The sequence below is a fragment of the Sorex araneus genome, chromosome X (assembly GCF_027595985.1).
Source record: "Sorex araneus isolate mSorAra2 chromosome X, mSorAra2.pri, whole genome shotgun sequence".
In the NCBI taxonomy this organism is placed as follows: domain Eukaryota; kingdom Metazoa; phylum Chordata; class Mammalia; order Eulipotyphla; family Soricidae; genus Sorex; species Sorex araneus.
The window spans coordinates 150,865,871-151,010,049 of record NC_073313.1 but is presented as its reverse complement, the minus strand read 5'-3'; the positions used below and the strand labels follow the sequence as shown (position 1 = coordinate 151,010,049).

General features: G+C 42.2%; 1 protein-coding gene, 1 long non-coding RNA gene and 1 pseudogene across 3 annotated transcripts in view; all 3 read right to left on the bottom strand.

The window, feature by feature from the left end:
* LOC129400156 (uncharacterized) overlaps nt 1–3,410 on the bottom strand; it is an 18,234-nt gene extending 14,824 nt beyond the window's left edge. For both annotated transcript variants that reach the window (XR_008627479.1, XR_008627480.1), the window contains exons 1-2: nt 3,248–3,410; nt 1–31 (exon numbers count right to left, since the gene is read on the bottom strand). The exon at nt 1–31 is cut by the window's left edge and continues 18 nt beyond it. This is a non-coding gene — a long non-coding RNA (uncharacterized LOC129400156). The remainder of the gene's footprint in view (nt 32–3,247) is intronic.
* A 28,866-nt stretch (nt 3,411–32,276) lies between these two features.
* LOC101546253 (trifunctional enzyme subunit beta, mitochondrial-like) lies at nt 32,277–34,203 on the bottom strand (annotated as a pseudogene).
* A 30,656-nt stretch (nt 34,204–64,859) lies between these two features.
* On the bottom strand, nt 64,860–139,510 carry VAMP7 (vesicle associated membrane protein 7). Its single transcript, XM_055123048.1, is given in 9 exon segments — nt 64,860–66,790; nt 66,793–66,858; nt 76,945–77,037; nt 111,927–112,017; nt 119,330–119,467; nt 122,313–122,370; nt 132,651–132,805; nt 137,641–137,716; nt 139,206–139,510. Coding segments are annotated over 9 exon segments (1,107 nt in total). The 5' UTR covers nt 139,451–139,510; the 3' UTR covers nt 64,860–66,605.
* Nucleotides 139,511–144,179: the final 4,669 nt, after the last annotated feature.

Sequence of the window (144,179 nt, the reverse complement as noted above, 5' to 3'; positions counted from 1 at the left end):
TCCCAAATGAAAACAGCCTGGCGTGGAGTCCCTGTCACAGATTAAAAAAAAACAAAAAAGGTTAGTTTCCCACTAAGATATAAAAGCCTATTATTCAGAAACAACCTTTATAGGGTTTATAAAATGATTCCTTACCAGATTTAAAAGACTACAGGACAAATGACATGAATGACAGTTATATTAGAATAGTGTTGGGGACACATGTAATCCGAAAGTATTCAGAATTAGGCTTGGCATGCATTTGGAAGTAGCAAATGTTACTCTTTTTTTTTTTTAAATTTTATCACCATGTGGAAAGTTACAAAGTTCTCAGGTTTATGTCTCAGTTATACCGTATTCAAACACCATCCCTTCACCAGTGCCCATATTCCACCACCAAAATCCCCGGTATACCCCCCGCCCCCCACCCCAACTGTATAACTGATGAATTTCACTTCATTTTCTCTTCACCTTGATTACGCTCCATATTTCAACACAAAACTCACTATTGTGGGAGTTATACCCCCAAACAAGATAACCCTACTAAGGAAGCATTTGATAATTAGTTTTCCATTAAAAGATTGTATGTTTTCAGGTTTTAGAAAAGGTCTAACACGGCCGCTCGGCTTGGATGTGTCCCAGTCCCGAATCCCGGAGCCGTGTTAGTTGCTGCTCAGTGTCACCAGGGCTCCATCTGGAGAAGGTGTCCTGGCTGCACCTCCTCTGTCCGGCTTCCTGGTGTTGTTGGCCCCAATTCGGGTCCGGGGCAGCAAATGTTACTCTTTGAATAGTTCTTTTTATTTAAAATAGCTTGCACATTGAGCAACAATTGCATGGAAAAACTACCAAAGTAAGGTAATCATGCCTTTCTTCAGGGGCACTTCCCTCTTCTATTACACACACAAATCTGCTCTTTTAGATAAGACATTGTCACTGTCACTGTCATCCCGTTGCTCATCGACTTGCTCGAGCGGGCACCAGTAACGTCTCCATTGTGAGACTTGTTACTGTTTTTGGCATATCAAATATGCCACAGGTAGCTTGCCAGGCTCTGCCATGCGGGCGAGATACTCTCGGTAGCTTTCCAGGCTATCTGAGAGAGGCGGAGGAATCGAACCCAGGTCAGCCGTGTGCAAGGCAAATGCCCTACCACTGTGCTATTGCTCCAGCCCAAGACATGACATCTATAAATTCAAGAACTGGTTTGCCTTGCACGCGGCCGACCTGTGTTCGATTCCTCCGCCCCTCTTGGAAAGCCTGGCAAGCTACCGAGAGTATCTTGCCTGCACGGCAGAGCCTGGCAAGCTACCCATGGCATACTTGATATGCCAAAAACAGTAACAAGTCTCACAATGAAACATTACTGGTACCCACTCAAGCAAATCAATGAGCAACGGGATGACTGTGACTGACTGTGTGTCCCCCAAACACCAATTTATTTATTTTCATTTTGTGGCAATCCCCAGCTGTGCTTCAGGCTCACTCCTGCTTCTGTTAAACCCAGGACTGTGTTTTCCCAAGCGGCAGGTCAGACAGAAACACTAACTCGATCACACAAAAGCAATAGGAGTTTTATTCCAGTATACTGGGGTCAACTATCTCACCCACAGAGTGGTCTCTCGATAGCGACCCTGACTTCAGGCAGCAAGCAGTTTATAAAGGTTTGATTACATAAGAGTACATGCCTTGGGGCTGGAGGAATAGCACAGCGGGTAGGGCATTTGCCTTCCACGCAGCCGACCCAGGTTCGAATCCCAGCATCCCATATGGTCCCCTGAGCACCGCCAGGGGTAATTCCTGAGTGCAGAGCCAGGAGTAACCCCTGTGCATCGCCGGGTGTGACCCAAAAAGCAAAAAAAAAAAAAAAAAAAAGAGTACATGCCTTATTGTTTCAGAAACAAACTTTACCTAGATCCCAAACAAAGGTGTTCTGGCAAGTGTAAATCTGGGCGGGGCTCAGGCCACCTTATGGGGTGCCAAACCCTGTTGGTTGCAGCACAGCAAAGGCCACCCCCTGTTCTGTCTCTCCAGCCCCCAGAAACCAAGTGATTGCACTGTGAAACAGAGACAAGAGGCAAAGTGTGCTGTTGGCTTCCTGGACCCAGTTAGACAAGGGGCATTCGGGACATCGGCAGGGTGTCAAAACAAAATCTATTTTCACGGAATTCCTGCAACTCTATTACGAATAATTTGTAAATCAGTACCTTAATTTTTAAAACAAACATAGTTTTCTTGTAAAATACGGTATCATAATGCTATCGCCACTTCTAAACACCCCATTTACCTCTAGACTGAGCACAACACGACAAAGCTGTGAAAACGATCATACTCTCCCAATATTTCCCCAGAGGAAACCCGCAAATTCACTGTTTTCCCCTGCCACGCAAATTCACTTCTTAAGTGCAAAACAAAGAGGAAGGTTTAATCTCCAATTGAACCTTTTTTTTTTTTGTTGTTGTTGTTGTTGTTTTGCACCTGGCGTGCTTGGGGACCCTGTGGGACGCTGGGAATCAAAGGCCAGGTCCGCAGTGTGCAAGGCACACACCCTGTCGTCCGCTGTGCTATTGTATCGTTCCAGGCCCAAACCGGTTTTTTTTTTTGTTTTTGTTTTTTAATAAATAAAAGGTTAAGAAGACTGTGCCGCTTAGCTACCCGCTTGCACCTGCAACTCACCCCTTTAGCTGCAGGGTGCTGAAAAGCATCAATCTGGCCAAACCCTTTTCCTCCCCGGGTGCGTCCACAGCTCGGCTGCGGCCACTGACCCACTCAGTGGAAAAGAGTCAGTGACCTCACGCGGAATGTGGGCCTGGGCGCCGGGGTAGGAGAGCCCCGGGCGAAATTAGAGCGAAAGTAACCGCCGCCCCGCAACCCCGAGGGGGGCCCTACGCAAGGGGCACCGACTCGCACCAAGAACTGGGGGCCTCCACCGCCACGGCGCGGGCCAGGAACTTGGGACTCAGGCCCCTTGCGACCCCCGCACCGCGGCAGCCTGGAAGGTGCAATGGGGCGACCCCCGGGACTGGACGCGGGGCAAGGCTAACGGGAACCCGGCCCCGGAGGGCACGGTGCACCCCCAGCCCACCCCACCCCTCACCGCACCCCCACACCCCGCACCGCGCACTCAGTCCTCACCTCTCATCCCTCACCAAACTCCCCGCACCGCGCACCCCCAACCCGCACCGTGCACCCCCACCTCGCACTCCGCACCCCCATCCCGCATCGCGCACCCCCACCCCGCACCGCGCACCCTCAGCCGCCTCACACTCACGCTGGCTCCGCGGCAGCAGTTCCTCAGCCTGGAGTCTGCGGGACTGGGAGAGACAGAGTCGCAGGGGCGGGAAGGGACGCGGCGGCGATCTGGACGCGGCGCTCCGGCCTGGCGGCGACAAGGCAAGCCCAGGTGAGGCGCTTTTCAAGCTGGAGAACCAGCGGCCGCGCGTGGGGAGGGGGCGGGGCCGGGCGCAGCTGCAGCTCTCCGGGATGCTGCCCGTCTCCTAGGCAACCGACGCAGGTGCGGGGGAAGGAACCGGCGCTCCGGGCTTCCCGCAGTAAGATACATGGTTCTATCTCCATCAACTTCTTGAAAAATCAAAGTTGTATGAACAGAACATGAGATTTCTAAGGGTTGGTAGAGAAGGAAATGGTGACTAAGATGTGGTCACAAGATCAAACTTTCAAAGTGATATAACTATTTTATATGGAGCTGGATAAGTGAATATGTAATGCTATGTATTTGTCAAAACTTATAGTACATTAAAATAATAAGCTTACTGCCTAAAACTTAAAATAAAGCAGAATGCTGGTAATTTCAAGCTGGAATTGGACTCTAACAAACAAATCTGACTGTACTGCAAATGTATCATTAGTGTTGTTGAAAGAGTGTAAAAAAGAAACACTTTTTACTGGCTAATGCTAAACATAAAAAATATATATTCAGTCATGATATGTTTTGTCAAAAGACATATTTGGCTTGTCAAAACTGTATTTGAAAATTTGAAAATAACACACTGCCTTTCCAAGAAATAACAAAAAGTCTGAAAATCAATGAAATGTTTTGTGTCATAGACGATTATATTTTGCATAAAGAATACATGTTTTTTAGGCATTCAATAAATTCTTCAAATGGTTAAAAAAAAAGAACACTGAGGGATCCGTTTCCTCCTGTGCGGCAAGACCAGGGGTGATTAGGAGATCTCAGTGCTCTGTCCTCCGATGAATGTGCCCTGAGCAGGCTTAGACTCACTCTCTGGCTGCCAGAATCACCACTAAATTTCATGACTTCCTTCAAAACAGTTTCTTGGGGCTGGAGTGATAGCACAATGGGTAGGGCGTTTGCTTTGCACACGCCTATCTGGGTTCGATTCCCAGCATCCCATATGGTCCGCTGAGCACCGCCAGGGCTAAGTCCTGAGCGCAGAGCCAAGAGTAACCCCTGTGCATCGCCGGGTGTGACCCAAAAAGCAAAAAAAAAGAATCTTATCAGTTAGACACAGGATACAGGACATTGACTCCCGACTTTCCAGCTCCGAGTCTGTGTAAACACCAGGTAGTTCTTTTTTTTTTGGATTTTATTTTATTTATTTATTTTTTTGCAGTTACAGATTTATACATTTTTTTATTAGTTTATTTTTTTTTTTTTTTTTTTTTTTGCTTTTTGGGTCACACCCAGCGATGCACAGGGGTTACTCCCGGCTCTGCACTCAGGAATCACCCCTGGCGTGACTCAGGGGACCATATGGGATGCTGGGATCTGAACCCGGGTAGGCCGCATGCAAGACAAACGCCCTCCCCGCTGTGCTATCACTCCAGCCCCTATTAGTTTATTTTTAATTAGAGAGTCATCGTTAGGGTAGTTACAGATCCATACATCATTGTGCTCATGTTTCCCCCATACAAAGTTCGATAACCCATCCCTTCACCAGTGCCCATTCTCCACCACCAGTAAACCCAACATCCCTCCCCCCCTCCCCAGTCCCGTCTCCCCCCACCCCACCCTGCCACTATGGCAGGGAATTCCCTTTTGTTCTCTCTCTCTGATTAGGTGTTGTGGTTTGCAATAAAGGTGTTGAGTGGCCATTGTGTTCAGTCTCTAGTCTGAGATTTATACATTTTTGTGCTCATGTTTCTCCCTTACAAAGTTTGATAACCCATCCCTTCACCAGTGCCCATTCTCCACCACCAGTAAACCCAACATCCCTCCCCCCTCCCCAGTCCCGTCTCCCCCCACCCCACACTGCCACTATGGCAGGGTATTCCTTTTTGTTCTCTCTCTCTGATTAGGTGTTGTGGTTTGCAATAAAGGTGTTGAGTGGCCATTGTGTTCAGTCTCTAGTCTATATTCGGCCCGCATCATCTTTCCCCCACATGACCTCCAACCAACACCAGGTAGTTCTTTCAGTCCGTTAACTCAGTCATATATCCTTCATGGCTGCTTGTTCATGTCTTGCATGTTCATGTCTTGAACATGTCTTGCATGTTCAAAGACCCAGTTTTTTTTATTCATTTTTTTATTCTTTTGGGTCAAACTCAGCAATGCACAGGGGTTACTCCTGGCTCTACACTCAGGAATTACCCCTGGCAGTGCTCAGGGGACCATATGGGATGCTGGGAATCGAACCCAGGTCGCCTGCATGCAAGGCAAATGCCCTACCTGCTGTGCTATCGCTCCAGCCCCCAAAGACCCTGTTTTGATCCATGGCACCACAGGTTCCCCACACACAGTTATGGCCTTGGCGTCCCTCAGCACCTCAAGGCCCGAGCAACCAACTCCCACTAGGAGGGGCCCCCAAACCTCTGAGCACTGCTTAGTAAGTTGATCCCCTACCAAGACAAACGGCGCTTGTGGGAGGCACCCAGAGCCTGGGATCCACTGACCCCAAGTGAAACTGGCCTCATGATCCAGGGAGAAGCCAGGAAGCTGGTAGGGCTCCTTCCGGCAAGGGAAGAAGGGCAGTCACGGCGTTGGGACGCAGGCATTCTGGGAGGAGAGAGGCTGACTCGAGGGAGAGAGCGGGGGACCCACAGGCATGGTGGGATTTTGGGGGCCGTGTGAGCTGGAAGGACCCACGGGCCTCCCGGGGACAAGGTGCAGCCTGACTGAGGCCCTGAGCAGTGACTGTGGTCAGTGACGGGGAGAACAGGGACAAGTGTGCCAGGGCAGGAACAGACTCTGCAGAAGCTGAGTTGAGAGAGGCTCAGCTGGATTTTTAAAAATTTGTGTGTGTGTGTGTGTGTGTGTGTGTGTGTGTGTGTGTGTGTGTGTGTGTGTAAGCAAGATGTTTTTCTCTTTGCCTTTTTGGGCTACTCCCAGCGTTGCCCAAGGCTGACTTCTCTCTCTGCATTCTGGAATTACTCCTGGTTGTGCTCAGGGGAACGCTACGGGATGCTGGGAGTCGAACCCGGGTGGGCCATGTGCAAGGCCAGCGCCCTCCCCAATGTACCAGTGCCCAGGCGGGGGAGCACGGAAACGGCCCACAGCGCCATCTAGTGGCTAATCGGCGGAACTGCCGCGGCCCGACTTCCCCAAGGTCAAGATCTCCAGCCTCTTTGCCTCAGTGTTAGGTCTGGGGTCATGAAGGGTCAAGCACGCGGCCTAGGGCGTGGATAGAACACTGGGCAGGGAGGCGCTTGCCTTTGTCTTTATTTTTGGGACAGGGACATTGGACGTGGGGGCTTCGGCCAAACTGTGAGTTCAGAGTCCTCCAGGCACATATGTCCACACACAGCTTTGGGTCACTCGCTGGACAATGAGTGTCCCCTTCTGTCCCTAGTGTCACGGGTTGTAGATTCCAGCGGAGGGTGGGGGAGTGTTTAGTGGTTTGTTTTTTTTTTTTCTTTTTGGGTCACACCCGGCGATGCTCAGGGGTTACTCCTGGCTTTGCACTCAGGAATTACTCCTGGCGGTGCTTGGGGGACCATATGGGATGCTGGGAATCGAACCCGGGTCGGCCGCATGCAAGGCAAACGCCCTACCCGCTGTGCTATCACTCCAGCCCCAAGAGTGTTTAGTGTTTTGCGCCGCACCCAACATTGCTCTTTTGTGTCCCATTGAGTCTGTGCTCAGGTGTTATTTTCTGCAGTGCTTGCTGGACTGGTGGTGCTGAGATTGGCCATGGGGTGAGTGTGTTGTACAAGGTCGGCACCTCCAGAAACGTCCTAATACAATGTCCTCACATTTCAGCAGAGCTGGCTGCCTTAGCCTGATTTCTGGAGCCCGTCAGCCAGGAGTGCTTGTGGAGCTGGTTCCACCTGAGAGAAGACGCCCTGAGCTCCTCTAGGGCCCTGGAAGGTCCTGTCCTTTTGGCCCCGAAAACAATTTGGGGTCAGGCTGTGACTCCTGCCCCCTGTGTGTTTCTACTCAGGACACAGTGATCTTCCCCGACCTGGCCGTCAACTTCATCCCAGAGGAGTGGACATGCCTACAAGCCTCTCAGAGAAATCTCTACAGGGACATGATGCTGGAGACCTACCAGCACCTGCGGGCCATCAGTGAGAGCCATATGGTATGGGGAACACCCTGCCGGCACAGACCTACATGAACTCCTGGGGTGCTCTCAGCGCGTGTGTTCAACAGGGGCCGTCATCTGAATAGTTCGTTTCATTTCTAAATCAATGTACTTCTTGTGCTATACACTTCACTGTATTTTTTTGGGATTTGCTTTTGCTTTTGTTTTGGGGTCCAGCCCACATTCCAGCTCGCTTGTGCTAATCGATTGCTCCTCGGACTGCTCAGGGACTTTGGGGCTACTGACTATTGAACCTGGTTGCCAGCTTCAGCGGTTGGTGCCTTACCCCCAGGCCGATTGCATTGTGCCATCAAGTTCAAGAATTTTCTTTTCTTTTCTTTTGATTTGGTTTTGGGATCACACACTGCAATGCTCAGGTTTTATTTCTGCCTATGTATTAGGAATTACTCCTGGCTGTGCTCTGGGACTGTCTGAGCTGCCTGGGATCAAAATTGTATGTGTGGGCTGCACATTTGCTTCCCCGCTGCAATATCTCTCCCACCACAGTTCATTTATTTCTTTGGGCTTGCCCCTTCAGACACTGCTCTATTTCAGTGCTCAGGGTCACTTGAATGATGCTTGGGAGAATTCATCGGGACTCAGAGTTTGCTCCTAGGTTCTGTACTCAGGGATTATTCCTGACTGGCTTGAGGGATCCTAGGATATGTTGAGAATCAAACCTGGATTAGCTGTGAGCAAGGCAAATGCTGCATTTCTGTGCTGTCTGTCTGGATACTTTTTTTTTTTTTTTATGTTTTTTTCCATTTTATTGAGATCTAAATGACATGTCGTGGTGTACAATGACTATGTTGCAATTCTTGCCATAATACAACCACCATCCCACATTACACATAATTACCATTTTGTTGTGGTGATGGTTATGGTGAAACCAGAAAGATGTGTACTGATAGGTACTTTTAATTATATAACAAATATATTATCTATTTGTTCTGCTTTAGACCCCCACTCCCAGAAGTCATTCATCTTATAACTAAAAGTTTGTGTATTTTGACCAGTATTTTTTTTATCCACCTTCCCTTAACCCCTTCCTGGTAAACATAAATCTGTCATTTTTGTGAGTTTGAGTGATTTTATTCCACCTGTGACATCATATAGTACGTTGCCTTCCACTGACATTTCACTTAGCATAATGCCCACAAGAACCATTCATATCAGTTCAGATGGCAGGCTCTTTGATCCATCACTTATTTTATAAACATAGGTGCCTATAGATATATAGGTATGTACTACGTTTATCCATTCGTCCATCTATGGAGACCCTTAAGTTGTTTCCATATATGTTCTTATAGTGGGGCTTGTACCACACCCAGTGGTGTTATGGACTATTCCTGGCTCTGTGGTTGGGAGTGACTCCTGGCAGTGCTCAGTGAAAATACAGTCAGCTGCATGCAAGGTAAGAGCTTGAACCCCTTGTTTCTAAGCCTTGGCTATTGAAACATGCTGCAGTAAATGATGTGAGTATGTCTTTGAGATACCGATTTAATTTTCTTTGGAAAGATGATGCTATTCTTTTGTTTTTCCATCCCAGGGTTCTTTTTTCTCCTCCTCCTAGCCAGCATTCCTTATCTTTCATATTTTTGTAATAGTCATTTTAGCAGGTGTAGGTGATTATCTTACTTGATTTGCATTTCCCAGGTGATTAGCAATGGCGAACATCTTTTCATTTGCTTCCTGCATTCTCTGTAGAAACATGCAGGCTCTTCACTGACAGTTTACTTGGATTATTTGGCTGGTGGCTGTGGAGTTTTATGAGTCCCCTATTTACTTGGGGACCATAACATCTTGTCAGATCGGTGTTTTACAACTATATTTTTCCAGTTCCGCTGACTGAATTTCCAATCCACTTGTTTCTTTTTCTGTTCTCAAGTGTTAAATAGAGTGTAATCACATTGGTTGATTTTTGCTTCAGTTTTTGTGCTTTTGTGCTTTTTAGTGTCTCCAAAATAAATCACTGGAGTTTTTCTCCCGATGTTTTCTTCTAGGAATTTTTGGCTTCAGGTCCTATGTTTAAGCCCTTCATCAATTTTGAACTAATTTTTGGAGTAGTATAAAAAAAGTAGGTATTGACTTTCTTCGAATTGCATGTGATTATCCAATTTTCCAAACTACATATTGAAGAGACATCTCTATTCTTATTGAATTTTTGTTTCCCTTTTCACTATATGTTTATATATATATATACATATATATACATAGTTTATGTTTCGCTGGCCTGTGTACATATCAGTGCCATACTGTTTCATTAGTTTAGCTTTGTAACAGTTTGAAATTAGTGTGATGCCTCCAACTTTGTTCTTTTCTCAGGACTGAGTTATTAACAAAAGATAGCATTTTATCATGTTAAATATACCAACAATTGTGATTGTTAATTATGCTTATGGTTAAATATATTTGTCAAATGCTTTTTCTTATCTATTCAAGTGATCCTGTGATTCTGTTACTTTTTTTTTAATTGGGATATCTTGCCATTTTGGGCCATTGTTGGATTTATTAAGCTCTTGTGTTTACAGCCCTTAGTGATAAGTTTGAGAGGGGCTCAAGAAAGTCCCTGTGGTGCTGGGCCTAAAGTGATAGTAGAGTGGGAAAGGTGATTGTCTTGTACGCAGTGGACATGGGCTCAATTCCAGGCATCCCATGGGGACCCTGTGGGTTTTTGGGTGGGGGTCCCCAGTGGAGGAACATAGAGACAAGGGACCACAGATTGATGATCAAAATGGCCCATTTTATGCAGAGCTGAAAGTATACTTACAGAACATCTGAGGAGAGTTGAGATACAGGACTGCATTTAGGTGTGAGGATCATTTACAGACATAAAGTGTTGCAATGGAGGCTATTCTCTTGGGGGGATTAACTCAAGAAGACATTCTGTCTGACATCCCTATGGCTTTTCTGTTTTTCTTTAGTTTTACATATTCAACAGTTAAGTTTACTTATTATTAATATTTGCAGTTATTTGGACTAAATATAAGTTGGGCCCTCAGGGCAAACAAGATTTTTACTGTAAATCCCAGACTAAGACTTCAGGCTGGTTCAGCTTTTCCTTCCCCTTGGGGGTCCTGTTCCTTAAGTCATAAGGCTTTCATCAAGACTGTGCTTTTATGCTTTCTAGACTGTCACTTGTTGATGCTGAGTAGCATTGCTGCTCTCCCCAGGTCCATCCAAGACCCACCTCGAACCCCCCTTTGTTGGGTGTTAGGAACTATGGCAACAGAAGCTTTGTCACTAATCTGTGATTCTATCTCTGTGGGGACAGGGCATTCCAGGGTGAAGCTTTCAGTGATCTCCTGGCTGGGAGGAGGAGCTCGGAGGCGTGTGTGCAGGTGAGTGTCTGAGGACACTCCCTGGCTTGGGCCCTGGGCGGTGTGGGGGTTCCCTGAGCGCATGTGAAATGTGCTGCTGACCCCAGGGGCCTCAGGCTCCTGGATCCAGGCCTTGTGCTGCTCTCACACTTCATTTTTTCTTTTTGGGTCACACCCAGTGATGCTCAGGGGTCACTCCTGGCTCTGCACTCAGGAATTACCCCTGGCTGTGTTCAGGGGACCCTATATGGGATGCTAGGAATCGAACTCAGGTCAGCTGCGTGCAAGGCAAACGCCCTACCCGCTGTGCTATCACTCCAGCCCCATTTTTTTCTCACACTTCTATTGCCTTATCTGGACTCTCCCTCAAGAGTGACCCTGCACTTTACTTACATTGTCTGTTTTCATCCTGATGTGTCAGTCCATAATATTCACAGCCCTTTGTCCCCCCATGTGCCTCACCAGCCTGGCTGTACTGCCTACAGTGTTGGGGTACCTGCAAAATATCTTCTGCCTTTTGCTGTAAATAGTGAATTGTGCATATTCAAAAAATAATATGTGAAAGGGGGGCCTTGGCGGCCGCTCTCCCTCTCACAGCCTGTGTTCAGTGGTCTCGTGCTGCTTCCCGCACCCTGAGGCCACAGATGGCGATAGTCAGGCAAAAGAGGGAACGAGGGCCAGCAGGGTGGTTGGTATCGATTGCAGTTTATTCCAATGTCATATTCATTCCCCTCTGATTCTCCTGCTTCTCTCTCTCTGCATCCCCCCTCCCACTTTTACACAGCCTACTTTATATAGAAATCATGTAGGGTGGGAAGATCAAGGTGGGGTTGAACATTAACCAATCAACAAAGAGATGTCAGGCCACTCCTCCAGGATATTAATTCAAGGACAAAATCTCATCTAAGGATATTACTCCAGATTACTAAGAGAGCCACTCAAGGGCGGGATTCCATCCAGGATGTGTTGGTTTTTCCTTTCCTCAGCTAGTAATCCACTTAAATAGTTGTAGTAAATTTACTTCTAATATTTCTAGCAATGATATTGTGTATGAGCAAGTAAGAGATATATTAAGTTTGGTTCTTCCTGAGGACATCTCACTATATATTCCAGACCACTGTCCTCAGGCCAGGTTAGTCTTCCTAACCCCAGCAGGTCCTTAATTCAGTTACCTCTTTTGGGTCATGGCAGAATTTGTCAATGACCATGCACTTAACTTATAGTTAAGTATTGTGGCACTTTGGCCTGCCCCATTATGATGCCAGGGTAGCTCATAGCTTGCCCTGGGTCCAGGCAGTCCCTCATCGGGACCCTGCTTTTGGGGTGCTAGGAACTAAGGGCAACTGAGCCTTAAGTCAATAAAGCAGATGTTCAGGAGTGAATATTATTGGGAGTTAATTGACTCTCAAATTACAAAAGCACCCTCAAGAGTGTCTTATTGTGTCTATACAAAAAGGACATTGCTTTAAAGTAAACTATGCAAAAACAATAAGAGAAGGATAAAAGCAATATTTAACTTACAATTTCAGTGTCCTTAGAAGTGTCTGGCCCTGGGGCTGGAGCGATAGCACAGCGGGTAGGGCGTTTGCCCTGCACGCGGCCGACCAGGGTTCGATTCCCAGCATCCCATATGGTCCCCTGAGCACCGCCAGGGATAATTCCTGAGTGCAGAGCCAGGAGTAACCCCTGTGCAGAGCCAGTTGTGACCCAAAAAAGCAAAAAAAAAAAAAGAAGTGTCTGGCCTTACAAGTTAACAGAATCCGATTAGGGGGAAAAGGTAGTTAACTGGTTGAGGAAGAGAGCGCAGAGAAGAGGTTACACATAATCAAGGGAAGGGGTGTGACTCCGGAGCACTGTGATGGGTGTAACCCAGTAAACCTAAGCTCTCTGTAGCAAGGGAGAAAGGACAAAGCAATGTCATCCCACAGTGAATGAGTGAACCACCATAACGAAGCTAGTTTGGGCCTGAGTATGGTACAGTGGGGACTGTGCTTACCGTGCACTCTGCTGACCCAGTTCAATAACCTGCATTCCATATGTGTCCCAAACATCACTGGGTCTGGTCAGAAAGCAAAGCCTATACATTTTGTGTGAACTGCCGTGCCGCTCACAGTGATCCTCTCATCAGATCTTCTATTTGCTGTGGGCCTGTTTGGATTGTGAGAACCATCGAGACGTTCTCCACCCACACTACCCCATTCAACTACATTTCTTTCGACAAATTCTTACATTGTGTATTGAACTTGATTTCAGAACTCAAACCGCAGATTCAGGATTCGCCACTGCAGCAATTTGATTTGGGAATGGGGTCACTGAGTATGAGTGAGCTGGTAAAATGTGCACATTTGGAACATATATTATGCTGGCAGCATACTCAGTGGACCAAGAATGTGATTTTTCAGGTGGAGGACTGGGCACTGCAGAGAGGAAACCTAGAGCCTCATGCTTGGGTTCTAGGCCCTTAGCTTCACTGGGTGCTGAAATCACTGCTCAAAACCTAAAGAAATTTCTATTCTTTTTCTGCATCAAAAACTTGATATTTCATTTGATTGCATCTGGTAATTGTTTCAAAATAACTAATTTGGGGTTGGAGCGATAGTACAGTGGGTACTGACTTTGCTTTGTATGAGGTCGACCCGAGTTCGATTCCCAGTGTCCCATATGGTCCGCTCAGCACCACCAGGTGTACTTTATGAGTGCAGAACCAGGAGTAACCCCTGTGCTCCACTGGGTGTGACCCAAAAAGCAAAATAACCCAAAAACCTAGTTTGAGGGCACTAGTGATACTGTAGTGAGAAGGACATTCATTGCTTTGCATGAGGATGGAGAGTCTGTCCCCAGTGCTCTATTTGGTCCCCGGGGACCCTCCAGGACTGATCCCTGAGCACTGCTTGTTCTGGCACTAAAAAATACGGACTACAAAAAAAAGAACCAAAAAGTGTATTGAGGGGTGGAGTGATAGCACAGCGGATAAGGCATTTTTGTCTTGCACGCGATCAACCCGGGTTCGATTCCCAGCATCCCATATGGTCCCCTGAGCACCACCAGGAATAATTCCTGAGTGCATGAGCCAGAAGTGACCCCTGAGCTTCTCTGGGTGTGACCCCCCCCCAAAAAAAAGCAAATATATTCCTGCCCAACAGGAGGGAGTGCTGGATGAGGCTCATGCAGATGTGCTGACTCAGGGTTGTTGTGATTCAGCACCCAGACCAATCTGGGTCCGGCGGGATGGAGCTGGCGGTTGTGTTTTTTGCTCAGCTGGGCCCAGGAGTGACCTTGATCCTCAGGAGAGAGTGCCCATGTCCCTGTCCACCCTGTGGGAGAGAGAATAAAGTTTTGTCCATGCTGAGTGCCTGTGGCTGCCCCGATGACAGTCACTTTCAGGGCTGTGGTCACCTTGAGGCCGGCAGGGGGTGCTGATACCCTGAGCAGCTGGGCTTAGAGTCAGCTACTGGCTGAGCCTGTGGGGACGTTCCTGTGGGGCAAAGCGAGGAGTCCCAGGGCTGAGGCATAGACTGAGCCCAGGGCTCCTGTCTTCACAGGCAGCCCGGATCTGAACTTGCTTTTGCAGAAGTAGGAGAGGAAGGAGTATCTGGCAGTGTCTTCCCCAGATGGGTAGAGCTGTGAGCTGGTTCCTGAGGGCACGGCTGGTCAGCATGTAACCAGCTCCAGTGCAGGGACTTCTGGTCAGGACCCTGGGGTTTGTGCTCCTCTCTGGTGCTCACAGCTCTGATTCTCTCCCAGGTCTTTGCAGTGAGCCCCCTGCTGATCCTCAGGAATAACAGATGCTGGAGATGATGGTGACACGCCGTCTAACACACTATCTGCAGGTGAGGGAGAATGACACAGTGACATGATACAGTGACAGCAGCACACAGGCTTCAGGGACAACTGAGTCTTTTTCAGGAGGGAGAATAGGCTACTGGCACATTCTCAAACTCTGTCCTATTTGAGGGCACGTTTGTGTCTGTTTTGTTGTATTTGTCTTTGGGGCCACACCCAGAGGTGCTCAATGTGTACCCCCAGCTCAGTGCTCAAGGATCACTCCTACCAGGTCTAGGGGATCTTATGAAGTGTCAGGGGTCCAAGACTGACGTTTTGGATCTGTTTTGTTTTGTTTTAGAAGGTGATGAGGGGCCACACCCAGCAATTCTCAGGATTCCTCCTGGCTCAGCACTTGGCATTGTACCTGGCAGTCTTGGGGGACCATATGGGACGGTGGGGATCACCTGCCCTACCCACTGTCTCCAGACCCTCTGTCCTGTTACTCCAGCCCGTTGCTTTGTTTTCTTTGTATTTATAATTGTGCCACAATGTAGGTGCTCAGGGCTTCCTCTTGGCTCTGTGATCCTGATTCACATCCCAGGACATATGTTTCCCCTATTTTGTCCTTCCTGCTCTGGAGAGCCTCACCTGCTCAGTCACACAGTCTCACACTGCCATGGCCACAGTTCTGGACATATGCCAGTTCCTGGGAGACGCAGCAAAGGATCTCTGGGGCTGACCCAGGTGTTTGAGGTCAAGACACTTTTACCTCTTGGACAGGTTTTGGGGTTCTGTGTTGAGTTCAGAGTCCTTCAGTGCACACACAGCTTTGAGTCCCTCTCTGGACATTGAGTGTCCCCTTATCATCCCTAAAACAGGGGATGTGGGGATGTAGCATGGGGGAGGGGGTGTAGAGGGGGTGTTTAGTATTTTGATCTGGCTCAGCTTTACTTTTCTTGAGTTCTTATGGGTCTATACTCTCTGCAGTGTTCACTGGACGAGTGTTCATGGGGTTTGTCTTTGAGGTGACTGCATACAAGACTGGCACCTCCAGGAAACTTCTATAGTGTCCTCGTTTCATTGTAGTAGATCTAGCTTCCTTAAAGTCATCACTGAGGCCTTCAGTCCAGAGTGTGGGGGTGTGGGTGGAGGCTGGTTCCTCCCGACGGGAGTGGGGAGGGGGGTCCATGAGATCCTCTAGGGCACTGGGGTGTCTCATCTTATGGTCCATGAATCGAGGTGGGATGCCTTCCTGCCCCCCTGTGTGTCCTGCCTCAGGATGTGGTGACCTCTCTCTACGCAGCCGTGAACTTCACCCCAGAGGAGAGGACGTGCCTGGACCCCTCTTAGAGGAAGCTCTACAGGGACATGATGCTGGAGACCTACTGGCACCTGTGAGAGCCGCCGGGGCTACTGCCAGTGCCCAGATGGACCTACATGGGCTTCCAGAGGTTGGGCCAGGCTTGTGTTTGACAGGGGCCATGACTCTGGTGGGTCAGGCAGTTTGACAGCCATGAGGATAGCCTTTTCTCTAGTTCCCTCTTTTTTTGGAACTAGCCTCCACTCACACTTTGCATGAGGGGCCTCAGTAATCACTTGCAGGAAACCAGATCTGCTACAATGAAATGAGGACTCTATGCTAGAAGGTCCCTGGAGGTGCCGGCATTGCATATGGTCACCTCAGGGACAAGCACTATTGATGCTCAGGGGTTACTCCTGACTCAGGAATCACTTTTGGTGGGCATGGGTCAGCCACATGCATGACAACTACCCTATGTGCTGTACTACCACTCAGGTTCCTCTAAGTAGTTCCTTCATTGACTAAATAAATGTATTTGCTTTGGGCCAGTGTAATAGTGCAGGTCGTATGCCATTGGCTTTGTGACAGCTGGCCCAGGTTCCATCCCCGGCACCCACCATGTCCCTGACCTCCAGCATGAGTATTTCCTCAGCCCAGACCCAGGAATAACCCCTTCTCATTGCTGGTCGTGACCCCCAAACAGAATTAATTTGCTTCTGTTACTACACTATTACTTCTATTGTTCAGTGTTTCAGTTTTGCTTTCGGTTTTGTTTGGGGTCATACTAAGTATTCTCTCTGGGTGAGTGTCGAAGGATCCCTGCTGCCAGTGCTCAGGGGACAATGGGGTGCTGGACATTGCACCCGGCCAGCAGCTTGTAAAGCACATGCCTTTGCCACTGTACTATCGCACCAGGCCTCAATGTCATGTATTTGTTGTTTGGTTTTTGATGCTGTGGTTCTGAAGTCACACTATGTGATGCTCAGGACTTACGCCCAGTTCTGCATTCAGGAATCCTCCTAGCAGTGCTTTGGAGACCATATGGGATGTGGGGGATCAAACCTGGATTGGCCATGTGCAAGGCAGCACTGTATCCACAAAGAGTCTCTGGCCCCTTTTTTATTTTTTCAAAAGTCATTTTATTTATTTGAGGGTGTTGATTGGGCCATACCTGACTGTGCTACAGGGTTTCTCCTAGCTCTACACTCAGGAATTAGTCCTGGTGCTTCTAAGGGGACCATATGGGACGCTGGTGATTGAACCCAGGTAGGTTAATAGAAGGCAAGCACCCACCCTGCTGTAATGTGTACCCACTCTGGCTTTGAAGCTTTGTTTTATAGCAAGGATGATAGGGTTAAATTGCCCTGACCCACAGTGCACATTTCTTTATTTCTGTTCAGGATAATGACATGATATACCACCTCTAGTTATCCAGGAGACCCGGTTTCACAGCCCCAAGTATAAGAGAAGTAACCCCCCTGGGCTTACTCCTGACTCTACTCAGGAATCACCCCTGGTGGCCTTGAGGGAGGGACCCTATGGGACACAGGGGATCAAACCAGGATCAGCTCCGTGCAAGGCAAGTGCCCTCCTGTGTGTTCTCTTGCTCTCTCCCAGGACCTAATATTCATTTGTTGTACTAGATTTCTGTTTAATATTATAACATTTTCGATTGGAGTGGACACTTGTCTTGCCTGAGAGCAATGGCTGCACAGATCCTAACCTGCTTCTGCATACATGGAGAGGAAGGAGCGTCTGGCAGTGTGTCTGCCTGTACCCGAGGGTGCAGCTGGTCAGGGCATTTCTTGCTCCAAAGCAGGGACTTGCAGTCAGGGCCCTGTGGGTGTGCTCCCATCTGTTGATCATGACTCTGACTTCTCAAGGTCTTTGCATGGAACTTCTTGTTGACCTTTGGGAATTACAGAGTCTGGAGATGTTGGTGATGCTCCGTCTGACACACTGTCCCCAGGTATAGGAGAGTGACATGATGATACCGTACAGGACTGGGCCATCTCTCTTTGGGAGTTTTAGGAAGGAGATGCTGGTCGGTGATAAGTTTGGGGGTATAGGACTGCATGTAGGTATTGATCATATACAGAGGTAGTGTTTTGTTTAGACGCAATTCTCTTGGGGGGATTAACTCAAGGAGATGCTCTCTCTCCCAGGTACATCTATAATGCTTTTCTCTTTCCCTTCTGTACATTGTGTAAAACACAAAAATAAAAAGAAAGGGGCGCCATACCAGGGAGGTTGAATGGCGATGACGAGGCAGGTGAAGGAAGGAACGGAGCCCAGATGGTTGGTCTCACTCGCAGTTTATTCTGATCTTCCCTCTATACTCTCCACCCCACCTCCTTCTCTCGGAACCCCTTTTATTGATCATGGCACTTCCAAAGGGCGCAATACATTGACTTCATCAAAGGCACCAAAAGATGTTACAGGAAGAACATTGAGGCAACATTATTCTCTTGTATCTGCAGGCCAGTAATCTAGGCCTCCGGAAAGAAGATACAAAACCAAAACTGAAGCCTTCCTTGGGCTGAAAGCACTCGGATTTACATCCCAAAGACTGGGCTGGGCTGCCACATGAAATCTACATGTCAATTACAAACTAGGCAGCACCTGAAATCTACATCCCAAAGACTAGGCTGGGCCAGAGCCTGGAATCTACAATGTCAAGTCAGGCCTGGCTAGCACCTAAGATCTGCATGTCAAAGACCAGCCAGGCTTCTGTGAGAAAAGGAAAACTGCCTCTGAAATTATTTCCAGAAGGCAGCTGAAAAAGGGAAAATATTCCTGTCTGCAGTACAGTGTCTCCAACATCTCCCCCCTTTTTGTTTAGGACAGATTTTAACCATCATAACAATTCAAGCTTAAAATAAAACGCTAGGCACAAAAATTTCAATAACAATAGCAGAACACCTATTCTCTAGGACAGATACTCTTTCAGCAGGACCCATCCAATGATGAAATCCCATGGTTGTGTTTCTCCTCTCCTTGTCCAACAAACATATAAGCATTCATAATATTAATCGTTTTGTATGGGCATAGCAAGAGATGCATTAAGCTTTTAGAATTGTTCTCCTGGGGCCACCTCGATCTCAGACTACAGCGCTCAGGCCAGATTAGTCTTTCCTAGCCCTAGCAGGGCCTAGTCTCGTCATTGCTTTTGGATCATGACATGACAAGCCCATGACCAAGCTCTTAACATATAGTTAAGCATTAGGCGCTTTGGCCAGGCCCATCTCGATGCCAAGGTAGCACATAACTCACCACTTGCCCTGGGTCCATCCCGTCCCTCGTTGGGACCCTGCTTTTGAGGGTGCTAGGAAGGAAGGCCAGCTGAGGCTTAAGTCAAGAATGCAGATGCCCAGGAATGAATAATATTTGAAGCCAATTAAATCCCATGTTACCAAAGCATATTAATAAATGTCTTTCTTTGTCCATACAAAAAGGATATTGTTTTAAGGTAAACTATTCAAAAGACATAAGAGAGGAGAAAGACAATATTAACTTATAAGTTCACTGTCTTGGCAAGGTCTGACCTTACAAATTAACAGAGTTTGATTAGAGGAAGAGCAGATAAACTGGTAGAAGTGGTTACAGATAAACAAAGGAATGGGAGTGAGTCGGGAGCACTTTGATGGGCGTGACTGATATACCTAAGCTCCTAGTGGCAAGGGGAGCAGGACAAACCAATGATATCCAACAGTACATAGTAAACAATTAAGTTTATTTCTTACTAATACTTGCATTTATTTGGATAAACACAGCGAAAGATATAGATTCCAAAACTTTGTTCCATAGGCTCTGAGGACAAGCCCGCTGGCCTTTACCATAAATCCCAGTCTGGGTTCTCAGGCCATTTCAGCTTGTCCTTCCCCACGGGATTCATCTCTTAAGTCATAACCGCTTGCATCAATACCATCCTTTTAATCTCTCTAGATTGCGCCATTTTGATGGCAGGGTAGCTTTGCCGCTCTCTCCAGGTCTATCCCAATCCCATGGCAGGATCTCCTTCTGTGGGGTGTTAGGAACTTTGGCAACCAAAGCCTGAGTAACGTAATTATGATGGACACCAAGGAGTAGATACAGTTCAGAGTCAATGAACTCCCAAATATTAGGAGCGTAGCACTACTGGCCTTTCTGTTTTTAAGCACAGAACATTGCTGTGTAGTATAATATGAAAAGACTATAGGGGAAATAGAAAAGCAAGTAATTCACTTCAAATACAAAGTTGAGAATCACCAGAAGTTTTGGCTGATACAAAACCAACTGACTTTGGGAATGTAACAATGAGAGGTAAAGCACAAAGGAAAGGTTAAAGATAAAGGCGGGATTAGGGGTGCTCACGAGAGCACTGTAAGTTTTTGGGAGGGGGAATTCATGCTAAACCCTAAAACACTAAATGTTAATATCCAGCAAAAACCTAAAGAAATTCTTTTTTTTTCCACACCAATGAAGTACTGTGATTTTTCCTTCTATAGATAGTAAGCACAGGTGGTAATTGTTTAAAAGAGCTGGTTTGTGGGTCCTAGTGACAATGCAGTGGGAAGGGCACTTGCTTTGAAGGGAACGGAAACCTTGGGCCATCCCCAACACCCCATACGATCCCCACAGCCCCACCTGGAGTCACCTCTGAACACTGCTTGGTGTGTCCTCTCCCCAGTGAGCACAAACAGGAACACACAGGGAAAAAGCTCGTGATCCTGAGAGCGATGTGCTCATACTGAGATGTGTCAGATGGCCCCCTTCTGGAGACCAAGCCCCCATAGAATCAGGACACGCCCCCTGTAGCCTCTAGGGACTCTGTGATGCGGAAAGCCGGTGGGGGGCTCCGGGGAAATTTGTGAATGTGGTCCAGCAGGAGACCACGCCCCTTTTGTGATCATGCCCCCAGAGAATCTGGCCACGCTCCCAGTAGCCTCTTGGGACCCTGGGATGCGGATAGCGGGATGGGGGGACTCCGGGGAAAGCCCAGCAGGAGGTCAGGCCCCCTTTTGGAGACCATGTCCGCAGAGAACCTGGAAACGCCCCCAGTAGCCTCTTGGGAATCTGGGATGAGGAAAGCAGGGTGCAGGGGCCCAGGAAAGCCGGGATGGTAGTCCAGCAGGAGGCCACGCCCATTTTTGAGACCACACCCCCAGAAAACGAGGCCAGGCCACCAGTAGCCTCTTGGGATTCTGGGATGCTGAAAGCGGGGCGGGGTGGGGGGGGTGCCTCCGGGGAAAGCAGGGATGGCAGTCCAGGAGGAGGCCACGCCTTCTTTTGGAAACCACTCCTCCAGAGAACCCGGCCTTGACTCCAGTAGCCTTTTGGAACGCTGAGATGCGGAAAGCGGGGTGCAGGGGCTCAGTGGAAAGCCGGGATGTCGGTCTAGCAGGATGCCACACCTCCATTTGGAGACCACGCCACAGAGAACCAGGCCATACCCCAGTAGCTTCTTTGACCACTGGGATGCAGAAAGCGAGGTGCAGGGACTCAGTGGAAAGCCGGGATGGCAGATCAGCAGGATGCCATGGCCACTTTTGGAGACCACGCTACCAGAGAACCAGGTCAGCCCCCAGTAGCCTCTTGGGACTCTGGGATGAGAAAAGTGAGGCAGGCTGAAGCCCGTGGAAAGCAGGGATAGCGGTCTAGCAGGAGGCCACGCCCCCTTTTGGAGACCACGTGCTCAGAGAACCAGGCCACGGCCCCAGTAGTCCCTTGGGACTAGGGGATGCGGAAAGCGGGATGGGGGTGGTCCGGGGAAAACCGGGATGGTGGGCCAGCTCGGGGCAAGACCCCCTTTTTGAGACCATGCCCCCAGAAAAGGATGCCAAGCCACCAGTTGGCTCTTGGGACTCTGGGATGTGGAAAGCGGAGTGGGGGGGCCCTCCGGGGAAAGAAGGGATGGCTGTCAAGCAGGAGGCCACACCCCCTTTTGGAGAACACGCCCGGAGAGAACAAGGCCAAGCTGCCAGTACCCTCTTGGGACTCTGGGATGTGAAAAGGGGCATGGCGGGGCTCCGGGGAAAGCCCAGCAGGAGGCCACGCCCCCTTTTGGAGACTATGCCCTCAGAGAACCAGGCCATGCCCCCAGAAACCTCTTTGGACTCTGGGATGCGGAAAGCGGGGCGGGGTGGGCCACCAGGGAAAGCCGGGATGGCGGTTTAGCAGGAGGCCATGTACCATTTTAAAGATCACGCCCCAGAGAATAAGACCACACAACCTGTAGCCTCTTGGGACTCTAGGATGCGGAAAGAGGGTGGGGGGGGGCTCCGGGGTTAAGCCCGGATGGCGGTCCAGCAGGAGGCCACGCCCCCTTTGGAGACCACGCCCCAAGAAAATCAGGCCACACCCCCAGTAGCCTCTTGGGACTCTGCGATGCGGAAAAAGGGGTGGGTGGTGGCTGCGGGGAATGACGGGATGGACGTCCATCAGGAGGCCATGCCGCTTTTAGAGACCACGCCCCAAGAGAAACAGGCCAGCCCCCAGTAGCATCTTGGGACTCTGGGTTGCGGAAAGCGGGACAGGGGGAGGCCCTTGGGAAAGCCGGGATGGCGGTCTAGCAGGAGTCCATGCCCCCTTTTGGAGAACACGTCCCAGAGAACCAGGTCACACCCCCAGTAGCCTAACCTAACCCTAAGGACCCCCTGACCCTGACCCTGACCCTGACCCTAACCCTAAACCCTGACCCTAACCCTAACCCCAAACCCTAACCCTAAGCCCAACACTAACCCTAAAACCCTAACCCTCACCCTCACCCTAAACCCTCACCCCCACCCCTAGCCCCTAACCCTCACCCTCACCCCTCACCCTAACCCAACCCTCACCCTCACCCTAACTCTCACCCTACCCTCACCCTCACCCTAACCTCTAACCATAACCCTAACCCTAACCATAACCCAACCCTAACTCTAACTCAACCCAACCCTAACCCTAACCCTAACCCTAAGTGGTTAAGAGGACGAAGAACCCCTGGCTCCGGGCACATCTTTTCAACTCCTCTGTTCTTCCTGCACTAACATACGCTTCAGAGACCTGGGCCCTATGAAAACAGGTTGAGAACACTATTCAGGTATCCCAAAGAGGAATCAAAAGAGGTATGCTAGGAGTATCACGTTTCAATCAAGTGAGAGAAGGAATCCAGAGTTCTGACCTTCAGTCGTCGATCAAGAATCAGGGACACTGTCTTGTTTGCCAAGGTGTCGAAAATCAGATGGGCCAGACATATAATGTGATTCAAAGACAACCGCTGGACTAGAGCTGTTACCGACTGGATTCCACGGGACGTCAAAAGACTGTATGGCTGCCAACCAACGAGATGGTCAAACTTCTTCGTCAAAACCCTGAATGAATGATTTGAGGCTCTTTCTGTTACTGGAGCGAGCAGATACCGTTGGGCTACACTAGCATGCGACAGGGACAAATGGAAACGTTACTAGTGCCTGTTCGAGCAAATTGAGGATCAACAGGATGACAAGTGATACAAGTGATACAAGATCAAGATAGTTAGGCACCTGGCCAAAGAATGTTAATCTTCTCCTTTCAGTAATTACTTGTTCTAAGCAATAAATACCATACATGGAGAACAGACAGGGCCCTCATTCTACAAGGTTGTTAGCCCCCTGACCCCATGATTTTTCTCTTATGCCTGTGTCTTTTCTTAATCCTTGATGTGCCCTTGTTTCAGGCCTGTCCACCTGTGCTGGTTTTCGGCAATTGCCAGTAGCATCATATCAAAGAGAGTCAAGGCAGATACAAAAGCAATACTCAACAATTGGAATGTGTGAAAAACCTGCCAGGTCCAAAAACCGCAATAGGACTCAAGGGCAAAAAATATGAGTGCAGCAGACAAAAGCACACCAAGCATGCCCAAAATGTAAATATCAAAATAATGATTCAGATAACTCTATGACAGCCATAAAGACAACAAATAACTGAATTTAGAGAGCCTAACAGACACTTGTACACCCATCTTTCTATCAGCAGAACTGAGGTTATGAGAAACTCAAGGGTCACAGAGTAGATCAAAGGATGAAAGAATATGACTTTACAAAGTCAGGGATGCCTCAACTTGTATGATCCTTATAGCTGTCATATGAACAGATAGGAGAAAAAGAGTAAAACATAATCACTGAGGCATGTCCAGTAGACTAATCCAGAGTCAGGAAGGAACACAGGAAAATAAAATCATAGGTTGAGTCAATAAATACTATCTGAATTCAACAATAACAGTGAAATGGCCAAAAAGTGAAAGCACTTTGTCTTGGTGTGAACAAATATACCCACCAAGGCTCAGGAAAAGTACCCAAATATGTGTTCCACATCATGCATTAAGTGCTGTGGATGAATACTGGGCCTTCTAAACTGAAAGCATGTACTATGGACCATTTAGCTATCTCTCTGGACCTTAATTTATTTGAATTTAAAAAACTATCTAGGGGCCAGATGATAGCACAGCAGGTAGGGCACTTACCTTGCATGTGGCAAATTTGGTTCAATCCCATGCATCCTATATGGTTCCCCGAGCAACTTCAGGAGTGGTTCCTGAGTGTGGAGCCAGGAGTTAGCCCATCACAGCAAAGGAGGTCAGCCAGTCCTCAAAACAAATAGTAGGTGAGGTATGTAGAGTTGACTAATACTTATCCAGAAAGCATGACAATGAAATGCCATGGCAAGACATGGTGTGTTAAAAACTATCAGAGGACTTGGGGCTGGAGAGATAGCACAGCAGGTAGGGCATTTGCCTTGCACGCGGCCAACCCGGGTTCAAATCCCAGCATCCCATATGGTCCCCTGAGCACGGCCAGGGGTGATTCCTGAGTGCAAAGCCAGGAGTAAACCCTGTGCATCGCCAGGTGTGACCCAAAAAGCAAAAAACAAAAACAAAAAACAAAAAACAAAACCAAAAAAAACTATCAGAGGACTTAAATAATAGAGATTACAAGGCCAGAATTTAATTGTAGTAGTTTTGTTTGGGAACAAATACACCCAACCATCAGTATTCTGAGACAATACCTAGGTGGGTGCTCAGAAAGAGGCAGTGCATGGACCTCCTACAGACAAAGCATTCTGTCAAGTCACAGAGCTGTCTCTATGGAATGAGAATTTTTCAAAGTCAAAAACTTGAGACAAAGGGTGCACAGGGCTTTTACATGCAAGCTCCTTTTTGGTCTTGATCACTATCACGCGTGTACAAGGGACTGAAACACAGTTCTGGAGCAATCCTGGAAATCCCTGAAGAACACCTTGTGCATTTCCAATAGCCCACACTGAACTTAAATGGTGAGAGAACCTGACCTGAAGTAGATCCTAGTTACCTGATCACCACTTGGACGTAACCTAAATCTTATACTACAATGACAGGGTATATACCTATTTACAGGGTATATAGTAGGTAAGGACCATAAGCAGTACTGGGGATAAACTGAGTTGGGTTTGGCTACCTACCAAAAAATGCCATCACCTCCCTTTACTTTATATCTTTATATCTTGCCCTATTAGTCCTTGATTCTGAAGAAAATAAGGAGGAACCAGTGATTGTGGCTCTGCATAAATGTGCATGCCTTACAAATGTGAGGGAGAAAGGCCTTAGTTCAATTCCTTGTACCAACAAAGATCCAAAGAGGGAAAAATTTTACACTTAAAAGTCTACCCCTAGTCACTCAAATTTCTCAAAAGGTGATAGCATACAAACATATCATACTCATACACACATGAGTTTATAACTGAAGGAATGAGTATGTGTATGTGAGAGGGAGGGAAATCAGAAATTAATGAGGGGAAAGTTACATGCATAACAGAGACATACAAAACTTGAAATTCTATCATCAGAAAGATTGAAGTAGAGTAATCTTACTAAATAGTAAAAAAGGTTCCAAATTGTTGGGGACTACATAGACAAATAAGAGAGACTGGATGGGTATTTTATAGAATCTTTAAACACAGAATACTGGCTCCCAGAGGCGGAATGCTGTCTGGTATGGACCTCTAACTGCTCTATCTCTGCGTCCTCTCCTGAAAAAAAATCTCCCCTTGACAAAGCCCATTACAAAGCTGTTTGTCACAATATACTCAGGCACTCAGATGTGTAAGAGTCTAGCTTAGACATACTGAGAGAGGCAGATATCTGACCAAAGAATGTTGTTCTTCTCCATCTGATGAATATTGGTTCTAAACAATACATACTGTATGTAGGTATGGGTTCACAGTCTATGAGGGTGTTAGCCCCCTGGCCTCATGCTTTTTTTTTTAATATAAATTTTATTGAATCACCATGTGGAGGGTTACATAGTTCTCAGGATTATGTCAGTTATACAATACTCAAACACCCTTCCCTTCACCCGTGCCCATATTCCATCACCAACCACTCCATTATACCTCCCGCCCCCTCCCGCCCCCCCAGTCCTCGCCCTTGTAAGTGATAAGTTTCACTTCGTTTGCGCTTTATCTTGATTACAGTCCATGCTTCAACACATAACTCACTATTGTTGCTAGGGTTTCCCCCCAAAAAAGAGAAGACAGTCCCACTGTCAAGGAAGCATTTGATGGCTCTCCATTGCTGAGAATGTAGAGATATTAAGTCCCGCTGTTTGTTACATAACTTTTCTATTTTTTCCCCCCTTGTCCCGCGCCACCGAGATCACGCCTGTTTAGTAATCACCACGCTGCCTGACAAAGGGAAAACAAACCAAAAAAGATGGTTATTTCCCGTCATCAGCCGGCGTGGGGCTCTGGCTTAGTTGATAGTCTAGTAGGATGTCTGCAAGCAGTTTCTGGAACCAAAAGTGATACGCTGGTATTGGCCCCAGCTCGAGATTCCACCAGCGTCCCGCTGTTCCAAGTACATAATAATTTATTCCCTTGTATCCCATTTCCACGCCACCAGGTCCGTGTCAGCTTAATGGACATCATACTATGGTTAACGCCACGCCGCGTTTCTTCCCGAGAAAGAAGGATATTTCTTCTCAGCCGGCGTGGGGATATGGCTTAGTTCAGTCTATAGAGATGGCTACCACTTTGGCAGCCTTCAATATTTCAGCACAAGATTTACTATTCTTGTTAGGATTTCCCACCAAAGTCCGAACCGTTAAAAAGGAATGATTTCATATTGGTGATGATTAAATGACAATAGGTTGCGCGGCCATGGCAGCGGCCTCGCGGCTTTGAATTTCTGTATAAAGTCCAGGGAAAGTACAGCCAGAAATTACACGTCGCTACAAACTTTAACCCTATTATGGTCCCCCCAAAGTCCAACCCATTACAAAGGAACCATTTCATATTGCTGATGATTAGATGACATTAGGCTGCCATGGCCGCGCGGTTTTGGGTTTCTATATAAAGTCCAGGGAAAATTCTGCCTAAAATTCTATCGCTACAATCTTTTATCCTTCAACAAAGAACTCAGTACTATTGTTTGGAGTTTCCCCCCACGGTAAGCCCTGGCCAAAAGGAACATTTACACGTTGCTGACAATCAAGAGATATTAGGTCGCAGCCGCGCGGTTTTGGATTTCTATATGAAGTCCAGGGAAAATTCTTTTGGTAGTTGCATCACTCGCTGGCAGCGCCTGGGCCAGAAGCTCCGAGCACACAGTTTGGAGGCATTTTGGGGGCGCCGCTCGTGTCCAAAGTGGTTCAGTTGCCTCCGGGGTCGATCTCGCGCGGAGCCGGAAAGGCTGGCCTCATGCTTTTAATAAATGACTGTCTCTTTTCTTACTCCTACAGCATTCCTACATCAACCCTGCTCACTGGTAGTTAGTCCCCAGCACTAGCTGATTAAAATAATAACGTTTCCCAGTCACAGTGTGTGCTGTGTGTGAATGCAAAAGACTCACCTGTGCACAGAACCTCTGCATAGCACCTCTGCTGCAGACAGTCTATGAACTCACATAGGTCTCAGGTTACAGAAGGAGGAGGCAGGTAAGGGTACAAAGACATCATTATTGCCTGGATTATGGACGTTATCTGGAAAACCTAGGAAGAATGCAAGTAATATCTTCAAAAACCAGGATTAAGATAAACTGAATAGAGGCAAGGACATGACACAAAGTCTGCTGTGTGCAAATGGGTTTTCTGACACAATCCCCAGGATACACACTGACCCAAGAACATGAGTCTAGAAGCCTTAAATAAATTATATTCAGCAATAGTCAATGTATGGGATAGTCTAGTCCAAATAAGGAAGCACTTGTAAGAGCATGAAGGAAGTAGGAAGAAGGGAAAAACTGGTTCCAGCAATTCTCCTGGTCCCAGTGATTAACTGTTTTGATGACAGCTACAGCAGGGCCAATCCTGATACCACTGGTAAGACTAATATTAGGATCTTGTATTCTAAATTGCTTGACAACTGATATACCATTGTATATTTTTAAGTTTAAACATAAACATTTTAAGTTTAAGATGGGTTCATCCTTTCTCCTCTGTCCCTGCAGCAAAGAGTTTAGGTTTATTGGGTTTCACCCATCACAGTGCTTCTGAGATACTCCCATTCTTCTGTGTTTATCTATAACCTCTCCTTTGTGCTCTGCTTCTCCTATCTGTTAGTCACATGTCCCCAAATCGGACCCTGTGACTTGTAAGGTCAGATCCTTCTAAGGACTCTGGATTTTGTATTTGTAAGTGAAATATTGCTTTTTGCACATGGCAAGAGAGCCCACACACTTTTTTGAACACACAATATACAACAGAAGGTACAAGCAGTGAAGCTTTTAGTGTTAAGATCACACTACCAGCAATCCCAGGGGGGAGGGTCAGGGGGAGAAGAATCAATGATTTAATTATGAAGCTAAAACCAGTGTGGAGTATTAGATCGGGAAAAATACAAAAGGTAATTTACTGATCTCTGTTCTTGAAACAGGCTCAAAGGGAACTTACTCTACCTGTTCTCAAAATAGTGCTTGAGTAATTACACTATGGTTGAGATGCAGCTTAGGCCCAGATTCACTAACTGCTATACTGTCTTGCTTCTGTAATCTCCTTGCTTGCTTAGTGAAATTCCAGGATGTGATTTTTCCCTATAAAAACCCCTCACGTTTTGCTCTCAGGGCTGCCTTCCTCAACCAGGCTTGGCTTTAGAGAGAGCAGTTATTGGCAGCTATTAAATATTACTCAATATGAGATAAAACTCTGACTCTTTAATATTTTTGGAGTGCCGAGCTGATTGTTCACAAAACGTGTGTGGGTACACTTGTCATATGCATTCAGTGGCGATGAGCCATTTCCCCACCCCGTCCTGCTGCCACTGCAAACAGATGCATGAAGGAGGGAACAGGCTACTGGTTGGTGATCAATCACTGTTTATTACAATCTCGATCCTGCCATTTATTTTATTCTCCCGTGCCTTTTCAAGTCTCACTGCATGCCCCATTCCAGTTTTGCCCTGTCCCTCATTCCCATCTCCAACTGTTCTTCATGCTAGTCTCCTCATGCACTGTCTAGCTGCCTTAACCATCAATCCCGTCCCCCCAGAGTTCAGGGCACCAAATACACACCACACCCGTGAGATACAATCAACATATGTAAAGCCCTTCCTTCTGTGGAGGGGAAGTTTCTTCTAAGACAAAGATCTCATCCTGCTAGGAGATCAGCTCAAGGGCAGAATTTCACCTAAGGGGCTCAAGGGAAAATTTTCATCTAAGGGCATATTTCTCCTTTCCTTAGTTCATATTCATATAAGTAATCATCACAATTCTGTCAATGTCACTGTCATCCCGTTGCTCATCGATTTGCTCGAGTGGGCACCAGTAACGTCTCTTATTGTGAGACTTATTGTTACTGTTTTTGGCATATCCAATACGCCACGGGTAGCTTGCCAGGCTCTGCTGGGTGGGTGCGATACTCTCGGTAGTTTGCCGGGCTTTCTGAGAGGGGCGGAGGAATCGAACACTGGTTGACTGCGTGAAAGGTGAATGCCCTACCGCTGTGCTATCGCTCCAGCCCCATCAATTCTACTTAATGATATTTGTCATTTTGTAAGGACACAGTAAGAGATATATTAAGATTAAAGGGTGGCTCTCCTGGGTACATCTCACTATAGATCCCAGACTACAGCCCTCAGGCCAGATTAGTCCTTTCTAACTCCAGCAGGGTCCTTGTCTAGGTGTTTTCTCTTTGGGTCATGACAGAATTTGTCCATGACTGTGTTCTTAACTTATTATAAGTTTTATGGAACTTGGTATGTCATGTTTGGATGCGAGGATAGCTTACAGCTTACCCTGGGTCCATCCAAGTCCCTTCGTCAGGACCCTGATTTTGGGGTGCTAGGCACTAAGGGCATCTGAGGCTTAAGTCAAGTAAATGTAATAGATTCCCGGAAGTAAATATTATTTGGAGTCAATTAACTCTCAAGTTATAATAGCATATTATTAACTGCCTTTCTATACAAAAAGGACATTGCTCTAAAGTAAATTATGCAAAGGGAAAGAGAAAGGCAATATTTCACTGAGTCACCCAAGGCACCCAAAGTCACCATCTAGTTAAAATTTAATTCCAGCTGTATCACCCTGTTCAAAATCTTTGAATTCCTGGAGCAAACTCTAAGCCAAAGATAAACTAGGAGTAGCACACCACATTGGATTGGATGTAAAGTAGAAGGCAACCAATACAAACACAAGAAAATACAAACACATAAGACTTAACCTGTAACAGCATGTTAGTAATCTCTTCTACAAGGGATTAATGGCTCCATGGTGAGATACAATAATATTCACACACTTTATTCTGAGAAAATATTTTTGATCATTTCTAGTGAATTATAACAAGCAATATAAAATAAATTATTCAGGGCCTGCTATAGTGGCAGGCTTGAGGGGTGGTTGGGAGAATTGGAAATAATGGTGGTGAGAAGGTCCAATAGCGGTGGAATTGGTATTGGAATATTGAATGTAATAAATCATGAACAACTTTATAATAATAAATATTTTTAAAAGAAAACTTGAACAACTTTTAAAAAAGAAAGCTTTAGTGATATCATAACAGAAAATATGGTGAGAAGAGATGAACAAGAACTTCTTCAAAGGAGAACACACATGGCCAAAGAGCATTTGAAAAAAATGCACTATATCAATAATCATCAGGGAAATACAAATCAAAACAACAATTAAATATCATCTCACACCTCAGAGACTATCAATCATCAAAAACAACAACATAATCCAGTGTTGGGGAGGATGTGGGGGAAAAGGGGCATTCATTCACTGCTGAAGGTAATGTCGAATAGTCCAGATTTTTTGGAAGACAGTGTAAACATTCATCAAAAAAAAAAAAAACAAACAAACCAGGAATTGAGTTTCCATATAACCCAGGAATTCTACTGCTGGGAATATATCCAAGAGCCCCATAGCACATGCAGAGAAGACATCTGCACTCCTATGTTCATTGAAGCACTATACACAATAGCCGAAATATGAAAACAACCCAAAATCACAGATGACTGTATAAAGAAACTATGGTGCATATACACAAGTGAATACTCCTCAGCCATAAGAATACATAAAATCATGCAACTTGCTGCGACATAGACGGATCTGGAGAGTATCATGTTGAGTACAATCAGTCAGAGGGCAAGAATAAACAGAATGATCTCTTTTATAAGTGGGATGTAAAGAAACTTCATAGGGGAATATCAATGCCCAGTGGTAATAGAACTGGTCCTTAATAGGAAGCTTGAGAGTGGGTCAGGGGTGTGGAGGATAATTTAGAGAAGGGAGCATTCAGAAAATGGGAGAGGGAAATTACCCTATATTTAACACTTACTCAATACTTTACTTCTCTTTTTATCTTGGAACACAGCAATACTTGTTACCTAAACTCTACACATCCCTAACCCTAGCCTGAATTCTAACCCTAATCCATATGAAGCCTAATATCTACTCATATTTAAAACTAGCAAATTTCCTAAGTTTACTGTCTCTCTACTCTTAACTTCCGTTTTTAAGAAGTTATACAGAAAAAAGTTACCACGTGCAACCTCCAAACCCCTAACCCTAATCCTTGCCCTAGGCTAATTGTATCAGTATGATGTGCCTGAACCTAGCATAGGCATAATCCTACCAATTATGCCAAATTTATCAATCGTCAGATACTTTGCTTTCCTCTTTATATCTTGTACCAAAACAATACTTTCCACCTAAACCTTAAACAACCTTAACCCTAGCCCAAAATCTAACCCTAACTTTAACCCATAGAAAGCATGATCTATACTGATACCCAAAACTATCACTTGTATCACTTGTCATCCCACTGATTTTCGATTTTCTCAAGCGGGTGCCAGTAACGTCTCTATTCGTCCCTGTCGCATGCTAGTGTAGCCCAATGGTATCTGCTCGCTCATGGAACACAAAGAGCCTCAAACTGTTCATTCAGGGTTATGACAAAGAAGTCTGACCATCTCGTAGGTGGGTGGCTACGTGGTCTTTTTTTTTTCAATAGTTCTCCATTTTATTCAGGCTATTCAGCATGGTATTTATGTATCTAAACATTTACTGTACGTTTTCAGTGCTGTTTAGACCAAGTTACCTTTTCATAATTAGGTTAATTTAGGCACGTTGGTTTGCGCTTTGTAGCAAAAACAACTTCTCTTTAGGTCACAAATAAGACTGCGTGCGCTACAAAGATGGTTCCAGACCTCAGCCAACCTCCTCTCCAAACTCTCACACTCAAGTAGTCTTCAAAGAACAGAGACAAAGAACAATCGTGTAAACTTAAGAGCTGAGTGAGACTCTGGTGACAAACAAATCCCTGAAAGAACAGTAAGCTGGGATTACTGAAAAGCTCAAACGCTGGTAACACTTAATTGCAAAGTATTTAACAGAAGGCCACAGGTTCTGCTTTCCTAAAGGAGTGTGGAAGGACACTTGGTAGCTGTCACTGAGTAGCACTGAAGCGGAGCGCCGCTGTGAGTGCTGCTCCCAGCCTCCCGGTTCCCTCTTCTGGCACTTATTTTGGATAAGCTACCATTATTATGGCGTGTCCCTGTCCTCCAGCGGCACAGGCGTCCACCAAACCATACTGGCCTCCTTCCTTCCGTAATCTGTTGGCAGCTGCCATGATCAGTCAGCAACCTGTGGCTCCAGGTGTCCCAGGGACAGTGAGCCCTCCCAGTTGTTGAACTTGTCCAGTGGAGGCAGTCCAACCTTGGTTTTTCTTTCCATGTAGTTCTGTGCAAACCAATCAGAATCCATTGCTTTGAAATTAGCCAAAATCTGACCTGAGAAAGCTTCATGAAATTCTAAAGCATCAATATCTTTCATTGTTAATCCTGCCTTTTCTAAGACTTTTGGAGTAGCATATGTTGGTCCAAGCAAAAGTTGATCTTTCGGATCCTGAGACACATACATGAAATCCCTTAAATAGGCCTTGGGTTTGTAACCCATCGCCAGGGCCTTCTCCTCGGACATCATCAGCATTGCTGATGCACCGTCAGTCAGGAAAGAAGAGTTGGCAGCTGTCACAATGCCATAGGGCTTGATGAATGTAGGTTTGAGTTAGGGAGGAAGGGCGAATGACATTATCTTTGGTAACTGTGTCTTTGCCTGGCACTTTGAAGGGCACCACATCAGAAAAGAGCCCCTCGTCCTGCGCCTTCTTGGCCAGGCTGTGTGAGCGCAGCGCATACTCGTCCTGCTCCGTTCGCGTGATGGAAAAGGCAGCAGCCAGGCGGTCTGCAGAGTGGCCCATGGTCTCACTGGTGGAGAACTCGGCTACTGCAGGGAGCTCAGGTGACAGGAAATTCAATCTGAACTTTGAGAGCAAAGACAATTGCTGACCCAGAGTTTTGGCTTTATTGAGATCAAGCATCATTTTCCTCATTTTCCCTGAATGACGACAGATAGGGACATCAGACATCAACTCTACACCACCTGCCACAATCACGTCACACTGTCCAGAAGCAATCAACCCCACACCTGTTGTCATGGCTTGGTTGGCAGAGATGCAAGCCATGGTGATAGTGTGGGCAGGGGTTTTGTCCGAGAAGCCAGCTACAAGGGTAGCCTCTCTAGCCACATTGCTTGTTTTCACTTCCTGTATAACAGTGCCAAAAATAATATAATCCACAACTTCCTTTGGGATCTTGGTTCGATGTAACAACCCTATAAGTGCCGCTTTAGCCAGATCATGGGGCATCAGGTCCTTATATGAAGTGCGGACAGCAAAAATGGCGTGCGAACACCTTCTACCACCACGATATTCCTTACATTGGGTTTGGCTAAGGTCTTCTTTGACTTGGTCTCGACAGCTGGTGCAGCTCGCAGCTGAGAGGAACAACTTAGTGTTCTTATTGAGAATCTCAGGGCCCATTCTGATGTTCTGGGAAGGCTTTTAGAGTTGTAAGTCAAGATGGAAATCATTTTGAAATCTCAGATCGCGGCCGGGGGACTCCGGCTGTGTGCAAGCTGTGGACCCGAGTCACTGGACTCGTGGGGACACAGGGGCGGCTCCAGCCATCAAAGGACCCCCCTGGTCCCCACCCTCCACGTGGTCTTTTGACATCCCATGGAATCCACTTGGTAACAGCTCTACTCCAGCAGTTGTCTCTATATCACATTACGTGTCCGGCCCATCTGATTTTCAACGCCTTGGCAAATGAGACAGCGTCCCTGATTCTTGATCGATGATGGAGCTTGGAACTCCGGATTCCTTCTCTCACGTGAGTGAAACGTGATACTTCAAGCATACCTCTTTAGATTCCTCTTTGGGATGCCCAAATAGCTTTCTCAACCTGTTTTTGTAGGGCCCAGGTCTCTGAGGCATATGTTAAGGCAGGAAGAACAGTGGAGTAGAAAAGATGTGCCAACTGTCTATCTTCACTCCCATTCCTTTCCATTCCAGTCATCGTATGATGTTCTTTAGGGTGGCACTGAAGAGTTTCGGTGAAATGATATCACCTTGCCGAACCCCTCTCTCTCTCTCTTTTTTCTTAATTTTGAATCACCATGTGGAAAGTTACAAAGTTCTCAGGTTTATGTCTCAGTTATACAATATTCAAACACCCATCCCTTCACCAGTGCCCATATTCCATCACCAAAAACCCCAGTATACCCCCCGCCCCCGCCCCCCCCACCCCCAACTGTATAACTGATAAATTTCACTTCATTTTCTCTTTACCTTGATTACGTTCCATATTTCAACACAAAACTCACTATTGTTGGAGTTTCCCCCCAAGAAAGACAGCCCTACTACCAAGGAAGCATTTGATAATTAGTTTTCCATTGCTGAGAATGAAGAGATATGTAGCTCCACTGCTCCAAGTATATAACTCGTTTTTTTTTTTCCTTTTTCCTTTTTCCTTTTTTTCCCCCCCTCATCCCCCTTCCCATGCCTCATGGTATGGTGGACGCCACGCCGCGTTTCTCCCTGAAAATGAGAAACAACCGGGAAAGAGGGATATTTCCTCTTCTCGGCCGGCGTGGGGCTGTTGCTTAGTTCACAGACCAGAGAAATGGCTGCTACTTTAATAACCTTCAATATTTCAACAAAAACTCACTGTTATTATTTGGAGTTCCCCCCCCCCCCAAGTCAGACCTGTTAAAAAGGAACCGTTTCACATTGCTGACAATTTGGATTTCTGTATAAAGTCCAGGGAAAATTCTGCGAAAAATTGCATAGCCCAGTTCACAGTCCCAGTGCATTGCTGTAAGAAGTCGTATACCTCTGGATTAGGAGTCTTAGAAGATGGCTCCTGCCATGTGGATGTTGCTGCCATTGCCATTTTCCATGCAGGAAGACAGGGTGGGGAGGAAAGATCCACCCCCGGGCAGCACGGAGTTGTAGCCCAGTTCACAGTCCCAGTGCATTGCTATAAGAAGCTGTGCTGGATGCCCGAATGTGTTAGTCTCTGGAATCAAAGTCTTTAGGCGCAGAGGGTCTGTTTCACTCTCAGCAGCTCCGAATTTATCTGGGCCGAGGGCGTGCCAGTTACACCCACTTCCCATGATTCCCTAGGAGCCCCAAGTGTAAAACTCATATACCTCTGGGTTAGGAGTCTTAGAAGATGGCTCCTGCCATGTGGATGTTGCTGCTGCCGCCATTTTCCGTGCAGGAAGACAGGGTGGGGAGGAAAGATCCACCCCCGGGCAGCACGGAGTTGTAGCCCAGTTCACAGTCCCAGTGCATTGATATAAGAAGCTGCGCTGGATACCCGAATGTGTTAGGTCTCTGGAATCAAAGTCTTTAGGCGCAGGAGGTCCTGAAGCCCTCTCTTTATGTCAATGATCACTTCCTTGTAGAATGCTGAGATCCTGGTGGTGAATCCATAATACAGCTTGTATAGGATCTGATGTACTGAGTTTGAATGCCTATCTGGCTAGGGCTTCGATGACTGCTTTAGTCTCAACAGAGTCAAAGGCCTTCTTTAAATTGATGAATGTTAGACAGAGCCGCATTTTGAACTATCGCAAAACTTCAATGAGCTCCATCACCATGTGGATATGGTCGATCGTGCTGAATCCTTTTTGGAACCTGGCTTGCCCACATGGTTGTCCTTCATCTACTGTTCTGCCTATTCTATTCAGGATGACTCGAGTGAACAACTTGTAGATGACTGATAACAGGCAGATTAGGTGATAGTTGCTGGTGTCATGGATGTCTCACTTCTTATACAACAGAACAGTCCTGCTGGTTTTCCATTGGGACAGAACCTTGCATTCAGACAGGTAGCATGTGAAGAGCAAAGCCAGTGTATTGACGAGTACTGGTGGCAGATTCTTCAGGTGTTTGGGTCTGACCTTGTCTAGACTGGGTGCTGTATGCATCTTTACTAATGAAATGGCGTGTTGAATTTCGAAAGGGAAGACTTTGGGAATGACATATCCATCTTTAGGAATTTGGTATGTGGGCAGGTGGACGTGGCTGTCAAAGAGATCCGAGTAGAACTCGTGAATAATCCTATCCATTGCCCTTCTGGAAGATGTGATAGATCCATCAGGATGTCAGAGGGCAGTATTCTTGTTCTTGTAGTTGGTGAAGGACAGGTGAGCGCTGCAAATACTTTTCCCAGCTTTTGCCACATTGGCCAACACTGCTGCTCCTCTCTCTTTGAGGTCTTCCTTTATCGCTTCTCTGCACAGCTTTGCGAGCTTGGACGTTAGCTTGTGGTTGCCTGAGGCTCATGCCAAACCACGTTGGTGAATGAGCTCGAGATTTTTCCCAAGACAGGCGTCTGTTTGTGGCTTTTTCACTCTCGCGTTCTTGGTGCAGTCATGGAGGTGCTGATTGTATTCCTTGTTGATGTTGTCAATGATGGCATCTTCCCACATTGCTGCAATAGTTGTCAAAAAGCTCCCAGTTGGTGGTCATTCTGGGAGTTCTCTTCTTAAACTTAAACTCTGCAGTCCTTTCTCCTTGCTCTGTGAAGTAGAATTTTGCAGAAGGAGACGGTGGTCCGATCCCGTTTGGAATGTTGGGACAACAGTGACATCGGTCAGGCAAAACCTTCGATTGAATATGATGTGGTCAATTTCATTGTGGAACTGTCCACCGGGAGATTCTCACATCCAACGTTTAGATTTGGCCTTCTAGAACTGTGAGTTACCATGGATGGTCTTGGTTGACATGATGAACTCAGACAGTCTCTCACCCTGTTCATTCTATTCTAGGCCATGCGTCCCAATGTGGAGTTCTTCGGGCGACCTTCTAGGTCCTATCTTGGCGTTAAAATCGCCGACAATAAACTTGTAGAAGATATGGTCTTCTTTATAGAATTTCTCTGGCTCCATTTAGAACTTCTCAATTTCTTCCTCATCGTAGTTGGATGTTGGTGCATAGACGATGAAGATAGAAACTGCTGGCAGTGAGCCACATCTATTCAAGTTTAATCATCCCATTTGTGTTGTTAGGTTTTTGAATGAATCAATGCTCATGGCCAAGTTCGTGTTGACAAGGACATCGATGCCACTAATGCCTCTGTTGTCGCATGTTCTGAGGAACTGTTCTTCTCCAGTTTCGAAAATGGTGTGATGTGATTGATGCCTTCTCATTTCGGTCAGACAAATGATGTCATACTTGATCTTCTGCGCTTGTAATATCAGATCCTCCACGGATGCTTCTGATGCCAGCATACATGCGTTGAAAATACAGACAGTCATTTTAGTTCTTCATTTTGGCAGTCTAGTTCATCCCTGAGATTTTATCAGCCTCTCCTTGCTTATCCTTCTTAACGCTGACATATTTGGGGCTCTTTCGGTGTCAGGCGAATGAGGCCCATTGTTGTTACTGGAATATGCCCTGGGTAGCTTGCCAGGCTCTGCTCTGTGGGCAGGGTTCTCTTGGTAGCTTGCTGGGCTCTCCGAGAGGGATGGAGGCTTTAGGGAGGCCTCCAGTTGCCCTTACATGTGTTCCCATGGTTCACACTATATTTGAACTCCATCAAATATGGTGCAGAAATTATGGAAAATGGGTATTAAGTGTCTTATGGTGTGTCCAGAAAGTGGCCTGGAGCATGGATGTGGCTGGGTAATAGATGTAGTGGAGGTCGACCTCAAACTATCAAATTTCATAAATGATCTTTCTACATTTATCTTTCATTTTGAAGAATTTTCACTGAAAAACTAACACGTACAACCTCCAGAAACCTAACCCTACACTTGCCCAACACTAAGCCTAATCTCTACTGATGGAAGAACCTAGCAAATTTTCTAAACTTAATGTATCTCTATACTTCCACTTAAAAAATATACACAGAAAAAGCTAACACCTACAATCTCCAAAATTCTAAGCCTAAACCTCGCCTGAGGTTAATCTATCATTATAATAAGCTTGACTCTAGCTTAGCATAAACCTACTAATTAGTCCAAACTTAATAATCACCCAGTATTTCACTTTCCTTTTTACCTTCAAACATAGCAATACTTACTTCCTAGCAATACTTTCTACCCTAACCCTATACCATCCATACCCTAGGTGAGACCTAAATTTAACAAGCAGCTTAAACTAAAACTGTAACACTCCTCCAACTTTAACCCTAAAACTAATCCTAAAGCTAAGTAAACTAATCTTACCCAAGATAGGCTTGTACCTATCAATTAGCCTAAATTGAACAAACTCCCTACATCTAACTTTACCTCTCAACTTTATTTTATTTTATTTTTATTTTTGGGTCACACCCGGCGATGCACAGGGGTGGTGATTCCTGGCTCTGAACCCAGGAATCAGCCCTGGCGGTGCTCAGGGGACCATATAGGATGCTGGGAATTGAACCTGGGTCAGCTGCGTGCAAGGCAAACGCCCTATCCGCTGTGCTATCGCTCCAGACCCTCAACTTTAAATATAACCAAACATACATCCTAAATCTTACATGTACCCTAACCTGCACCACAACCCTAACAGTACAGCAACCTTACTCCAGCCTTGACCTGTTGGGGACTGTTTAGGACCCTGAACAAAAGGGAGCCCCCTCAACCTTTACTCTGTACAAACCGGAAAATTCCATTACTTATGTTCGCATAACCTGAGGCACAGGTGCCCTTGTGACAAAGGAAATAGCTAACCTCAAGAAGTAAAAGTAGCCCAGGACAATTAACCACGAGACCCTAAGGGCCCAATACCTTCCTTCACAGTAAAAGCCATACCCTAGCTTACGAAACCTTGTACGATGTTCCTGCCAGATAAACCCTTGTCTCCTTCCCCTTCCCACTATTTCTCAACCGACTCTTAGAGAATATTGTAGCCCACCAAAGAACACCCCGAACCTTTCCTTATTTGGTCTGAGAAGACACTTCCCTGATGATTGACAACTCATGTACCAACCCCCTGCTAAGAAAGGTATAAAAGCAGCATGGCTGGTAATAAAGATGCTCTTGATCAGCATGTGTTGTCTTGAGCCTCCTTCTTCCTAACCTCACCAGTTTTATTCTCAGGTCGGGCCCGCTCACGGAACCCACTCAATTAGGAGCGCTTTCCACTGTTGTCTCTCCGCGGGCCGGAGAGATTCCCAGGAACGCGCATTGACCTAAATTAAGAAAAGCCTAAATCTAACAATACCCCTAAAATTAACTTTCAAATTAGACTTTGAAAACAGCCAAACCTGAACTATAATATTCCTCCAAACTCAATCCAAATGCTAATCCTAACACTAACCTAAGACTAACTTTACCTGAGCTAGGCATAAAGCTAAAAATTATAATCAGCCTATATGTAACATTCACTCTCAATTTTATTTTATTTATTTTTATTTTTATTTTTTTCTTTTTCTTTATTTTTTAATAAGTGAGTCACCGTGAGGGTACAGTTACAAATTTACCCATCTTCATGCTTGTGTTTCCCTCATACATGTTCGAGAACCCTTCTCCCCTTCCCTCCACCAGTGTCCATTCTCCACCACCAATGAACCCAGTATCCCTCCCACCCTCCAATCCCGTCCCCCACCCCTACCCTGCCTCTGTGGCAGGGTATTCCATTTTGTTCTCTCTCCTTTTGGGTGTTGTGGTTTGCGATAGGGATATTGAGTGGCCATCGTGTTCAGACTCTAGTCTACTTTCAGAACGCTTCTCTCTTCTCGAGCGGGGTCCCCAACCACATTCTACTTGGTGTTCCCTTCTCTATCCGGGCTGCCTTTCCCCCAGCATGTGAGGCCAGCTTCCAAGCCATGGAGCCAACCTCCTGGTATTATATATTGCTATTCTTGGGTGTTAGTCTCCTACTATGTTATTTTATATTCCACAGATGAGTGCAATCTTTCTATGTCTGTCCCTCTCTTTCTTGCTCATTTCACTTAGCATGATACTTTCCATGTTGATCCACTTATATGCAAAGTTCATGACTTCATCTTTTCTAACAGCTGCAACACTCTCTCAATCTCAATTTTAAACGTAGCAAAAAGTTTACCCTAACTCTCAAAAAACCCTAAACCTAACCACAATCCTAACTCTAATGCTATACCAATCTTACCCTAGCTAGACCCTACTTTATATAATAACACTAAATTTAACAATATCAATATAATTAAATTTAATTTTCAACTTCAAAAATAGCCAGAACTTGTACATAATCCTCACCAACCCTATCTCTAATGGTAATCCAAAACTGAACCCAAGACTAATCTTACCCCATTTAAATATAAATCTACCAACTAGCCTAAATTGAATCATTGCCCTATATCTAACTTACACTCTCAATTTTATACATAGCCAACACATATCTTCTTACACAAACCCTAACCCTATCCCAACACTAATTCTATAACAAGCTAACCCTAGCTGAGGCCTAAACTTAACAATTTGCCTAAATTTAACAATAGTCCTATAATTTTCATTTTAAACTTTGAAAATGGGGAAACCTGAAACTTAATCTTCCTCCAACCCTAACCCTAATGCTAATGCTAACCCTAACTCAAGATTAACTTTACATGAGGTAGGCCTAAGCCTAGCAATTATCTTAAGTAGAACAACTGCCAGTACTTTGGCAGCCACATCCACAAACTGCCCCTGGAACTGTGTAATCCCATCAACAGCTGAGATCCAGAGACTATAATACAACGCTCCCGGAAGACCTCTTATAGCCTAGTTCTCCCTCTCAGAGAAACTGGCAAGGTATCGAGATCATTATGCCCACACGGCAGAGCCTGGCAAGCTCTCCATGACGTATTTGATATGCCAAATACAGTAACAACGATGGGTCTCATTCCCCTTACCCTGAAAGAGCTTCCAATGCTACACTACTAGAAAGAATGAGTAAAGAGAGGTTGCTAAAATCTCAGGGCTAGGATGAATGGAGATGTTACTGGTGCCCACTCGAGAAAATTGATGATCAACGGGATGACAGTGACAGTGATAGAACAATTGCCGTATACAGAACTTTCCCTTTCAACTTTAAATATAGTCAAATGTAAACCCTAATTCTCATACAAACCCTAACCCTATACAACCTCTCACTAGTATAGGCCTAAACAATTAGCCTAAATTTAACAATCACCCTATTATTAACTTTCATTTTCAACTTTCAAAACTGCAAAACCTAAATCATATTCCTCTTTAAACCCTAATCTTAATCCTAACGTTAATCCTAACTCTAACCCTAGACTAACCCTAGACAACCCAAGCTTGGCCTAAACATAATAAGCCTAAATTGAACAACTGCCTACACCTTATGTTCACACTCAACTTTAAACACAAACTAAATTATACCATCACGTGGGGATCATGAGACATAAAGAGAAAGGTGAAATCTATGGTTACATGGGCTAGATGTAATAGAGTGTTACAAGGAGTCATGGGATTTCTATGAGCTAATGAAGAGGTGAAACAATAAGCTTACAAACACTATAAGTGTCAGTATTCTCTGTTCTCAAACCCCGGCCATAGGCAGTTGCAATGCCATTGAGGTGGGAAATGCTGGTTCCACTGGCAACAGGTCACCCTCCTCAAGGTGGGGACATGAGTTTCCTGCACTAGCCCAGCAGTCATAATGGCCAGAAAGCTGCACCAGGAAGAACTCCAACATGTGCCTATAGGGATCTAAAACACAAACTCACCTGTGCTAAACTTTTTATCTAACCACAAATTGAAAAATTTTTACTGCACAATAGAGTATTAAAGTTCATTTTCAAGAGAAATAGGAAATCCATTGGAAATGTCATTGTCCACATAGGAAATGAAAATTTAAAGCATACACAGATGGAAAGGCTATGATAAACACAATGCAAAGCAAATATGGCAAGGCTGCTTGAGTAAATATAGTGACCCTATGTTTGAAATTATTTGTCATGACCTCAAAACATTCACTAGAAGTCTCAACATCTCTGCACCACAGTTTAACAGTGTCCAAAGAACTGTAGGTGGCTATGTCAGCAGCAATGTTCAAAGCAAAGGAAAGGAAGAACAGAGCCAATGTCCACCAATGGGCATGTAGAGAAAATATGATAAGTTTAAAAACTCTAAGATGATTCAGCAACCTAAGAAGTTAAAAGAGGTCAATTTCTGGGAGAGAAAAACTATGTAATCCCCTCAAACAACTAAAACATCAAAATTACAAGACACAGCAATATGTCTTGATAGGCATACATGTAAATCCATGACAAACACAAATGCCACAGAAAACTGAAATCAGAGTCCCTAACAGAAATCTGTACACGCATCCTGGCACTAGCCTGACTCACAACAGTCAAGATGGAGCAATAGCACAGAGGGTAGGGCGTTTGCCTTGCACGCAGCCGACCCAGATTTGATTCCTCCATCACTCTCAGAGGGCCTGGCAAGCTACCGAGAGTATCCCACCTGCAAGGCAAAGCAGGGCAAGCTACCCATGGCGTATTCGATATGCCAAAAACAGTAAGAACAAGTCTCACAATGGAGACATTACTGGTGCCCGATTGAGCAAATCAATGAACAATGGGAAGACAGTGCTACAGTGTTACTTTGGTAGATAAATTTCAAAAATAAGAGAATATTACAATGGATTTTTACCCCATTTTAAAATGAAATGATGGCATCTTATCAACGTGTGTGAACCTAGAAAGTGTCATGTTCTCAACCCAAATCCAAAGCCCAGAGTAGGTGGGCTATCTGGAGCAGTCTAATACGGAGTCTTAATGGAGCCCTCACCCTGAACGTGTGAGGCTCTGGTTTGAGGAGCCACCAGCTGGGGCAGGAGACAGCACAGGGCCACGCCGTCCACTTTGCAAGGGATGCACAGTGAGGGGCATGGGGAAGGTCCAGGTGCCAGGGCAGAGGAGAGCAACTGGCTTCCTCACCACCTCCAGGTGAGGAAGCTGGTCAGCCACCTGAGGCTGAAGAGATGCAGATGGAGTTCTCCAAGGAAAGACTCCAGAGCCTGGCAGAGGCGCTGAACAGCCCAGACCACACAGACACGCAGGTATGGGGTGGGATGTGGTGGACTCTGGGGAGCCCTGAGAGGAACCCCCCCCCACACACACACATTGACCAACCAGACACGAAGGGATGGGCTGGGGCATGACGGACCTTGCCTGAAAGGAACAGCTTCACCACACGCTGACCAACCAGACGCACAGGGATGGGGTGGGGCATGGCAGACTCTGGGGAGCCCTGAGAGGAACACACCCCCACACGCGCTGACTAACCCGACAAGGGACACACGAGACCCAACCTCGCAGCCTGAATCAACAGACCGGGGGTGCCAGGGCAGAGGTAACACCTTATGGGAGCACGTGGGAGGTGGGCCGTGGGCCATTCCCCCACCCCCACACGTGAGGTGGCCACAGCCCGTGACCACCTTCCCCTCCCCCCTGCCCCCCTCCCCGCTCTCCCTCACCCCCAGATCCCGCTCCCACCAGAACTCCGAGGGCCCGTGTTTGGGCACATCCCCCCACTGCCTCAGCTGTCTCCTGCGTGTGAGCGAGGGGCCAGGCCTGTGGCTCACCAAGCCTTCACACTGCGCATGTGCGCTGGTCGCCTGTGGAGATTGGCCCGCTTGTGAGAGTGGAGCCTGCAGTGGGCCTGCCCACTCCAGACTGCCCCACCCAACCGTGTGACCTCTCAGAACCACCTAGAGGAGTGTGGTCGCCAGGGTATGCGGGAAGGGGGAGGGGTGTTTAATAGAAACGGAGTCTCGGTGGAGAGAAACTAAAACAGCCCGGAGATGGATGGTGCAAATTTCATGCTGCAATGAGAGTGTGATTATTGTGACAGAAACATCTAAAGAGCCTGGAAAAGAGTGTAGGAGCTGGAGTGCATGCATTTTGTTCGGAAACATTTCACTTTTCATTATTTTTGTTTTATTTTCACCTTATGTATTTAAATGCTTATCTTTTATACCTTTTATTTTTTTGTTTTTTGTATTTGATATTCATCTAACAATATTCTAAACTTTTAGAAAATGTTCTTAAATTTCTTTTAAAATATTTTATTGTAACTACATTTTATTTTAATTAATGCTGTTGCTCTTTAGTCTATTTAAAAAATTTAAAATTTTATCTTCAACAATTTATTTCTCTGTGTTATTTTCTATTGTTCATTTTATTTCATTTTGAGGGCCTAGGCTGTTTGGGCTACTCCTGTGGAGCTCAGTAGCTACTCCTCTGTGCTCAGGGGTTCCTCCAGGGGGTGCTGAGGAGCCCAATGCAGTGCCAGTGATCAAATTGGAGTTCTTCACATGCAAGACAAGTGCCTTAACCTCTGCACTAGCTCACTAGGCCTATCTTATCAACATTTATTTTCTTGTTTATTTAATTTTTCTATATTTGATTTTTTAAATTTCACTGTAGTTATTTTATATTTCTATATTTGTCAATTTTATTTAGTAACAATGGACACGGGGTGTACCAGAGACTCAGAAGCTTGAGGACACTATGTCATGACTGAGGGAGGCGGGAAGCTCAGAGTGAGGAGCACCTGAGAGTAGCAGGAGATACCTGAGTGTAGCAGGTCGTTCGAGCCCAAACCCAGGGACATCAGCTGTGTAAATCCCCCATGTGTAGCTGTGCAAACTCCTCCACTTGGGTATTACACATGAAAGGATGTTTGTGGGCTCTCTAGGCGACTCTCTCTCGCTGCCCGTGTTCGGTGCTCTCGAGCCGCTTCTCCACCTGGGATGGCTATTGCCTTGGATGGACGAAGGAAGAACAAGGGCCAACCTGGTTGCTGATTAGTTGCCATTTATTCAATCTCTCATCTCTCCCAGCTCTCTCCAACCCTCTCTCTGTGCTTCTATCTCTCTCTAACCTCGAAATTCTTTCTTCCCACTGTATGTCTCCTCTCTCTCTCTCTCTCTCTGCTGTCTCCATAACTGGCTCTTCTTCAATCCCCTCTCCTTTAATCAATTCATCCCTTTCTCCCCACAGCAGCTCTTTTTTTTTAAATTTAAAATTAAATTTAATTTTTTCCATATATATTTTTTTTATTTTTTTAAAATTTTTTTAAATAATTTATTTATTTTTAATTAGAGAATCACTGTGAGGGTACAGTTACAGATTTATACACTTTTGTGCTTATACTTCCCTCATACAAAGTTCGGGAACCCATTCCTTCACCAGTGCCCATTCTCCACCACCCGTAAACCCAGCGTCCCTCCCACCCTCCCCAATCCCATCTCCCCCCCAACCCACCCTGCCACTGTGGCAGGGCATTCCCTTCTGTTCTCTCTCTCTAATTAGCTGTTGTGGTTTGCAATAAAGGTGTTGAGTGGCCGCTGTGCTCAGTCTCTAGCCCTCATTCAGCCCGCAACTCCCTTCCCCCACATGGCCTTCGACTACAATGTAGTTGGTGATCGCTTCTCACAGCAGCTCTTTTTTATCCTCTCACCACGAATCCTCAAACACGGCTCCCCAGGGGAAGTGGGATCAGAAATGTTTTTCCAGTCTTCCTGACCACTGCAACCCACTAGGGCAAAACAGCCCTTAAGGTGTGTTTCTCCTCTACTTAGACCTGAAACTTAATTAACATCTTTAATTCTGCTTACTAATATTTACCATTCTGTATGGACACAATAATAGACACTTTTAGGTTTGTAGGGTGACTCTCCTGGGGACATCTCACCACAGTCTCAGACTACAGTGCTCAGGTTGGATCAATCATTCCTAACCCCAGCAGAGTCCAAATCTAGTTATTACTTTTGGATCATGAAAGAATTTGTCCATGATCAAGCTCTTAACTTATAGTTAAGCATTATGGCACTTTGGCCAGGCCCATTTCGATGCCAGGGTAGCTCATAGCTCACCACTTGCCCTAGGTCCATCCAGTCCCTTTTCGGGACCCTGCTTTGGGGGATCTAGGAAGTAAGGGCAACTGAGGCTTAAGTTGAGAGAGCAAATGTTCAGGAGGTAATATTATCTGGAGTCAATCAACTCCCAAGCCACAGACTTGCCTTTTTAACTGTCTTCTTGTATCCATACAAAAAGCAGTTGCTCTGAAATAACTAGCCATGCAAAGAACATTAAGGAGAAGAGAAAGACAATATTTAAAAATCAGAATATGATCAGGAGACAAAGATAATTGATAGGTTGGGGAGCAGTCAACAAACACAAGCTCCCAGCGGCTAGGGAGGAAGGGCAAACCAATGTTATCCTACGGGGCGGGGGAGGCGTCTATACACAGGAGAAGAACGCACAGCTAACAAGGTAAAGAGGGTACTGATACACACTGAACTCCAGCCTGTACACACCTGACCCAAGACTGGGTAGATATGAGTGCCTGGTCCTTCCCAAAATTCCCTCCTGAGGGTCTCAGAGTCACACCTGCATGCAGATAGTGGGTCCTTTGCCCCATCACAGTCCACTCAGATGGGCTTCAGGCTTTGCTGGTACATGAGGGGTGGGTTCACAAACAGAGCAGGAGTGCCCACTATTCTTGTACATGTGTCCCAATCTGCAGAGACCAGGGCTGGACCCCTCCCACCTGATGTCTTGCACCTTCTCTGGGTATCCTGTAGGAGCTTTGTCCAAGTGCCAGGAGGGTATGTGCAAGTGTCAGAAGGATGGTGACACAGGGCAGCCACCAGGCTGTTGGGCTATTCAGCTGAGCTCCAGGACTGAAACATGAAGACAGTTGTGTACATATCACTTCCTGGTGGTGAAGGAGGACTATGTTGTGCGCTTGAATGCAAAGCATGTGCTCCAGCCCTTTGAGCTATCTTTTCAACCCTAATAATTTGTTTTGCTTCACTCTTCTCCTGAAATCCCTTTCTTCAAGAATATATGGTGAAAAAGGAAAAAGAAAGAGAAGAAAAGTTCTTGCCATAGAGGCAGGTGCAGGGGCTGGGTGGGGGGAGGGAAGGTGGAGCGGTTGTAGCAGGGAAACTGTGGACAATGATGGTGGGAAAAGTGCACTGGTGAAGGAATGGGTATTGGAACATTGTATGACTGAAACCCAATCATGAACAACTTTGTAACTGTTATCTCACCATGATTCAGGAAGGAATGAAGGGAGGGAGGGAGGGATGGAGGAAGGAAGGAAGGAAGGAAGGAAGGAAGGAAGGAAGGAAGGAAGGAAGGAAGGAAGGAAGGAAGGAAGGAAGGATGGAAGGATGGAGATATGATGAACCTACAGCCTGTTTGGAGGTCAGGACTAAATTTTTCCTTTGGTCATGAATTCCCAGGGCATCTCAGAAGAAGGTTCTGGTAGACCTCACAGGAGAATGTGGAACTCTAAAGTGTGGGGTTATTATACAGCAAAAAAATGAAGTAGCCAGTGAGAGAACATAATCTAACTTTCATCAGAAATTATCTTACAAGACCAAAAGAACTTCTGTGGGGGCCGGAGCAATAGTACAGCAGGGAGGGCACTTGCCCTGTATAGAGCTGACCTAGTTTGATCCCCAGCATCCCATACGGTCCCTCAAGACCACCAGGAGTGATTCATGAGTGCAGAACCAGGAGGGTTTTTTAGGGGTATTGGGAGGACAAAAAAAATACTAATAAAGACTTCTGGGTAAAAATATAAAACTGCCCTTGTCTTACAAGTGATAAATAGCTGAAAACACCCCCAAAATACCTGCTTTTGCTAACCAAGCCTCCTGATTCCAATAGCTAACACTCTGAAGGAAACATCTGGTGGTAGTTACACTGAGGTTGTTCCCTTTTCATAGCTCATCTGCCTTTTCCTACATCTATATGCATTTTAACCCTTTATTGGGGACCCAACTTTCTCTGATCTATGGTCCTCTTCTCTTCTCAAAGAGATAGTTTCTGCTTCACAACTATTTCCACATCATTTATAATTTATCCACCCAATGGCAATATTTGTTCTAACAGCTAGCACTTATCCCAGTACCAATTTTAAGTCATCTGACCTTGAAACCAAATCAAAAGAAATTGAGAGCTTAATTAAAATTGGAAAGCCCAGCAGCTCAGAAAGGCAAGAAGCCTAAGAGGGCAACCTGAAAATTAAATCTGAAGCTTATTTGACTCTGGAAATTTTGAGCAGTTTCTTCAGGAGAAGGGCAAAGTCAGTGGGAAACTGGAAATCTTGGGAATATTATTCACAGTGAGCATTTAAAAATGGAATCCCAATTGTTTATGAAAAACAGGTTTTTAAACAGCATTTGAAATATAACCTTGATAAGAACAAGTTTTGTAATTGTCTTCATGTAGTTACATCTGACAAGGAGACTTGGGATCTTTGCTCCTTCCAGATCTTTCAGGATAAAGATGGGTCTGGGTCTGAGGATGAAGAAATACCTAGAAGTAGACTTGTAGCTTATTTGATGAACACACAAAGGGGAAAAATCCTAATGTAAGGACAAATTGAACCACCCTCACTTGGAAACATCTGTTTAGGTCTGTAGTTCAACTGTGTGTGTCTGGGGATAAGCGCATGAGAGAATTTACACATAACTCTGGCGTTCAATTGTCTGCAGCTGACCTTCCTAAAATATACTTCCCTGTTCTCTTTCATTATAACTACCACTTCTGTGGCCACGAAAGCAAGGTGGTCACTCTGAGGACATGAGTGTCCATCTCCATCTTCTGCCTTTTGACTTATTGTCAATAAAGTTCTCTCTTAGCCTGTCACCAATGATGGATCTACAAGTGGCTGTAAAATTTAACTTTCACGGTTATATCTCTATTCCTGTTTCACTTTTATAGTGTCTGGAACTGTTTCTGGGGTTGGATGTGGTCACCCCATAGGTTTGGAATCCTGTCTCACATCCTACTCCATGTATCTTCAGAACTTAACAGTGACTGTGTGTGTTTGCAGTGAGGCCTTGTGAAATCAGGGCTCGAGTGACCAAAAAGTGTGGCATCACTCCCAATCACAGTCAGAGTGTTGGGTCTTCTGAAAATGGTCCTGTTTATCTGGAACCCTTATGGTACCCCTAGGGATATTTTCAGAATTTTGTTCATACATTTCCTAATAAACCGTTTTTTTTCCCTCACAGTTAAGCAATTTTTCAAAGGTTGTGTTCATCCTGAGGCGAAGCTGAGGGAGACTGAGGAGGTTCTGATCAACCTCTCCATATAGAACACTTGAGGGCAGCAGAGGACACCACTGAGCTCTCAATGCCAAGAAGAGGCAGCTGTGCCTTAGTTCTTTTCCTTTGCTGAGGTCTGCTGCTTCCTTCTGCTGTGAGTTTCCTTAGGGCAAGTTTTTGATCTCAATACCCAGATTTGATGAGGTGCTCTGAGTCTGAAACTAGAAGTGGCTTTTTGTTTTGAGGTCATACTCAGTGGTGCTCAGGTGGGCCTGGGATAAGGGTTGGGATGAGGGTGTTCAGATAAGGCTGGGATGGCGTGGTGCTGGGGGACTATACCAAACAGTTGGGATGCTAAACACCTGGGGCCAGTCAGTACCTCAGGACCACGTAAGCATGAAGTCGTGAAATTTGCATATAAGTGGATCAACATGGAAAGTATCATGTTGAGTGAAATGAGTCAGAAAGAAAGAGACAGACATAGAAAGACTGCACACATATGTGGAATATAATGTAGCAGAGAGGTACGAGCTAGCAATGATGCAACTTCTGGCAGAAATTCTCTAGACTTAGTTACTAAAATACTTAAATACAGAAATCCAAAACCTCGTGGCCGCTATTGTGGCCACCCGACCTCATATCTCTTCATTCTCAGCAATGGAAAACAAATTATCAAATGCTTCCTTTCCAGCAGGTCTGACTTTGGGGGGGGGGAACTCCAAACAATAATAGTGAGTTTTTTGTTGAAATATTGAATGTAACCAAAGTAAAGAGAAAGTAAAATGAAGTTTATCATCTACACAGGCGGGGTGGGGGCTGGGGGTGGGGGTGGGGGGAGTTTTACTGTGGTTCTTGGTGGTGGAATATGTGCACTGGTGAAGGGATGGGTGTTTGAGCATTGTGTAACTGAGACTTAAGACTGAAAGCTTTGTAACTTTACACATGGTGATTCAATAAAAATAAATAAATTTTAAAAAAGACCCAGATGAAGGACTTTGTGCTACTTGAATAATGTTCTGCCCCTCTCTCACTATCCCAGTGGTACAGCTGACAAGGAAAACCCCTTCCCATTGGAGAAGTGACTGTTCTGAGGAACTCTTTCCCAGATGGGTGCTACTAGTGCTAGCCTATTGCAGCACTGCGCAAACTCTCAGGCAGAAGGGTCACAGAGTTCCTGCTAAGGTTTGTTAAGACAAACCCTGGACCCTTAAGTGGGCATCTTTATGGCAGAAGAGAGGTTTGAATGGAAGAAATGAGTCTTGGGAAAGGAAATAGGGCTTCACCAACTAAAGTCTGGCTCCCAAGGAAGCAGTTCAGTGTCCTGTGCTCCTAGTCAGAAGTAGAGCAGGATGGGGCTAAGTAAAACCAACCCAGAAGAAATTAAGCGTGGAATTCAAAATTAAGGAAAGACCAGCAAGTGATTTTATTGAGGGAAAGTTGTTCTGGTTTTTGCCCTTCCCCCAAAGTCTAGGATAAGGACAGGTTGAACCCTCCTCTGGAAACTTGTATTAAGGTTTGTAGATAAGAAAGAGTGTGTTTGGGCTAGGAAGCAAGAGCACACCTTTGCATGTGGGAGGCCTGAGTTCCATTGCTGGCACCATTTGGCTCTCCAGTGTTACAGGTGAGGCACTGTGGTAAATAACTATAAAAACAGAAAGGCCCATCTCAAATGTCTAAATAACAAAGGGGCATGGAGATTTCCATACAGAAAACTGAGTGGTCACCAACTTCCTGATAGAGCACTTTGGAAAGGCAGTTACAGACAGCTGCTGGAGCAAGCCCAGTGGTTATAATCTGATACTTTTTATTTGTAACATACACCCCTGACTATATAATTAGATGCTTGTGATACAGGTCATTTAGGAGAAAGTGTGTAGTCCTTTTATACATGTGTATTCTTGACACCCACTATGCCCAGCCCTGATGCATATACCTCTCCATAGCTCACTCCTTCAGAAGTCCCCACTGCAAAATCCATCTCTCTCTCTCACACACACACACCTCTTTTATGTGTGTACTATCTCTTTAATAAATATTTCTTCTGTTAACTACATTGTCTTGTCTTTGAAATTTTTCTCCAACAAAGATAAAGAACTGAGGAAACATCTAGCCCTGCATCTCTACATCCCTTTGATGCTAACACATCCAGCCCCATACTGGCACACTCTGAGGATGTACCAACAAACAAAACAAGTGAAAGAAACAAGGAAAAAACCCTAACTCATATAAAAATATGGTGGTGAATGCTCTAGGGACTACTATCCCAGTAGGAAATTTATTGATCATTCAAATGCCCACATTATGCAAATCGCCCTTCCCAAAGATATGCTTCCCTCTTCTTTTTTCCTACAAATAAGAGTTTCTAAATTAAAAAACATCTTCTTATAAAAAAATCAACAAAACTTCTTGGGACTGGAGAGAGAGCTCAAAGTTCTGAGCATTTGCTTTGCCTGCAGGAGGCCCAGGTTCAATCCCTAGCACTACACGATCCCCTCATCCCCACAGGAGTAGCAGTTTGACCTGTGCATGAATTCACAGGTAAGTCATGAGACTGGAACAGGTACAGGAGAAAGACTGGAACCTTTTACCAATTCAGGAGTTCTGACATTAACTGAATCTCCTGATACAAACCCCTTATGATTGCATTTTCATATATGATTATGATGTTATGATTCTTTATTTTCCTCATGAGAAGCACTTTGCTGCTTCCTTGCAGACATCCTTTCCTCACAAAGCAAACCCCTTTAGACACTGATGATTCAGCCTGCCGAATCTCCCTAATTGAGAACTGTTTCAAAACTTCCCTCTGGAAACAGCTACATCACCTGCCTGATTCAGAAAACAGCTTCTCAACATCTCAAGCAGGCCTGACCAAGACTAAAAGTCTTCCCTTGATTGCAGTTTCAGCCTCTCACAAAGGTGGAGATTTATTTTTACTTATTTTGTTTAGGTATCACTCCTGGTGGTGCTTGGTGGACCATATGCAATGTCAGCCATGGAACCTGGGTTGGCCATGTGCAAGGCAAGCACTCTACTCACTGCGTTATCACTCTAGCCCCTAAAGTGGACATTTAAAATCAATCTGTAGTTTCCTGGTCAGTGCTGGAGAGGTCAGTTGCATAATGAGACCCACTTATTCCCCTGTATGTCAATGCCTTTACCTAAAACCTTCTTTTTTTTCTATTTTTTTCTATTTCCTATAGCATCGCCCCACCCTCTCTCTAGTGGTAAAAAGTGAACAAACAAAACTTTTGTCTTGCACAATTTCTTACTCCTGACTCTGTGCTCAGGCATCATTCCTAGTGGGGCTTGGATGACTATATGGGATGCCTGAGATGGAACCTGGGTTGGACATGTGCAAGGTAAGTGTTGTACTATCTCTCCAGCCCTAATCCCCCACTAGGTCTTTTAAAAAGCAGTTTATTCTGCTATTTATACTCTAGATAACAACCTAGTAATGGCTTATTTTCTTCTCTCTAAGAGAGATCTATGTGCAGACAGGGTCAGGAGACGGCTCATAAGTCTAGAGAGGAGCAGGCTGGAGACTCAGTAAGAGAGAGGGCTTCCAACAATGGTGAAGAACAGTTTCAAGGTGTTTTATCCACACCAGTAATCCTGTATTTAGAGTGAGTCCCGGAAGGCAGCCACCTGTCGGAGATCTCTCCGGACCCCATATGGAACCAATTCCACCAGGGCACCTCAGATGGAGCAGGTGTTCCCTCTCCATCCACTTCAGATGAACTCCCACATGCTGGCCACATGCAGAAGAAAAACCCAGGTACGCAGGATCTGAGACTAAGACTCCAGGCCACATGGTGGCAGCAGATAAAGCATCCCTTCCCATCTCCCTGTCCACTTGGGGTCCTGGCTGTCTGAAGATAGATTAGTCTACTCTGTCCTGAGGATAGACTGACTGCGACTAAATCCTTGATGCAAATTGACAGAAGAGAAAACCCGTTATAATGGAAGTTAAGTGAAGAGTCAACCTCCAAGAACTTCCAGTTCAATCTCAGAGTATCTTCAATGAACACGATTTCCTGTTTTTCAGGTCTCTGATGCCCTCAGGTGTTCAGAAGCAGTCAATGCTGAGATATCAATCACTTAGTAAATACCTAATTCTCCATCTCAAATTTTCATGATCATTAGAAGAGGACATTCTGAATTCTTAACCATGGAAGACTAGCTGAAAAAATGAGAATGCCAGTTTGTAAAATCACAGTCAGATATTAGAATTGATTCAGTCTAGTTTATGAACAAAAAACTAAAAATATCCAAAAATAATTGAGGGCTAGAATCCACACCAAAATTCATGTTACTACAACATATTTTTTCTCTCTACCTTCACCCCCAATCTACCAAATACTTAGAGTGAAAATTATGTTTACTTCTTTTAGTTTTTGAGTCATACCTGGCGGTGCTCAGTTAACTCCTGGCTCTGCACTCAGGAAACACTCTTGGAGGGGCTTGGGGGACTGTAAGGCATGCTGGGGATTGAATTCAGGTCAGTCATATGCCAGACAAGCAGCCAACTCTCTGTGCTCTCACAACAGCCCCTAAAATTAAGTTTACTTCTAATAAAAGTTATTTTCCATAAGCACACTAAGCATAAGGATCTTAAGTAAATTTTATCTTGGTACTCTATTAACTCCATTATTTTTATGAGAGACATCCTGAGGATCGACTAAGTTCAGAGTAAGTAGCTCCTGTATCGAATAAGAAAAATACCTTAAGGTGCAAAGGTGGTGTTAAGAAATGAGAGAGCCAAATATCCAAGCCACAGAGTCAACAACACTGAAATCAAGAGACCCCAACCTTAACAACCAAACTTAGAAAGGCGCCTGTGAAGAGGGCAGGCTGAGGGGGGATGGGGGCATGGGAGGGATTCTATGAATACTGGTGGAAGTTGACACAGGTGGTGGGATTAGTGCTGCAATACTGTATGTTTAAAACTCAATTATCAATAACTTTGTAAATCATGGTACTTTAATAAAAAGTAAAAATAATGACAAAAAATTGATATTCCTATCTGCCACATTAAGAGTTACCCAAGATGGGTGGGGGGGGAGGTATACTGTGATTCTTGGTGGTGGAATATGTGCACTGGTGAAGGGATGGGTGTTAAAGCATTGTATAACTGAGACTTAAACCTGAAAGCTTTGTAACTTTCCACATGGTGATTCAATAAAAGAATAAATTAATAAAAAAAAAAGGTTACCCAAGATCTGGCCCAATGTGAGGATCAAGTAAATATGGTAAGCTGCTGGTAATCTCAGATTTTTTCAGTCTTCTTGTAAGATGTTTTGGTTGTATAGAAATCCGTCTCATCTCCTAAGGGCTAGAATTGACCAAGATTGATTTTGGGTACCCCATCATCTCTAGACAGGACTTTGAAAGAAGTGCCTGGCATTTCATTGTTCTGAAATGCTACTCTGGATATACTTTATGTTAGCCAAAAGAAGCCTCAGTTTCTGCTAGTGTCTCAATCAATATTTTTGACCCTATGTGAGAACAGGAAGCTGCTTTCATCTTTTGGGTTGGTTCCTTCCCTGTCACTAATTTTCTACATTTCTAGAATTCTCTCCTTAGCTCTTTCATGGCCTCCCTGGCAATCTGTTATGTGTCAACCCAGAGGATATGCTGGTGTCTCCTTATTCATCTTCTGCATGGTGTGGAGATACTCTCAATAAAACAAGCTGGGGTGATAGTTCACTTCTTTGAAGTATCAATGTTCTTAATTACCTGTTGTCCAACATCTTCAAAACGGAAGGGTGAATGCTTCACATATACAAGGTCATAGGTTCAATATCTATAGCAATTCCCCAAGACCTGTTTCATATATATATATATATATACATATATATACACACACATATATATATATCATTTATATCACTTGTCATCCCGTTCCTCATCGATTTGCTCAAGCGGGTGCCAGTAACATCTCAATTTGTCCCTGTTGTGTGCTAGTGTAGCCCAATGGCATCTTCTCGCTCCAGGAACACAAAGAGCCTCAAATTGTTCATTCAGGGATTTGACGAAGAAGTCTGACCATCTTGTAGGTGGGCGGCCATGTGTTCTGTGTCCCGTAGAATCCAGTAAGTAACAGCTCTGGTCCAGTGATCATCTCCAAATCGCATTACATGTCAGGCCTATCTGATTTTTGACGCGTTGGCAAACGAGACAGCGTCCCTGATTCTTTTTTTTGGGGGGGCGGGTCCACACCTGGAAATACACAGGGGCTACTCCTGGCTCTGCACTCAGGCACGCCTGGCGGTGCTCAGAGGACTATATGGGATGCTGGGAATAGAACCCGGGTTGGCGCGTGCAAGGCAAAAACGCTCTACTTGCTGTACTATTGCTCCAGCCCCCGCGTCCCTGATTTTGACCGTCAGTGGAGGTCGGAACTCCGGATTCCTTCTCTCACTTCAGTTAAATGTGATATTCTGAGCATAGCTCTTTTGATTCCTCTTTGGGAACCCCAAATAGTGTTCTTATCCTGTTTTTGAGACCTCCAAGGCTGCTCGGATCAGGACTGGGCCTCTTCTTCCCAGACTTCCCATTTTCCAGTAGCTAGGCAGTCACACCCAGAGACTGCCTCTGGCACCATGTAGTCCCACCAATGTCCCACACCCAGAGACTTAAAAGCAAGCTCCTGGAAGAGAGTGACGCAGAGTCTCTTGCTCACACACCTGGCTGTCTTCCCCGGGGCCCCTCGGAGGGGATGGGCTCCAGCTTCCCTCCCTGCCCGGAGCAGAGTTCCCAGTGGCCGAAGACCTCCAGAGCCTAGCTACAGCCATGCTCAAGGCCCCTCTCCACACGTTCGGACGAGCCTCATGCATGAAGGTACCGGCAGAGAAACCCAGGTGTGTGCCGGGGCTGAGACCCCCAAGCCTGCTCATATCAGGACTGGGCCTCTTCTGCCCAGATTCCCCATTTTCCAGTAGCTAGGCGGTCATACCCAGGGACTGCCCCTGGCGCCGTGTAATCCCACCAATGGCCCACACCCAGAGACTTAAAACCAAGCTCCCGGAAGTGACATCTTATAGCCTAGTTCTCCCTCTGGGAGAACCTGGCTAGCTACCGAGACTTTCCTGCTCTCATGGGAGAGCATCGCAAACTCCACATGGTGTATTCATATGCCAAAACCAGTAACAATTCTGGGTCTCATTCCGCTGACCCTGAAAGTGCCTCCAACGTGGCATCCTTGAGAAGGATGAGTAAAGAGAGGCTTCTAGAATCTCAGGGCTGGGATGAATGGAGATGTTACTGAGACTGCTTGAGAAAGTTGACAATCAACGGGATGATGATGATGATGATGATGATGATGATGATGATGATCCTGTTTTTGTGAGCCCAGGTCTTTGAGGTGTATGTTAGCGCAGGAAGAATGGTGGAGTTGAAAAGATGTGCCCGGAGCCGAAGTTCTTCGTCTACTTAACAACTTTTTCGACACTGTTGAAGGCGTTCCATGCTGCTTTCTTCCTCCTGCTCAGTTATGGTGCAGGTCATTTGTCATGTTGAGTTCTCAACCTAGGTACACATAACTGCTGCAATCAGAGATATTCGTTCTGTTGAGAGCAAATGGAACATCAGGAACTAGTCTTTTTCTCATGAACATTGTCTTCATAAGATTCAGCTGTTGTCCGACCTTTCCACACTCACGAACGAAGTCAGCCAGCATTCGTGCCGCTTGACTAATGTTTGGTGTTATTAGAACGAATGTCATCAGTGAAGCGGAGGTGGTGTATTGCTGACCGTCTATCTTCACTCCCATTCCTTCCCATTCCAGTCGTTGCATGACGTTCTCGAGGGTGGGTGGCACTGAAGAGTTTCAGTGAAATGGTGTTGCCCTGCCAAACCCCTCTCTTTACACGGTCACTGTACACTGTCATTTCATTGTTCATTGATTTGCTCGAGCAGGCACCAGTAACGTCTCCATTCATCCCAACCCTGAGATTTTAGCAGCCTCTCCTTACTCATCTTTCCCTATGATTGGAGGCTCTTTAAGGGTCAAGCGAATGAGACCTGTGATTGTTACTGTATTTGGCAAATTGAATATGCCATGGGGAGCTTGCCAGGCTCTTCCGTGTGGGCGGGATACTCTTGGTAGCTTGCCAGGCTCTCCGGTAGTGACAGAAAATGAATATCAGAGAATACAAACAAGCATGTTAAAACCAAACACACACATACACACACACATATATATATACATATATATATATTCATCATTTTGGAGTTTTTACATGCACAAGGGTAAATATAATCCCCATTACTCTGCCCTGGCCAGAAGCAAAGATCCCAGGGACTACTTAACATTCTCTCTGTGAATGAGACTTCACATTTTATTTTTTCATTTTTGGTTTGGGGCCACACCCAACAGTGCTCAGATTATTCCTGGCTCTGTGCTCAGGGATGATTCCTGGCAGAACTAAGGGACCATTTGGATTCTGGGGATCGAACCCAAGTTGGCCACATGCAAAGCAAGAAACCTAACAGCTGTCTTATCTCTCTCTAGTCCTGGGGCTTAATATTTTGTGTTGTTTCAAACTTTGAATTGGAATTTAAAAAGGAAAATTTAAATTAGGATATCAGTCTCTATATCTAAAACCTCAGAGTAAGGCCATGATTTTTCTTCTCCTTGGAAAGAGGGGGTACAGAAAACCCATTTTTCTGGATTCAGATGTATTTTAGCTTAACTGCATCAATACAAAACTATTTTGCACAATAAACCATGGAAATACTCAAATTGTTTATTCTGTGAATACACTTAAATTGTGTGTATTGTTAGCCACTGCTCTTCCCAGAAGCTGGGAATTTCTTTTCTTTTCTTTTTTTAATGTAGGAGTACTGCTATTTATTCAGCCATTGATTAAGTTGACTGAAGTGAGTATGAACGCCACATTACTTTTGAAAAATTTTTTAATTGAAAAAGCTGTTCATAATTGGGTTTCAGTCATACAATGATCCAGCACCCATCCCTCCACTGCTGTACATTTCCCACCACCAATGTCCCCTGTTTTCTTCTCACCAACCCCCAACCCTCCACCCCCACCCCCAGCCTCCGTCTATGAGGAGGCACTTTCCTTTTTGCTCTCTTTCTCCTTTTCCTTTTGTGCATTATGGTTTGCAATACAGGTATAAGAGGTCATGGTGTTTGTTCAGGGCATTCAGTATTTTTTATCAGGATGGTAGGGCTGGAGTAGCTTTTTAACTGGGTGATGAGGCTGGGAATTTCTTAGAAACACCTTTCCCTGTGTAGTGTTAGGGCTGCATTTCCAGTGAAATGAAATCATGTAAGATATGGAAAGCCAAAGAGGAGTGGAGAGCAATCCAAAGGTTAGGGCAGTGGGAAACAAAAATGCTAACAGACCTGGTTTACCCCATCTTTTCTTTAAGCTCCACTCCATATCTGCCTCCTCCTGACACCTGGTCCCACTGACCATTTGGAGGCGTGAGTATTTTGGCAACAGCCTACCAAGGCTACAGCTCCCACAAATCTGTCCACGTTATTCTTTTTATACCCACTTTGGCCATAAGAATTATGAAGATGATAAGTCTTCCAGCAAGTTTCAAACTTCTCATCAATTCCAGTGCTTCTGTGGAAATTGCTTAGGGCTGTTACTCTGATTCTCTAGCACAACCCTTCCATATTAAATCCTTTATTTGCAAAATATGTGTTTTGGTTCTAATTCATCACTGAATTCAAATGGATATCTTGGTCAACCACTGGGTTTGGTGCTGGATACCACCATCACTCTGCCACATAAGCATTTTTAAAAAAATATATTGTGGAACCCATATCCAGCAATGCTCTATGGATAGGAGTCATATATGGCAGTGTTTGAGGGGCCATGAGGTGATCAGAATCAAACCCAAAGTCTTACACATTTATCCAGAGGGTCATTGGCAGGAAGCGACAAAGCTGGTGCCACGTTTCTCTAACCAAATAAAAAAAAACTCTGTAAATGCAAGCTTCAGTTGAAACCTAGAAGATCCCTGGGGAGAAGTCAAATGGGTTGTTGAGTTACTTCAGCCTTTATAAAACTTGTATAACCTCACTTGTATCACTTTGTCATCCCGTTGATCTTCAATTTGCTCGAGCAGGCGCCAATACCATCTCCATTCGTGCCTGTTGCATGCTAGTGTAGCCCAATGGTATCTGCTTGCTCCAGGAGCATGAAGAGCCTCAAACTGTTCATTCAGGGTTTTGATGAGGAAGTCTGATTATCTCATTGGTGGGTGGCCATGCGGTCTTTTGATGTCCCGTGGAATCCAGTCGGTAACAGCTCTAGAGCAGCGGTCGTCTCTAAATCACATTACGTGTCTGGCCCATCTGATTCTCAACGCCTTGGCAAATGAGACAGCGCCCCTGATTCTTGATCAACGATGGAGGCCAGAGCTCCGGATTCCTCCTTTTCTCATTTGAGTGAAATGTGATACTCCAAGAATCACTTGTATCACTTGTCATCCCGTTGATCCTTGATTTGCTCAAGCGGGCGCCAGTAACGTTTCCATTTGTCCCGGTTGTATGCAATGTAGCCCAATGATATCTACTCACTCCAAAAACAGGAAGAGCCTTAAATCGTTCACTCAGGGTTTTACTCCACACATAGCTCTTTCAATTCCTCTTTGGGATACCCAATAATGTTCTCATCTTGTTTTCATAGGACCCAGGTCTCTGAGGCATATGTTAGTGCAGGAAGAAGATGGATAAGATGTGCCCAGAGCCAGAGGTTCTTCATCCTCTTAACTACTTCTTTGACACTCTTAAAGGTGTTCCATGCTGCTCTATTCCTCCTGCACAGCAGTTTAGGTGCCAGGTCATTTGACATGTTGAGTTCTCGACCAAGGTACACATAACTGCTGCATTCGGAGATGTTTGTTCCATTGAGAGCAAATGGAACATCAGGAACTTGTCTGTTTCTCATGAACATTGTCTTCGGGAGATTCAGCTGCAGTCCGACCTTTCCACACTTGTGGTCAAAGTCAGCCAGCATTCGTGCCGCTTGGCTGATATTTGGAGTTATGAGAACGATGTCATCAGTGAAGCGGAGGTGGTGTAGTTGCCGACGGTCTCTATTCACTATCATTCCTTCCCATTCCAGTCATTGCATGATGTTCTCAAAACTCACTGAAGAGTTTTGGTGAAATGGTGTCACCCTGCCTAACCCCTCTCTTTACATCGATGATCGCTTCTTTGTAGAATGGTGAGATCCTGGTGGTGAATCCATAATACAGCTCACAGAAGATCCTGATGTACTGAGTTTGAACGCCCTGTTTGGCTAGGGCTTTGATGCTCGCTTCAATCTCAACAGAATCAAAGGCCTTCTTTATAAATTGATGAACATTAGACAGTACAGCATCTTGAACTCTCGCGAAACCTCAATGAGCTTGTTCACCGTGTGGATATGGTCAATTGTGCTGAATTGACCATATATAACAATAACTATATATATTTATATGTATAGTTGTTGTTCCTTATACGCCCTTATCTAATCGACCATATATAACTATATATATAGTTTTGGACAAGTTTTTTATACATTTGATCTTGAACCCTTTTTATCCTTTTCCTGTTTTCACTAATTTGTTTTCTTAAAAAAATTATTTAGACACTTGGCCAGAACAACAACAAAACCAGTCAATTGAGGTATTTTAATCAATATAATTGAGACAAAGAATTGTAGACAATGTTTTGTAAAGCCTCCATCCCTCTTGGAGTATCCTGCCCGCACGGCAGAGCCTGGCAAAATACCTGTGGCATACTAGATATGCCAAAACCAGTAACAACAATGGGCCTCATTCGCCTGACCCTGGAATAGCCCCCAATACGGCAGCATTAAGAAGGACAAACAAGGAGAGACTGATAAAATCTCAGGGCCAAACTAGCCTGCCCAAATAAAGAAGGACTAAAATAACTGTTTGCACTTTTAACGCACATATGCTGGCATCAGAAGCATCCATCGAGAACCTGATGGTGTATGCGTGGAAGATCAAATACGACATCATTGGATTGACCGAGATGAGAAGGCATCAAACACATAACGCCGTTTTCGACACTTGGAGAACTGTTCCTCAAAACATGTGAGAGTAGAGGCGTCGGTGGTGTTGGTGTCCTTGTCAACATGAACTTAGCCATGAGCATTGATTAGTTCCATTGCCTAACACCCCAAATCAGACACTTATAGCTGAATAGATGCGGCTCATTGCCAGCAGTTTCTATCTTCGTCGTCTACACACCAACATCCAACTACGACAAAGAAACTGAGAAGTTCTACATGGAACAGATGTTCTATAAAGAAGATCACACCTTTTACAAGGTCATTGTTGGTGATCTTAACACCAAGATAGGACCAGAAGGTTACCCGAAGAACTCCACATTGGGACCCATGGCCTAGAATGGAACCAACAGGATGAAAGGCTGTCTGAGTTCATCATGTTGACCAAGACCATCCATGGTAACTCGCAGTTCCAGAAGGCCGAATCTAAACGCTGGACATGGGAGTTCCCTGGTGGACAGTTCCACAATGAAATTGACCACATCATACTGAATCAACGGTTTTGCCTGACCAATGTCGCTGTTGTCCCAAAATTCCAAACGGGATCAGACCACCGTCCCCTTCATGCGAAATTCTACTTCATGGAGCTGGGAGAAAGGGCTCCAAAGTTTAAGAAGAGAACTCCCAGAATGACCACCAACTGTGAGCTCTTTGGCACTACTGCAGCAATATGGGAAGATGTCATCGTTGACAACATCGACGAGGAATATGATCAACTGGTTCAGCACCTCCATGATCGTGCGAGGAATGCAGAGAGAGAGAAAGCCACAAGAACTTGCCTGTCTTTAGAAACTCTCGAGCTCATTCGCCGTTGTCTGGCACAAGCCTCAGGCAATCACAAGCTAACTTACAAGCTCACAAAGCTGTGCAGAGAAGCGATAAAGTAAGACCTCAAAGAGAGAAGAGCAGCAGTGTTGGTCGATGCAGCAGAAGCTGGGAAAAGTATTCACAAAGCCCGCCTGTCCTTCGCCAACTATAAGACCAAGATGACTGCCCTCCGACGTCCTGATGGATCTATCACATCTTCCAGAAGGGCAATGGAAAAGGTTATCCAGGACTTCTACTCGAATCTCTTTGATAGCCACGTCCACCTGACCACATACCAATTCCGCAGGATGGATATGTCGTTCCCAGCGTTCTCCCTTCCAAAATGTGACATGCCATTTCGTCGGTAAAGAAGCGTACATCACCTGGTTCAGACAAGGTTAGACCCGAATACCTGAAGAATCTGTCGCCAGTACTTGTCATTACACTGACTCGGCTCTTCACATTCTACCTGTCTGAATGCATGCTTCTGTCCCAATGGAAAACCAGCAGGACTGTCCTGTTGTACAAGAAGGGAGACATCCACGACATCAGCAACTATTACCCGATCTGCCTGTTGTCCATCGTCTACAATTTGTTCACTCGAGTCATCTGAATAGGATTGGAAGAACACTAGATGAAGGACAACCATGCGAGCAATCTGGGTTCCAAAAAGGATTCAGCAAAATCGAACATATCCACATGGTGACCAAGCTCATTGAGGTTTCGCGAGATTTCAAGATGCCGCTCTGTCTAACATTCATTGATTTAATGAAGGCCTTTGATTCTGTTGAGACTGAAGTGGTCATTGAAGCCCTAGCCAAACAGGGTGTTCAAAGAAGTTGTTAAGGGGACAAAGAACATCTGCTTCGGGCACATCTTTTTGACTCCACCGTTCTTCCTGCACTAACATATGCCTCTGAGACCTGGGCCCTACAAAAACAGGATGAGAACGGTATTCAGGTATCCCAAAGAGGAATCAAAAGAGCTATGCTTGGAGTATCACATTTCACTCAAGTGAGAGAAGGAACCCAGAGTTCCGACCTCAGTTGACAGTCAAGAATCAGAAACACTGTCTCCTTTGCCAAGGTACCGAAAATCAGATGGGCCAGACACATAATGCGATTTAGAGACAACTGCTGGACTAGAGCTGTTACCGACTGGATTCCATGGGATGTCAAAAGACCAAGTGGCTGCCCACCTACAAAATGGTCAGACTTCTTCGTCAAGACCTAAATGAACGGTTTGAGGCTCTTCATGTTCCTGGAGTGAGCAGACGCCATTGGGTTACACTAGTACGTGACAGGGATGTATGGAGACATTATTGGCGCCCTCTGGAGCAAATCAATGAACAATGGGATGACAAGTGACAAGTGATACAAGTGATACTTGTTTACAATTGGTTTTCATGCAAACAATATTTCTACCTCCAATCCCATTATATGCCCCATCTCTCACCACTTTCCACAGATTACCTTCTACCTAGAAAACTGACTCCTTGACAATTATATTTATCTTAAATTGTTGCAGTTGGGTCCCATGATTAAAGTAGTGTTGGATACAGTGGTTTCGATCTATACAGATACTTTACCTCTATACCATAGAGTGGCCCAATGCCCCTTACCTTGACCCTATGTTTATTCCAGACCTCCAACTTCTTGTTTCCCTCCCCCCTCCATTTCCCTTTTTTCTTGTCATTGTTTCCATAATCTAGATTCACTGTTTTACACACCTTCGTTACCATTCCCTATACATATTATCCTATATACACTAGATTAGTATAAAGGACACCAATGAGAACACCTGGTGTCTGACCTTGTCCTTTCCTCCTACATAAAATTCTTCAGTTCCATTTATGTTATGGCAAATTTCATGATTTCATCTTTCCTTGTTGCTGAATATTAATGCTAAATCTGTTTACTATAATGATTTTCTCCTCTTATGCATCCCTTTGTGTCATCTCTTTTAATACAATAATTAAACTTTAGATTTTTCAGAGTTACAGAGAATTGGTTATAATGCCTACAGTCATTTTTCTGTTTCTCTCTCAACCATGGTGCCAGGATGAGAGCTGTGAAAGTTGTGTGGCCATTTTAGGATCTTTCATGGTTTTTAGTATAGTCTACATGGTCACTTTAGTGTTTTATGTCTTTTAGTTAAAAAGCAATTTTATACTGTTGAGACAACATAACTATTGAAAGCTACAGGTAAGACTATTTAATGTATTTTTAGCTTAAGTAAAACACTGTTGTTCTGTAGATTATGGAAACACGTCATCACAAGAATCAGATTCCATTAAAAACATCTAAAACAAGAAATTTTCACTGAATTCTCTTAAATTTTATTAATGCTCTCAAATTCATGTAAAACAAGATATGTACCTTTAAAAGCATTATTACATAAATATACCAAGGGGCAGTTAAGTATTTGATCCTTAAAACATGCACATCAGTTTTAGTTAGGTATATATTAAAGGGAGGGATATAATCTTAGGTTCTTCTCCTCAAATTAAAGTATTTGGACATTACTATGCTAGAATGCCAAGTGTTTTCCAGGAGCAGATAAGTTTTCCAATAGGAAATGCTGATGTAATGAAAAGGCATTAGTATTGATGAATGATACTGGAAAAACATTTACACTGTGCAAGACCACTGGGAAGAGAGTTCCAGTAAGTCTTAAAAATATATGTCAAAAAATAATTCAGACAGCATGAGTAAAAATATTTAGATGGAACAACAGGTAGCATAAGCCAGATTATGTGAAACATATATATTCAAGGCACATGGTTAGGCTAAACAAGTGGCTAATTTTTATAGAATGATTGTTCTTTCATTGAGGAACTGGTCAACTTTAAGATAATTTCCACATACTGGCACTTACTGATAAATGCAATCTGATCTAGAACAGTAAATATTTTCATTTTCAATAATCACCCAAAATAACATACTAAGAGATGCCGAGTTGAAGCAGTACGAGTACACTCTAGTTTTTTCATACTACAGTTGTTAAATTGTCTGTATTGCTTCTAAATATCACACTCTCTAGTTTCACAAAAGGTTTCTCAAAACTGGGCAAATTAAAGAAATTATTTAACCAAAAAACAATGCTCAAACTATTATTCAACAGCAGTTAAGCTCAAATCCTGGAGTCAACTGTTGACTTTATCCAATTGGGGCTTTTCCCAGACTGGACAAAACTTCCCACTTTCCTCCCTCAAAAAAGTAAAAATCCATAGTTGTTCTCTTCACAATCTTTGGTCAGAGGAATTTGCGTCCCTACTCCCTCCCCTACCTACTCATTAACTAGATAATAGTCCTAAATATCCCGTGAAAAGGAATATATGAAAAACAACCATCTTCAACATTTTTAAATCACCTTCTCAAACCAACTGCCACTGGAAACAGATATGAGGTTTATGAAACAGTACAACTTTTATTCCTGAAAGTGAACAGTATGAGGGTAAGGATAATTCCTGTGCTTCTAATGAGCTTAACAATATGTTCCCTACAATTGGCAGAGATAATGATAATATATTATCAGCTGGGGCTCCTAAAAACAAGCAGCACCAACACTGATTTTATTTTATTTATTTATTTATTTATTTATTTTGCTTTTTGGGTCACACCCAGCGATGCTCAGGGGCTACTCCTGGCTTTGCACTCAGGAACTACACCTGGCGGTACTTGGGGGACCATATGGGATGCCGGGGATCGAACCCGGGTCGGCCGCGTGCAAGGCAAACGCCCTACCCGCTGTGCTATCGCTCCGGCCCCAACACTGATTTTAATTCTCCAAATAACAACTATTCTCCAGTTACATTGTTTGAGGCACCTCAAACTCATCAATAACAAAGCACGTTAAGATGTTACTTAATACTGTCTCTCAAGTACTTCTTTTATGTACACATACTAATTTCCTGCATAGTTTTAGTAGACAGATGTTAAAAATGGTTATTTCTACCTTGGTGACAGTTTTGCACAACTGCAGACAACTTTCTCTAAGTAGATAACAATATGTTAATAAACCAAAGAAACAAATGCTAAGCCTTTTAAAGACATTATTGTATCAATTCAGTCTGAAGTATTATGGAATAAACTGGTTAAGAGGACAAAGATAAATCTGAAAGTAAAGAACAATATTACAAAAAGAAAGGGGTTGAAGAGACTAGTAGAATCATCTGTTGGTTTTAAAAGGCTTGAGTCACATGGATTGCTTCCAACTCCTGTTCTCTTGGTTAATAACAATTTTTTCTTTTTATTTCTTCACACATTTTGGCCATGTAAATCCACCACAAAGAGGTGACACAATGATATAGATGAATACCTGGAGGAAGGGAGAAGGCAACTTTATTTTCTTGAACCTATTAACTGCTCCTAAAATAATAAGCAAATAAAAGATCTATTAAGGAATACTTCTCCCCATATAACTTATGAATTTGAATCACACTATGCTTTCGTGGGTGGGAGAGAAAACATCAGGGTTGTTTGTCTTCACTGGAAACTATGCAGAATTCAGTTTTATGAATAACTCTTATGATATCTCATTAATGATCATAAAACATAAATTAGCCTAATTCCCTTTAAGTATAGTTTTATTACAAAGTACATTTTAAGATTTTACACATGGATTAAAGTTTCATTATTAGAATGATAAAAATATAAAAATACTAGAGACTATATCTATATCACCTTTGACTAGTGTTCCTTTCAGTGAATAATGACAATTATAATGGCAAAGTCAAAGAAAAGTTTATGACACAAGTAATACTAACCCCCAAATTCTATAATAGATACAATATTTTTCTCTCCTTCTCCTATAGATATGTCTTTTAATTTTGTATGTGTGTGCATATATATGTATGTGTGTATATATGTGTATGTGTGTATACTAACCACGCACATATATTTGGGGCTTTGGTCCACACCTGAAGTGTTCAGGACTTAATTCTGGCTCTGCACTTAGGTATCACTCCTGGCAGGGCTTTGGGGATGATATGTGGGGCCAGAAACCAAACACAGGTTAGCCACATGCAAAGCAAATGCCCTATCTGATGTACTATTATTGCTCCGGACTTCAAAATTATAGTCTTAAATTACGGTTTTGTAGTATAGTCTTGCTTGTATTCCTACAAATTAAAAACTAAGCTCACTGCAATAGATACCTTGTTATGCTTTAATTTACACATTTTTGTAATCTTTAAGTGATTGATTTTATTATCCACATATTTGAAAAATACATTTATGGATTGCAATTCCCCTCCCAAAAGTCAACAATGTATTTTGCCTTCTTCTCTACTAACATTGAGGTGAGTGATACAGCTAAATCTAGTTATTAATGAAAAGATTAAACTACTCACAACATATGCACAGCTGAATTAAAATGATGTTCTTAAGTTGAAAGACAATGATACCTGATAATATCATTTTGAAAAGATAGATATAGCATTTAAAGTAATCAGGACATAAAATCCAAATTCAGCAGTAAGACCAGCTTCACAGGTAAATATTTGTTACTGAATAGACAACATTGCACTGATACCAAAACCAGACATCGACATCACACACACAAAAACTATAAGCTGGTTACTCCCACACTCTCCAGTCTTTGCCATCCAAACCATGCAAATGACCTAATTTCACTGCATCATGACTAATCTCTGCAGAGATGACAAACTGATGAAAAATTTCAGGTACACCGGTTTTTGGGTTGAATACCTAGGGATCAACAAGAGGTCTAATACTTATACACAAAAACCTAAATCATTGGTAACAGAAATAAAAATACATGGAAATGGACATGGATTGGGAGATGCTCCTGGATTGGGAGAATTGTTAAAACAACCATCCTACTACTGAAGGTAGTATACAGATTCAATCCAATTCCTATCAGAATCCAAATAACATTCTTTACAGTTACAGAAAAACATTATTAAAACTTGTATAGAACCACAAAACTTCTAAATAGCTAAAGCAATCCTGAGACAAAAGAAGATGGGAAGCCTTGTGTTCCCTGACTTTACACTACAAAACTAGAATGTAATATGGCAATAAAAGCAGAAACATAGACAGTGGAATAAAACTGAGAGTACAGAAAAAAACCCTTACATATATGGATAGTAAATTTATGACAAAGGAGCTAAAGCTGTATAATGGAGGAAAAAAAAAGTCTCTTCAATAAGTGTTGTTGGGGAAACTGTAAAAAATGAAAGCACAAGTAAAAGAATGAAATTGGACCCCTATCTCACACCATACACAAAAATTAACTCAAAATGGATTAAGGGGTGTAGGATAACATTGGGTTTGTCCTTTCAGCCTTGCCACAAGAAACTTAGTTTACCTTAGAGCAATGGCCTTTCTGTATGGACACAGGAAGACAGTTAATACTATGCTTTGTAACTTGGGAGCTGATTAAATTCAATAATATTTATTCCTAGGCATCTGCTTTCTCGACTCAGTTGCGCTTAGTTCCTAGCACCCCAAAAGCAGGATGGGAAACAAAGGACAGAATGGACCCAGGGCAAGCTGTGAGCTACCCTGGCATCAAAATGGGCAGGCCAAAGCGCCACAATACTCAGCTATAAGTTGAGAATATGGTCATAGACAAATGATGTCATGATCCACAGGTAATGATGAGACTAGGATCCTGATGGGGTTAGGAAGACTAACCTGACCTGAGGACTGTGGTCTAGAAAATATAGTGAGATGTCCTCAGAAAGAACCAAACATTAAGTCTGATACATCTCTTACTGTGTTCATACAGAATGACATTGCTAGAAATATTTGAAGTAGATTTACTACAGCTATTTAAGTGGATTACTAGCTGAGGAAGGAAGAAAGGGACACACCCTGACATAACCTTGTTTGGATCCCACCCTTGGATGGATCTACTAGTAAACTGGAGTAATCTCCTTAGATGAGATTTTGTTAATCTCCTCGAGAAATGGTTTTACCCTTCTTTGTTGATTTGTTCAACCCACCTTTGTGTTACCACCCTATGTGATTGCTACATAAACTAAGACTGCAACAGAAGTAGGGGAAGACACAGAAGTGAAGAAGACAACAGACAGAAGAAGACACAGCAAGGAGAGGACTGAAGCAAGACAGAAGCAAGGAGAAGACACAGAAGTGTGGGAGATAGCAGAGACAAGAGGAGACAGCAGAGACAGAAGAAGAGGCAGCAGGACAGACAGAAGAAGACACAGCAAGAAGAAGACACAGAAGTGAGGGAGAAAGACAGGCAAGACAGAAGCAGCAGAGAAGACACAGAAGAGGAGAGAGAAGACACAAAGCAAGAGAGAAGACACAGAAGCAGAGACAGAGAGCGGTCGAAAGAGACCAGAGGAGAGACTACAGAGACAGAGACAGATAGACAGAAGAGAGCACAGTGGCACAAACAGAAGCAGAGCACAAGGAGCCATCCCGATCCGGTCCATACACAGCAGCTCGAGAGCACCAAATGAGAGTAGCACGGCGCATGCGGAAGAGAATTGCCCCAAGAGCCCGAGAACAACACAACACACATATCATCGCACCCTCACAAGTATACGTGCCTTTGTAATTTTTTACAAAGGGCTTCAATGTTAGCACTAAATCCACACATAAAATACATGGAAGAAACATAAATACAATGTACCATGTTACTGCCTTCCACGATGTACTCAGGGATTCAACTCTAATAGCAAGGGAAGAAACTATCATTAAAGCAAAGACATCCTTCTGAACAAGAGAAAAATTTTCTCACACTAAGGTATGTAAGTCAAAATATCTTAATAAAAATTAAAATTAAAAAAGAACTTATATAATTTCAAGAATAACAAAACAAATACCCCACTCTAGAAATGTAAAGAGTTGAACAGACACTTCTCCAAAGAAGACAGATTAATGGCGAATGGCACATGCAAAACTATTCATCCTCAGTGAATGCCTGGCAAATTCAAATAAAAACAATGAAATGTCTCCTTACGCCTGTGAAATGGTATAAATATATTAAAAACAAAAATAATAAGACTTGTGGAGATATAGGGGAAAAAGAACGAACCTTCACTTATTATTGGTTGGACTATAATTGACTTGTCCTCCTTGGAAAACAATACAGTTATTTTGCCCCCAAATTTAAAATATGTCTATCATACAGAAATTCCACTCCTAGATAGCACTGCAGCACTGTCATAGCATTGTCATCCAGTTCCTCATCGATTTGCTCGAGTGGGCACTAGTAATGTTTCCATTGAGAGACTTGTTGTTACTGTTTTTGGCATATTGAATACGCCACGGGTAGCTTGCCAGGCTCTGCCGTGTGGGCAGGATACTCTCAGTAGCTTGCTGGGCTGTCCAAGAGGGACGGAATTGAACCCAGGTTGGCTGCGTGCAAGGCAAAGCATGTGCTATGGCTCCACTCCTAGGTCATCGTCATCCCGTTGATCGTTGATTTTCTCGAGTGGTCTCAGTAACGTCTCCATTCGTCCTAGCCCTGAGATTTTAGAAGCCTCTCTTTACTCGTCCTTCTCAACAGTGCAGCATTGGAGGCTCTTTCAGGGTTAGGGGAATGAGACCCATCATTGTTACTGGTTTTCGCATATGAATACGCCATGAGGAGCTCGCCAGGCTCTCCAATGCGGGCAGGAAACTCTCGGTAGCTTGCCAGGTTCTTCAAGAGGGAGAACTAGGCTATAAGCTTCTGGGAGCTTGGTTTTATAGTCTGGATGTTGGCCACCAATGGGATTACATGGCGCTGGGTGCAGTTAAAATGGTAATTATAGTGTTTAAAATAAGTTTAAAAGTTCTGGGGATTTAATATAGAACACTGTGACCACAGTTAATAGTACTATATTGTATATTTGGAAATTAATAAGAGAGTAGAGCTTAAAATTTCTCATCACAAAATAATACTATGTGAGGTGATAGATGTAACTAAATCTACTGCGGTAATCATTTGCAATATCAAATCATTTACCTTAAACTAACACAATGTTATTTGCTAATTATAACGAATAAAACTGGGAGAAAACAATTATCAAATGCAGTGTTTTCTATACAATTTGCTTTTAAAAGCTAAAAACTGTTCACAAGGAGCTGGAGAGAAAGAGTAAAGGAATTGAGCTGTTTTCCTTATATGTGGCCAAACCAGATTCAATTTCTGGTGTATGCTCCCCCAAGCACTGTCAGGAATGATCTGTGAGCACTGAGCCACAAGTGAGTCCTTAGCACCACCAGGTGTGGCACCAAAGTAACAACAAAAAATGTGTTCACTGAAAAATATTAAACATTAAAAAATTAGGGTCAGGTAGACAGCTCCAAGGGTTGCATATGTAAGGTTCCAGATTCATTTCCTGGGACTGCCACTGTGGCTTAAGCACAGCATTACCAGGCTGAGCACCAAACCATCAGGTCCACACTGTGAGCCAAGTATTTCTGGGAGACACTGTCAGGTTTGAGAGCAGTGCTGAAGTACCCCAGGTAAAAATTCAAACTCCCCAGGTAAAAATTAAAATATTTAGTCTGGGATATAGTTTAATGGTAGAGTGCTTCCATTGTAGGCATAAGGTTATGAGTTTCTTGTTCCCTAGAACTGCCCCCTCACACAAAGTATGTTCCTGTAGCACAGACATTTACAGTCCCTGGTGTCATAACCAAAATGTGTGATTTCTGGCACACTAAAACCCCACATTATTGAAGCAACAACAACCAAAACAAAAATAAGGGACAGGAGGGAGATTAATAGATAAAGGCTAAGTTGTGTAATCTAGAATGTGACACTTGAGTATACTGAGGAAACATTCCAAGTCATGGTATAATTTCCAGTGTAGTAGCTATAGATCTGTGGCTTCTCTTCTCTGTTAGATTAGGTAAGGGTGGAGAAGTACAGCTGAGACAAAAATATTTGCTCTAGATTACTTTGGGGGGCTTCTACAAATGACAAGAAGACAGCGGAAGGCTCCTTTGCCCAGCAGAAACACTTCCAGAGTAAAAGCACCTTCCCTTTCCTGTTTTTGACCCACTTCTTAGATCAATGGTTCAAACTTCTGTTCAAGACCTCATCACACAATCAGTGAGGACTACAAAGAGACGTTGCTTAGGGAGTTAATAAAATTACCCATATTATAAATGCAATTAAAATATCTATATAATTCATTTAGAAATGATAATAGAACATATTACATATGAACATTTTGTGAAGTCTGATAGGTTCCATTAACTATGAAGTTATCTAGTCAAACACCAACTTAAGTGTAGCTGTATTTTGTAAATGTAATTAAAGCTCATAATCATCTGAATTTAAGTAATGAAAAGTATCCTACATAATCTGAATGAAACTTATTTGACAAACTGAATGCCTTAACAGTGTTTCTTCAAGCTGAGATTTCTTGAAGAAGAAATTTTGCCTGTGAGTTAAAGCTTTGCTCCAGACCCATGGGTCTTCCTACCCTTCTCCCTGCAGGATTTATACTTGGTCAGCAGGCTCCTGTCTTTGGACAATTTAATTCCCTGTGACATCTCTTAATACATGTCCAGAGAAATTCCAGGAAAGAGTACATCTATTAACAAGTACAAGTTTCAAGAAAATAGGCTATACTAAGAATAACAGTTATTATAAATTTTTAATATGGCCAAGAAAGACAAATAAATAGAAGTACCAGATAGCAGAGTGAACAGAGATGAAAATGAAATAGATGGCTGGAAGAGTTGGCTAAGCAACTCTCCCAAAACAGTATGTGAAAGAAAAAACAGAAAGACACTGATTAAACATGTCATGCATTTAATGGATATTACATGATAATCTCTTGGTACTTATACTTGAAATGAAAGGTTGAGTATATTCAATACACTAAATGGAAGGTTCAATATACTGAATGAAAGGTTGAGTATATTCATAGGGTAGGAAATATAATTTTCTAAAATTAAATGTCCAGAGTGAAGAATTCTGGCTGGCAGGCACCACAACGCCAGAGACCCCACTGAGCTTATAACACCGAGGTGTCCCAGATGAAGCAGGTGCAGTCTCCCCGCCTTCTCCAGATGGAATCCTGGCAATCATGAGCTTCTACAAACATGGCTCTGGTTTATGAGGACCAGGACTATTTCTCCAAACTGCATGGGGGCACTGGAACTGGGCAGTTCCATCCCGGCTTCCAGCTTCCCCTGACCCCAGAAGTCACACCCTTAACCTGCTCCCAGCGCCATCTTGCCACACTCAGCAGTGAAGAATCCTGGCTGGCGGGCGCCACAATGCCGGAGAATTCTCTGGGACCCAGACTGAGCCGATAACACTGGGGTGCCCCAGATGGAGCAGGTGCAGTCTCCCCGCTTTCTCCAGTTGGAATCCCAGTGACCATGAGCTTCTACAAACACGGCTCCGGTATGTGGGGACCAGCACTGTTTCTCTAAACTGTGCAGCTACATAATATTTCCTGATATACAAAAAAATGCTCAGGAATGGCTCCTTTGCCCCTGAATGGCCATGATTCCATGATTCCAGATGCACACAAACCAATCTTGGAACATAGCAGCTGCTGGCAGTGGCAGAAATACTCCTGGACTGTGAACTAAGCTACGGCCCCATGCTGCCCCGGGAGGGGAAGGGTTTTTGTCCCTTGGCCTTTTCCCCTTTGCGGCAGCATGGTGACCGCAACCTTTCAGAGCCAATTAGACAGAGAGGTAGGAGCTAGCAGTGACGGGGGGCACGGGAAATCTTGCGATGGTGGGGCAGAACCAGCCCTGCTTCCCACCCTGACAAGACCCTGAGCAGCTGCCCACAAACGGCTCCTCTGTTCCTGAACAGCCATGATCCCAGAGGCACACAAACTAATCTCGGAATGCAGCAGTTGCTGGCAGAAATACCTCGGGACTTAATTACTAAAATACCAGAATTCCAAAACCGTGTGGCCACTGTCGCAGCCGTGCAACATCATATGCTCTTCATTATCAGCAACAGAAAACAAATTATCTAATGATGCCTTTTCGGCAGGTCTGATTGTTGGGGGAAAATTCCAAATAATAATAGTGGGTTTTCTGTCGAAAACTGAATGTAATCAAAGTAAAGAGAGAGTAAAGTGAAAATCATTTGGCAATCGCAGGCAGGGTGGGATGTGTGTGGGGGGGTATACTGGGGTTCTTGGTGGTGGAACATGTGCACTGGTGAAGGGATGGGTGTTCGATCATTGTATGACTGAGACTTAAACCTGAAAGCTTTGTAACTGTTCTCACGGTGATACAATAAAAAAAAAGAAAAATTAAATGTCCATTCCTAGAAAAAAACACTTTTAGCAGCCTGAAAATTAAAGTTTTTTAACTTGAAAATAAAAATCTAACAATAATCCATAGTTAATAACATTCCTATGAATAAAATACTGGAAGGATTCGAGTTAACTAAGAATTAAAGATAGCTACAGATACCACAACTATTTAATAGTGCTAATAAATACAAAAATATATCACTGTATATGACAAATTTATGTGTATAAATTATGAGGCCAAAATTATTAAGAGTAGTAGCATAACTTACCTATACCAAACAATAGCCCGTGACCTACATCTAAGAATACTTTTATACTTCTTAAGCTTCAATTTAAAAAGTGAATAAGTAAAAAAGAATAAATGAATAAGTGCAAAGACAAAGATATTTCTTATCTGGCACTATACAAAACATTTGCTGACTCCTGACCTCTACTGTACAGAAAACACAACTGAAAAACTATTGCAACTATATTTATAAATACAAAATAGATCGGGGCTGGAGTGATAGCACAGCGGGTAGGGCGTTTGCCTTGTACGCGGCCAACCCGGGTTCGATCCCCAGCATCCCATATGGTTCCCTGAGCACTGCCAGGGGTAATTCCTGAGTGCAATGCCAGGTGAGACCCAAATAGAAAAAAAATACAAAATAGATCAGTTGTAAAGGAGAAAACAGAAATAAAGTGTTGGATAACACTGGATTATCCTTGCTCCTCCTGCAGGGAGCTTAGGTTCATTGAGCTACTCCCACAACAGTGCCCCTGAGGCATACCCAATTCCATCAAGCACTAATAATCCTATATTGCTTTTCTTTTTCCTTTATGTCATTTGCATGGTTTATTTAACAATGTCCTTTTTTTGTATAGACACAGGAAGACAGTTCATGCTATGCTTTGTAACATGGGAGTTAATTGACTCCAAAATAATATTTACTCCTGGGCATCTATATTTACTTGACTTAAGCCTCAGTTGCCCTTAGTTTCTAGCACTCCAAAAGCAGGGTCCTGGTGAAAGGACTGGATGAACCCAGGGAAAGCTGTAAGTTACCTTGGAATCGGAAAGAGACAAGCTAAGCACCATAAGTATAAGAAGTTAAGAGCACAGTCATAGACAAACTCTGTCATGACCCAAAAAGAAGTAACTGAATAAGGACTCTGCTGGGGTTAGGAAGGACTAACCTAGCCTGAGAACTGTGGTCTGGAATATATAGCAAGATATCCCCACAAAGAACCAACCTTTAAGCTTAGTATATCTCTTACTGTGTTCACACAAAATGACTAGAAATATTGTAAGAAGTAAATTTACTATGATTGTTTAAATGGATTACTAGCTGAGGAAAGGAGAAAGCAATACACCCTGGATGGAATCCCACCCTTGAACGGATCTCCTAGTAATTTGGAGTGTTGAACCCTCAGATGAGATCTTGTCCTTGAGTTAAACCCCTGAAGGAGTGGCTTTACATCTGTTTGTTGCTATGATAATGTTCAACCCCACCTTTGTGTCCCCACCCTTCATGATTTCTATATAACTATGCTATAAGGGATAAAAGAGGACTAGAAAGTCGACGGCTAGAAAGAGGATGAGAAGTGACACTTTGGGACTTTGAGGACTAGATGACAAAGATGACTGGTAGTAGAGGACTATGAGACTATGACGAGATGAGGACTTTGAGGTCTACGAGGAGACCAAAATAATGGAACTATGATGACTGGGACTATGACCAAAACTACGACTATGATTGTGCCGTAAGGGAAGAGATGGGACTAAACTGAGGAGGAGAGAGAGAAATAAACTGTCTACTGACCAGCCTGGGGTCCAGGCCCATTTTCTCCATTCCCCCCATCCTTCATCTGCCCGCTACTGTGGAGCAGTCAGGGGAAACAGTTCCCGCCCACCAAATGCTTGAGTCCCTGAGTACCCACCCACCTTTTCTTTGGAAATTCACAATAAAGAAGTAGAAAAATGGAATGAACTAGAAAACTTAAATATAATAAAGGAGATGGAGTTAAGGAGAGAATGTTTATAGTGACTTTACACGAAAGCTAATGTCTGTCATGTATTTAATGAATGAAATTTCTTTGTAGCTCATTTCAGAGTGTTAATCATTAAGTAAGAAATCTAGCATGCAATTTCTCAGCAATTAAAAAATAAAACCACATACAGAAGGATAAAAACTTACAATTGATACGATGATAATGATGACCGTGAGCTTGAGATTCTTCATACACATGGCTCGGGCAAGATTTCTGCTTGTCGTTTTGAAGGTGACAGACTAGGAAACAAAGCATGAATTGTTTGGTCTCTGGCACTGACTACAGGACTGACTTGCATAACATATGCAAAAGATTTTACTTTCAGTAACTCCTTAAGTCAATGTTCTTTACCCTTCACTTTCTTCATAGGTAGAGACTGGTCATTCACAATCAATATGATCTTTCAGGTCTAGCTGATAAATAGTAGGAGCTAAAATGTACACTAGAGCAACATACATGATGCCAAGAACCAGAAGTGGTGATTCTTGAGAGCTGAAAATCCTTTTTCTTTTTATGTTTCCAGTAACAAACAGTCATTCCTTCTAAGGGCTCTCCTGGTTGCAAACACATATTATTCCTGGTAAAATTCTGGGAATCTGAGCAATAAAAACTTATTCAAGTCCCATAGAAAGATATATGTATTTACTTGTGTAACAGCCAAAGCCCAAAGAACTTAACTCTTTCAGTAATATGTATTATTTTGCTTCATCAATTTCTCAGTATGTACTGAAACATTCTCACCAAGACAAAAGTAAGCAAATGAAACTCCCTAATGGTCTAGCAGTTCTACACTTATATGCCCAACAGAGGTGTATAAATATATTCCAACAAAAGACACAGCAAAATGTTTCCAAAAATACTATTTGTCTTAACTCAAAACTGCCTGGTTCTTTTCTTCACATTGCATATAATTTCCGAGCATTGTCAAGACTGCTCCCTCAGTACAGAGCCAGAAGTAAACCCTGAACATGGCTGGGAATAGCTGACACCCTCTCTCCAAATCATCCAATGAAACAAACTATATATCTATGGTTAGTGTCTGTATTTGTCTCCATTAAGTTATTCAATACATGCATTCAATAAAATTTTTTTAAGGGGGCAAGAGTGATAGTACAGTGGGAAGGGTGTATATGCCTTGCATGCATCTGACCTAGGTTGGATCCTCAGCATTCCTTATGGTCCCCTAGCACTGCCAGGAGTAACTCCTGAGTGCAAAGCCAGGAGTATGTGATCCCTCCCCACTCCCTCCTCCCCTCCTCAAAAAAAAAAGCCAAAAAAAGTATAAATCTGGCCTGGAGTGGTAGTACAGTGGGTAGGGTGTTTTACATAGCCAATCCAGATTCTATCCCCAGCATCCCATATGGTCTCCCAAACAACTCCAGGAGTAATTCCTGAGTGCGGAAGCAGGAGTAACCCCTGAATATTGCCCAGTGTGGCTCAAAACAAAACAAAATATTCTTTTCACCAAGCATTTGTCTTCAGTTACCTTTTCCACAATTTTTTTCTGGAAAGTATTACTGGTTGATCCTTGGGTTTTTAGATACAAAGTTCACAGGATGCTACAGGTCAAATCCAAATGCTAAATACATACTGGAGAACAAAACATTAAATCTAGTTCTCAATATATATACTGAACGGAATATATGAATCACATAAAATACACAAGGAGATTCTGTAATTAAAATGAAGGAAACCCATCAGAGTGACAGTATGGTGCGTAGAGCACTTGCCATGCACCAAGCCCACTCAGGTTTAATTCCTGGCACCACATATGGTGTCCAGAGCTCCTCCAGGTGTGATATATGAGCACAGAACCAGGTGTAAGAGCTGAGCAATGCTGGGATGGCCCACAACAACAACAGCAAAAGTGGAGGAAATAACGTTAAGCAAACAGAGTAAATTATCCTCAATGGAACTAATATTAAAAATAAGAGAATATAGTAATGAAAAATGTCAAACAAGCTTCTTCAGATAAAAAGATATTATACTGACATGCAGAGGAAAAATTATATAACATTTAAAAACTCTTTTAAGAAAATTATGGCATATTAAAAATTAAGTTAAAAAATAACTGACCTGAACACTGTGGAAACAATGTGAAAATTTCCCTTAGGAAACAGAAAAATATCTACTGTGCTTTTTTGCATCCTCGAGATATATTCCCAGAAGTAGTATTGCAGGGTCATATGGAAGCTCAATTTCTAGTTTTTGAAGGACTGTCCATATTGTTTTCAGCAAGAGAGGGACACACATAGAAGGACTGCACTCATTTGTGGAGTATAGAATAACATCACATGAGGCTGACACCCAAGGACAGTAGATACAAGGGCCTGGAGGACTGCCCCATAGCTGAAAGCCTGCTTCATGAGCGGAGGGGAGAAGGCAGATGGAATAGAGAAGGGATCACTAAGAAAATGATGGCTGGAGGAATCAGTCGGGATGGGAGATGAGTGTCGAAAGTAGATAACGGACCAAATATGATGGCCTCTCAGTGTCTGTGTTGCAAGCCATAATGCTCAAAAGTAGAGAGTATGGGGAATATTGTCTGCCATGGAGGTGAGGGGAGGGCGGGAAAGGGGGGTATATTGGGGATATTGGTGGTGGGGAATGTGCACTGGTGGAGGGATGGGTGTTTGATCATTGTCTGATTGTAACCCAAACATGAAAGCTTATAACTATCTCACAGTGAATCAATAAAATAAAAAAAAAGAAAAAGAAAAAAAAGAAAACAGAAAAATATCTAGGATGGAAATTATTAGAGAAAGCATGACATACATGGGAAAAGATCAAGCAAATCCAGGATCACTGTATTACTGTCATCCCGTTGCTCATTGATTTGCTCAAGTGGGCACCAGTAACATCTTCATTGTGAGACTTGTTACTGTTTTTGGCATATCAAATACATCACGGGTAGCTTGCCAGACTCTGCTGTGCGGGCGAGATACTCTCAGTAGCTTGTTGGGCTCTCCGAGAGGGACGGAAGAATCGAATCTGGTTTGGCCACATGCAAGGCAAACACCCTAGGTGCTGTGCTATTGCTCCAACCCCAAATCCAGGATAAATTTGTATAAACAATAGCTATTTTATATACACTTATTGCATGTATTTAGGTGCTGATTTAGGCACATAGTAACAGCTACTGAAGAGAACATTTAAAAAAGCAATAATCAATAATCAAAGGACCAATAAAAAAATTTCCCTAGACTGATAAAGACTTAAATTTTCCACTCAAAGTAGTTAATCAATATATAGCAACACATACACTCCCTGATAGCCAAGTAACATTTTAGTATTCTAAGTCTTTATTTTTGTTTGTTTTAATTCTATAAGTCTCTATAATTAGGTGGAAATACAAACATTGTGTCGTAAAGCTGGGGTCTGGGAGGGTGGGGGGTGATGGGAGGAACCTGAGGACACTGGTGCTGGGAAATGTACACCGGTGGAAGGGCAGGTGATGGAATACTGTGTGACTGAAATCTAATCATGGACAGCTTTGTAAAGGTCTATCTTACAGTGATTCAATAAAAAAATATTAAAAACAAACTTAACCTTGCCCCAAATAGGGTCTGGGCATTGCCCTCTTAAGTTACGTCACTGAATTATTCATTTAAAAATTATTACAATGATAATTTCTTGTTAAATTTTAACACAACCAATAAATTATAATACACCAAAAATTACTGAGCCTTATACTGCCAATGGGTGAACTTCAGGGTCTGTAAATTTACTGGATAATTAAAGCTGCTATGAAACCCAAGAGATGATGAAATTAAACGTTTTGTAAAATTCTTGAGGAAAACAAAAGAAAATGAGGAACAAAGAGGGGAGGGCAATTAAAAAAAGAATAAGATGATTAGAACACAACATTATCTATATTTAAATTATATGTAAGTATAAAAACATTTCAAATATATTTCAAGGAGCCAGAAGACAGTACAGAGGTACCAAGGTTTTATACCAGCACCACATGGTTCACTTAACACAAGCAGATGCAGCATTGGAGACCCCTGAGCACTGCCGAGTGTTGCTTTGGAGGCCTCCAGCATTATTGAGATGGCCCAGGCAGTTCCCAGCACCACAGGGCTTGAGCAGCTTCGCATCCTTGGGCCCTTGTGTTGAACTGCAGGCCAATTCTTGGTTGACCAAAAATCATGGGATGCCTGGACCTCCTAAGCACCCTTGGAAGCCCCCCCCCCGCAAATTTTCAAGCATAAATGTTTTTGTTTTGGAGTCACACCTGGCAATGCTTAGGGGTTCGTCACGGCTCTATGTTTGGGGATAGCTCACCACAGGGGCAAATGGAGACATTTCTGGCGCCCGCTCAAGCAAATCAAAGGTCAACAGGATGACAAGTGATACAAGTGATCACTGTATCACTTGTCATCCTGTTGCTCATCCTGTTGCTCATTGATTTGCTCGAGCGGGCACCAGTAACGTCTCCAGTGAGACTTGTTGTTACTGTTTTTGGCATATGGAATACACCACGGGGAGCTTGCCAGGCTCTGCCGTGCATGCGGGATACTTTCAGTACCTTGCCGGGCTCTCCGAGAGGGGTGGAGGAATCGAACCCGGGTTGGCCACATGTAAGGCAAACACCCTACCCGCTGTGCTATCGCTCCAGCCCCAAGATAAAATAGTTAAATGTTTCCAAACTTTGACAAAAACTAAAAATACACAGCAAATAATATGTGGTTCTATACAAAATAATGAAAAGCCTAAACACAGAAAAAAATGGGACAATAGAAAATACATTTTGCTTACTATCTAAATACCTTTCAATCATAAATGTCTACACAAAAATAACAATCTATATGAGGTTTACAATACATGTATAATGAAAAAAAAAGACAACAGCATCAAGAACAGGATGGAAAAAATTAAGTATGTTTTTGTAAGCTTATTCTACTTGTTATACTATAAACCAAAAAGCAACCAAAAAATATCAAGCCAGAGGTAAAAGCCAACAGAAGAGGCAAAAATAAAATTTAAAAAGTAATCCAGTAGCATGTGGGACCGGTTTCCAAGCTGTCAAGGGATCCTCCTGACCCTTATCTTGATTGTCTTTAAGGCAGCTGGGATAGAGAAGGGACCACTAAGTAAATGATGGTTGGAGAAATCACTTGGGATGGTAGATGCGTGCTGAAAGTAGACTATGGACCAAACATGATGACTTCTTAGTACCTGTATTGCAAACCATAACACCCAAAAGGAGAGAGAGAGTAAAAGGAAATGTGCCTGCCACAGAGGCAGGGGGTGGGAAGAGGTGGGAATGGCGGGAGGGATACTGGGAACATTGGTGGTGGAGAATGGGCACTGGTGGAGGGATGGGTACTTGAATGTTTTATGACTGAAACATAATCATGAAAGCTTTTCAGTGTGTAACTGTATCTCACGGCTATTCATTAAAATAAAAAATCAAAGGAAAAAGGAAAAAATAATCCAGCTGTAGGGAGCCATATTTTAATCCTGGCTCTTATCTTCAAGTAAGGCAGAGCCTGGCACTTCTCAAACAGGGGCCTAATTAAAATTTCTGTAACAAGGTTGCCGTTACTGACCTTACTATTCCACTGCCTCCCAGCAGGCAAGTATAAATGATGTAGCTGCCAGTGAATAAAGCTCTCTCTCTCTCTCTCTCTCTCTCTCTCTCTCTCTCTCTCTCTCTCTCTCTCTCTCTCTTTCTTGTTGCTTTCTGTCTCTGCGTCTGTTCATTCGGCTGCGTCCCCTCCTCAGCCCCACAAAGGGTCCTACCAAAGAATATAACAAATAGGAATCAAACTGCAAAGATGGTAGATTTTAAATCTTCCTACAAAGAAAACTCTAGGCTGAGACTGCTTCAAAATAGGTAATACTGACAAAACCTTTCAGAGGACAGAGGAGCTAACACTTTTCATTTTATTTGATGTTACCAGCATATCCCTTGCTCCAGAGTCTAAAAATAATAAATTATAGACCAACATTTCTTATGAATGCTGAAACAAAACTCATTAACAGAAAAATGAATAAAGTGCTATAAAAATGGCATCAAGACTTGGCAGAAACACAATCCTGGTTTAACATTAAAAATTCAATGTAAAAGAGAAAAATCAATGTGATTTACCATTTCACTGAATAAAGGTGAAAAATCATAAAACCATCTAACCATAAAAAGTTAATTTTGCAAAGAAGTGGTATATAATCCAGTTCAATATACAAAAATAAATTTGTTTTTCTATATTAGAAATGAAACTTTGGAAAAGTTAAATAAAAAAATTTACAATAAAATACAAAAGTAGGGGCCAGAGACATAGTATAGTGGGTAAGGCACTTGCTTTGCATGCAGCCAACCTGGATTTGATTCCCAGTATCCCACATGGTTCTCTGGGTATTACTAGAAGTCATTCCTAAGTGCAGAGCCATTAGTAACCCCCTGAGCACAGCCAAGTGTGGCCCCCAAACAAAAACAAACACAATATAAAAGAATAAAATGCTCAGAATGTGTGAGACCTATAATTAGAAAATATAAAATACTGCTGAGAAAAATAAATCAACACAAAAGCAGATACACTATAATCATGAATGACTCAATGCAATTAAGATAACAATTCTTTTGAAAATCTCTGTATCACTGTATTACTGTCATCCCCTTCATCAATTTGCTTGAGTGGGCACCAGTAACATCTCCATGCGTCCCAGCCCTGAGATTTTAGCAGCCTCTCCTTACTCATCTTTCCCAATGATTGGAAGCTCTTTCAGGGTCAAGGGAATGAGACCTGTTATTGTCTGTATTTGGCATATTGAATACGCCACGAGGATCTTGCCAGGCTCTTCCGTGTGGGCGGGATACTCTCGGTAGCTTGCCGAGCTCTCCGAGAGGGAAAAAGAATGTGAGAGAATACAAGCAAGTATGTTAAAACTAAACAGATGTGTGCTGCTTTAGGCACATCGAAAATATCCCATATAAAATGTGCCATTTTAAAATATAATCAAAATTAATTTGTTTATACTTTCAAAGAACCAGCTCTGGTTTTGTTGATAAACTGGATTATCTTTTAAAAATTTTTTTTATTGAATCACCATATGGACAGTTACAAAGTTCTCAGGCTTATGTCTCAGTCATACAATGCTCAAACACCCGTCCCTTCGCCAGTGACCATATTCCACCACCAAAAAAAGATAAAACAAAACAACACAAAACAAAAACAGTATACCTACCACCCCCCAGTCCCTAGCCCCCCCCCACATAGACTGACAAATTTCACTTCCTTTTCTCTTTACCTTGATTACATTCCTTATTTCAACACAAAAATCACTATTGTTGTTGGAGTTTCAAGATAGAACTCACTATTTTTGTTGGAGTTTATCCCCCAAGAATACAGCCCTATTGACAAGGAAACATTTGATAATTAGTTTTCCACTGATGAGAATGAGGAGAAGTAAAGTCACGCAGCTGTGAGTGAGCAGCCGTGCAGTTTAGGATTTCTGTATTTTAGTAATTAAGTCCAGGGAGATTTAAGTTGGAAATAGCATCATTTCCCTTCCTGGAGCAGCATGGAGCAAAAGCTTAGTTCACAGTCTGGGCACATGGCTGCAAGCACTCGCTGGGACCCCAAGTCGTATAGCTGGCTCTGGATCCTGGTCGTACAGCAGCTAGGCGGCTGTGCAAAGGCATGGCCACCCGGGTTGAGTCTCGGCGGAGCTCGAGCTGGCACTGGCCCGGCTCGAGACTGCCCGAGCGTCCCGATGTTTCAAGTTCAAATCACATTTTTTTTTTCCCCGAGCCACTAAGTTCATACCTCTTTAAAAGTTCCATAGTATGGCAGACACCGCACCGATTCCTCCCGGAGGGAAGAAAAACCAAGGAAGGATATTTTCCCCTTTAGCCGGCGTGGGGCAAAAGCTTAGTTCACAGTCTGGGCACATGGCTGCAAGCACTCGCTGGGACCCCAAGTCGTATAGCTGGCTCTGGATCCTGGTCGTACAGCAGCTAGGCGGCTCTCGTTTTTATCTTTTTTTGTTGATTCCTGCTCTGGCTTTTATTATTTCCTTCTGTCTACTGATTTTATATTTTACTTTTTCTTCTTTTTATGGCTCCTTTAGTTGCAAGATTATATTTTCCCTGAGAATGGACATATTTTGCTATAAGCCTTTTTTTTGTACTGCTTTGGGTGCATTCCATAGGTTCTGAGAAGTAGTACCTTTTTTTCCATTCATCTTCAATCGTGATTTGTGGGTTGGGGGTGGGGTGAGTTGTTTGTTTGTTTGAGGACCACATCCATTAATGCTTGGAGAACAATGTGGTGCCAGAGATTGGACATAAGCCTCCTGCATGAAAATCATGAACTCAACCCATAAGCTATCTTTCTGCCTCTAGTGGTATATTTTCATTTCATCTTTACCCAGTATTGTTCAGTAGGGTGTTGTTGATTCTCCTCAGATTTGCGGTTTTCTCTCTCTTCTTTTGATTTCTGACTTCATAGCATTGAAAAAATTTACTCTATTGATTTCAGTTTTCATAAATTTATTGAGACTTGTTTTATGTCTAGTAAATGAAGTATCTGTGAGAATGATGTATGAACTCTTGAAAAGAATGTATAATCTGATGTTTTGGTATGGAATGCTATGTAAATATCTATTAAGTCCATCTCATCTAATTTATTATGTAAGACCCTGTTTCTTTGGTAGCTTCTACCTAAATGATATATTGTTATCAATAAGATTATGTAGTTTTATTGACAGTAAGTAGTATGTTAAAACTCTACCATTAGTGTGCTGTGATTTTCAGTGTCTATGTTTACATTTCTGAATATTTGATTTTATATTCATTGCTACTATGTTGAGCATATAATACATCTAATAGCGACATCTAATAGCCTAGTTCTCCTTGTTGGAGAACCTGACAAGCTACCGAGAGTCAATTGCTCACTTGGGAGAACCTGGCAAGCTCCCCGTGGCATATTCATATCCAAAATACAGCAACAGATATATACATACCTCTCAGAGAGCCCGGCAAGCTACTGAGTATCCCGCCCGCACAGCAGAGCCTGGCAAGCTACCTGTGGCATATTCGATATGCCAAAAATAGTATCAATAGGTCTTATTTCCCTGACCATGAAAAAGCCTCCAATAGTTGGGAAAGAGGAGTAAGGAGAGGCTGCTAAAATCTCAGGGTTGAGTATAATAGAGACGTTACTGGTGCCCGCTCAAGTAAACTGAGGAACAATGGGATGACAGTGATACAGGGAATCAAAATTAAAGATGGAAGGTTTTTGTCTGCTACTTTATTGCGGGGGGAGGGGTCACAACTGGCTGTGCTCAGGGCTTACTCTTGGCTCTGCACTCAGGGATTACTCCTGTGTGGTACAAGAGACTGAACCCAGGGCCTCATACATGCAAGGCAAGCACACTAAATGCTGAGCTAAATCTTGGCCCCAAATGTTCTTTTAATAATAAAAAATAACATTATTCTGAAACATAAGTGTTTATAATGTAGATGGAAATGCAAAGAACTTAAAATAATGACAGCAACATTGAAAAGACAAGTGGTGAAGAACACAGTTGAAGGATTTAAGAGAATTCTATGAATCTATCGATAACTATCAATAAAAGCAAGGTATTGGCATAAATGTAGATAAACAGGACAATGGGAAAATAGGCACTCTAGAAATAATAGAGAGAATGGATAAAAATTGTTGTAGGTCAAATTCATACAATGGAACAGTACAAAATAATGAAAGAGAAAAATCTACTGCCGCATTTAACATGGAAAAGCATTTAACATAGACTGGTGAGTGATAGAGGTCTGATACAAAAGCATATAAAAACATGATTTCATTTGTGTTTGGGAGAGTGGATCACACCCAAAGGTGCTCAGGGGCTACTGCTGCATCTATTGCAGAAGCAATCTCTGGTGATTGGGGATCACATGCAGTGTCAGGGATCGAACCATTGAAACAGGGTCATTGTATGCAAAGCAAGGGCCTTACCCTCTATACTTTCTCTCCAGTCCCTAATTGCATTTTAATATATTTTAAAAACAGGAAAAATATGATCTAGATCATGTTTCTCAACCTTTTTCTGACCATGGTTTCCTTCCAACCTTGTTTCCTTCCTGTGACCCCCTATCTAACTCGTTGCTCCCCAGTCTCATGCAAGGGTCTCTATTTATGCAATTTTCACCTGTGGCCCCCTGGGAACATGCTGGGGTTCACAGCGATTCATATGGTGGCTGGTTGAAAAACACTAATCTAGACTGATGTAAAGTCAGAAAATAATAACTTTGTTCGGGATGGATTATTAACTAAAAGGGGCATAAGGGATCATTAACTAAAAGGGGCATGAGGTAACTACTTGAGATGTTGGGAATGTTTTATCTATCTTTTTTTGGGGGGCCACACCTCGTGGTACTCAGGGATCACTCCTGGCAGTGCTCAGAGGACCACAAGTGGGTCAGGGGATGAAACCCAAGTAATCCACATGCAAGTAAGTGCTTTAACCCGCTATACAATCTCTCTGGCCCTTTTTTATCTAGATTGTGGTTACATGTGAAAATAATAAGTTGTCTGCATATAAAGTATAGCTACTGACTTTTATTACTATCCATCCTATTCTGCCATAGAAACAATTAGTATAGTCTGTTGTTTGAATAATGTAGTCAACAAAATTGTCACTGTCATCCCGTCGCTCGATTTGCTCGAGCGGGCGCCAGTAACGTCTCTCATTGTGAGACTTATTTTTACTGTGTTTGGCATATACAATACGCCACGGGTAGCTTGCCAGGCTCTGCCGTGTGGGCGAGATACTCTTGGTAGCTTACCAGGCTCTCCGAGAGGGGCGGAGGAATCGAGTATGGGTTGGCCTCGTGAAAGGTGAACGCCCTACCACTGTGCTATTAAGACAGTTATTTGGAAGTATGGACTACACTAGTACTAAAATACTGATCACCCCAGCTAAATTAGGTTAATATTCAGAGAATAATAACAGTTAAGATATGAACTGGAATCAGGTATTTTTGCCCTCTTTTCCCTCAAGCAACGATTACAAAGAGAGCCAGCAGAAAACACTAGTGTTTTGAGATCCCATATTGTACCTTCCTTCCTCAAATTACAACATGCTTTGATAAAATAACTGTTTTCTGCCTAAGACCTACTGTTAACATATGCCCCTATAAAACTAATAATATCAACATTAATTTTGTTGTTAAAAATAATTATTTGATTTTGGGTGACACCAGGTGATTCCCGATGTACTCCTGGCTCTGTGCTCAGGGATCACTCTAGGAGGGCTCAGGGGACTGTATGGGGTATGCAGATCCAATTCAGATTGGTGCATGCAAAGCAAGCACCCTATGTGTACTATCTCTCTGACACTAAATAAACATTTAAATAGCTATGTGTCAGACACTATTAGGCATTTTGTATCATTATGTTATTCAACCCTCAAAACACTATAAAGTATGTACATCTCTATTTTATAGATGATGACAACTGAGGCACTTAGTTTAAGTACCTTGCCTAAGGCCACACAGTAAGAAGCACAGGTTGAATTTAAATATATGTTGACTAATTTGAGAGTTTGATATTAACCATTATAATCTTGTCCCCACAAACAACATCACTCACTGAACAAGATCACCTCAAAGTTTTAACTTCTATTCTACATTAAAATGTGCAATTACAAAGATCAAACTTTAAGTAATCCCAGTCTCTTTCCATTCCACTGCATATATAATTTTCTTTTCCTGTATCTTCCTCCACTACCTGATGGAAAACACATACACATATGTCACAAGGAGGTCACAAGGACATACTTCCTGGTTTAGGCTCATTAGCCATTTCTAATCATGATTCTTGATACCAGAGAAGCTCAACCTGTCAAAGAAGAAAGTGGGCAAAATGTCCAGTTTTCAGTACTCATTCACAACTATCCTATACGCTTGTTTCATGTTTTATAAATTGTACAGAGAACAGACTTATGTGAAGGTGAGGTGCCACATTATATGAGCATCAATCCAAACCTTAAAGAGTCATTCCTATATATTGAGTATATTTTTCAAGCCAAAGCTTCCATGGATTATAATGCATTATATCTATTTGCTCTATCACCACTGTCTTCATTATTATACTCACATAATAGAAAGGAAAAGGAAAAAAACCACTAAAGTACTGGATTTAATATATTTTCCTATTGTTAGTAACCAACTAGATTCTTCACATCCTTTAAAATATTATATCCCATACTTACCGAATCCACGAGATTTTCTGTTTTATCTATCAATAATTCCAATCTTTCCCCTCGCTGTGCTACCAGATCTGAAAATATTGGAAAAACAAAATGTTTTTATTAAAAATGCTATTTTTATATTTTTAGTCAAATTTGATACTATAGTTGGCATTCTTGATAAATCATATTTTCTACAGGAACACTTATATATTTAAGTTTTAAAAGACTTAAAGAAAAACTTATCAACTAAAATAGTTGTTGACCGATTTTTTTCTATAAGAGGATACAAAGAGGACATAACATATTGTAGATTTTGTGGGCCAAACTGTCACAATCACTGAACTCTGTCAGACAGAGAAAACAGGTAAATTAGTGGTATTGCATAAATGTGCTCAATTAAACTTTATATAGAAAGACAAGAAGCAGGCCAGATATGATATAGAGGCTATAGTTTTTTTTTTAGAGGCTATAGTTTTTAATCCATATATCAAATATATAATATGAGAGAAAAAGGGGCAACTCTCAAAATAATTAAGAGTTGTATGCTTTCAGAACTGTGGTTTGAAAAGTCCTGCACTTTCTCTGCAAACAAAAATGATGAAATTATAAAAACAAAGTAACAGCAACAAACATTTAAAACCTCTAAATTTGCTATATCCTTAACACATGCAAAGGAATCCCCCCCCCCACTAACTCCCACCCCAACCCTTACCCTGATTATACTATCAGCACATTTCTCAGAAGAAACGTATTGGTCAGGAGTTGAACAATATATTCAAAGTGTTGAAAGGAAAAAAAGTCAGCTAAGAGTACTCTATACAAGCAATGCTTTTCTTTTGATATAAAGAAAAAACAAATAACTTCTAGGCACACTCAAGCTGAGGAAGTTCATCACTGTTCATCAGACTTGCCCACGTAAGATTTTTTAAAAGGGAAAAACATTAATTTGTAACATGAAAACATAAAGAACAGACCATTGATAAAGGTAAATAGAGAAAAAGAATGAGAAAAAAGAATGCTGTAACAGGATGGTTTGTTAAATATTTAACCATGTTATAAAGATTAAAATGAGAGCATTAAAAATAATTATATACTGAAATCAAGAGACCCAAACTTTAATAACCAAACTTAAGTAAAGTACCTGTCAAGAGAGAAGGAAGGCTGGGGGTGGGGTGGGGACAAGGGGGATATGGGATGGAACCTGGGGACATTGGTGGAGGGAGATTGACACAAATGATAGGAGCAGTGCTATTATATTGTATGTCTAAAACTCAACTGTGATCATTTATTAATATATAAAATAGATTACTTGTGATATTGAAAATATAGCAGAAGAAGTAAAGAGATGGAGCTTTCGTATGTGATTAACATTACTATCAGCTTTAAATGAACTATTTTGATAGTACAGCAGGTAGGATGCTTGCCTCACACACAGCCTACACTGCTTCAATCCTTGGTGTCCCGTATGGTCCCCCAAGCCCCACCAAGAGTGACCCCCTAAGTGCAGTGCCAGAAGTAAGCCCTGAGTACTGCTGGGTGTGGTCCAAAAAGCAAAGAAAAATAAATGAAAAGTAAAATAAAATGCACTATTTTATACAGTTTCTAAAATGTAAGTTCCATGATAAACACCTAAAGTAAATTCTCTAAAAGTTTTTAAAAAAGGGAAAACAGCATACCATCACAGAAAATTGCCAATTTACAGAGGTAGGCAGAAATGGGTGGGGGAGAAAATAATGGAAAATTATGAACAAGATGGTATTAGTAATATTAGTAATTAAGTTACTTAACAAAAATGAATCAGATATACCTATCAAAATCGATGTAGTTATAAAGCATCTAGTTATAAAAACAAGACCCAACTATGTGCTGCCTATAAGAGAAGACTTAAGATTTACATATATAACAACAGGTTCAAATGAAGGCATCACTGTCACTGTCATCCCATTGCTCATCAATTTGCTCAAGCGGGCACCAGTAATGTCTCTCATTGTGAGACTTATTTGTTACTGTTTTTGGCATATCCAATATGCCACGGGTAGCTTGCCAGGCTCTGATGTGTGGGCACAATACTCTTGGTAGCTTGCCGGGCTCTCTGTGAGGGGTGGAGGAATCGAACCCGGGTTGGCTGCGTGAAAGGCGAACGCCCTACCGCTGTGCTATTGTTACCACTGTGCAAATGAAGTCATAAAAAAGATATTTCATGCAAGTGAAAAACCACAAGAAAGCCAATACAAGTAAACTTAGACTAGTCAAAAACTGACTTTAAGCCAAAATTTACTTTATTTTTAAAATTGAGATTCACTGATATACAATACTGTTAAAGATGTCTTCTCATGCACATAATTCCAAAACCACAGCCATCACCAATGTACCCACATCTCTCCACAAAGGACTCCAAAGCCCCTCCCTTTAAACTGCCCCCCAACTCAATTGTGTGGATAATTTCTCCCTTTGTGCTGCCTTTGGCCCTTTGTTGTTACCTTGCTGTTTATCTTTAAGTCCCACATATGAGACCGATCATTCTGTACCTATCCCATTCTTTCTGACTGACTTTACTTACCATCATCTCCTCTAGATCTACCCATGTTGCTATAAATTGCATGATTTTGTTTTCTTAGAGCTGCAAAGTATTCAATTATGTATTCATACCACAACTTCGTGATCCATTAATCTGTATTTGGGCATTTAAAAGCCAAGCATAATCCTGGATATTGTACTAAGTGTGGCAATGAACATAGGTGTGCATATATCCTTTCTAATTAAAGTTTTTATGTTTTGACCAAAAAAGTGGTATTACTGGGTCTTATGGGAACTCTATTCCTAATTTTTAGGTAGATCCCCATATTGTTTTCCATAGAGACTGAACCAGAACAACATTCCACCACCAACAGATGAGGGTTCCTTTCTCACCACAACTCCACCAACACTGGCTGTTTCATTTCCAGACTTTGGAGTATGTGCTATTCTCACTGGTGAGAGATGGTATCTTAATGCTATTTTGATTTTCATTTTTCTAATCATGAGTCGTGATGAATATTTTTTCACATGCCTTTTAGCCACCCATTTGTCTTTGTTGGCGAAGTGTCTGTTCACCTCCTTACCCTGTTTGTGAACCTCATCTGTGGATGGGGTCATTGGATTTTATTTTTGTTGCTGTGTTTTATAGATCTTGGATATCAACATTTTACCTGATGTACTGTGTGCAAATATTTTCTCCCATTTACTAGGGTGTCTTTTCAATATAGCTTAAGTTTCTTTCACTGTGCATAAGTTTTGTAATTTGATGTACTCCCATTTGTTTGTTTTTGTTTTCTGCCACTGTGGTCATCTCATTGAAGACTCCTCTGCAGTCAATTATCCTGGAGATTTCTGCCAATATTATTTTCAATATATTTCATGGATTCTTATCTAACTTGAATCCACTTTGAGTTTGCTTTTGTGAATGGTGTAAGACATGGTCTTAATTTCATCTTTTTTGTGTTTTTATTTTTGGTTTTGGGGCCACATCTGGCAGTGCTCAGGATTTATTCCTGGTTTTGTGCTCAGAGTTCATTTCTGGAAGGCTTGGGGGACCATATGGGGTGCTGGGGATAAAATCCAGATCAGCCGCCTGCAAGGCAAGCACCAATCTGCTGTACTATTGCTCTGGCCCCATATGTTATTTAACGTCAAAGAATTTACTGTGGAATAATAACGGGGCCAATTCAATGCACATAGATATCTTAAGCATATACTGACAACAATCATGCCACTTAAAAAAAGAATGGGTCTTAAGGAAACTAGTCTTAGTGAGATAGAAAAGATGAAAATTGTATGTTACTTACACATAGAATCTCAAGTGAAGAGCTTGGGGTTGGGAGATAGCTCAAGAGGTAGAGAACTTGCTGAGCATATGCAAGACCCTGTATCCAATTCCCAGCACCATGTGGCCCTTCAAGCACCACTGACTGCAGCTCTGGTGCCCCCACCAGAGTACCACTAAGATGGCTCTAGTTGTCCCTAAGCACTACTGGGACTAAACACCAAACCAAAAGAGGGTTTTTAAACCTTTTTTTTTTGGGGGGTCACACCCGGCGATGCATAGGGGTTACTCCTGGCTCTTCACTCAGGAATTACCCCTGGCGGTGCTCAGGGGACCATATGGGATGCTGGGATTAGAACCCGGGTCGGCTGCGTGCAAGGCAAACGCCTTACCCGCTGGGCTATTGCTCCAGCCCCTAAACCTTTTTTTAAACCACTTGTACCACTTTTTGTGACCCCTATAAAAATAAATTTAAAAATAAATAATAAGCATAATTCACAGAAACAGAGTAGAATGCTGGTTATGAGGGGCTGGGCAGGGTAAAGGGATTGGAGAGATGTAGATAAAGGGTATATATTTGCAACCAGAAGCTGAGTAAGTTGTGGATATCTAGCATACAGCAGTGATTACTGTCAATAATACTTAATTATATACTTCAAAATTGCTAAAAGGCTAGCTACTACATGTTCTTGTGCTCGCACCACAAAGAAAAATATAACATGTGAAGTCAGGTGCTAGTTAAAGCTAGGGTTTTATACTATAACATATCAAAATAAGAGTTGTAGACTTTAAATTTTTTTTAATGTACTGTATATAAATTAAAACTAAAGTTTTTTTTAAACAAGGAAAAGTGGGGGTTTATAGCCAAGGAGAAGACTGGGTAGCGCTGGAATATAGCTTTAAATATTTTAGGCCTGACTTTGGTTGGTCCAGGCGGTCTGACTAGGAAAGCAGCTCCCTACAGGGTAGGTGGTCAGTGAATGGGAATTACTAAGAGGAGCAATCAAGGGTATGGGATTCTTGCTAAATTGGCCTAAAAGGATCTTGTAAAGGCAGGCTAAGAACTTAAACAGTAAATTTATAAAATTGGGTATTTGTCAACAATTCAATGGTGATCAGATAACAAGTATAAGATAATCAGTTAGCAGAAGTCTCTGCTAAGACTGGCTTACACAGGCCAAGGGTAGGATCCATAAAAAAAAGAAGGCCGTCTAAGCAGAAGGCTCAGAGGAGACTAAGCTTTAGTCATGTAGAGAGTCTCCTATATTAAGACTTATAGAATGAAACGCACAGCATCGTTTAAAAATGTTAAAAAGACCTGAACAGTCTAAACAATTTGGGTTTGTGTCATTCCTTCCATGCATGAGGCCCTGGGTTACCCAAAGTGAGCTAGACATTCAACATAATTTCTATGAATGCTACGCCCACAGCTGTGACACCTGTGTAGCTGTAGCAAAATGCTGCCGTGCTGGAGGTCTGCAGATGAGGTTGAGGTGGGAGCTCCCCGGAGCGGGGCCTCAGGCAGTTCCCCTACAATCTGTGGTCATCATGTGACCTGATGACACCAGAAACTGCTGGAGCACAAGACGACCTTGGTTTTGCCTTAGCTTAACTATTTGTGCCTTTCTTCTGTGCATTTCTTATCTGTGCATTCCTATTGGAACAGTACGAGCGTTTCCTGATCAGGATGTTGCCAACACCACAGGCCGGCCAGAATTAGATGACTTAATATCTGGAGCCCCCCTTTCCTTTTGTTCAAGCACCTGTCTCAGAAGCATAGTAGAATGCTGGAGACCCCTCATTGGGTTTTTTCTAAACAAGGTTGAGGATAAAAAGAGCTGTTCTTGGAAATCAAAGCAACAGACGAAATGAAAGTAAAAACAAAGGTGTTGCAGAAATCACAGCATAGTGAGACAAAAACATTTCCAGAAAGAAGAGTTGGCTAAGATTCCCCGCAGGGACACAATATTTTGTGGGAGAGCGATGGCGGGCTTTGCCGCCACGTTGCTCCCCCTGCAGTAATAATTACCTAGATCCACCCCCCTTTTTTATAGGAGCTAACGACAACATTGGGAATAGATGGGTAAACTATGAAGGGAAACGATGGTTGTTTTCAGAGCTCCCATTTATGGCTAGATTAGCTAGATGAAGAAAACCCTGGTGTTTATTTAAACCTTTCGCAATATATTATAACAAATTTCTGACGGGAGAAAGGGCTTTAAGCACTTAATGCTTAAACTGACACGGATGTGATCATTGGCGCGAAACAGACATTTCAAAGAACCTTAGCCTTACCCTAGCCTTACAGGAAAACCACAAGAGGTCAAGGAAGCGATATGCGGAATTAGCTCATACTGTATTGTACTTCGTTAATAATTTTTCTGCTGAATTATAATCATCAAAGTAGTGTTCTAATGGTGTATTGTAATCATCAAAGCAGTGGTCTAATGGTGTAACCTGATGTTGTAACCCCCTGCTTATTGCTATTTCCTTGGAGAAACAATATATAAGCACAGCTTTGCAGAATAAAGTTGCAGCAGTTCACCAGCTTATAGTGTGGCTGTCTGTCATTTCCCCGCCGATTCCTGACTTCTCCTGATTCCTTCGACCCTGGTTCCCCGCGGTCGGTGGTCTCCACTGGGTGGTCCGCGGCATATGAATATCAGGTATATTTTTAGTAGGAACTTATAAACTCATCCTAAAGTTCTTATGAAAATGAAAGCTAACCAGAAGAGCAAAATTAATTCTTCAAAAATAAGAAAGTTGGAAGGCTCACTTCCTCATCTTATTTTATTTTATTTTGCTTTTTTTGGGTCACACCTGGAAATGCACAGGGGTTACTCCTGAATCTGCACTCAGGAATCACCCCTGGCGGTGCTCAGAGGACCATATGGGATGCTGGGAATCGAACCCGGGTCGGCCGCATGCAAGGCAAATGCCCTACCTGCTGTACTATTGCTCCAGCCCCATCACTTCCTCATTTTAAAGCTTACTACAAATCTCTAATAATCATGTCTCTATGATAGTGGTGTAAGGACGGACATATACATGAAAGGCACAGAATCAGTTTTCAGAAATAAAACAATATATCTATGAAGAACTGATTTCGATCAGACTATACAGTGAGGAAAGAAAATATTTTCAACAAATTCTGTTGGGTCAGAGATAGTATAGGGGTAATTGCTTTGCATGTGGCTGACAAAGGTTCCACTCCAAGCATCCAATAAGGTCCCCTGAGCACTACAAGGAGTGTCTCTGAACAAAGAGCAGAGTAAACCTGAGCAGTGCTGGATAAGACTAAAAAAAAGCAAATTAAAAACATTGGTGGGGGATATTCACATTCACTAGAATTAAGCTGGACCCCCTCCTTTCTTACTAATATACAAACATTAACTCAATGCAGATCATAGACCCAAATCTAAAAGCTCAAACTATAAAACTTTAAGAAAAAAACAGAAGACTAAATCCTTGTGACTTTCATTTAAGCAATAGTTTCTTATGTTTAAGTTTCCTTAAACATAAGAAACTATTGCCAAAATGAAAGGACAAGCAACAATATAAAAAAACAAATTGAACTTTATCTAAATTAAAAATTTTCATTTGAGGAAGATAGCTTAAAGAGGTGCAGGGCACACTTACATGTGTGAAGCCCTGAGTTTGATCACTGCAAACACTCTTCTGCAACCCCAGAAATCACAGGTGTGGCCTTGGTGGATACCAAGCACCTCCCACTGGGGGAGGCCTCTATTATAACCAAACTTTTGTGTTTCAGCAGAAATAGAAAAAAAAACTTGCCTCATAGAACACTATCAAAAGTGTTCTATGAAAAGACAATTCAGAATGGGAGAAAATATTTTCAAATCTTTTATTTGAAAAGAACCTAGTATCCTGGTGTCAGAACAATAGTACAGTGTGTAGTTGCATATGGCCAACCTTGATTTGAACCCCAGCAACACATATTGCCCCCTGTCCCCATTAGTAGCAATCTCTGAGCACCATCAGGTGTGGGCCTCACCCCACCAAAAAAGAGAACCTAGGGGCTGGAGAGATAGCACAGCGGGTAGGGCATTTGCCTTGCACGCGGCCGACCCGGGTTCAAATCCCAGCATCCCATATGGTCCCCTGATGAGTGCATGAGCCAGGAGTAACCCCTGTGCATCACCAGATGTGACCCAAAAAGAAAAAAAAAGAGAACCTAGAGCCCAGAATATAAACAGAACCCTTATAGCTGAACAATACGACAACCACTTAAAATGAGAATATAAGGGCTGAGAGATAGTTCAGGGAATAGATAAGGTGTTTGCCTTGCATATTGCCAACAATGACAGATTTCTGGTACTGCATATGGTCACCTAGCACTAGAAGTGACCTCTGAGCACAGACTAGAACAGATCCTGAGCGTTGTTGGGTGTGGTCTAAATACCCACCCCAGAAAATATTGAGAAAAAAATTAATAGCTCTTACTCCAAAGATCAACAAGTAGTACATAGTATACAAAAATATGTTCAATAACTTTAGTCATCAGGGACATATATCTCAAACCACAATAAAACATCATATGTATAATCAAAAATAGCAAAGGACATATTTTGAAAAACGTGCAGAAATTTGAATCATTACAGATTTCTGCTGGGAAAGGAAAATGGTATAGACACTTTAGGAAAATTTGGGACTGTACCAAAAATGATAAAAATGGAGTTAACATATGACCCAGCAATACTAGGTATATACATTCTATTAGTACTGAAAGCATGCTTATACAAAAGCTTGTACAAATATGTTCACAGAAACATTAACCACAGTAATCAGAAAGCAAAAATCAACCAAATGCCCATCAGCTAATGAATTCATAAATAAAACATCAATGTAAGGAGATATTATTCATCTATTGGGGACTGTTTAGGACCCTGAACAAAAGGGAGCCCCTCAACCTTTACTCTGTACAAACCGGAAAATTCCATTACCAGCATTTGCATAACCTGAGGCACAGGTGCCATTGTGACAAAGGAAATAGCTAAACTCAAGAAGTAAAAGTAGCCCAGGGCAGTGTTAACCACGAGACCCTAAGGGCCCGTAGAGAAGAATACCTTCCTTGACAGTAAAAGCCATACCCTAGCTTACAAAACCTTGTACATTCCTGACAGATGTTCCTGCCAGATAAACCCTTGTCTATGTGATCGTTCCTTCCCCCTCCCCACTATTTCTCAACCGACTCTTAGAGAATATTGTAGCCCACCAAAGAACACCCCGAACTTTTCCTTATTTGGTCTGAGAAGACACTTCCCTGATGATTGACAACTCATGTACCAACCCCCTGCTAAGAAAGGTATAAAACCAGCATGACTGATAATAAATATGCTCTTGATCAGCAAATGTTGTCTTGAGCTTCCTTCTTTCTAACCTCACCAGTTTTATTCTCAGGTCGGGCCCGCTCACGGAACCCACTCAATTAGGAGCGTTTTCCACTCATAATCTCTCCGCGGGCCGGAGAGATTACGGGGAAACGCGCATTCATCCATTATAAGGAATGGGTGAACTTCAAAATCAAGCTAAGTAAAAGAACCCAAGATACAAAGTCAATTGATTATATGATTCCATCTTTACAAAATGTCCAGAAAAGTCAAATCTATAGATACATAAATCATTACTGCTTATGTTTAAAGATACCTATAAATGGGTAAAGGTTTTCTTTTTAGCCTAATAAAGAAGTTCTAAAGTTGCCCATGGTAACAGTATTACAATTTTAGCAGGTGGATTATATGGTATAACAATTTATGTCAATAAAGTTGCTAAAAATCAAAGGGAGAACATTATAAATGTCTTTGCTACTTTTTTGTGGTATTTGTTTTTTTTTTTTTTGCTTTTTGGGTCACACCCTGAGATACTCAGGGATTGCTACTGGCTTTGCACTTAGGAATTATGCCTGGCAGTGCTCAGGGTACCATATGGGATACCAAGGATTGAACCTGGGTGTTGAGTTTTTCATCTCACTCAACACGTGATATGATATATAAGTGAGAAATGTATATCCTGGATATAAGAAATGTATATCCCTTATCTGATGAGTATTGGGTAAATATTCTTTCCCACTCTGTGGGCTCTCTCTGTATTTTAGTCACTGTTTCATTTGAAGTGCAGAAGCTTTTTAGTTTGATGTAGTCCCATTTGTTTATGTTTGTTTTCACTTGCTTGGTCAGTGGTCTTTCATCCTTAAAGATGCTTTTGGCTTTAATGCCATGGAGGGTTTTGGTTACATTTTCCTCCATGTACCTTATGGATTCATGTATGATATTGAAGTTCATAATCCACTTTGACCTGACTTTTGTGCCTGGTGTAAGACAGAGGTCAGAGTTCATTTTTTGCAGGTAGCTATCCAGTTTTCCCAGCACCACTTGTTGAAGAGGCTTTCCTTGTTCCACTTCACATTTCTTGCTCCTTTATCAAAGATTAAGTGGTTGAATATTTGAGGGTCTGTGACAGAATATTCAACTCTGTTCCATTGGTCTGCAGGTCTGTTTCTAGTCCAATACCATGCTATTTTAATTACTATTGCTTTGTAGTACAGTTTGAAGTTGGGCAGTGAGAGATGGGAAAGGGGGTTATACTGGGGAGATTAGTGGTAGGGAATGTGCATGGGCGGAGGGATCAGTGTTTGATCATTGTGTGATTGCAACTCAAACATGAAAGCTTGTAACTGTATCTCACGGTGATTCAATTTATTTATTTATTTATTCTAATTTTTTTTTTTTATTGAGTCACCATGTGGAAAGTTACAAAGTTTTCAGGTTTAAGTCTCAGTTATACAATGCTCGAACACCCATCCCTTCACCAGTGCACCACCAAGAATCACAGTATAGCTCCACCCCGTCCTCCCACACCCCTAACCCCCTGAAACCCCTAGCCCCCCCCGCCTGTGTAACTGATAAATTTCACTTTACTTTCACTTTGATTACATTCAATATTTCAACAAAACTATTATTGTTTGGAGTGTCTCCCCCCTAAAGTCGGACCTGCTGAAAAGGAAGCATTTGGTAATTTGTTTTCCATTTCTGAGAATGAAGAGGTATGAGGTCGAGTGACTGCACTTAGCGGCCTCACGGTTTTGGGTTTCTGTATTTTAGTATTTTAGTAACTAAGTCCAGAGAAATATCTGCCAGAAATTGCATCACTGCCAACTTGTACTTCTCAGTTATATTATATTCCACATATGAGTGCAATCTTTCTATGTCTGTCTCTTACTTTCTGACTCATTTCACTCAACATGATACTTTCCCTGTTGATCCATTTATATGCAAATTTCATGACTTCATGTTTTCTGACAGCTACATAGTATTCCATTGTGTATATGTACCAGAGTTTCTTTAACCAGTCATCTGTTTTGGGGCACTCTGTTTTTTTCCAGATTCTGGCTATTGTAAACAGTGCTGCAATGAACATAGAAATGCAGATGCCATCTCTACTATACCTTTTTGACGGTGATTCAATTAAAAAAAAAAGTCAGAAACGGTGTGCTGTGGCAAAGGCAGGCCTGCACAGGCCAAGTGCATGCAGGACATGGAGATGGTATTCAGAGGACAGGGAGCGACCTCCCTAGGCTCTTCCAGGACGCCAGGTGAAGGATGGGCGATGGGCGGACTCCCCGGTGTTGCTGATCTCTCTCTTTACAGCTCAGTTGTAGTCGCTGTTATGGCCGTAGTCTCAGTCATCAGAGTTCCATCATCCTAGTCTCCTCGCAGACCTCAAAGTCTCCCAAATCTCAGTTTTCCTCCTCATCTTCTCGTCTTCTCTTCGTTCCTGTGCTCTTTTTTTATCTTCTTCCTTTGTGCTCTGCTTCTGTGTGTGCTGTTGTGCTCTATCTCACTCTCCCTGTCTCCTGCTCTCTAGTCTGCTACTGTTGTCTTCTTCAGTATCTGGTCTCTTCTTCTTCTGACCACTTCTAACTCTGTGACCATGGCGAACTTGGCAATCTCGTAACCTCATAATCTTCTGACTTCTCCCAACCTTCTAACCGTGGTGACCTTGCCGACTTCCTAACCATCTGATGAGCCCCTCAGCCCCTTACCACATAGTTTATATAGAAATCATGTAGGGTGGGGATACAAAGGTGGGGTTGAACATTAACAAATCAGTAAAGAGAGGAAAGGTCACTCCTCCAGGAGATCAACTCAAGGGCAAAATCTCATCTAAGAAGATTACTCCAGATTACTAGGAGATCCACTCAAGCATGGGATTCCATCCAGGATGTGTTGCTTTCTTCTTTCCTCAGCTAGTAATCCACTTAAATAGTTGTAGTAAATTTACGTCTTATATTTCTAGCAATGTCATTTTGTATGAGCACTGTAAGAGATATCAAACTTAAAGTTTGGTTCTTCCTGATGACATCTCATTATATATTCCAGACCACAGTCCTCAGGCCAGGTTAGTCTTCCTAACCCCAGCAGGGTCCTTATTCAGTTACCTCTTTTGGGTCATGATAGAGTTTGTCCATGACCGTGCTCTTAAGTTATAGTTAAGTATTATGGCGCTTGGCCTGGCTCATTTCGATGCCAGGGTAGCTCACAGCTTGCCCTGGGTCCATCAGTCCCTCATCGGGACCCTGCTCTTGGAGTGCTAGGAACTAAAGGCAACTGAGGCTTAAGTCAAGTAAATATGGATACCCAGGAGTAAATATTATTTTGGAGTCAGTTAACTCCATGTTACACAGCATAGCATCAATTGTCTTCCTGTATCTATACAAAAAGGATACTGCTAAAAAACCATACAAATGACATAAAGGAAAGAGAAAAAGCAATATAGGATTACTAGTTGTGCCTCAGTTGCACTGTTGTAGGAGTGACTCAATAAGCCTTAAACTCCCTGCAGAAGCAGCAAAGTGTTATTCAACACCTGGGTCTATCTGTGCAAAGAGAGATGCCCTACCTACTGTACTATAGCTCCCAACCCCATCTTTGCTACACTTTAAATCTGTTGTTTCATTCTAAAAATAAGTTCTTAAAATCAGCTGATTAAAAACCCAATTTCCTGGGAATTTTATGCATCTGTAGTACATAATATGGTAGTAGTTAGCTCATCCTATTTTCAGGCAAGATAAATATAGTTTGTGATAAAAAGTGAAAAAAAAAATCTATGACACCTCAATAGTTTTTAAGGAAATTGTAGCTGTTTGTGAGCTCTAAGAAGGTAATTTTGGGTGCCCAGTGTTCTATTACCACGTCTCTTTTAAAAAAAAATTTAAAATTTTATTGAATCACTGTGAGATAGTTACAAGCTTTCATGTTTGGGTTACAATCCCACAATGATCAAACACCCATCCTTCCACCCGTGCACATTCCCCATCACCAATATCCTGGGCATACCCCTCCTTTCCCACCCTCCCCCGGCCTCTAAGGCAGACAATATTCCCCATACTCTCTCTCTACTTTTGGGCATTATAGCTTACAACACAGACACTGAGAGGTCATCATGTTTGGTCCATTATCTACTTTCGGCATGCATCTCCCATCCCAAATGCTTCCTCCAGCCATCATTTTCTTAGTGATCCCTTCTCTATTACATCTGCCTTCTCCCCTCCGCTCATGAAGCAGTCTTCCAGCTTGGGGCAATCCCCCTGGCCCTTGTATCTACCGTCCTTGGGTGTCAGCCTCATATGATGCTACCCTATACTCCACAAATGAGTGCAGTCCCTCTATGTCTGTCCCTCTCTTTCTGACTCATTTCACTTAGCATGATACTCTCCATGTTTATCCATTTATAAGAAAATTTCATGACTTCATCACTCCTAACAGCTGCATAGTATTTCACTGATAACTCTCTGGTGTATGGCAAATGTTGTCCTTGATGTTGTCCTGACCCTTCATATCCAGTGTTCTCGCACTGTTTCTGTATCATGAAGTCTGTTAGTGTCCTGGTCTCTCACTGATTTTCTGTAGTCTGCCCTTGAGGCCCTGTGGCCTGCCTCTTATGGCCAATAGCCCTGAAGTTCTTTGTCCTTTGGCTTTTCTGTGTACTCAGACCACATGGTGAGAAATGGCTGCTTTTCTGCCTTTTGCGAGGCACAGACAAAGGGTCAAAGATAAGTTGCCTGCCCTGTGTTCCCTTTTTTTTTTGATAGTCAAGTTTTATGCATACAGTATTTCAACACCAATCCCACTACCAGTGTGAATTTCCCTCTAGTGGTGTTCCCAGATTCCTTCTGTGCCCCAACTCCCACCCTATTTCCAACTGTCAACTTGAAAGACACAAAGTTTTAATTGTTGCAGCTTAGATCTCATATTTTCAGGTTTGTTGAACATGTGTTTTGGATAAATGGCTTTTTCTTTTTGCCTTTTTGGGTCACATCCAGCAATGCTAAGGGATTGCTCCTAGCTCTGCACTGATATACTTCTCAGTGGTGCTTGGGGACCATATGAGATGCCGGTGATTGAACCCAGGTTGGTCGTATCCAATACCACCCACCCATATCACCAGTAGTCACCCATTACTTCCTGTTCTCTGCACCCTCCTTAATTTCTTTCCTTCTCTGTCTTCCTCCTCTCTAAACACTCCGGTCAAGGGTGATCGCGGTATTCCCCTTTAACTACAGTACATTTCCTCATCCAGTATTCCATATACCACAGATAAGTGAAATCATCCTGTGTTTGTCTTTCTTCTTCTAGCTTACTTCATTCAACACTAACTTCAGTTCCAATTACATTGCAGCAAATTGCATGATTTCATTGTTCTTTGCAGCTTTATATTCTTTCATTATGTATATATACCCATCTTCATAATCCATTCATCTGTCATTGAACATCGAGGTTAATTCTGTATTTTATCTATTGTACTGAGTGCAGCAATGAATAATGGTGTGTAAATGTCCTTTTGAGGGAATGTTTTTATATTCTGGAAGTAGATGCCCCCAAGTGGAATTTCCAAGAAATATATTAGTTTTTTTCAATACACTCGTTTCCTAGACAAAAATTAGAATCAATAAAAAGAAATTAGTTTAAATAGCCAAGGGACACACATATCAAGAACTGGAAAAAAATGTTTCTGCTTTTTTAAATATTAATTCCTTCTTGGCAGGAAAAGAGAAAAATACACAAGACAAAAAAAGCATACCATCATTGTTACTATAACACAAATCCCTCAATCTGTGCTTCCTAAGAATGTTTGCTATGACGTCAATGTAGTCTTTAGGTATACAGTGCAATCAGTACAACGAACATTTCATAGCAAGACATTCTCAATGAAGAGAGCATATAATTAACTTCTGATGCAGCAGAAATCGGAAAAAGTATTCGCAACGCTTGCCTGTCCTAAGCCAACTACAAGACCAAGATGATTGCCCTCTGATGTCCTGATGGATCGATCATATCTTCCAGAAGGGCAATGGAGAGGATTATTCACGACTTCTACTCGGATATCTTTGATAGCCATGTCCACCTGCCGACATACCAAATTCTGGAGGATGGATATGTTGTTCCGAACATTCTCCCTTCTGATTCCTGAAACGCCATTTTGTCAGCAAAGAAGTGTACAGCACCCAGTCCAGAAAAGGTCAGACCCAAACACCTGAAGAATCTGCTGCCAGTACTCGTCAATACACTGGCTCAGCTCTTCACACACTACCTGTCCGAATGCAAGGTTCCATCCCAATGGAAAACCAGCAGGACCCTTCTGTTGTACAAGAAGGGAGACAGCCATGACATCGGCAACTATCGCCCAATCTGCCTGTTATCTGTCATCTACAATTTTTCACTCGAGTCATCCTGAGTAGAAAAGGCAGAACACTAGACAAAGGACAACCATGCAAGCAAGCCAGGTTCCGAAAAGGATTCAGCACGATCGACCATATCCACACAGTGACCAAGCTCATTGAAGTTGCGCAAGAGTTCAAGATGCCGCTCTGTCTAACGTTCATCGATTTCAAGAAGGCCTTTGATTCTGTCGAGACTGAAGTGGTCATCGAAGCCCTAGCCAAATAGGGCATTCAAACTCAGCACATCAAGATCCTCCGCGAGCTGTATTACGGATTCATCACCAAGATTTCACTATCTACAAGGAAGTGATCATTGACATAAGGAGAGGGGTTCAGCATGGTGATACCATTTAACCAAAACTCTTCAGTAACACCCTCGAGAACATCATGCAACGACTAGAATGGGAAGGAATGGGAGTGAAGATAGACGGCTGGCAACTACACCAACTCCGCTTTGCTGATGACATCATTCTCATAACCCAAACATTAGCCAAGCGGCACAAATGCTAGCTGACTTCGACCATGAGTGTGGAAAGGTTGGACTGCAGCTGAATCTCAGCAAAACGATGTTCATGAAAAACGAACTAGTCCCTTATGTTCCATTTGCTCTCAATAGAATGAACATCTCCAAATGCAGCAGCTATGTGTACCTGGGTGGAGAACTCAACATGAGGAATGACTTGGTGCCAGAACTACATAGGGTGAAGAGAGCAGTGTGGAACGCCTTCAAGAGCATCGAAGAAGTGGTTAAGAGGATGAAGAATCTCTGGCTCCAGGCACATCTTTTTGACTCCACCATTCTTCCTGCACCAACATACGCCTCAGACACCTGGGCCCTACACAAACAGGATGAGAACACTATTCGGGTATCCCAAAGAGGAATCAAAAGAGCCATGCTAGGAGTATCATGTTTCACTCACGTGAGAGAAGGAATCTGGAGTTCCGACCTCCGTCGACGGTCAAGAATCAGGGACGCTGTCTCGTTTGCCAAGGTGTCAAAAATCAGATGGGCCAGACACGTAATGCGATTCAGAGACGACCACTGGACTAGAGCTATTACCGACTTGATTCCATGGGATGTCAAATGACCAAGTGGCCACCCACCAATGAGATGGTCAGACTTCTTCGTCAAAACCCTGGAGCTAGCAGATATCATTGGGCTGCACTAGCATACGACAGGGACAAATGGAGACGTTACTGGTGCCCGTTGAGCAAATCAAAGTTCAACGGGATGACAAGTGATACAATTGATAGTATAAACTTGTGTTAACTACCTAAACTATCATAGATACAAGTAATTTATAAAGTAAAAAAGTCCCCAACCATCCAGGTGAGTCTGATCTTCTAGCTGACAACATTGAACCACTTTCCGAACTGGAGGAAGATTCCCCTCCATTCTGACTAGGCCCTAATAACATAACTTCTACACTTGATCTTTGCCATTTAAATGGGCCCAGCTCTGCATCTCCTGAACCTCTGCTCACTGCCCCACCTCCTCCGGATGGTATAGATCTCATGGCTAATAACTCTGAGACCTTTTCAGAAGTGGAAGCTGGTTCTCTTCCCTTCTGGTTAGGTGCAGGCAGCCCAACAACTACCATTTCAGAGGGCTCATCTCAATATGTTCTGTGCTTCTGTTTCCTGTTCTTACTGGCTGACAACTCTGAGTCCTTTTCAGAACCGAGGCTGTTCTGTCTGACTAGGTCCTGGGAAACCCTGACTAGGTCCCCTCCCTTCTGACCAGGTTTTGGCAACTTCTATGGCCATGACCTTTGTCATTTCAATGGGTTGAGTTCCACATCTACTAAACCTCATGGCCTCATGACAGCTACACATCAAACTTTACACTGCTCACAGATATACTTCTTCCTATCATCGAGTAAATACAGGCAGGGGAGAGAAAGAACAATTCCCAACCTAATTCCTCAAAGTCCCAGGGGGGAACTAACTACAAAGATTCACCATTAGCACAGCAGGAGCACAGCAAACTTAATGGAGAAGATACAGAATTCCACCAAGCTCAATGAGTGAAAACAGTAACACAGAAGGTGCAACCAGTCATAACAAGCTTAGTAAATCCTCAGAGAATTACTTTAATGATACCATGATGAGGTCGTTTAATGATCTAAAAGAAACGATGGTATAGATAGTAAGGCACAAGAAATTATGAGAGCCAAAATGAGAAAAATCCAAGCAAAAATGCCAGAATGAAGACTATGGTAGGTGATATAAGAAGCTCAATAGATGCTCTGAGCAGAATAACAGCAACTAAAGAAAAGCTCAAGGCACTCCAAAATGAGATGAAGGAAACCTCTCGAAAACAACAGAAGGTGGAAAAAAAGTCTGGAAAGAACAGCATACCAGAGAACTATCGGATAAGTTCAAGATGAACAATATACAAATTACTGGTGTTCCTGCATACCAGGAAGATGAGTCTGATGAAGAGCCATAGGTAATGCACGTGCCTTACACACAGCCGACCCCTGGCATTCTGTATGGCCCAGAGGAGTGACTCCCCAGTACAGAGCCAGGAGTAAGCGCTGAGCACCGCTGGGTATGACCCCCCAAAAAAGAAACCAAAATGCTGAAACAGAAAAGCAAACTAATTTTGATAGTAACCTAAGAGAAGCAGAACTATATTTGTAAGCCTCTAACACACTGTGCAGACACACACACACACACATAAACACACACACACACTCCTACTACCTATTACAAAGTCAAACAAATGTGGACAACTTTGAGCTAGTCTATGCTCTGGGACGATCCACATACTCTCCCCTTAATAAAAAGATTTGCTACACACACATACACACATGTACTAGTTTATATATATATATATATATATATATATATACACACACACACATATGTATTAACATACATATATAAATAACATACTGCCAATGGCAGAGAGTCTCTTGCCTGCACGCCTGGCTGTCTTCCCCGGGGACCTTTGGATGGGATGGGCTCCAGCTTCCCTCCCCACACCGAGCAGAGCTCCCGGCGGCCGAAGACCACTGGAACCTAGCTACAGCAATGCTCGAGGCCCCTCTCCACACGTTCGGACAGGCCTCATGCATGAAGGTACTGGCAGAGGAACCCAGGTGGAAAAAAAAAGTCTGAAAAGAACAGCATACCAGAGAACTATTGGATAAGTTCAAGATGAACAATATACAAATTACTGGTGTTCCTGCATACCAGGAAGATGAGTCTGATGAAGAGCCATACTTAATTACACATAGTTAATCTGATAAATAACATAGAAATCACAGATAAGAATTTGTGAGAGTTGACAAATATAAGCAACCATATACAAGAGGCCCGAAGTGTCCGGGCAAAAATAGACACAAATAGGAAAACTCCAAGAAACATTGTATTTAAACTGACAAACGCTAAAAATCTGGACAGAATAGTAAAAGCAGCCAGATCAAAAAAATGTAAAATACATATAAAGGAAGAGTCCCCACAAGAGTCACAGCAGATCTATCAAGTCTACAAGCAAAAAAGAATGGAGAAGTGTAGTACAAAAACTCAATGAAATGAACATAATGTCAAGAATATGTCCAAAAGTAGAGAGAGAGAATGGGGGAAATTGTCTGCCATAGAGGCAGGGGGAGGGGTGGAAAAGAAGGGGCACACTGGGGACATTGGTAGTGGAGAATGTGCACTGGTGGAGGGATGGCTGTTTGATCATTATATGATTGAAACTTAAACATGAAAGCTCTGTAGCTGTATCTCACGGTGATTCAATTAAAAAAAGAATATGCTATCCAGTTAGATTGTCATTTGGACTGAAGGAAGGATACAGAGCTTCAGAAACGGCAACAACTTAGGGAATTCAGAGTCTTGAAACCAGTCTTTGTAAAAGTGTTAAAGAAGCTTCTTTAAATTCAAGTCAAACATCTTGGCACTTAGCATTGAGTATGACGTTTACTTATAGGGCTTATGGTTGCCCTTTACAAAATTAAGAAAGCTTTGTTTACTCTAAGCATGCTAAAGGATTTCATACATTCTCAAAAATAAAGTTTCCTTTATATGGAATGTTCTATATCTATCAGGTTTCTGTCTTTACATCCATAGAGTTTTAAATACAATCTTTTACTTATTGATGCAGACACTTAAGCAGTATGTATACCTATAACTCTTTCTAACATAAAGCCAATATTCCCTTTCTTGAATAAAACACACTTTTCACTCATAGTAAATTGTATATTTGTAAGATTCATCGATCTCATGTAAATTTTAAAATGTAAAAAATACTCATAATATTTTTAAATGCACATGACTATAAAAGATACAGTTTTTGAAAATATTACTTTATCAATTTATCATTAGTTTACAATTTTGTGGGATCCCAAGAAATCAGCTCTATTCATTTATATGTATGTGAGTGTCACCAACTCCACAATAACAAAAAAGATCTCTTCCTATGTAAGATAAAAAAGAAACATAGTAAGGAAACAACAAATGGTCAAAATGATCAAAACTAAATATTTTGTCTACAGAACTGAGACTCCATGGGGATGGGGTATGCGGAAGGGGTCCTTTGGATAATGGTAGAGGTAAGTGGCTCTCCAGTAATAGGTGTGGCACTGGAATGATTTATGCATGAAAGTTATGATTAATAGTACAGAACTGAGGTTACAAGCTGAAAGGGAGGATGGAGTTCAACAGACTGTGGTAGAGGGGCACTGGCACTGTGGTGGTAGGTATGGTGTGGTAACTGATATTTGAAGAAGCCTGAAACGTTACCCTAAAATATTTGTTTATAAGACATACAGTCTTTTGTTTCTTTGAAGGGGGCTTTGGCCCATGCCTGGTAATGCTCAGGGGTTACTCCTGACTCTGCACTCAGGAATTACTCCTGGCAGTGCTTAGGGGACAAAACAGGATGCCAAGACCAAACCTGGCTTCGCCATTTGCAAGGTGAGCGCCCAACTTGCCATACTATCACTCTGGCCCCCAAAACATACAGTCTTATAAAGAAATGTTACCTTAATATATATTTTTTGGTTTGGGGACACACCTGGCAGTGTTCAGGGCTCACATGTGGTGCAGGGGATGAAGCCCGGGTGAAACAGGGCTTGACCATTTGCAAGGCAAGCGCCTTCACTCCAAAACTCTCTCTCTAATCCCAAACTGAATACGTTTTTCAAATGTAGCAATAATTATAATCAAATGATCATTTATAAAAACTGACATTTAAAGCTTATAAAACTATTACATAATTATTTAAATTTGATTTTACTAAAGCTATTGTCTGTGAGATATCCCCTTTAGAAAATACATTTTACAAAATGAATCACAAACTTGAGTCTGTGTAGGAGATTCTGGAAAGGCCTGTAAAACACCAACTACTGGATCCAACTCTTTCCACTTTTGATTCAGTAAGTCTAGAATAGGGCCTGAAAACAAGAGGTTATCTGGTGATGATGCTGTTGGCCAGGGAATATACTTTGAAGAGTCAATGCTTTTTTAAAAATAGCCTCACCATAAATCTAAATAATTTTATTCTCAATGAAAAATAAAGTTGATGCTCTTTCAAGATTATTTTGATCTCCTAAAGAGTCTCTTAGTGAAACATAAACCAATGAAACTGACAAAGAAGAGTAAGTCAGGTTATTTGGTCTACTTCTATTAATCAAGACTATAACTTTCTATGGAAATCAAATAATTTTAAGTATTTATCAATATCAGCTATACAGACTAGCCAAAACTGACTAAATTATACCTAAGATACCCTATGTGAAAACAGGCTATGAACACAGCCTCTTTGGTAGTGTATACTGGTTGTTGCTTGCATAGGCAGTCCTAAGAGACATAGAAACAATCCTTTGCAATGGACATTCATAATTTCTCTCAGGATCCACAACAGAATGAGGGGTGCCTCTGGAAAACCCCTGAGCATGGTGGCGAGAGTCCACATCGGACAAGTCACATGCAAGGCATCTCTACCAAACAGCACAACACAGGGCATGTAACTAAGGTTCTGAAATGGACCAAGTAAAAGTTCCCTTGCAACTTCTTCAAGAAATGGGGCTTTACACATTTAATACAAAAGAGTATGAAGACAATAATTTCAGTCACACTGAAAGTAGTTCATCCTACATGGCTGCGGGGTCAAATCCCTATCCCGATTTCTATACCTCTGGACAATTGTATGGCACTCACTAGAGTATCAAAACTTCCCCCTCGCTAGGCATGCCATCTAGTAAATTCTACTTCCTATCCCCTCTCTGTAAAATATCTGTCTGAATTGCTCAGCTTTCAGAAATTAGACTTCCTAAGCAAATAAATAAGTTTACAATAAAGAACTAAACCAGTAATCTCTATTAAGACACAAATCAAATACTAGGTAATATCATAGGTTAGGTCATCTTCATCACTGTATCACTGTATCACTGTCATCCTGTTGAACAAAGATTTTCTCGAGTGGGAGCCAGTAACATCTCCTTTCGTCCTATCCCTGAGATTTTAGCAGCCTCTCTTTACACGTTCTTCCCAGCGGAGGCACACTGGATGCTCTTTCAGGGTAAGGAGAATGAGACCCATCATTGTTACTATATTTGGCATATCGAATACACTACGGAGAGCTTGCCAGGCTCTGCCGTGCGGGCAGGATGCTCTCAGTACCTTGCCGGGTTCTCTGAGAGGGAAAACTAGGCTATAAGAGGTCACGTGCTTCCGGGAGTGTTGTTTTAGTCTCTGCATCTCGGTCATTGATGGGATCACACGACGCCAGGGGCAGTTTGTGAGTGTGGCTGCCAAGCTACTAGAAAATGGGGGGTCTGGGTGGAGGAGGCCCAGTCCAGATCTGAGCAGGCTTGGAGATCTCAAACCCGGGTCCCACAAACCTGGGTTCCTCTGCCAGTTTTTTCATGCGTGAGGCTCGTCTGAACGTGTGGAGAGAGGCCTTGAGCATGGCTAAGGCTGGGTTCCGGAGGTCTTCAGCTGCCGGGGCTCTGCTAGGGACAGGGAGGGAAACTCAACCCACCCCACTCCAAGGGGTCCCAGTGAAGACAGCCAGGCATGGGGGCAAGAGACTCTGCATCGCTCTCTTGCGGGAACGTTGTATTATAGTCTCTGGATCTTGGCCGTTGATGGGATTACACGGCGCCGGGGGCAGTTTGTGGGTGTGGCTGCCAAACTACTGGAAAATGGGGGTTCTGGGTGGAGGAGGCCCAGTCCTGATCCGAGTATAGATCATAAATAAAAAATGAGATACTCTACTATAATGATTTCTAAGTGTCATCTCCCTATCTGAGTCAATAGTTTCCAAGAGTAAAGAATAACAGTGTTAATTCAACCTCTTTATATTTTGATGCCATTAAAGTCACCTATTATCAGTTTTACCCAATGAATGTGGACTATCCCATGAAGCTTACCTATGTTTCTGACCATGATTCCTTTCAGTTCATCCACTTGGGCTTGAGTCTCCACTACTTTGTCTAGACCCTTGTTCTCAGAGTGATGTTTCTATAAGAAATTAAGATTTAATTTATGATGAGCAGACATTGTTTATAACAGGAAAACAAAAGAAAAAGGAATGCCACTGAAGAATGCCATAAATTTATATCTCTACCAATACAATATATATGTCACTTCATTAAAAAATCATTAATAGGCCTGGGATAAATGCAGTATTAAAATAATCATACAGTAAATACAAATATGACATTATAAAAAGTATCACATTATTTTAAATGAACTAAAGTTAAAGGTATTGTAACATCAAATATATGTCTGGGACACCAGGCAGAAATATGATGTTATATAACCTAATCTCATACAATTAAGGAATATAAAATAAATTGTATTTGTAGTTGGAGTAGGGATAACAGGGTAAGAAAAGGATACTCAAAATGTTCCCCAATTCTTAAGCATGATGAGTTAGGAACCAACCCAGCTTCTGACCATCTATTTTTGCAAATTTTATTTTATTTTTATAAAGTTGTTCACAATAATTTATTACATTTAATATTTGAACACCAATCCCACCACCATTACACCTTCCCACCACCATATTTAAAATGTTTCCACCCTGAACCCCAAACCCTGCCCCCAAAGCAGAACCAAAATATTTTTTTATACTTTAGCTATTTATTTTTTTTAAATTTATTTATTTTTAATTAGTGAATCACCGTGAGGGTACAGTTACAGATTTATACACTTTTGTGCTCATGCTTCCCTCATACAAAGTTCGGGAACCCATCCCTTCACCAGTGCCCATTCTCCACCACCAGTAAACCCAGCATCCCTCCCACCCTCCCCAATCCCATCTCCCCCCACCCCACCCTGCCACTGTGGCAGGGCATTCCCTTCTGTTCTCTCTCTCTAATTAGCTGTTGTAGAACCAAAATAATTTATTTTGTACTGACCATCTATTTTTATCTGGTGGGATCTAAGTAATTATCCTATTTTCAGTGGCTCTTTCTAGTACCTAGAAACCTAAGACACAGATGATAGTATTTATTTTGAAACTATTATCAATGCTAATAAATAAGAAGTACTTAATACATAATATTCATATATCAGTATGATAAATGCTTCAGATAGGGGATATTATTTAATAAATTAAAAACATGGGGCCGGAGCGACAGTATAGTGGGTAGGGTGTTTGCCTTGCACACGGCCAACCTCAGTTCAATCCCCGCATCCCATATGGTCCCCCAAGCACCTCCAGGAGTAATTCCTGAGTGCAGAGCCCAGAGTAACCCCTGAGTTGGGTGTGACTCAAAAAGCAAAAACAAACAAAACTATGATTAAAATGTTATTAATATCATCTGAGCACAATAAAACTGTCACAGGTTTGTTCAGAGGGTTCACAGAGATCTGGGACTAGTAACAAATTGGTTAGGTTGAAAGTTTTGCTACCAGGAATGCCCTGTTGCAGAGGCAGGGTGAGGTGGTGGGGGTTGGGGTAGGGGTGGTGGGAGGGATACTGGGAACATCAGTGGAGAAGAATGGGCACTGGTGGAGGGATGTAAACGAAATGCAAGCATGAAAGTTCATAAGTTTGTAACTGTACCTCACAGTGATTCACTAATAAAAATTAAAAAAAAAAAGTTTTGCTACCAGCTGACCTATTGGTTTTTTATTTTGCACTGGTATTTTTGGTGATTTTTTTTACAGGCTCACATATATAAATTTTTACTAAAGGGAAGGAACAATGAACCAACTGATTGAATAATAAAGATATGTAACCAATTAGAAGACCATTCCAGAGAAATGTAGACATAAAATGTTATATAAATTTTCTCAACTGGAGCGATAGCACAGTGGGCAGGGTGTTTGCCTTGCACATGGCCTGTAGGATAACATAGCCTCAGGCAGTTTAGGTTTAATGGGTTACTCCCACCACAGAGCTCCCATTCTTCTGTGTTTATTTGTAGCTTCTTTCTTAATGTTCGGTTGACTTGTATATATTGTTTTTCACTTCTCCTTGAGTCCCTTGCATAGTTTATTCAGAGCCATGTCCTTTTGTATGGACACAGGAAGACTTAGCAAATGCTATGCTTTTGTAACCTGGGAGTCATTTGACTCTACATGATATTTTCCTCCTGGGCATCTGTTCTCCAGACCTAAGCGTCAGCTGCCCTTACTTCCTAGCACCCCCAAAAGCAGGGTCCCGAAGAGGGACGAGACGGGCTCAGGGCAAGCGGTGAGTTGTGTGCTACCCTGGCATCGAGATGGGCCTGGCCCAAGTGCCTAATGCTTAATTATAAGTTAAGAGCTTGGTCATGGACAAATGCTCTCATGATCCAAAAAGTAATAACTAGATTCGGACCCTGCTAGGGTTAGGAATGATTAATCTGGCCTGAGTGCTGTAGCCTGAGTCTGTGGCAAAAAGTTGCCAGGAGAGCTGCCTTTCAAGCCTCAATGTATCTCTTGCTATGTCCATCCAAAAATAACTAGTATTAAGATGTTAATGAGTGTTTGGACTAAGGAAAGGAGAAAAACCCCTTAAGAGGAATTTTGCCTACTGGCAGTCTGGAAGGGTTTTGGAATGCCCCTAGGTTGTGTTCCCTTTGAACCTGATGGCCCTCAGGAAGGGCTTTCTTATGTTGATTGTGCTACCTGGCTGTGTGTAGCCTAGGGGCAAGGGCAAGAGAGAGAAAAAGGGAGGAGAGGATGAGAGAGGAGGCTGTGGTAGATCTAGAGAGAGGACGGAGCTAAGGACGGAGCTAGGAGTGCAGGAGATGAGAAAGATGGAAGATTGAATAAACAGTAACTAATCAGCAACCAGCTTGGTCCTCGTTCTTCCTTTGCCTCTCCTTGGCCAACAGCTGTCCCGATCCAGCCCATACACAGCGGTTCCAGAGCACCAAACTTGGGCTGTGAAACAGAGCTACCCGGAGAGCCCATGAGTGCACACACCCATCGGTGTGCAATAGTTTTCTGCAATGGTCGACCTGGGTTTGATTCCTCCGCCCCTCTCGGAGAGCCAGGCAAGCTACTGACTATCTTGCCGGCATGGCAGAGCCTGACAAGCTTCCTGTGGCATATTTGATATGCTAAAAACAGTAACAACAAGTCTCACAATGGAGATGTTACTGCAGCCCACTTGAGCAAATCGATGAACAATAGGACAACAGTGCTACAGTGCTATAAATTTTCTTGTTTAAAAAGGATGGTATGGGCCAGGATAATAGTATAGCAGGTGGGGTGCTTGCCTTGCTGAAAAAATGTTAAGAAGAACATTCAAAGGGTAAGTGAAAAAGTAACTTCTTTTCTTCTCACAACATAAAAATAGAACTTACGTATTTATATTCAAATAAAGGGTACACACTTTTAAAAGTCTCAAAATTTGTCATCAGGGAAGTGGAAATAAAAATAATGAATTACCATTACACACATTCTCAGATAAAAAAAAACTAAAAACACAGACTATAATAATTGTGCATAAGGATGCAGAAAAACTGAAATTTCAAGTGGGAAAACAAATGATCTGACCACTTTGGGAAAAAAAGCTTGATGAGGGGCTGGAGCGATAGCACAGTGGGTAGAGTGTCTGCCTTGCACACGGCAGGCAGACCTGGGTTCGATTCTCAGCATCCCATATGGTCCCCTGAGCATCGCCAGGAGTGATTCCTGAGTGCAGAGCCAGGAGTAAAACCCTTGTGAATTGTCAGGTGTGACCCAAAAAGCAAAAAAAAAAAAAAAAAAAAAAGCAAAAAAAAAAAGCTTGATGACTTATTATAAATTTAAATATCACTCACTGTATAACTCAACAATTATACCAGTCAGTTTTTACCAAAAACATGTAAAAACACAGGCTCACACAAATATTTGTAGAAAAATATAAATAACAGATTTATTCAAAGTAAGTGAAAATTGTGAGCGCCTGGTAAGCTACCTGTGGTGTATTCGATATGCCAAAAACAGTAACAACAAGTCTCACAATGGAGATGTTACTGGTTCCACTCCAGCAAATCAATGAAGTGAAAATTGGTAGCACTCAACTCTCTAGTAAAAGGTGAACAGATATCCAAATCATGGTATTGTTAAACAGTACTAATCCATTAAAAAGGAAATAATAATTTACAAAATGTGCATGAATATAAAAGGCTTTACACTGAACCAAGTAAAACACAGAAGAGTACAAAATGGTATGAATCTGTATCACTGTCTCACTGTCATCCAGTTCCTCATCGATTTGCTCGAGTTGGCACTAGTAAAGTCTCCATTGAGAGACTTGTTGTTACTGTTTTTGGCATATTGAATATGCCATGGGTAGCTTGCCAGGCTCTGCCGTGGAGGTGAGACACTCTCGGTAGTTTACTGGACTCTCCGAGAGGGGCGGAGGAATCAAACACAGGTTAGCCGCATGCAAGGCAAACGCCCTACCTGCTCTGCTATCGCTCCAGCCCAGTATCAATCTATTTCTTGAAATTCTAGAAAAGCCAGAATAAATTCACAGTGACAGAAAATAGAATGGTAGTTGCATGGAATAGAGTGTAGGGGAGAGGAGAAATGCAACAAGATATGACAGACCCTTAAAGATCACAGAAATTTGCTCCACGGTTGGAAGTCTGCCTCATGAGCTGGGGGAGAAGGCAGCTGGGATAGAGGAGGGATCACTAAGTTAATGATGGTTGGAGGGAGCGCTCAAAATGGAAGATGTGCGCTGAAAGTAGATAAAGGACCAAACGTGATGGTCTCTCAGTATCCGTATTGTAAACCACAATGCCCAAAAGTAGAGAGAGAGTAAGAAGGAAATTGTCTACCATAGAGGCAGGGAGTGAGGTTGAGGGGGTATGGGGGGTGGCAGGAGAGATACTGGGGACATTGGTGGTGGAAAGTGTAAACTGGTGGAGGGATGGGTGATCAATCATTTTATGACTAAAAGTCAATCATGAAAGCTTTGTAATTGTATCTCACAGTGATTCACCAAAAAAATAAAAAATAAAAAGTCATTTGCCATGTTGAGCGACTTCCTATAGTTATATGGTAGTGGAAGTTGTTGAGTGTTAATGCATTTGACTGTCTTTCTGTTTCTGTTTTTCTGGCCACACCTGGCTGTGATAAGGGCTTCCTCTTTGCTCTGTGCTCAGAGATCACTCCTAGTTTGGTGCTCAGGGACCATTATATGATGCCAAGAAATAAATGTAAGTCAGTTGTACATAAGATAAAACACCTTACCCCCTGTACTATCTCTTGGCCCTGTATTTGACAATCTGGAGATACTCTGACAGCTGTAGAGAATATGACCAAGTATTAGCTGTCTAACCTAAAATGTCCCAATTGATTTTTCCTTTACCATGGATGCTTTATTGTGTTGGTAGAGGATAACATTGGTTTGTCCTTTCTGCCTTGCCACAGGGAGCTTAGGTTTATTGGGTTACAACCATCATGGTGCTTTTGAGGCACTCCCATTCCTCTGTGTCCATCTGTAACCTCTTTCTTTGTGCTCTGCTTCCCCAACCGGTCAATCACCTGTATCTCCTAATCAGACACTGTTAACTTGTAAAAATTGCTTTTCTCTTCTCCTTACTCCTTTGTATAGTTACTTTAGAGCAATGTCCTTTTTGTATTGACACAGGAAGAGAGTTAATACTATGCTTTTGTAACTTGGGAGTTAACTGACTCCGAATAATATTCACTCCAGGGGGATCTGTTCTCTCACTGAAACTTTAGTTGCCCTTACTTCCTAGCACCCCAAAAATAGGGTCCCGACAAGGGATTGGATGGACCTAGAGCAAGCAGTGAGCTACCCTGGCATCGAAATGGGCCAGGCCAAAGCGCCATATTACTTAACTATAAGTTAAGAGCATGGTCATGGACAAATTCTATCATGATACAAAAGATAACAACTAGATTAGGACCCTGTTAGGGTTAGGAAAGATTAATTTTGCCTGATCACTGTAGTATGAGATCTATAGTGAGATGTCCCCAGGACAGCCATCCTATAAGCTTAATGTATCTCTTACTGTGTCCACACAAAATGACTAATATTATTAAGTAGTAAAATTAAGAAGAATGTTTAAATGATTGTTGGACCAAGGAAAGGAGAAAAGCACCCAAGGAGACCTTACATCTGTTGACTGTATGACCACAATTTGCTGTAATTGCTACCAGACCTAGGTGTGGTCCTACTGCCAAGGTTTGGAGGGTGTAAGATACTAGAGAGACCAGGACAGCGAGTCAGGGCATGGAGAGACTAGCAAGGTGGTCAGAAGGAGAAAAATGTAGGGGAAGAATGTAGCAGGAGGAGAAGAATGTAGAGTAGAATGTAGGAGCAGGGTCCATGGGAGAAGAATCAAGTAGAATCAGGGGATCAGGGAGGATCAAGGGGAATCAAAGAGAAGACAAAGAGATTCTGGAAAGGAGAGTCAGAGGAGAATGGAGACGAGATTGGAATAAATTGATACCACAATTGATACTGAAATTGATACCAACCAGCCTGGCTCTCATTTCCTCCTTTTTGGCCCTTGGCATTGGCCGTGCCAGGTGGGAGAGGAGCCCGAATCCACTAAACGCAGGTGGTGAGAGACAGCCATGGGCTTTGTATTTGTTTTATGAATACACAGTTGTTATATAATAAGATAATCAGAACATATACTGAAGGGCTGGAATAACAGTACAATAGGTAGAGCACTTGCCTTGCATGTGACCTACCTGGGTTTGATCCTTATCATCCCATATGGCCCCCTGAGTACTGCCAGAATTAATTTCTGAGTGGAAAGCAAGGAGCAACTCCTGAGCACTGCCAGATGTGGCCCCCAAATATATACATACATATATATATTTTATATGTATATAGATGGACTGGAGTGATAGCACAGAACAGGTAGGGCATTTGCCTTGCACGTAGCTGACCCGGGTTTGATTCCTTCGTTCCTCTCGGAGAGCCTGGCAAGCTACCGAGAGTATCCTGTCCACAAGGCAGAGCCTGGCAAGCTACCCGTGGCGTATTTGATATGCCAAAAACAGTAGCAACAAGTCTCACAATGGAGATGTTACTGGTGCCTGCTCAAGCAAATCGATGAACAATGGGACAACAGTGTTACAGTGCTACAGTTAAGGTTTCCTCCTATATTTATGGTGTTTTAAGGCAGTTTTCTTCATCTGGAGGGCATATGGCCTCCTGTAAGTCTCAGGATATTCCAACATACCACAGATAAAATCACTTTAGTAGGGAGCCATGTCATGTCAACCAGTAGGACATGGGGTTATGGGAAGAAAAGAAGGTTAGAAGGCAGTCATGGTTGGAAAAAGTTCAGAAACACTGCTCTAAAGTAATAAGGAAGACAGAAATCAAAATACAATATTCTGAGAAAGACCTTACCAGCTGTGCAGCCAAGACACTTGAGAACTCACTATTCATGGCATACGGAAGTGCTGTCTGTGCTCTTGAACCATAGGTAGTCTGGAACCTCTTCTTGATCTCATTCAGAAAATTAAAGGCTCGGGAACGTTCAAAATCCTAGAAAAACAGCATTGCAGAGTTCACATTAGAAAGTAAACAATGATACTGATCATTAACATAATAAAAACTATGACACCGGTTAACATTTATTGAGCAAAGATTTTATGAGTAGTGGTGTAGCAAAGTCATTTTCAGATAAAGAAAAAAAGACTGAAAATATAACTAACTAGCCAGAAAAAAATCAACAAGTGAAATTTGGACGAGTGACCGCAGTTCAAGAAACCCTGGCTAATGAAATAAATTAGAATCCAGTCAAAATATTGTATTACTGGCAACTAAGGATAAGGCTACCCAGGTAAAACTTATAGGCAGGAATTGGTTATAATTTCATTCCTATCTTTCATAGGACCTTGTAAAAGTTCCTGCACAAGAAGATGCTTAATAAATTCATACTAATAGCAGTTGCTTTCAAAAACATAAAGATAATAGTATTGACATAACCTAGATTTTTCTCAATAGAGGTGATATGATTGAAAAGATAAGTAAAGCATTTTTTGTCTAGTTCTAGAAAATTAAAAACTGTTGAAACACAGATATACACATATATAGATAAAATTACAGCTCAATCAAAAAAGAATTCAATCCGATCACCCCAAATTTAGTGCAATTCCTTATGTACTCCAAGAAAATACTGTGAAACCAAGGATAAAACTCACAAATATGATTACTGCACTTGCAATTCATCTCTAATTCACCCATATCTTTAGTCTAACTAAGCCAGGGTTTCTTGAACTGCGGTCACTCGTCCAAATTTCAGTGGTCTAATTAAATGAATTTTTTAAACCTGTAGCAATCACAGTGACCAAAATAAAATTAAACAAATGGAAACAAAATAATGGTAGCAAGCTTCATGATGGGTGTCTGGGAATAATAGTACTCATTGATGGTCAAGGTATTGCTTATAAAAATGTTCTTTTTATGAAAATTCACTGACCTAATAATTATTTGTGATATTTTCTATAGTATATATGATAAGCTTCAATAAATATCATCTTGAAATATATGGTAACTGGTTCATAGAAAATAACCTACAACATTCTTTTCACTGATCTTTAATTTTAACTTCAATTGTGAATGTAGGTAACAAATCAGAATAGTATTAGACAACACTGTGGCTTTGTAACCAAGAGATCCTTTTTTTATATACCATCAGTAACTGACATCTCACATTTGTATGCCATTACTTCAAAATCACCACTACATTAGATTAATTACTATTACTACTTACTATTTAAGAATTCATAAAGAAGCAGATATTACTATTTTATTTTTAAAAATACCTCAATCTTTTATTTCAATACAATTGGTGCATTTAAAATCATGTGCTTTATTTTAAACGTTTACAAACATGCTGGAGGGGCCGACCAGCATCAAAGGGATTTGTGACAAAAAGAGTTGAGACCCCTACCAGTGTCAATCATATCTGTCTCATGCCTCTTGTCAGTGATTTACTTATTCATTTACTTTGAATTTGATGATAAAAATTTTTTTTAGGTTTGTTTTACTTTTTTGCTTTTTGGGTCACACCTGATGATGCACAGGGGTTACTCTTGGCTCTGCACTCAGGAATCACTCCTGGCGGTGCTCAGGGGATCATATGGGATGCTGGGAATCGAATCCGGGTCGGCCACATGCAAGGCAAAGGCCCTACCCACTGTGCTATCGCTCCAGCCCCCGATGATAAAATTTTTAAGTGTTTTAAATTTACTTTTTTTTTTTTTACTTTTTGGGTCACACCCAGCGATGCTCAGGGGTTACTCCTGGCTTTGCACTCAGGAATTACTCCTGGCAGTGCTTGGGGGACCATATGGGATGCTGGGGATCGAACCCGGGTCGGCCGCGTGCAAGGCAAACGCCCTACCCGCTGTGCTATCGCTCTGGCCCCTAAATTTCTTTTAATATTAAAATTTTTACTGTGAATATATTCTAACTTTTTAAGAATCTCTGGAATGAGTATTGTTGAAATGATAAAATTCTACAAAAGATCATTCTAATATTTCCTTCAAAGACTAATGAGCTGATTATGAAGAGTATGGTAGTGGAAAGAAGGAAAAGAGTACATTTGAAATCCTCTTCCTGCATTTCCGTCCTGAAAGTGATTACTTTTATCTGTATTTTACTATGCCATCCTAAGTAAGAGTGATAAATTAAAAATTAAGTCACTAGTCTTGGCCAATAAGAAATAAAAGGAAGTCCATTTTGAAAGCAGAGGGAGGGAAGGGTATGCTTCTAGGAAGTATTTTTTGATCATATAATAATAGAATTAGAAAACATTTCCTTTTTACTGGATATAATAAATTAGTATGTGGCTCTATATAATGAGAAGATATGTCTAGAAAGAAGCCAACAGAGAGCAGAAAAAAGGACACTGAGATTAAGTTATTAAACATTATGGGTCTAGTGCCTATGAAACACAGCTATAGGCTTGCCAAAAAGATAATAATTCATTGCAATTTTGTTCCCTCAAATTCCACAAACATTTGAAAAATCCCCTATTGACTGGAAGAAACAATCTACTTCATATTTCAGATTGACAATTTCTGGGAGTATTGGATATCAAAGGGACATAATTTGAACATCAATTCTCACAACACAATAGGATAAATGTCAAAGTTGCAAGAGGTTAAATTAAAACTCTATCAAAACTTAGGAAACTTGCATTTATCAAGTCTTAACCTTTCTTACATTTGTTGTTTAATATAATAAATGCAAAGTATAGGGAAAATTCTAGCTATAAAAAGTTCGATTACATCACATTTACCCACCATAGGTACAGATAATTAAAAACCTATTCTATCAGCAGTACACAAAGTTAAATAACAGTATGTATTCAGTTACTTACATCATCAGTGATACAAAGATAAACAATCCTGTCTTGGCAGATGTAATGAAATAAATAACTGCAGAATAAAAAATATGAAACTTACTTTGGTTAGAAACAAAATGATGAGCAATCTCTAAGTATAATTATTTCAAATATCACCATAATTTTTTCACATATTATCTATATTCTCCTTCTCTCCTTCCACTATGTAACTGTTTTTCTCAGTTCAAACTGGTAAAAATAAATATGAAAAGGTCTCCAGCCTAGCTACATAGAACAATAGTACACATATTACCTATTAAAAAAATAGCTGCAGAGTCTGGAGAGATAGTGCAGTCGACCCAAGTTCAATCACTGGCATTCCATATGGTCCCCTAAGCAACATCAGGAGTGATTCCAGAGCGCAGAGCCAGGAGTAAACCCTGAGCATTGCCGAGTGTGCCCCCAAAATAAAAACAAATGAACAAACCAAAAAACCCAACAGCTGCAAAACCACAATTGAACTCTTAAGTTCTAAACATCAGATAACATCTTAGAGGAACAAAGAATTAAGAAGGCCCCCATAGCAATCTTCCTTGCCTTCTCTTAAGATCTTAAAGCAAACATTTTTTCCTACCAAGTACTCAATAATAGTTTGGTGTCTACTTTGAGCAAGTTACAGGGCTGAGTGCTGAGGACATGAATAAGTAAAAGTATTAGACTTCACCTTCGCAGAGATCACAGTATCGGAAATTACGTAACAGTGTGGTAAGTAAGAGAAAGAAAAGTTAACAGCATTGTATATAGCACTCTGGAGACATAAGTTAAAGGTATTAGGAAAGAATTCCTAGAACATGTTGTGTCTGAGCTGAAATGTGATGAAAAAAGGCAAAGTAAAGATTAAGCAGAGTATTCCAGACTGAGAGAACAAGAAGCCTAAGGGCCTGGAGCACATACTGGATTTTGAAAGTGTAAGTTAATTTAAAAAACTTGACTATAGATTGTAAGGAAAAGATTGCCTCTACATATGAGGCTGGAAAAGTAAGAAAATACTGGGTTATAAAAGTCTTTATAAACCACACTCTGCCTTGTCCTAAAAATTAATGAACGAGTATCAAAGGATTTTAACTAGAAGAGTGTGAAAAGGACACGGTCAAATGCTGAATGTTTTCACTAATTTGTGATCTGGAGATTTTAATTTTTATAAAGCACACTTACAGTGTTGAGAACTGAATGAAAGGAGAACTGGAGAGATGACTGCAACAGAGCCAGTAAGATATGATGAGGCAAATAAACAATGGAGGTGAGGCAGAAGAATAATTCAATTTTCCTACTAGAATTGAGGAAGTGGATGGACAGGAAACACATGCTAGATTTATCTAATTTACTTTTTGTTTGGAAGCCACACCCAGCAATACTCAGAGCTTACTCCAGCCTCTGTGCTCAGGAATCACTCCTAGTAGGGCTCAGGGGACCATATGAGTTGCTAAGGATCAAACCCAGATCAGCTGCATGCAAGGCAAGTGCCCTGCCCTCTGTGCCATCTCTCTGGCCCTAGATTTCATATTTGAGATCTACAACGAGGCTTGATATGAATTACATAAGGTATAGGAATTCAGGCAAAATGTCTTCCTCCAACCATTCTAAAACTATTCATAATCCATTACAGAACCCACATCATCATATCCAGTGGCTCCCTCCGAAACATCTAATAATGCTGACAGCTCCCTACTTCTGGGAAGTATTTCCTCACTACAAGGTTTTGACTTCAGAAACCCTGCTTTTATCACAGACTTCCTGAAAGATGCTACCCACTTCTGTTTTGTTGATGACTGTTTTCAGTTATTACAATTATGTAAATAATCCCCAAATACAGGCCTGACATCTCCTGAGCTCTAGCCTGACTTATACTATCACTGGTTAGATATATCTAGCTGGAACAAATCACAGACAATGTAAAATTACTTGTCCAAGATGGAAGTCATATTTTTTCCCATAAAACTTGTTTCTAATAAACCACACTCAGATGTCAAGAATGGTCTCAGCCATCAAAGAGCCTCCCATCTGGGACTGATGAAAAATAGACTTCAGTCATTATACAGTATAAGTCGAATACAATGAATAAACATAGGGTTCTATGGAGATACACATAAATGGGGGTGCCTGATCCACTTTTGGAGATCATGGGATTCCATAAATTCAGGAAGACAAAATCAGATGTTTAGCTAAGTATAACTGAAAGACAAAATGTAGGGCAGTCACATATAAGAACAAGGAAAGGAGCAGGGGGAGATCTTGAAGAATTTTTCCAAACCATGTTAAGGAGTTACTCAGAAAATAAGGGAGTATATACTGTGAGAAGGAAAATAATCAGAATGACTCTAGAAGGAGAGAAGAATCAAAAAGATAGTTCATAAAGTATAGGATAACACTGCTTTATCCTTTCTCCCTTGCCACAGGGAGCTTAGGTTTATCACGTTATACCCATCACAGTGCTCCCAAGTCACTCCCATTTCTCTGTGTTTATCTGTAAACTCTTCTCTGTGCTCTCTTCCCCAACCATCTATTACCTTTTCCCCTTAATCAGATTCTGTTAACTTGTAAGGTCAGATCCAAGGACACTGAATTTATATTGTAAGTTAAATACTGCTTTTCTCCTCTTATATCTTTTGCATAGTTTACTTTAAAGCGATGTCCTTTTTGTGTAGACACAGTTAGACAGTTAATGCTGCTTTTGTAACTTGGGAGTTAATTGACTCCGAATAATATTCACTCCCAGGCATCTGCTTTTTTGATTTAAGCCTCAGCTCCCCTTAGTTTCTAGCACCCCAGAAGCAGAGTCCCGACGAGGGACTGAATGGACCCAGGGCAAGCTGTGAGCTACCCTGGCATCGAAATGGGCCAGGCCAACACGTCACAATACTCAACTATAAGTTAAGAGCATGGTCATGGACAAGTTCTGTCATGATCCAAAAAGTAACGATGAGGGGCTGGAGAGATAGCACAGTGGGTAAGGCGTTTGCCTTGCACGCGGCCGACCCGGGTTCAAATCCCAGCATCCCATATGGTCCCCTGAGCACGGCCAGGGGTAATTCCTGAGTGCAGAGCCAGGAGTAACCCCTGTGCATCGCCAGGTGTGACCCAAAAAGCAAAAAAAAAAAAAAAAAAAAAAAAAAAAAAAAAAAAAGTAACGATGAGATTAGGACTCTGCTAGGGTTAGGAAAGACTAATCTGGCCTGAGCACTGTAGTCTGAGATTTTTAGCAAGACAGCCCCACGAGGGCAATCTTATAAGCTAAATGTATCTCTTACTGTGCCCATAAAAATGATTAATATTATGAATGTTTATATGTTTACTGGACAAGGAGAGGATAAACACAACCATGGGATTCCACTCTTCGGCGGGTGTCCTGCTGGATGAGAATCTGTCCTAGAAGAAGCTTCCCCTGAAGGAAGGACTTTACCTCTGTTGATTGTGACCACACCTATGTGTAAGCCCCAACCCCTCATGATTTGGGATTTAACTAAGGCTATAAGAGTGGGCTGGGGGATCCAGAAGGAGAAGGAAGTAGAATGGGGAGAGAGAAGCAGAAGGAGAATGAGAAGAGAATGGAGATGAGATTGTAATAAACTGCAAATGACACCAACCAGCCTGGCCCTTGTTCCTTCCTTCATCCTCCCTTTGCCATTGATCTCCCCAGGGTCGGGGAAGCGGCCTGAAACCACCGAAAGCAGGCAGCGAGAGAGAGACAGAGAGACAGAGAGAGAGAGAGAGCCGCCATGGCCCTTTTGTAATTTATTTTTTGAATATACAAATAAAGTACTTAATGAAGGACTTCAAAATTATCAAAAGTTTATTACGAAGATAATGAGGGGGACTGTAGGATAACATTGGTTTGTCAGAGAGACAGAGAGAGAGAGAGAGCCACCATGGCCCTTTTGTAATTTATTTTTTGAATATACAAATAAAGTACTTAATGAAGGACTTCAAAATTAGCAAAAGTTTATTACAAAGATAATGAGGGGGACTGTAGGATAACATTGGTTTGTCCTTTCTGCCTTGCCACAGGGAGCTTATGTTTATTACATTACTCCCACCACAGTGCTCCTATTCCTCTGTTTATTTGTAACCTCTTTCTTTGTGCTCTGTGTAAATATTGCTTTTCTCTTCTTAAGTCCTTTGCATAGTTAATTCAGAGCAATGTCCTTTTTGTATAGACACAGGAAGATAGTTAATGCTATGTTTTTGTAACTTGGTAGTTAATTGACTCTGAATGATATTCACCCCCTGGGCATCTGTTCTCTCAACTTAAGTCTCAGTTGTCCTTACTTCCAAGCACCCCAAAAGCAGGGTTCCAACGAGGGACTGGATGGACCCCGGGTAAGCAGTGACAACTCTTGTCATTAAAATGGGCCAGTCCAAAGTGCCATAATACTTAACTATAAGTTAAGAGCATGATAATGGACAAATTCTGTCATGATCCAAAAGTAATAAATGGAGTAGGACCCTGCTAGCATTAGGAAAGATTAATCTGGCCTGAGCACTGTAGTCTGAGATCTATAGCGAGATTTCCCCAGGGGAGCCACCCTACAAACTCAAAGCATCTCTTGCTGTATCCATACAAAATATCTAATATTAAGAAGTAGAATTAAGTTAAAAAGGCTTTCTTTGCTCCACTTTACATTTCTTGCTACCTTATCAAAGATTAGATGATCATATATTTGAGGTTTTATGTAGACTTATACCTAACACCATGCACAAAAGTCAGATCAAAATGGATTAAAGACCTCAACATTAGACCAGAATCCATAAGGTACATTGAAGACAAGGTTGGCAAAACCCTCCACGACACTGAAGCTACAGGTATCTTCAAAGAGGACTCGCCATTGACCAGGCAAGTGGAAACAGTGATTAACAAATGGGAACTATCTTAAACTGAGAAGCTTCTGTACCTCAAAAGATACAACGACCAGAATACAAAGACAGTCGACAGAGTGGGAAAGGATATTCACCCAATACCCATCAGATAAGGGGTTGATATCAAGGATTTACAAGGCACTGGTTAAACTTTACAAGAAGAAAACATCTAACCCCATCAGAAAATGGGGCGATGAAATGAAAAGAAAATTTCTCAAGGAAGAAATCCGAATGGCCAAAAGACACATGAAAAAATGCTCCACATCACTAATCATCAGGGAGATGCAGATCAAAACAACAATGAGATACCATCTCACACCACAGAGACTGGCCCACATCCAAAAGAACAAAAGTGACTGGTGTTGGCGCGGATGTGGGGAGAAAGGGACTCTTCTTCACTGCTGGTGGGAATGCCCACTGATTCAGCCCTTTTGGAAAACAGTATGATCGCTTCTCAAAAAATTAGAAATTGAGCTCCCATTTGACCCAGCAATACCACTTCTGGGAATATATCCCAGAGGCAAAAACGTATAGTCGAAATGACATTTGCACTTGTATGTTCATCACAGCACTGTTTACAATAGCCAGAATCTGGAAAAAACTTGAGTGCCTGAGAACAGATGACTGGTTAGAGAAACTTTGGTACATCTACACAATGAATTTTATGCAGCTGTTAGAAAAGATGAAGTCATAAAATTTGCATATAGGTGGATCAACATGGAAAGTATCATGTTAAGTGAAATGATTTAGAAAGAGAGGGACAGAACAGAAAGATCGCACTTATTTGTGGAATATAAAGTAACAGAATGGGAGACTAACACCCAAGAATAGTAGAGATAAGTATCGAGTACTCCACAGCTTGGAAGCTGACCTCACATGCTAGGTGAAGAAGCAGCTCTGATAAAGAAGGGATCACCAAGCAAAGGGTGCTAGGCGGGCCCACAGGGATGGGACATACAGGCTGAAAATAGACTATAGACCAAACAATATGCCTACTTAATACCTCTGTAGCAAACCACAACACCCAAAAAGAGAGAGTGAGCAAATGGGAATGCCCTGCCACAGAGGCAGGGTGGGGTGAAGGGGGACAAAGTGGGGGTGGTGGGAGGGATGCTGGGACCATTGGTGGTGGAAAATGGGCACTGGTGGAGTGATGGGCACTCGATCATTGTATGACTGAAATGTAAGCATGAAAACCTGTAAGTCTGTGACTTTGTCTCCGGTGATTCACTAATAAAATAAAATAATAAAAACAAAAGAAGTAGAATTAAGATGTTAATTAAGTTATAGGACTAAGGAGAGGAGAAACACCCCTAAATGGTATTTTGCTCTTGAGTGGAAGAAGGGCTTTCATATGTTAATTGTGCTACCCCCAATGCTGGGGAGTTGGTGAGAGATTAGAGAGAGACAGCAAGATGGAGCACAGAGACTAGCAAGGGGGACAGAGGTAGAAGAATGTAGGGGAAGGATGCAGGAGCGTGAAGAGATGAGAGATGAGGCTATGAGATGGAGCATGGAGAGATGAGCAGGAGAGACAGGAGGAGACTAGGATGAGAGACAGTGTGAGACTAGAATGAGGAGCTTGGTGAGACTGGAACAGGTACGTGGGGAGAATGGAATAAATGGCAACTGATCAACCAGCCTGGTGGCCCTAGTTTTCTCCTTTGTCCGCTCATGGCACTGGCTGTCCCAGGTGGGGAAGTGGCCCAAGTCCACTGAACACAAGCAGCGAGAGAGAGCGAGCTGTACAGGGTCTCCCTAGTTGCCCAGAGATCACACATTCAAATATGCAAAAGCATGGAAAAAAATCGACCAAATTCCAAATATCAAGCTAGTCAGGGAATGGCAAGGAGTTTCACAGAGATACAGAAAGAAGGGTCAGATATAGAAAAAAAACCTCTAGGCCAAGTTTGGACTTTATTCTAAAAGCAATGTATTTTAAGCAAATTATGTGATCACAGAAATATGAAATATAGATTTATGGGGGAAATCTATAATATAGATTTATATTTAAATCTGGGCTGGAATATTAGCACAGTGGGTAGGGCGTTTGCCTTGCACTCAGCCGACCCGGGTTCAATTCCTCCGCCCCTCTCAGAGAGCCCGGCAAGCTACCAAGAGTATCTCGCCCGCACGGCAGAGCCTGGCAAGCTACCCGTGGCGTATTCAATATGCCAAAAACAGTAACAAGAAGTTTCACAATGGAGACGTTACTGGTGCCCGCTCAAGAAAATAAATGAGCAGTGGGATGACAGTGACAGTGACACAGTGATATTTAAATCTAAAATATAGATTTATGGGGAGAAGTCTAAAAGCAGAAAAAAAATAGGAGATGCTATAAGAAATGAAGGTCTGAACAATCACTGTGACAAGTGAGGATAGAAGAGGAAGAAAGAATTGAAATACCTCCTGTAGGACAATAGTAAGTATTTGTCAGAGAAGTCCTATATGTTTCTGAAGTTTCAGACTCTACTTCCTGTAGGCTTTCTATGGGTATTTTCCTGGTGACTGACTAGAAATACATTAATTCTGGGGGGTGGGACTTTTGTGCCACACTGGAAGTGTTCACTTCTGGCTCTTCATTCAGGGATCACTCCTGGCAGGACTTGGGGAAACTACACGGAAAGCTGGGGATCAAACTGAGGTTAAGTTGCATGCAAGACAAGCGCCCTACATACTATACTATCTCTCCACTCCCAAGCCAAATAATTGTTTGAAGAAACAATGACACTAATCTCACAAGAAGCTTGGACTGTTTGATCCCTAAAACCACCTTTGAGCTCCTATACTACACTGGTAAGAAACAGGTCACAGAACCTATACAACTTGCAGCTCTGATCCACGATCCAACCCTCACTTTAGATGTAGCTATGTTAGACAATGGACCAGGAAGGTCCTCCTGGAAAACTAAGCAGCTGGGAGAAAAGAGGGAAAAGTTCCTATACTAAAGCAGAGCACTCTTAGGCCAACAATTTTAGAGGTGCTTGTGAAGTAGTTATTTGAACACTGCTAAAAACAGCAACTCCAGACTTTTCTGTTCTGCCATTTTCTAAATAGGAACTTGTAACTTCCATTGAGGTAGTGTTTTCTTTCATCACTGTTTGTTCGGTTGTGGGGGCGCACAGGGAACATACACATGCCTGTGAGTTTCTGATCAGTAGGCCACAGCAGGCACTCCAGGGCCAGATGGGGAGCTCTGTGTATTACCCAGACTCTCTAGTCTTAGAGTTGGGTCCAGCGATAAGATGAATGCGTGGGGCCATCTCATGCAGAGAGGAGGCATAGTCTCTGCTCAGAAAGAACAGCATAGCCAGATCATTGGGTAACTCAGAAGTGAGACTCAAAGGTAAGTTGTATCATGATATTCCGCTTCAGCACTTTAAATGACCATATAGCCTTACATATAGAAATAACAAGTAACAAGTCTGTCCCTCTAGGTTAGCTACAAAACTATTAAATGAACAATAAAATTGAACTAGAAGATTCTTAACAACAGAGGGTGAGGTGATTTATGGGCAAGCATGGAGGAAACAAGAACTGCAAAACGGATCTTGGCCAGAGCTGGAAAGCACTACCTGAAAATGGCAGAGCAAGCCAGCAATCCTGAACCATATGACTTTGTGATATCTCATTTAACACTCTATTTTGGGGGTCTTCTGCTAACAGCAACTTAGATTAAATTTTATATTGTACAAGGAGTTGGGCTGGAGCGATAGTACAGCGATAGGGGGTTCGCCTTTCACGTGGCCGACCCGAGTTCAATTCCTCTGCCCCTCTCAGAGAGCCCGGCAAGCTACCAAGAGTATTGTGCCCGCACGGCAGAGCCTGGCAAGCTACCCGTGGCATATTGGATATGCCAAAAATAGTAACAGTAATTCTCACAATGAGAAACGCTACTGGTGCCCACTCGAACAAATTGATGAGCAACGGGATGACAGTGACAGTGACAGTGACAAGGAGTCAGTTAGCCCTGGAAGGCAATAAGGACTTCTTTCTGAGACAAACTAAAGATACCCAGAAAATGGTTCAATGACTTAAATAAGGCATTTGCCTGGCAAGTACAAGGTTGAGATTTCAAACATGTCACCATATGCACTGAAGTGATCCTGATGTCCCTACACACTGGGATACATGGTGAGGGGAAAATGAAGCTAAGAACTAAGGAGATAAGAACAAGTTTTTTAAGTACTTAGAAGAAAGTTTTGGCCCCTTAAACTGATTTTTACAATTTTCCCTCTATGTCCTCTCCAACCCAGCCACCAGAGTGATCTTTCTAAAGCAAAACCTGACCATGTCAAATCACCACTGAAAATCTTCAATATCCTCCCAATATGCAGCGTAAAGTTTAATTTTTTTATCAAGGTCTATGTGGTCCTACATGATTTTTCTTCTCTATCTCCCTAAATTTAGTTTCACACTGGCCATTAGTCACTGAGAACCACCAAAATATTTCCTAGGATTTCATGCCTGCTTACCATATCTATCTAGAAGTCCATCCTCATACCGAAAATATATCCTCCTACTCCCAATCTTCTATAATTATCTACAAATTTGACTATCTCCATTAAACTATACCTCTAAGAGGGCAAACACTGCATTTCTTCTTATAACCTCAGCATGAAGAAAAGTGCCTGGTAACAGTCAAATACCCAGCAAATACTTATGAAAGAATGAACCAAGGAATCTTATTTATCTTATCTGCATCAAGTGTTGCATATCCTAGAGCTGTATAGCACAGTCATTTTACATGTAAAACTTCTGAATCTTCCCTCAAAATATTAGTATCAAGTTATGATAAACCTAACCAGATATTTTCAAAGCTGGTGAAAGTTACTGTTCTGTCATTTCTTCTATATTATTTACTAAGAAGATTTTTTTCCTAGTTTTCTATTGTTCTGGTGACAATTTTTTTATGCATAGATGAGTCTTAGGCATATAATATTCCAACACTGATCCAACTACCAGTATCATCTTCCCTCCACCAGGGTTCACATGCTCCCTCTTGTCTCTCCCATCCCCTTTCACCACTCCACCCCTGCCTATTACCTTGACAGACACATTTCAAAGTTTGGTATTTGTAGTTCAGATTTCATGTTTTCAATGTTGTTGAATCTGTATTTAGATAAATAGCAATGCCACTCTCCTATATCACTGGTATATCCAAGGCCCCTGTCTCCTCTACCTCCATTATTTCCCTTCTCATCTTCGTTGTCTCTCAATTTCTTTCCTTCTCTATTCTTCTCCTCCTTGTACTCTAGGGTCAAGAGTGATCTAACCACATCTTCTTTATACTACATTCCTCGTCCGGTTATTCTTTATACCACAGGTAAGTAAGATCATCCTATGTTTGTCCTTCTGGCTAATTTCACTCAACATGGTATCTTCCAGTTTCAACCAGATGGTTACAATTAACAATATTCATTTCCTTCAGCCCTCTACCACATGCAGAGCAGAACTCACTTGCCATGTGAGTATGTTAGTTTGTTATTTTCAGAAGGTATCTTAGCCAGAATCTGTTCTGTCACCTCCAGGAAGTTTCCTCCACACCAAGCATGTTTGGCGAGAATAGTGGTTCCCCTTGCAACAACAGCAAACAGAATGGCCATGGCGTCAATCTATCAAAGAAAAAAATACACAAAAATTTAAAATATTTATTTTATATGATCTTTCAAAACGTAACCTACTATTATTCACCAATATCTACCTAGAACTGCTATTGATGGAGGTGCTATAACATTAAATGTAACAAACTTAATAGATTTAATACGGTCAGTCTTATACAAACTTAAATACTAAATGAGGCTGAAATGCATACATGTATAGAGACACATAAAATGTATGCTATATACGTCAGATTAATAGATAGTCTTCATTTACCAGTTATACAGCATAAACTGATGGCATCACTTGAAAAATAATGAACATAAGATAATTGAGAACTTAAAAATGCCTTCATCCTTGAATGCAGTACTCTAATCCTGAAACTTTATCCTAGGAAAATAGTTCAATAGAAGTTAGATTCAAAAATTCCATACAAACAGTACTAATATCCAAAAGAGTTACAAAATGCTACTATGTGCCAGATACTGTTTTCATTAAGCAAGCACTTTACAATTATTAACTCATTTAATCCGCACATTAAAGAAATTATATATTATACTTACATTATAGATGAAGAAACTACAAATGACTTAGTCTGTCCAAATTTAGAGCTATAAAGCAATAACCTAGGATTTAAATACAGAAAGTATGGTACTATAATTCACAGTTTTACCCCAACCTGTATTCTGCCTCTAATATAAAAACTTACATAATAGAAACAGTGGAAATGACCCAAACCTGTATCTCTTCTTCATTCCTCCCTAAATAAGAGTTTCTTTAGGGTTATGTCCTCAGCCATCTTCTTGCTGGATTTCTCCTTATACATAAGTATCAGGTTACAGTTTCCAATTGTCTTTATTTGTATTATAGCTCTTGATTCTAAAAGTTTACATTGATTGTAATATACCTCAGGTACTACACAATCTCTTCAAAAAACAATTTACACACTGTGCTTCTCTATGTACTGTTACCTTTTTAAAATGCTAAACCTTTTTTATTGAATCATTGTGAGATAGTTACAAAACTTTCATGACTGAGTTCAGTGATACAATGATCGAACACCCATCCCTCTGCCAGTGCGCATTTTCCACCAACAAGGTCCCCAGTATCCCTACCACCCACCCCAACCCATTCCCAGCTTCTGTGCTAGGCACCTTCCTTCTCTCTCTCTACTTTTGGGCATCATGGTTTAATTACCAAATCTTTAATTTACTGTAATCTGGCATTTCCCCCTCAACATTCCACAAAAAACAGGTCTGTTAAGGTCACTAACAACATTTACATTGTAAAGTTCTCTGTTCATTTCTCCATTTTTACTTTATTTAACCACAAAGGAACAGGCAACACTACTGTTTAACCCTCCTTCTTGAACTGTTTTTGAATGTGCCTTCTGTTTTATTACTTAGTTGTCCTCTAGCTGACCTCAAAACATTACAGTTCCACAGGGATTCATTTGTGTTCTTATCAAAAGTTCATCCAGACCCGCCATGTTGTATATGACTTATTTGCTACAGATATATTCCCTTGGGGGAAAAAAACCCAATGACACAATCAAAGGAGTGAAAAAACTGAAGTTAAAACTGAGGTATAATAGTTGAGGTGAAGGTAAATGATAAACAAGGACCAAAAAAGAAAGCCAGAAGAGTATGGTAACCTGGAAGCCAAAATGAAAGGGATTTTCAAGAAAGAACAAGTGTCAGCAATTAGATGTGCTCACTGCTCAGTGATGCATAGTATGAGGACCGTAAAATCGGACTGAATTTTATAAGGAAGGAAGTCACTGGTTAGGATCAAAGAGAATGTTATGTAACAGAACAAAAATATAAAGAGAAAGAGGAAAAGAAAATAAATTATATGGTTTTGTGACAGGTGAAAAAGTAGCAACCTTAAAAGCTTAAAAAAGATACCTGAGTTGGGTGAGAAGAACAAAAAACGATTTAGTGTTAATGGACCACAATTTCATTATGAACTGACATGAAGTAACTTCAACTAATTTTTTGGTTTGTTTTTGAGCCACACCTGGCAGTACTCAGAAATCACTTCTGGTGGACTCCAGGGACCATATGGGGTGCCTGGGATTGAATGTGGGTCAGCCAGGTGCAGGTTAAATGCCCTACCCACTGTACTATCACTCCAGCCCTGCAACGAGTATTTTTAATATTCTGTATTTTTATTTTGATATCATTAAAAGCCTACTAATCTTGAATGACATCAATTAAAAATATTGGCATAATAGAAAAAGGTTTTGGAACATTGTATGCCTGAAACTCTATTGTAAACACATTTATAAAATCACACTAAGTAAAATAAATTTGAAAACAAATACTAAAAGTCAGATATCGTGGCTCTGCTAATTATTATTAGTATGCAAATGCATAAAAACTGTCAAGTGCTATATAAACATAAGGTACTATTCAAGAAGAAAAAGAATGAAAATATAAGCCAGAGAAGAGGCAAAATGACAATGAATATAAAGTGAAGCCCTATTTCAACACTGTTCCTCACAGCTTCCTTGCATACGCCTTTCCTGCTTTTCCTGATCCCAGAGCATTAATCCCAATTCTACATCATGTCTGCTAAGACACTGTATGAGTTTTCTACAATTACAATGACAATGCACCAAAGATGTATGGCTTAAAATAACAAATTTATCTTAAATCTGTCCAGAAATCTAAAATTATGATACCGGTAGGGCCATGCTCCCTCTGAAATATGTAGGGGAGAATTCTTCTCTTCCAAGTTTTTGGTATTCCTTGGCTTGCAGCTACAGCACGTAAATCTCTACTTAAATCATAGCTTGGTGTTCCTTATGTGTGTCCACATCTTCACACAGTATTCTGCACATCTTTTAAGGACGCTAACTCAAGGATGATTTTATTTGAATTTATATCTTAATTATACCTAAAAGACCCTATTTCCAAATAAGGTCACATTCATAGGCTCCAGGGGTCAGTATTCAACACATCTTTTTTGGGGGGGGGTGGGGAAGCACACTTGGTGATGCCTAGGTTACTCCTGGCTTTGCACTAAGGAATTACTCCTGGCGGTCTCGGGGGACCATATGGGATGCTGGGGACCGACCCTCACAGGTTGGCTGCAAGAAAGGCAAATGTCCTGCCCATTGTACTATCGTTTGGGCCCCAAGATTTCTTTTTTTTTTTTTTAAAGATTACAACAAATTCTCAGCTGAGAAACTCATTGTTCCTCCAAAACTACTCTTCTCCATTCTGCCCATATTCACATCATTCCAACTTATATTCCTCTCACCTTAAAAACCTCCATCCCATCTCTTTACTCAGGGGCTTATCCTTAAAGCTGAGGGTCAAAAAGGCAAAAAGGCAACCTTTAACAGCATGACCTTAGAAAGGTCAGTTTATTCTATTTAGAAGGTGATATACCTATATGCACAATAATTTTAACACAGGAAATTTTGGAACATATCTGCTAGTCAGGAACTATCTGTATTTTTAAAAAATAATTATTAGCCTAGCAAATAGTGCAAACACTTCTCAGTGGAGGCATCAAATAGTTGAAGATGGTTTCAAGAAACTATAGAGAAATGGCCATATTAAGTTCATGTGTTGAGAAAAGTGTTAAATCTTTATTTTTGTTTTGATAACATGAAAAATGTACATAAGTATTATGATCATCTATGCATAAATCTTATGAATGAGTCATGTCACAATTTAGTGATGCATTTGTATTATGAGTTCCACGAAATGACAATGTTCAATTTTTAATGTCTTAGAAGCATGTTTGACTGTTCTTATGAGGGCACATTCTAGATTCATAGTGACAAGGATAGATAACTCAAACACTCTCGTATTCCTGGTGTGCTTCTAATCAATGATGAAAACAAAATTTACAGTTTTGTTTGTTCATTTGTTTTTGGTGCTGGGGATCTAAACCAAAGCTCACACATGCAAAACAGCCACTTGAGTTTGAGCCAATCCCTGTCTCAAAATTGATCTTCTTTCTAGATTTACAACTGAAAGATATCTGCATAGGAAAAAAACTTTTAAGAATTGAGACTTTCTTCTGACATTCTGGAAATGACAGTGTGCCAGAAAGACCCATTAACATCAATTATTTCAAACTAAGGGGGAAAATACTCAAAGATGTGTTGGTACCAAGTGGAAACCAAATAATAAATGGTGTGCTGTATGAGTAAATGTTGTGCAAATATTAAAAAAAACCAAAATATGGAAGACTTAACTGATCACAAAGCACACAGTAATAGGCAAAATAAAATAAAAAAATTCTATGGGGATGTACTATGTTAATCCATGCAAAAGTTCATTAACAGAATGTTTCACAGAAAATACACAACAGACATTAAATTCTCCACCCAGGATCATGGAGCATACTATTAAACTGGCTCATTAAACTCAATGGAGGAGGGGACTGCAAGGTGTTTGGAATAGAAACTCATTTTGAAGCTTTTGAACTCATTTTGAAGTATTTTGCAGCTACTGAACAAAATAAGATATAGAAGTGAGAGCAGGTTAGGGGATGTAACCTAGTCTGGGATAAAATGGCCCATATTTAGTGACTAAGAAGGCATAGGGAAAAACATCTAATGAACTTTTATAAGGAAGGTCTTGTACAGATAAGGGCATTTGGATTACTCCTAGTTTAGTACAACATATGTTCTAAGGGTTTACTTTATGGCAGCCATTGCAGTAAGCACTGGAGGTAAAAATCAGTATAAAGGGACCTTTATTTTAAGAAAACTACACTACAATATGTTAAACAAAAACCAAAAGCAAGAATATGCAATAAAGTGTACATGAATAAGAATCTACACAACTCTTGAGGAGAATCCTTAAAAGTTTTATAATTTTCTCACCTCAAATGAAGAAAAAAATGAATTCAGGTGTCCTATGTATTGGAAATTTCCTCCATTATGGTTACAATTATTTCTCCTGGGAAGAGAGGTCAAAGTACCAATTTTACCCTCACAAGGCTCCCAACACTGAGTATAGTGCCTGGCATATAATATTCGTTCAAGCATTTGTTGAATAAATGAATGATAAGCATGTTTCAGGTTTCAAATATACTGTAAGTGATAAATAACTTTATATTCAGTAAGAGGTGGAAAGATATTTTGAATACCAAATTATCTCCTTAGTAAAATTAAAAAGTTAAACTGAGATTAATCCTATCACCAACTCTCCTGCTTGAGTCTAAGATATAAGCCCAAGAAATAGTGATTTAATAACTCTGGAGGCAGAAGAATGAAGAAAGTTCATGTAACAAACAAAAAGAAACGGTGTTTATGAAAAGCTTGAAGTCGGGTCACAGAGCTAGACTACTCTTGGTGATAATTACGAATATTCTTTTTAGGTAATGTTCTGAGATCCAATTCAATTATTCTTTCTGAAATTGGAGCCCAGTCTTTCAAGAAAACTACCTGTTCTATTTTGTATTAGCCACCCCACAATATTCATCTTGATTTTCCCTGTCAAACCTCACACACATACAGACATGTAAGTCACAAGTAGTAGAGTTCTCTAACTTGTTTCAGGTATATGTCTTGCATTTAGAAGTCTCTAGGATCTATTAGTCACTCAATATGTTTTATTAAACATAACGAGCGGGTCTGCTGGTTTTTAACATCTCAGAGCTTAGTACATACTTGTTCTCTGGAATTTCGATTGTAAGGAAAATTTTATCGGCTAAACGAGAGAGTATTTATTTTAGAAACAGATAAAAACTTAAAAGCAACCTTTAAGTTAACAATTATTATGCACTCAAAAACATAAACGTATCCTGTGATCATAGGACAATGTAGGCACAGGGAGTTGAGAGCAATTAGTAACGTAAAGAGAAATTAACTTGGTAAGTGATTGTTTTGAGGTTTATGGGCGAGGGATATGTATCACTTGCCAAAGAGTAATGGACAGAGTTTCTTAAACATTGGCCAATAAGATTAACAACGTAATGGCCTGACGCCGAGTAATTAACCCTTTCGGAACTGAGGAAGAGGGCTGTCTACACAAGGTGGAGAAAGAAGGGTGTACAGAAAGCTTACAAAGGAGCTCAGAAGTAGGAGTTGAAGCAGAAAGTGACGTCATCATAGAAACAAGGACACAGATGGGAGCTAAAGAATCAAGTCATCTCAAGCGATTAAAAGAAAGGTTTCACAGAAGACAAATGAAGGGAAAGTCAACATTTCCTCCGCCCTGTAATAAGTGACGTATTCTGACACTCTTTAGCTCAGGGCCTTTTAAACGGCACAGAACGCAGTTTACCAAAACTGTACCTGCCAGTCAATTGGAATTGTTGACACCCAAGAAGCCCAAGTCACCCTTGCGCTACCTCCTTCCTCCACCCAACATCTACCCTCAACACATTTGCCCTCCCTCACGGTCGTTTCCCCACTTGCCGCCGATCACACCCCGTTCCATTTACCTGTCCGGAACCCCGTGAGCGCGCACGGGCCGAGGGCGGAGAGGCACGGCTCGGCACTGACGATCGGGATACCGGCAACAGTCGGCGCCCAGATAAGGCTGGGACAGGACGCCAACGGCTTCCGCGTAAAGCGCCCCGCCCGCGCGAGGCCTCCTGGGAAAGTCCGCGCTCGTCCAATGAGAACAGGCAGAGCGAGGGGCCTGCGCCGCACTGCACTCCGGAACCGGTAGTTCCGAAGGGCCCATCCGCCAGTTTCTCACGAGTTCTCTGGCTTGTTCACGATCTCTCTCGCTCCCACACTGTTTTCCCAGTCCCTCTCCGTAACTTCTCCCTTTCCCTTCTCACGCTCTCCTCTCTGTTCCTTCTTTCGCCCCCGTATCACCTCTTTCCCCTCTCGCATTTCTCCCTTCTGAGTCTCCTCCCACTCTCCCCTCTTGGCCCCCTCTCATCTTTCTCATTCCTCTGCCCTTCTTCCCTCTCTCCCCCACCTCCCCCTCCTCTTTTCTTTTCCCTCTCTTTCACCTCCCTCTTTTTTTCTACGCTCCTTCCCCCGGTCTCTTCTTTTCTCCTCCTCCTCTCCCTTCCCTTTCCCTCGCCCACCAGGGAAAAGAGGTAGTGTGTGGGGGAGGGGGCGGGGGGTGGAATGGTGGGGTTCTCTCACCCCACACTTTTTTCTGTTCCAGAGCCTCACAACTGCAAGGCAAGTCCTTTACCACTGATCAACATCCTGGCCCCCTTTCTTTCCTTTCTTTGGAGCACTCATTAATAATTCTTGAGAGAAACATCAAGCATCTGCGGATCCCAGAAAATGAGAGGAGATGCAGGTACACAAAGAGAACACCAGCATTTAGTTCATAGGATAAATATATCTTTCCACATTTAGTCTCAACAGCTATAGCCACCTATTATTTCACAGAAAGAAATATAATTCATCTTATAGGAAGTGTTTCCTGCCATTGCCACAAAATGTTCTAATCTTGTACCCCTCATTCTGGTTCATTAATAATAATAATAATAAGAGTAATAATAATAATAATGAGGCAACGTAAGTGGCCCAAATGGTAGATGTTGGATTATAGTTCTAAGGATTTTAAGAAATAATGTTGATTTGTCCTTTCTCCATCCACAGGGAGCTTAGGATTATTGAATTCCCACCGCAGTGCTCCCAATTCGATGAGGCAGTTCCAATCCTCTGTGTTTATCTTTAACCTCTCCTTTGTGCTCTTTCCCCTCATCTGTTATTCACAAATATCCCCCAAATCAGACCCTGTGACTTGTAAAGTCAGATACTTCTTAGGGTTCTGGATTTTGTATATGGAAGTGCTATATTGCTTTTCTGTTTCCTTTATGTCTTTTGTATAGTTTAGAGCAATGTTCTTTTTTGTATAGACACAGGAAGATAGTCAATGCTATACTTTTGTGACATGAGAGTTAATTATTACGCTGAATAATATTTATTCTTGGGCATTCATCATATTTACTTGATTAAAGCCTTGTTGCCCTTAGATCCTAACACTTCAAAAAGGTGGGGAGGTCCTGGGATGGACAGGGAGGGACAGGGATGGACCAAGGATAAGCTGTTAGCTACCCTGGCATTGAAAAGGGACAGGCTAAGTGCCATAAGAAGTATAATAAGTTAAGAGCATGGTCATGGAATAAACTCTGCCATGATCCCAAAAGAAGTAACTGAATAAGGACCCTGCTTGGGTTAGGAAAGACTAATCTGACCTGAGGATTATAGTTTGGGATATATAGTGAGATGTCCTCAGGAAGAGCCACCCTTTAAGCTTAATATATCTATTCCTGTATCCATACAAAATGACTAGAAATATTAGTAAGTAAATTTAAGATAATTGTTTAATGGATACTGGCTAAGAAAAGGAGAAAGCAGTACATCCTTGGATGGAATTCCACCCTTGGGTGGATACCCTAGCAAGAAACTAGAGTTCGAGCACTTAGATGAGATTTTGTCCTTGGGTATCTCCTAGGAGAACTTCCCCTGGTGGAAGGGTTTTACATCTGTCCATTGTTTATTATAATGTTCAACCACAGCTATGTGTAATTGCTACCCCCGACCCTTCATGATTTCTCTATAACTAACACTGTGAGACTTGAATAAACGGCCACCAACCAGCCTGGTGGCCCCCTTTCCTTAGTTTGGCTAGCCAGGGGATTGTGATCGACCACAAACACAACAAGGTGATTCTCAGGTCACCGCGGGCATGCCAGTGACTGCCCACGCAGGAACAACAACAATAGAGCACTTGTGAGGTCCAGCATGTCCTTCACCTCCCTTTAGAATGGTAGCCCCCCAAATAACCCCCAAACACAACTAAAATAATAATAACCAAGGATTATCCTTTGATCTAAGAAGATGTGTGCCCAAGATTTGTCATTGTTCCCCCACTTTCTTTTTTTTATTATCTGTACTTAAAGAGTGGTGAGACACTCTTAAAAGTAAGTAACACACTTAAAGTAAATGTAACATTTTGTCATCCCCTGCAGTTAGGATAGGGGCCAGGGTGAAAAGTAGGCAGCTGTGGGAGCTGGCCTGCTGTGGTCCCTCTGGGCGCTCAGCAGTGTGGAGGCCCGGGACAGGAATAAAGCACTATCGGGCTGTTGGAATCTTGGCTGAAGGAACAAATAGCATGTTTTGGAGAATTTCTTGGAGTTTTAATTTCCAAAATGGAATTTTATGCACAGAAAAGGTTGATAGTTTTTAACTGCTTCTGAGTTTGTACGTTAGAATTTTTTCTAGTATCCTATACATTTATTTTTATGTTTATTAGTCAAGTAAGTGAACTCAATTTTGTTTGATTACATATGCATCACCTTCTAATTTGGATTAATTCCTCCAACATTTTAAGTTCCATGGTCAATAATTCAGGCTGGAGCAGTAGTACAGCGGGTAGGGCTTTTGCCTTGATGCAGCCAACTTGGGTTCGATTCCTCCATCCCTCTCAGAGAGCCCGGCAAGCTACCAAGAGTATCCCATCCGCATGGCAGAGCCTGGCAAGCTACCCGTGATGTATTTGATATGCCAAAACCAGTAACAAGTCTCACAATGGAGACGTTACTGGTGCCCACTTGAGCAAATCGATGTGCAACGGGATGACAGTGATACAGTGACAGTGATTTAAAGAGTGGTAGCATTTCTCTCACCCAAAGCATTCCAAAGTCCCATTTCTAAAACCTGCAAACTCTCCCCTGATTTCAAACCCTTCACCACACAGACTGAAGCTTTTGGTCTTTCTTCCAGAATTACATTTCCAGTAAAAATTCTCAACAGTATTGCTAAAACAAATAGACACTTTTCAGCCATTTTCATACTTTGAATCTGCTGATTTCACGTTGTTCTCTCCTTCTTGAAAACTTCTGTGTCAGTTTAGACAATGTTTAACAAAATATAATAGGTTGGGTGTCTTTCACAACAAAAAAATTATTTCTCACAGTTCAGAAAGCTTGAAACTTTCAGATGAGACTGACAGAGTAGTGAGTAGTCAGAGTAGTCAAATTTTCAGTCACAGCTTGAAAATTTCAGATGAGACAGCCAGCCTACTTCCTGGCTTGTATATCATCATATCTCTCAGTTCTCTAAGAAGGGCACTGTGCCTATTCATAAGAAATTCCACCCTCATGGCCTAATCACCTTCCAAAGTCTCACCTATGAATACCATGACATTGGGAATCAGGGATTCACAATATTAATTGGGTTGGAGACACATTTATTTCATAATAGCCTCTATTTTCTTAATTCTTTCTAAGATGATGCACTCTCCTCTATTTTCCTGTGTCCCCATGTGCTATAGGGCTGTACCCTATTTTCTCTTCTTACTCTTTTTCTTCACAATTTTTTTGGATGAGTTTTACCATTTCACTGCTTTAGTTGTCAATTGTTGCTGACAATTCTAAGATATAGAAAGTCTAGGCAGGATTTGCAATGACCCAAACAGATATTAATGGTAGCTGGGCACCTAAAACTAAAAATAGTCCTTAACTGATTTAATATATTCCCATTCTCCTTTCCCTATAGTCTGTTACATTGTCTCCAATTCCGTGATAGAGAGTAAAACGGTCATGCAATCAGTTGCCCATGCCAGAAACTGGGTACTATTTTGAATGTTTTTAGACCCTTAAACCTCACATGCAAACAACCAGCAAGATATATTAATTCTACCTTGAATTATCTTAGTAGTTAAAATTTAGTTTTCTCAAATTTAAATAATAATTGTACCTGTATTCAAGAGTTGTTTTGCTAATTACTGAAGAGAAATGACAGGCAGAAAGTAAGCAAAGACCAAAGAAAAGTATTTATTGAACACGGATTATGCTTGTCATCAGTTCTTCTTCATTAGGTCTTATAAAATGATAGCTAGCACTTAGTTTTACTAGTTTGTATTTAGAGAGAATATTTGTATGATGTACCATACTTCAGCTATTGTGTTCAGCTCTAGGTAGGTTTTATTTTTTTAATTTTTATTTTATTTTATTTTATTAAAGCATTTGCAAATTATGAAGCTGGGATTTTGACACACAATGTTCTATTGCCTGTCCCACTACCAATGCCAACTTCTCTCCACCAGTGTTCCCCGGTTCTCTGTCCTACACTCCCACCCCAGTCAAGCTTTTCGTCTTGACAGACACCTTTTAAATTTGATTAAAATTTGGGCCTTACAATTTCAGTGTAGCTGACTCTGTGGTTTGGATATTTAGCTTTATCAGTCCTTTGCACCACACCTGGACTACCCCCATCTAGGTAGGTTTTAGAGCAACTGAAGCACATTCAAAAAAACCATGACTAAAATGATCTGGGCATTAATAATGTGTAATGTCTTTGTGTGTGTTTGTGTATATGGAAAGGTTTCCCCCGTGTTGCTGGGGACCACCAGGATTATAGTCAGTGGTGTTGTAGAGGCCATTTGGTGCTGGGGACTGAACCCAAGGCATTGAGGCTTCGAGGCCTGTGAGTGTTGA